Below are 144,179 nucleotides of genomic sequence, written 5' to 3'. Positions count from 1 at the left end.
TCAAGGTTAATTTGCTCTCAATGTTATCAGCTAAGAGGGAGACCTTGCTGATTTTCGGTGTTTCTGCATGCCTAAAATGGGCTTCTTGTGCGTATCCAGTAGACTTCACCTGCTTCTGCTTTTTTCTACTAACCTTTGTTGATTTTTTTGAAGACTTTGTGTCAGCGCTTGTGATATGGAGTTGTTGTCAAGAAGGGTCTAATAGGTGTGAGGAAAATATTGACAGGATTGAACTCAGAGGAATTACTGCTACCATTACCTTTGCTGACTGGCCAGAAACAGGGAGGCTGAAGAGCAGCTTCTGAGTGGTAGGTGCTGCATTGATTTCATATTATATCTATTATGGACTCGCAAGGGTACAATAAGAAAAAGAGATCAAGAGGCCAGTTAGGGCCTCCAGCCGTCCCAAATTCCAAACAATCTAACATTGACAACTTTCTGTGTGGTAGCTCTGGTACGCTCCCTCGGACACCCTCACTGGACAGCCCTGAGCCCCTGGTAGCCTCTCTGACATATTTAGCTAGTAGCTGATGATCTTAGAAAGAGCTGGCTCTGTAAGCTAACAAACTCTGTGGTTAGAAGTGCCCTGCTATTGCCAAAGTTTCCTGTTAAAAAGTGCAGGTACAGTGGACATTCTGGTTGCGAACATGATCCGTGCGGAATGTACGTTCACAACCTGCAGCATTCGCAACCCTCAGTGCCGTGTCTGCGCACGTGCGGGTTGCGATTCGGCGCTTCTGCGCATGCATGAGCGCCAAAACCCAGAAGTAACCCATTCCAATACTTCCGGGTTTCAGCGCATCCGTAACCTGAAAATGTGCAACCTGAAGCACAACCTGAAGCGCCTGTAACCCAAGGTATGACTGTACTCTTGAGGAGGGTAGTCAAGGCAGCAAGCAAGCACAGCACCTGCTGAACCTGCTTGAGCTAGTTTGTAACGCTCAAAGCCTAGCTGAAGGCTGACCACAGAAATTCCGGTTTGCTTGCACCGAAGTTATATCAAATAGGGCAGTGTTTCCCAAACTTAGATCTCCAGCTGCTTTTGGACTACAATCCCCATCATCCTTGACCGCTTACCTTGCTAGTTAGGGATGATGGGAGTTGTAGTCCGAAAGCAGCTGGAGAACCAAGTTTGGGAAACGCTGAAATAGGGCATAAGTTTGCTTCATAGAAGGGAATGCAAGGCTTAAGCAAAACGAGTCCATATAAGGACCGCATACCCTGCCCAGCAATCAGGGGAGTGTATATAACATGCTTTGAAACTGGTGATGCTCACCCAGTCTTTGGAAGTGACTCCACTGGACCAGCTGCAGCTTCAATAAACCTGTATTGGCTCAGGAAACTGGTGGAGCTCAGGATCCATGTGCATAAACAGGAATTATGTTGCGGGGGTGGGGGGGCAGGACACCCACCTTTCGTCATCCTCTTGTCTGGCTCTGTCTAGCAGATTCAGGATGAAATGTTTCAACAACAGTTGTTCAAAATGACTTTCTTTGGGCCCCAAGTGCTCAGAAAAATCTGTCAAAATCTTCAGTCATTTGAAAACTATGACGTCAAATAAAGAATTAACATCAGGGAGTACTTTTCATGTGGTTAATGAGTATATTTTGCAAAATTACAAAGATACGTCTTTATCTTCTCTCTTTTTTTAATCAAAACTCAAGCAAGCTTTATTGGACTTGCTGAAAACATTTTCAGCAGATCCTTCTCAATTTCCCCCTTTTCTATTGCAGTTTTTCTGTGCAGACTTGTAAGCAAAGCCATTGAGATGCTCCCCTGTCATCGTCGACCTTAGCCAGGTCTTTACTCTCTGCAAGGGACTGCTCTATGGCACAAGTGGTGCCTGGCTGACCAGTTCAACCTCTGCTGTAGTATCCTAAATTCTGATGTTCTGCAGAGAATGGCTCACACATTTCAATGAAGGATGAAATAATATGCTACATGCACAAGTGTAACAAAAGCAGGCACTACCTTTTTCTAGGGAAATGCTTGCTAGGGAGGGAGAGCATTTCAATTTTGAATATTCTGATTATTTCTACTTTTAGTTTTTATTTATTTATTTACTTGATGGGGGGGCAACCACCCCCTGCCCCCTTATTACGCCCATGATCAGTTCTAGCAGCTTCCCAGATTGAGGAAAATGAGGCAAATATTTAAAGTTTTAATAGTGAGATCTATGCCATACATACAAAGTTTGCGTCCTTCCTGGTATTATCACATTCTAGGCAGATTTCACTTTCTGTTTTTGGCATTTACTACATATTCTTCCCTATGTTTATGTAACAAACATGTTGTTTTGGTTTTACTGTACTGTATTTTAATTTAAAAACAGGGAAGACAGGGAGGAAAGGGATATAGAGGCATGGCTAAGCAAACCATCTTTTCCTCAAACGGATACTTCATGGAGAGTCTGGTACCGAAGCAACAGCATTGTTCAGAGAAAGACATAGTGTGGGAGTCCACAAGATTCAGGTTCTTTGTGTCCTTGCTGAGAGGTGTGCAGTGAGGTCAAAGAGGTGAACTACACAGCGCTTTTGAAGTGCTCTTTGAAAAAGGACATTTATTTTCTGCTTTTTTGTCTCGTTCTTTGTTGGTTTGCAGAAACCAACCAGTGCCTTTGTGCTGGACTTCCTCCTGCAAAATGTATTTTTTCTGCCAGGGCTCCGTGACCAAAAACCTTTTTTTTTAAATAAGATATTTATTAAGATGTCAGGGAACTGCCATCGGAAGGAAGGGAGGTGGAAGGGCTCACACAGGTTGGGAGAGACTCAGCAGCTGAAGAGGGAACCAGTAGGGGGAGAAGAGCTGAGCTGAGGGAAAGTGAGCAGGAGGGATGGCTCCGAGACACTTCCAGCGAAAACAGTGGGGAGGTTTCAGGACCTCCTGTAGGGACACCCACTCCTCGCCGGAAACTGTCACGCAGAGAGTCCAGAAGACGTGTTTCCGTTAAGGAGCTTTTATGTTGGAAGCGATTCCGAAAGCAACCACTGTCGGAATCTGCAAGCGACTGACAGAGCCATGTTTAAGGGGCTCCGTTACAGACAGAGGTTTGCAAACTTGACCAAACTCTGAGGGACTTGGATTTTACGCACAAGCAGCTCATCGTCCCATCACAGCATTCCGACAGTCTCTGTGAGCAGTTTGTGCAGGAGAAGGCATCATGAGCAACCCAGCCGGAACCGGAGAAGCAGGAGCTGGAGCGGGTCCAAGCCTGGAGGAAAGGTACCGGGCGTTGGAGGTCCAGCTAGCGCTGCAGACGGCGAGGCTCGAGGAGAGGAGGGCTCAAGATGCAGAGAAGGGGAAAACCACCCCGCTCGCCAGAAAGTTGCCAGGATTGGTGCAGAAGTTTGGGGGGGAGGCCAAGGACTATCATGCCTTTAGGACAGAGATGCAATATGCCCTTAATCTGCAGTTTGATGACTTTCCCGACGAGGAATCGCGGGTGGCTTTTGTGATTGGGCATCTCGAAAAGGGGGCGAAAGACTGGGTGAGGCCCCTGATGGCAACAAACAATGACATCCTGAAGGATACGAGGAAGTTTTTTCGTGCAATGGATTTGATGTTTTCCAGCAATATTGAGCAGGGAGTGGTACGCAGACAGTTAATGGCGTGCAAACAGGGGAGCCGATCTGTGCGTGAGTACTGGACTGAGTTTACCATGTTGATCCATAAATTGGGGTGGGATCTATCGGCGGAACCCATTCAAATGCTCTTTGAAGAAGGGCTTGCTTCGGCGGTAAAGGATGAACTTTCCCGGGCGCCCAGGGCGGAGTCTATGGACCAGCTGACCAAATCAGCGCTGACCATAGGAGCGCGCCAAGAGGCGAGAGCCTTGGAGAGGCGGGAAGGGAAGGGGGAACGTTGGAGGGAGCTTTGCATTCCAGAGATTCCAGAGCCACCGTTCCCGCTGGGAGAGCCGATGGAAATTGGAACAGCGCGCGCGCGCGCAGTTTCAAAGCCCAGTGAAGAGCGGAAGAAGGAGGGAAAGGGCGCCAAGAAATGTTATCTCTGCCAACAGCCAGGTCATTTTGCCAGAGTCTGCCCCCAAAGAAAGGAATGGCAAGGAATGGCGGGAGCTGTTGGGGAGAGGGAGGAAAAGGTACCGGAGCAAGTAAAAGCCAACGCCTGGCTGCCACCGTCGGGGCACAGCAGCCAGGCCAAAGAGCAGTGAAAGTGCCCACGCCGGAGCCTCCTAAACCCGCCCTAGTGATAGAGGTGTTACTAGAGCTGCCTAACGGACACCCACTAAAGATAAAGGCGCTATTGGACTCAGGCAGCTCCTGCAATTTCATGAGTAAGGAGTTTGCTGCTGAGCACCAGATACAGACTATTCCTTTAAGTAACCCTTTGCAGGTGACCACGATCGATGGAAGGGAGCTGCTGGGAGAAGTCAGCCAGCAGACCGTCCCAATGATAATGAGGGTAGCAAGACACACTGAGCTAATAGCGTTTAATGTGGCTACCTTGGGAGGAGCTCCCATTATTTTGGGGATGAGCTGGCTAGCTTTACATGATCCGCTAGTGGGCTGGCATCAGAGAGTGGTCTCCTTTGGGTCAGCACATTGTCTAGAACACTGCAAAGAGCGGGAGGCTCAAGGAGGGGCCAGAGCCACTCTAGCAGGGACGGAAGTAACGGAGAAGGGGAAGGTTCCCCAACAATACGCCGACCTGAGCAACGTCTTCAGCGAGAGGGAGGCAGACAAACTACCCCCACATAGGCCCTTTGACTGTCAAATCAATTTACTCCCTGGGGCACAGCTCCCTGTAGGCAAGCTGTACACCATGTCAGACAGAGAGATGCAGGAGCTAAGGGAGTTCATTGACAAGAACCTGAAGAGAGGGTTCATCAGAGAGTCCAGGGCGGTGGGGGGCAGCCCAGTGTTTTTTGTGGACAAAAAAAACACGGACAAAGCCAGGCTTGTAGTGGACTTCAGGGCCTTAAATGCAGTGTCAGAACCAGTGACTTTCCCGATGCCCAGAATTGATGACATTTTGACAAGGGTCAGGAAGGGAAAGATTTTTACTAAACTGGACCTGAGGGGGGCGTACAACCTGATACGAATAAGGAAGGGGGATGAATGGAAAATCACCATGTTCACCCCTTTGGGGGCATTTGAATATTTAGTTATGCCCTTCGGCCTACAAGCAGGCTCCGCGTGCTTTCAATCGTTTATGAACCACGTCCTGGGGCCTTTGCTTTACAAGAATTGTGTGGCCTTCTTAGATGACGTGTTAGTATATTCAGAGACTGAGGAGCAGCATGTAAAAGACGTCAGGGAAGTGTTGGGCAGACTGCAAGCCAATCAGCTGTGGGTGAAGCTAGAGAAGTGTCAGTTTCATGCCAAGGAGGTGGAATTCCTGGGGTACCGCTTGTCGGACAAGGGATTGGCCATGGATCCTGGCAAGGTCCAAGCGGTACTGGAATGGAAAACACCAAAAACAAGGAAGGATGTGCAAAGATTCCTTGGATTTGGAAACTTCTATCGGAAGTTCATCAGAAATTTTGCCCACTTGACGGCTCCCATTACGGACTGTCTCAGCAGTAAGAGGAAATTCGTTTGGACGGCGGAGGCGGAGCGAGCTTTTGAGGAACTGAAAAGGGCGTTCGCTTCGGAAGAACAGCTCCTGCATGTGGATTTACAAAAACCGATGCGAGTGGAGACGGACGCATCAGACCGGGCTGTGGGGGCGGTGCTTCTGCAGCCTGGGAAGGAGGAGTCAGAGTGGAGACCGTGTGCCTTTTTTTCGCGAAAGCTGAACAAATCTGAGAGGAACTACACGGTGTATGACCGAGAACTACTTGCCATTCATGAAGCGTTCAGGAGATGGAGGCATTTATTAATTGGGGCACAACATAAGGTGCAAGTGTGCACGGACCAAAAGAACTTAGAGTATTGGAGAACGGCACGAGTGCTCAACCAACGGCAAGTGCGATGGGCCCAGGAGTTCTCCAAATTTCACTTTGAAATTTGTTATGTGCCAGGTCCAGAAAATGTTAGGGCGGACGCTCTCTCACGCAAACCTGAATATTTGGAAGGGGAGGGGGGACCCGAAGAGAGACATGTCATCCCAGAGGACCGCTGGGTGTGTGGGGCGGCATTGGTGGGGCAAAGAGAACTGGTAGAGGAAACAGAGAATGATGAATATGCCCAGAATAAGCTCAGAGGTCTTAGGGGTGAGGGAGAGGAACCAGGGGGTTTTGAGGAAAGAAATGGAGCGTTGTATTACAAAGGGGCACTGTATATCCCCGAAGGAGACTTAAGGGGGAGGGTACTCAAGCAGTTGCACGACAGCCCCACGGCGGGGCATTTTGGACAACACAAAACCATGTGGTTGGTCACCAGGGAATTTTGGTGGCCTAAGGTGAGGGAAGATGTACGGGAGTATGTAAGAGGGTGTGAGCAATGCCAGCGAGCCAAAGGGGAGAGGCGGGCGCCGGCGGGGCTATTAGAACCCTTACCAACCCCAGAACGACCTTGGGAGGCAGTGTCGATAGATTTTATGACTGATCTGCCGAAGTCCAAGGGGAAAACAGCCATCATGGTGGTGGTAGACCTACTAACAAAGATGTGCCACTTTGTAGCCTGTTCGCATGCAGTCACGGCGGAAGAGACAGCGAAGTTATTTGTAGAACACATTTTTAGGTTGCACGGGGTGCCATTGAGGGTGGTCTCAGACAGGGGAAAACAATTTACTTCCAGGTTCTGGAGGAAGCTCATGAGCTTACTGCAGGTGGAGGTCAACTTTTCGACTGCCCGGCACCCTGAAACCAACGGGCAGGCGGAAAGAGCAAACGGTGTCCTCCAGCAATACCTGAGGTGTTATGTCAATGACAGAGAGAATGACTGGGTAGAGAAGTTGGCGCTGGCGGAATTTGCCTACAACAATGCAGAGAATGTGTCCACAGGGATGAGCCCCTTCTTGGCTAATTATGGGTGTCATCCCAGGGCATTCCCAGGGGGAGGAGGGGAGAGATGGAGCGTCCCGGCAGCCGAGCATTTTGTAGAAGAAATGGAAGCAATCCATCGTCAGCTCCAACTCAACTTAGAAAGGGCGAAGGAAGAATACAAGAGGCAGGCAGACAAGAACCGAAGGGAAGGTGAAACCATAAGGGTGGGAGATCGGGTGTGGCTGTCAACCCAAGGGTTGCCGTTCAAAGGAGGTTGTAAGAAATTAAGACCCAGGAGGTTGGGTCCCTTTGAGGTCATTCAACAAGTCAACCCAGTGGCTTTCAGGCTCCGGTTACCCAACCACATGAAACTGCACCCAGTATTTCACAGGTCGTTACTGTCACCGTATGAGGGGGGACGAGAAGGGATGTCCACTCGGGGACCGATCATAGAAGAAAGGGAATGCAGCAGCCATGTGGCAGAAATCCTCGACGCCAGGTGGAAGGGGGATCAGGTGGAGTATTTGGTAGCGTGGGAAGGAGAACCGGAGTCAGAAAACACTTGGGTAAGGGCAGAAGATATCAATGACGAGGTATTGATAGAAACGTTCCATCAAAGGTTCCCAAGGAAACCTCAGCCTGTGGAGAGGTTCCGGAGGGAATACTTTGGGACCACCGATGAGGAGGAGGAGTTGGAAGGATTCACGGATTCGGAAGGGGAAGGGGAGATGGACTCTGAGGAGGAGGAGTACTTCGAGACCAGGAACCGCAACAGGTGGAGAGAAGTGTTCGAGACATCGGAAGGTGAAGGAAGTTCCTTCCGGGGTTTTGCCTCCTCACCGCCCATAGAGGAGGGGGGGAGGGGGTGAAGGGGGCCCTGGAGGGGAGGTGGATGTCAGGGAACTGCCATCGGAAGGAAGGGAGGTGGAAGGGCTCACACAGGTTGGGAGAGACTCAGCAGCTGAAGAGGGAACCAGTAGGGGGAGAAGAGCTGAGCTGAGGGAAAGTGAGCAGGAGGGATGGCTCCGAGACACTTCCAGCGAAAACAGTGGGGAGGTTTCAGGACCTCCTGTAGGGACACCCACTCCTCGCCGGAAACTGTCACGCAGAGAGTCCAGAAGACGTGTTTCCGTTAAGGAGCTTTTATGTTGGAAGCGATTCCGAAAGCAACCACTGTCGGAATCTGCAAGCGACTGACAGAGCCATGTTTAAGGGGCTCCGTTACAGACAGAGGTTTGCAAACTTGACCAAACTCTGAGGGACTTGGATTTTACGCACAAGCAGCTCATCGTCCCATCACATAAGATTTTCAAAATATTACAAAATAAAAATAGAAAAAAGAAAAACACAAAAAATAAAAATAGTTAAAAACAACTCAATCTTTCCATTACTTATTTTTCATTAGCTTGTTTCCCGGACCTCCTCACGCCTCCCTTTTTTGTATTCCAGTTCGGTTTGTTGGTTCAGCAAATCCTTCCCCTCTTTGTCTATCCTAATCATTAATCTTAAAATATTGTAACATTAAATTTTTACCTGTTAGTAATCCATTTTTCATATTCTGTTATAGTACTGCAGCTAAAAACCACTTAATTTCTATCCAACATCATTCTAACATTCATTAATTTTACAATATTTCTGTAAATAGTCTTTAAATTTCTTCCAATCTTCTTCCACGACTCTTCTCCCTGGTCCCGGATTCTGCCAGTCATTTCCACCAGTTCCATATAGTCAATCACCTTCATCTGCCATTCTTCCAGAGTGGGTAGATCTTGTGTCTTCCAATACTTTGCAATGAGTATTCTTGCTGCTGTTGTGGCATACATAAAAAAAGTTCTATCCTTCTTTGGCACCAATTGGCCGACTATGCCCAGAAGAAAGGCCTCTGGTTTCTTCAAGAAGGTATATTTAAATACTTTTTTCAATTCATTATAGATCATCTCCCAGAAAGCCTTAATCTTTGGGCACGTCCACCAAAGATGAAAGAATGTACCTTCAGTTTCTTTACATTTCCAACATTTATTATCGGGCAAATTATAGATTTTTGCAAGCTTGACTGGAGTCATGTACCACCTGTATACCATTTTCATAATATTCTCTCTTAAGGCATTACATGCCATAAACTTCATACCTGTGGTCCATAACTATTATGTCCAACATCTTGTGCCCATTTAATCATAGCAGATTTCACCGTTTCATCCTGAGTATTCCATTTCAACAGCAAGTTATACATCTTTGACAAAATCTTAGTTTTGGGTTCTAACAGTTCTGTTTCTAATTTTGATTTTTCCACTTGGAAGCCAATATTCTTGTCCGAATTATATGCCTCCATTATCTGATAATAATGAAGCCAATCTCGCACTTTGTTTTTTAGTTTCTCAAAACTCTGCAATTTCAGTCTATCTCCCTCTTGTTCCAAAATTTCCCAATATTTCGGCCATTTGGCCTCCATATTGAGCTTTTTCAGTGCTTTTGCTTCCATCGGTGACAGCCACCTTGGAGTTTTGTTTTCCAATAAATCCTTATATCTTATCCAGACATTAAACAATGCTTTCCTGACAATATGATTCTTAAATGCTTTATGTGCTTTGACCTTATCATACCACAAATATGCATGCCATCCAAATACATTATTGAAGCCTTCTAAATCCAAAATATCTGTGTTTTCAAGAAGCAGCCATTCTTTCAGCCAGCAGAAAGCTGCTGATTCATAATAAAGTTTAAGGTCTGGCAGGGCAAATCCACCTCTTTCCTTTGCATCCGTTAATATTTTAAATTTTATTCTAGGCTTCTTGCCCTGCCAGACAAATCTAGAAATATCTCTCTGCCCCTTCTTGAAGCAATCCATTTTGTCCACAATTTGCAATGTTTGAAACAAAAACAACATTCTAGGCAATACATTCATTTTTATCGCAGCAATACGGCCTAGCAATGAAAGCTTCAAATTTGACTAAATTTCTAAGTCTTTTTTCACTTCCGTCCAACATTTTTCATAATTATCTTTGAATAAGTTCCCATTTTTAGCTGTCATATTAATCCCAAGGTATTTCACTTTCTTGACCACTGTTAAACCTGTCTCATTCTGAAACCTTTCTCTTTCAATCACTGTTAAATTTTTCTCTAAAACCTTTGTTTTTAACTTATTCAATTTAAATCCTGCAACTTGACCAAATTCTTGAATCAGTTCCAAAACTCTTTTAGTACTAGATTCTGGCTCCTGTAATGTCAGTACTAAATCATCTGCAAAAGCTCTCAATTTATACTGTCTAGCTCCGACTTGTATACCTTTAACCAACTGGTCCCTTCTAATCCGTGACCAAAAACCTTGACATTAGTGGATTTAAAAAGGAATTACGGTTGATGCAAATGTAAATCTGGTGATAAGCAATGTTAACAAGGTTTCTTGCTTGTCCCTTTATATGGTTTTGTCATTTAATGGCGCCATATACAAGACCTGCCCTTCCTTCCATCATGGGCTGAACTTTTCATTGGATCCTGTTAACAGTATAGCATTTAAAAATCACAATCTAAGGCCTATATTATTTAGGTATATTTTGTAAGTATCTTTTGTATTCTTTGTCAGCCGCTTAGGGTCTTTTTTGTAGTTAACACATTGTTAAATAAATTAAAGATAGTAAGTCTTACTGGGTTGGTAAACCTGTGTCTGAACGGTATCACTTCAGAAAGCATATCCTCCAACATTCCCCAGTTGAAAATAGGGACATTTCTCACTCCCCCCACCCACAACTGACCCTCCTCAACCCCCCATTCTCCCCTGGCAGAGCATTTCCTCCACCACGCCACCAACAGGACACAGCACACACACTTTCCACCATCCTGAGAAAACCCTTTAATCCCGATTTTGTTTCATTATTTGGTAGATTGACAAAAAGAAAAGCACGCACCAATAAATTAATTTTAGAAAGGGGCAAGATTTGATGTGGATCCACAAAGCATTTTTTTAAAAAACACCAAGACTCCTTGCACTCTGCTCCACTCACCCTTTATTCCCATCCAGGGTGGCCCACAGAGACATGGGGTGGGCCTCTGCCTCGGCCGCCTCTCCTCCTCTCAGCTGGCAGTGGCAGCCATGGAGAGGCAACGAGATGCTGCCGCCACCACTCAGGACAAGCGCTGGCTCATCCTCCTCCCTGAACTCGGTGGCGGCACTGGGGAGGGAAATAAAGACATCCCGGGAGGGGGGGACGGATAAAATCATTCCAGGATGGCTTTCATAATTCTAGAAGCATCCCTGGAAAATAGGGACACTTGGGGGGTATGAGATGTGGGGCACTCACTTGATTGAATGCTCCTGCATGGAAAAAGTTTGCTCCAGTCCTGGTGAAGGCTAGGATAGAATCCTCCCATCCGATGTGCTAGCTTTTTATGTTCTTTTTTGAAATGGAGAAGAAATCGGTCTTGCGCAGTCCCTCCTGTAGTCACAACTGGCATATTATAGATCCAGGTTTGCCAGCTCATTGAGAATGAGATCTAGTGAACAGGATTTCAATATATCCATTCTGTGTCACAAATGTTATTCTTAACTGCAACAGGTTTTGCAGCCTTAACACTGGAGAGATGAAGATAAGACAACAGGTGCTGGCAGACCAGGAGCATGAGGTTGGAAAGATTAGAAAATGCAGCAGAAACCAATTACATACTGGTCATTTTTCTTCTCTAAGTGAAAGAAAGTATTAGAAAAGAAAAATGACTACAGCAGAAGTTGCTGTAATGTCTTTAATGAGCAAAAGATCTACATTTCCCCCCTCCGAGAACCAAATTCCAGCTTCAGAGTAAATTACAAATAAATTGTCTGCCTTGCCATGATTATTATAGTTCACTGCACTGGAAATCATGCCACCTGCACAGAGAGAGATTCATTCAATAACCTAAACAATCAAACGTAATTAATGTGATAGTCAGAATTAATATGATGTTTTCATATCTAAGACATAGCAGGCAGATGGGGAAGAAAACTCTCAGATGCATCTGGTACTAAACAATAGGAGCCTGACAAAAGATCCCCCTCCCTTTCAGGGCTTGTTATTTTCATATTTGACTAAATGCAATGGGGTCTTTGCTGTTCTTGTGTAACACAGTGCAAGAATGCATAGAATCCTACATGGTCTATGTGCTAGGGGTCTAAAAATGAGGTGGTCATTACCATCTAGAGTGAAGAAATAAGGTAGCCTTTTTTTATATAGCACATGACCCCAATAAAATTATCAGCTACTACTAGTGTGTAGCTTTTACCAAACAAAAAACCCCTTAATTATGTGAAGAAGAGAGAACCAAACAGCTAACACCCAGTTTGGACAACTGCCCAATCTGGGTCCAAGAGAGCTCAAGGGGACTAGAAGAGGCCCATAATGTATTGAAATAATTTTTGTTTTTGTTTTTTTTAAATAATATTTATTGCTTTTAAAAGTTACAAAAAAGTAGAAAAAAGAGAGAAAAAACAAAAAAGAAAAAAGAAAGAGAAAAACAATACAATATATAAACAATACAAACCCACCCTAAACCCATTAAACTAAACACATGAACAAAGCAAGACAAAAACAATTTAAAAACATCCCTCCTTTTCCATACTCTGTCCTTCATTCCCTTGTTTCTTCGACTTCCTCACAGCTCCCTTCTTGTATCCCGCTTCTAGTACTTGTTTCAGCAAATCCTTTCCATCTTTCTCTATTTTCTGTCATATTATAAATAACATATTCTTTAACCTTATTTCCCATTAACGATTAATTATTTATATACACCCAACTTCTTATAGCCTTTCTGCTAGATCCATAAAATATCATTCCACCATTTTTCTGACAGTCATTACTTTAACAAAATTTCTAAATAAACACTTTAATTTTCCATTAATCTTCCACTATCTCCTCTCCCTGGATTCGGATTCTGCCAGTCCTTTCCGTCAGTTCCATATAATCCATCAACCTGGTGCCCTTATATCCGAGGCTCTTAAATCTCTTCCAAGTCCCTTCTGCAGGTCTTATTCATATTCTTTGATGCTCAGGAGCAAATCTTAGGAAAACTCCAGCCTAGCAATACTTTTGTTCCTTCTGGACAATTCAGCCAAATTTCCGAAGTTAAAAGTAAAGTCCATAGAGTGTTTCAGAACGTATTTCAGGATTCCTCCAATTCTAGCAACCCCCAAAACTTCAAGCTCCTCCAAGCCCAGGTCCATGTCCCAAAAGTCAGTCAATCCCTGGATAGAGGGTTCTTTCCAACCTTCCTTCTTCAATCCAAGCCGGGATCCTAGCCTCAAAATATGACTTTTGCTAGATTCAGTCATGAAAGACCTCAATTTATAATCCTCAATCTGCTTCTGAGAAATTAAGGATCCCGCTTGTACTACTTTTGGTTTCACATCATCAGCTTTCTCCTTTTTCTCCACCATTTTCACATCATCAGCTTTCTCCTTTTCCTCCACCATTTGTCCAACCAAGGTATGTTCCTGTACCAAATCCTGAGTTTTTTCTGTATTGACACTCACTTTTTGATTCAAATTAATCACGTTCTGTTCCAAGTTGTCAATTTTAGAGATCATGTCACCTGTCTTTTTATGTAGCTGTTCCAGCGAGTAGTTTATCTTGTATAATACAGTCACAATGGCTTCTCCTATCAACATTTTGAGTGATCCAAGGTCAGACTCCAATTTTCAGAATCTTATCTTGCAGCTGGAGCTCTCCCTGTTGCACTCCTGTAACAGTTTCACATGCTCCCTCTAGAGGGAAACAGTCTCCGTTTGTATCAATTCTTTCAAGCACGACTGAAGCAAGTAACAATAGTTTCAATTTTCGGTTACTTTTTCCTCCATTTTTTAAACGCAGAAGAGGACAAAGGAAACAGTGCCTTTCTTATTTTAGCTAGCTGTCAAATCCGTTCTGTCAATAAACATTCCCCGAACGTCATCTGGCAGCCCTTTTCCAGGTTCAGAGCAGTGGCAATTTAATTTTGACTCTCTTCTGCAGGCGCACTAAATCCAAAACTTCCCCTCTCTTCTCCTGCTTCCAAGAGGGGTTATGTATTTTTGTCTGGTGGGAATTTAATCCTTTATCAAAAGCTTTCAAAGACTTTAGCTTGTAACTTCTTTGCTTCAATCTATTTACAAAACGGGAGGCGGACTTCCTGTTTAGAGCCTTCCCGCTTCAGCGCCAAATTAAAGTGTTTCAAGATCCAATTCTCTGTTCTACTCATGGGTAGTTGTTTAAAGTCCAATTGTCCACAGGAAAAAGTCAGCGCTCTCCGGCAACAGCAATGCGGCTTCACTCCGTGAAAGAAGCGGTTGATTCAAAGCACCGCGCCGCTCACCCCACGTCGCTCCGGATCCCCAAAACAGGGTTTCCCCGCGAGTAGGGGAGGCGCAAAGGTGCCAGCCGAATCCCAGGTTCACAGGCTTCTCCCGCCTGTGATTTCTATGGGTCTCTGCCTTCACCGTGGCGGTCAGACCCTGCTTTTCACGGAGCAAATTCCTCCCGATCGGAGGAATTCAGCCATTGCCAGAGGCACCTCCCCGGAAGTCCCTAATGTATTGATATAATTTTTGAAAGCATCACTGAAAATATTTGGATCAGACATTACAAAATCTGTAAATAATGTGTGTGGGCACATTACTTTTTTGGATTTCACTTATGTGTTATTGAAATATATTCAATAACATAATATTATTCACAGAGGCTGAGAAACAATCTATCATCTGCATATCATACAGCAAAACAAAACCAAAAAACATTTGGTCTGCTATCTCTTACTGATTGGTGAAAGATCATACATATATCCACTGAGGTAACATTCCTGATGTAAAACAATACTCTCATGCTGCATAGTTAGTCAACAGCTAAAAAATAAAAATGCAATTGAATGTAAGCAACAAAAGGACAAAGCAAGCTGACAAATGGCGAATCCTGTCCTTCTTATTATGCTGCAGTGACCTTCCTAGACCATTCACTCATTGCGAAGTATTGGAAGACACAAGATCTACCCACTCTGGAAGAATGGCAGATGAAGGTGATTGACTACATGGAATTGGCGGAAATGACTGGCAGAATCCGAGACCAGGGAGAAGAGTTGGTGAAAGAAGACAGGAAGAAATTTAAGGACTATTTACAGAAATACTGTAAAATTAATGAATGTTAGAAAAATGTTGGATAGAAACTAAGTGGTTTCCAGCTGTAATGCTTTAAGAGATATGAAAAAAGGTTTACAAATGGGTAAAAGCTTAATGGTAAGGATTTGCTGAACTAACAAATTGAACTGGAATACAAAAAAGGGAAGTATGAGGAGGTCCGGGGAAATAAGTGTAAGGAGGGAGAAGAAGGGAGAGGGAAAGAATGTGCACACTGGTGATCCACACAGAAATTCCCGGGCCGTCCGTGGGCCGGATCGAGAAGGCAATTGGGCCTGATCTGGCCCGCCAGCCTTAGTTTGCCGACCCATGGTGTAAGAGAACAGAGAAAAGGGCTGGCCCAGCCATGAAGCAGCGTGAGGCAGCCTCAGGCAGCATATCTGCTCAGCGCAACATCCCTGCTTACTGCCCAACACCAACACCCACTTCTTTTTACTCCCCAGGCACCTCAGGCAGCATCCGTGTGGTGGCATTTTTAGTTCAGCCTAGTGTGGCAACCCCTCCTGGGCCAGCCCTGGTTAAGGAGAACCATAGGGGATGAATTAATACATTCAGACCTCATCTCCTGAATGGCTCAGTTTTCAAACGTTTCGGCTCCTGAGCACCAAAAACCCGGAAGTAAGCGCTCCGGTTTTTTAAATGTTTTTCAGAAGCCGAATTTCCGACGTGGCTTCCGCTTGAGTGCAGGGAGCTCTTGCAACCAATCGGAAGTTGTGCCTTGGTTGTTGAACGTTTTGGAAGCCAAACGGGCTTCCGGAATGGATTATGTTCCAACAACCGAGGTTTGACTGTACCAGGAATTAGCTGAGAAATCAGGAGAATGTTGCCTGAAGGGGAGGCAAGTAAGGAGAAGCCCATTTATCCACTGGCTCCTTCTGCAAGCAGAAGCTGTGGTGTCCGCTCCTTGGTCTTGCCTCTTTCAAAGGATCAGAACATAAGGGGGGAAATCAAGCAAAAATCCCATCTAGTCCAGCATTCTGTTCTCACACAAGCCCACAAGCCCACAAACAGGACATGAGAGCAATATTACCCTCCTTCGTGATCCCCACCAACTGGTATTCAGAGACATATTGCAGAGACAACTCCAGCAAACCACTGAAGGCAAGACTGTGATTCAACCATTCCTTAACAATGATGGGCATTCAGGTGTGCATATTAGTGCACGTGCGAACACACAGGGGAAGTTCATTGTGACCTCAAGACAGGAGTGGGGGTCCATTTCCCCCCTCCCACTCAGCTTCTTCTATTCTCCATTTCTTGATGGACCCCACATCATACCATCATTTTAACTGCTTCCTCCTCCTTGCCCTCCTTGTCCTTCAACTCCGCTGCTGAAGATGAGCATGTGTAATGGAGGCAGAGCTCTCCACTGTGTCTGTGAATCTGGGCAATGGCACCAATGTCGGTGGCCACAGCTGGCAGGCCTTCTGCCCAGGAGCGGGTCCCACGTGCCAGACAACAGTTCTGGATATGGATATCTCTCATGTAGGAAGAACTGCCTCTTCTGTTGCATCCTAGAAGGGGCTACAGGATGCACATGTCTCTCTGCTTTTGGCTGAGATGCAGAAATATGGTGAAAGGAAGAAGAAAAACCCTATTCACATCATGTCTATCCAGAGAGTGATTATTCTTAACACATCTTGTTTCTATTGATATATATTATCCAACCAATCCTTGAGGGGAAGACTCAAAATTCTACAATATGGGATCAGTGCTTTAAATTACTAATATCTTTTAAATATATAATATGGATATATTGTGTTCAGTTGTAGAAACAAGCTTGATCACACACCCACACCCGGAAACTGTCTTCAACATGTGAAATATCCTCTCTCTGATTATCGCTCATTTCTAGGAAGAGGTCTTTATCCACTGACATACAGCGTGTGCTCTTTGCCAGCTCTTGACAATAAATAGGTTCCTTCCATGAGGCTTTAACAGCCTCTAGAGGAAATCACTTGTAGGCAGCATTAATACATTCTGGAGGTGATGGATGTAAAAGAAGCTCATTAATATTCAAACAAGTATGCTGTGTGTCTGAAGGAGCTTGGAGAAAGGAGTAACGCGTGCATGCTTTCGTCCCTGGAACCAAAGCTGCAACTAATCTTCTCACATCTAAATTCCTAGTAAATTAACAGCCCATGTAGGACTTGGAACTTAGGGTGAAACCCAGAGATAAGGAGCTAAGAGACTAAGCTACCAACAAGCCACTTTCCATTTTGTCATCATCAACAACTTTATTGCTGTAGCCATGGGCCTTGGCACTTCACCGATAAAATTTCCCTTACAGAAAGTTACAATAAAATCTACTTCAAATCTCATCTCTGGCACAATTTTACCAGGAGGCCTTAGGCAAGCACTAACTCGCAATCTTAGTTCCCCATCTGCAATATAGGGATGACAACATCAGTCTACCTTATGGGGGTTGTTGTAAGGTTAACTAAGATAACAAGCACTGTGGTTTGAACATGGCTGACTTATAAATGGTACAGTGGGAGCAACTGCACTAGGGCCCAGACTGCAAGGACTATGCCAACAAGCCAGGCAAAGCCACTGCCCAGGCACCATGCCCACAGTGTCTGGCCACCTCCAGAGAAGCGTGGCCACCATCAGTGCCACTATTGGGCAAGATCTCACCTGAAATTGGCAAAATCTCCCCCAAAATCAGTACCAATGGCTGTGCTGCTTCTCTACCAGTGGTGGATGCTGAGGGGTGTGTGGCGGTGGCAGCAGGATCAGGTGGGTGGTGGCGGAAGCAGGGTAAAGGAGCACTTCCCATGTTGCCTCAAGTGGCAAAGCAGGACCCACCGCCCCAGCTGTGCCAACAGAGTTCCTTCGGTGCAGCAACACTTCCATTTCCTCTATTTGTCATGTGCTCCCTCCAATTTTCTTCAGAAGGTACCCAACCCTCTGGAGCAGATTTCAAGGGTGCACTTGGGGGGACTGCAGGGAAGGAACTGACCAATAATGCCACACCCCTGGCTGACAGAACTGGTCAGATCAAATTCAGAATGTGAGGATGAGGTTGAGGATGGCGAGCATGAACCAGCCAGCTGAAACCTGCAGAAATTTTCTCGACTCTTCCAAGTCCTAAAGTACACAAATGATCTGACTGCAGAGTTTGACACCCCTCCCTCCCCCATGAAATGCAGTCTCAAGATCATCCATGGGATTACAGATACTCTGAGGCTGTACAAGCAAATGTTTGATGACCTCAAGAGACAACAGCAGCAGCTGCCAATCACCAGGTTCATCACGAAGAAACCCCCACCAGCAGCAGATGTGCATAGGCAACCCACCTCTGGATCTGAACCACAGCCAAGCATTGCTTCTGGCTACTGATCAGTTCCCCTGGTCCTCATATCATCTGCAACATCATTCAGAAGGGAAAAGCAGGCAGAAGGCTAAGAAGACTAAGAGCAACATTTGTCCCTCACCAGTAAGTGCAGCAATTTTTTAAATGGCTTTTAAATAGTTTTCTAGGGGTCATTCTGGCTTTACTCGATTTTGCTTAAACCTGTGATGGCCAGGAAGATAACCCCCACCTAAGATGCAAGTCACCTGTATTCATTTAAACAGTTGCGTTAGTGCAATGATGTTTAGCTGCACATTGTAACTTCCTGTCCTCTCCTCTCACTCCCCCCCTCATGGGCAAACAGAAGAGAGGGGGAGGAAGCAAAGTTGTTGTGCTAGTTCATGCCAGCCTTATGCATGAGTGTAGTGGGGGGGCAGGGGAACACCCCCCCCCCCCAATCAAGCAAATAAATACAAATACTTAACTAACTAACCAATTATGTCACAGATAACTCAGTTCTGCGGCCCCCTAACATGATGCCCGTTTTTATTATGATGATTTGTCTTCTTACTAATCTTTATAAGCTACTCTGCAAGCCTTTTCTGGTTGAAGAGTGGGGTAAAACCACTTTATTTTTCTCTGAGTTGATCATATGCAAAATTTAAAAAATGCTACTTCAGCAAAGTGGAGTTTGCATAGGTTCTTGAAGCAATGAGGAATGTTAGTAAAAAGTTGGAGTCAATAAACCAGAAATAAACAACCATTTTTTTTTAAATGGTGGGAGGAGCTCCTATGAATCTAAGAGTAACTGAACTGGGTCCATCTTGCCCAGCACCCTGCTTTCCACAATGACAGTCAGATCCAAGAGGAAGCTCATGAGCAGGGATTGAGGCCAATAGCCTTTTCCTGTTGTTTTGTCTCTCCCCCTTCATCATATTTAGAGGTAGACAGCTTCTGAAGCCGGAGATGGAAAGGTGGCCATCAAGCTGAGATTGGTTTCTGACACCTCCAGGCTCAGAGGAAGTCTACCTCTGTATATGTTGAAGTTGTGGAGATTAGCAACAGAAAAAAGCATTGGGTCTCAAACCCTGCTTTGTCTAATCACCTTTAAAAGGGTGTGCAAGCGAATGCTGAACAGCACATAATGTGCTACGTGAAGTAGCCCTGAGCGTACTGCTCCCTTTCATGTTTCTCTGGGAGATCCTGAGTTTTAGTGCTACTGAAATTATGAATACCTATGAGTGCCATGCAAACATTTGCACAAAGCAGCATCTGGGAAAATACCTAAAAGACAACTCGCAATCTCTTCTAATCTCAGATCTATGCAATGCACTCCTTTGCATGTTTACTCACAGTCCTAGCCATCCCTCCCATCCTCAGGCAGCCTTCAGGCTCCAAAACCTGTCCTCATGGGGTTTGAGCCTTGCAGTGTGTGTTTATAGGTTTCTCCTCAGAACCTCTGGCACAATGCACTGATTTGGCCCAATGCAGCCAGCACCCACCACCCACGATACTCTTTCACCAAATATTGGGAAACAGCCATCTACAGTGGCCCAAGGATCAAAGGGGCAGGGATTGGCACCTCCAGGAGCAAAGAGTTGAGCCCAGGCTCTTTAATAATATGCATGCCCTTTCTTTTTAATACCCCACAGCTGAGTGGACTGAAGAGTCATGGAGAAGACAGGGAGTAAAGAAATCACTTCCAACTATTAGCCGCTCCTTCCCTCGACTATCAGGGGCAGTAGGTAGAAGGGCTGGGGAGGATAATGGTTAGCTCCACATTTTGGAGCAAACCTTCCCATTTTGCTCCCTTCAGGCCCATACATAGAACCAAATTGTTGATATGAGGATTAAGCCACATAATCAATAGACCAAACTGTGCATGAATCCATACTGTATTTAGGAGGTGATATGAGGGCTGCCTCTTCGCTCCTTTTGCCTTTGTTTTAGATTGCTTGGAGCAGCTCTGTGACTACACCCTTAAAAAAAATCCATTTAAAAATGCTTCCAGGATGTGACTGTACCTTACAGGGCAGCCATTTTTCCCCTGTATAGTTCCCCAGGAAGGGACTGCATGTTATGATGTACAGTCACTTCCTCGAAGCATTTTTAAAGGGATTTCTCTTTTTTTGTCATGCAGCCACAGAACTGCTTCAAGCAACTTCAGACATCTAAAGGGTTAGAGGAAGAAAGAAGTAGCTTTCTGAACACCTCATAAGTGCCTTTTTTGTTGTTGTCCTTCCATGGTCAGGTCAAAACTGTTTCATTTCTGCAGACTTTCAGGAACCGACTGCTTTTAAGGAAAGGGCTTTGAATAGCTCTGTGCTGTTTTTACTCTCTGCATTTTAATAGATGTTTTTACAACATTTTAATTTTCCTATAGTTTAATTATTTTAACTATTATATTTTATATGTTTTAGCTAGCTGTTTTAATTTTTGTGGCCTGCCTTGAGTCCAAATTCTGGGAGAAAGGAGGGATATAAATAAATGTTTGTTTATTTGAAGAAACTTACCAAACAGATTCAGAAAACAATGGGCAGAGAAATATACAAATGTTTTAAAATAACATGGTCACCCTATACAGTCTTTTCAGAAAGACAAGTGTGCACTATGGATCAGTGGCGTAGCGTGGGGGGTGCCAGGGGTGCCAGCCGCACCGGGCGCAACACTTGGGGGGGCGCGAGTCCAGAGGGAAGGGACAAGCAATCGAGGCTTGGTTGGGGTGGGGGGTCGTCGTCTCCGCCACTGCTTCTGTTTTCCGCTGCGCTGAGGCGAGCTGGGCGCGGCCAGGCATGCAAGCGCAGCGCCTGGCCAAGCGCTGCAGCCTGGGGAGCCGGCGCCTTAGCGCCTCGCCGTCGGCGGCGCAGCCGTTGCCCAAGCTCGACAACTCGTGGAGGGCGCCTCTCTCTCTCTCTCTCTCTCTCTCTCTCTGCCTGGAGGGGAGGGGCTTTCCCTGCTCTTTGTTCCGTTTGAGCAAACACAGCAACGAAACAGAGCAGGGTGGGCAGTAAGACCCTGAGGCAGAATGCAGGAAAGCAGCCACTTCCTCTTTTCAGGTTTCCCTTCTCCGGTACCTACCCACCCACGTTTATTGCGAGGGAAATCTAGCTGACTGCAGGGAAGGGGTTGGGTGCATGTAATGTGTGACAAAGGCATCAGGTGTACGTCTTGGGTGGAAAGGGTATAAGGGTGGGGAGGTAGAGTGCATTTAAAAAAACCAAAACATTGTGGATTTAAACAAGGAAAATGTAGCATAATCTACTGTTTGTAAGGGCCCTTTGGGATTGGTTTTACCCATCTCAGACAGTTAGCTCATAGTGTAAATAAAGATGGCTGTTGTTTACATTTTTTTAATAAAAGCATCAACAACGATCCTTTTGCACGGTCTGTTGTGCTGTGTTGCAGAACTTTTTGCAGTTGCAGGATTAGGGATGGTGTTCTGTGCTACAGTGGCGTAGCGTGGGGGGTGCAGGCTGGGCCGGCCACACCGGGCGCAACATCTGGGGGGCCGCGCTCCACGGGTTAGGGGGCGCAAAATCCACGGGTTAGGGGGCGCAAATTACTTGCCTTGCCCCGGGTGCTGACAACCCACGCTATGCCACTGCTATGGATGTGGTTTCTTAGTTTTGTGATCTTCCTCTCACACATTTATAAAAATGCTATACATACTCACATCTCTGCTTTTATAATTCAAAATATCACTAGGAATATATAGATAGATAGGCAGATACAGCTCACAGCATTTTTTCCTCCTTCAGACATTATGGGTCTTGTTTTGCTGTTAACAGACTTCTTGTGTCACACCATTCAACTGGGGCCAAAAAAGAAAAGCTTCCTGATGCAGAAGCAGATGATTCTTCTGCAGCTGACCTCCCAAGCCTGGGAAAATTAAAACCATCCAAGTTAAATATAAGTTCTCCCATTTAGAAAATGTCAGTCTGGCAGCCTTTACCTGACCGTTTAGCTGGAGCTCCTAACTTGACAGAGAAGTGAGCCTTTTTGGATAGCTAGGGGTTAATCCAGTCTGCCATCCAAGCCAGGGGAGAGAAGCAGATTCCCAGATGCCCCTGCTAGAGAAATTAATCCTGGAGCTTAGCATCTGGATCCTTCAACTGCCAAGCTTGCCCCAGTAGTCTGTTTCATCACTGGGCCAGATTAAATAAGAATGATGAGCAGGAGCAGGTTCTGCACCGTCAGCGACAAGGAAAAAAACACACCTCCAAACCAAATCAGTTTTACCATTGCGTGTTCCCATGCTAATGTGCATTTAAACAACGTGCCACTTTAAAGCTATATCAAAGAAATCACAGCCAAGCTGTCAGTGTGCTTTTCACAAAAGTTAGAGGTAGGGGAGGAAGTGTGTATAGACAGTTCCATTAGGACGCCACCTGTTTCTTATGTATACAGTTTATAGTGTGGGACTAATCTATTTTGTTCCAGGCATCTTGCAAAAATTGCCTGATATTTTCCTCCATTTATTAATGCAACTTGCAACAACAGATGGGGCTTGAGCTGCTGAATTCTGATCAGGATTTCAATCCCTTGAAGCTCAGCCATTTATTACAGCAGGGAGATTACTTTGGAAGTAGCAGCATCCTGCAGCCTCTGAATATTGAATTAGATTTTGAGCAATATAAAAGTGAGGGTGTTTGGGACAGCACTCTGAGTCAGCAAGAGCTGACCAGCTCACAGCCGTAAATGTGCTGACTGTTTACAAAAAGGGCCCTGATATCAGCAGGCTTCATGTGGGGACTCAGGGTCAGCCTTGTGTGTGAGCTCGGACACAAGTATTCTCTGGTTTCAATCTGATAGTAATTTTAGCCCTGTTTCTTACATTCATTTCTGACAAAATGTGAATTTTGCCCATATTTTTTCACATGATTACTTTTCTTGTGACATCTCATGCTATCTTCCCACCCTTACCTCTCTTTATATCCCTGATTGTGACCCCCACTCTTTCAGCTTGACCTTTTTTCCTTAGCTGTCCATAAAGGCTCCTGCTAAATAGCTTTGCCCAATGTCCCACGCTGGAGCTTTGTGGATCAGATTCCCAGAAGGGCAGGAGGACTGCCCTGCAGAGCAAAACAGAGAGTAACTCAAGAGCAAAACTGAGGAAACAACAAAGAACCTATCCCCCTACAGCTAAGAGTAAAAACAAGGAGTTATGCAACAGAAGGGCATATGGATAATACCCGGCATGCAACTCCATATAAAATGAAAGTGAGGCTTGATATCAGTAAAACTGAAGTCAATGGCCATTCGTTGAGAACAGTGATAGGAAAGGACCATACGGTCCACCTTCTAAACACTGATGTAGAGCTACATACCCGGATTCAATGGGCTCTTATGTGCCCCTTCATGGCCTGCATTCTGGAGTTTCCATTTGTGCACGTGGGTTTCTTGTGCCCACCTCTAGAAATTATTTGTGCTGGAACATTCTACTTGAACACTTACAGTGAACCAACTCTCTCATCCCTTAAACACAAAACCCATTTTTTCCACGGCTTAAAGGTAAAGGTAAAGGACCCCTGACCGTTAAGTCCAGTTGTGGACGACTCTGGGGTTGCGGCACTCATCTCGCTTTACTGGCCAAGGGAGCCGGCGTTTGTCTGCAGACAGCTTCTGGGTCATGTGGCCAGCACGACTAAGCCGCTTCTGGCGAACCAGAGCAGCGCACGGAAATGCTGTTTACCTTCCCGTTGGAGCGGTACCTATTTATCTACTTGCACTTTGACGTGCTTTCGAACTGCTAGATTGGCAGGAGCTGGGACCGAGCTATGGGAGCTCACCCCATCACGGGGATTCGAACCGCCGACCTTCTGATCAGCAAGCCCTAGGTTCTGTGGTTTAGACCACAGCGCCACCCGCATACCTTTTCCCATGGCTTAATGCCCCTTAATACTTATCCCAACTGAACCAATGTCTAAATATCAGCAGAAAAGTGAGTGATTCATTCCTGATCCACATAAATAAGCAGATTAGAATGCAGCTATCCTTCAGTTTTCACACTTCTCCAAATTTTGCAGTATGGTTCTGATTTAAAAACCTAGTCAACTGCACATAAAATGCAAGTTTTCATGCTTTTTAAAATTGCAGATTGATGGAGAAATGAAACAGAACAGACTTAAGGAGGAAAAACTATTCTGGAGCAGAAATAGATGGATCTGGCCATCCTTAAGAATATGTCATTTTTCTGCTTTCCTGTTTAATGTCTAGTTATGTCATGAAAGAAAGGTTAAAATTCTACTGGTCAATTTAAAAGAAATGCTCACCACTCCAGCCTAGCATGGAAGTTGGTTCTAGGCATTACTTTGGAAAATGCAAAACAGAGGCACAAAGTTTGTAGGACTATTACAATTAACACTCAAATATCAAAGTGTATTTTAAATTTGTTAGAATTGCTTCATAATAACTGCACAGTGTTTTCAGCACAAGCAGCAGAATCACATTTCTTTGTCCTCTGTCTCTGCATTGCTTTTTGGACATAGATTCAGCATGTACAGGTAGTTCTTAGGCACATTTAATTGTTTATTGTTTAGAATGGCCTTCCACTGGGCCTGGTAGTCACAGGTGATGAGGAATTGTATGCCAGCAAGGAAGACTTTTTTTACACAGGCTGCCACAATCAGGGCAGGTTGCCTGCTCTGCCTCCTCTGGTGCTTGGCACGGCAGTGATTAGGCTGGTGGTGCCTACTCACAGCTGTGCAAGATTTAATCCCAAAGAATCGAATGAAACAATTATGCATAAACAGTTTTGTTCTGCCCATAAATAGGCTAATTTTGTTTTTGTAAGTTGGTAGCTTTTGTAGGTTCATTCATAGGGCTGGTGGAAAATGAGAAAGTTGGTAAGAATTACAGTGGTACCTCGGGTTACAGATGCTTCAACTTACAGACTTCGCTAACCCAGAACTCAGGTTAAAAACTTTGCTTCAGGATGAGAACAGAAATTGCGGCGTGGCGGCAATTAGCTAATGTGGTACCTCAGGTTAAGAATGGAGCACCAGAATGAATTAAGTTCTTAACCCAAGATACCACTGTATAGATTGCAAACCTGAAGAATCATCACATTATCTTAAAGCCAGGGAGTTAGGGAGAGTTGCTGTCCACTAAAATTAGGGCCTAAATGTTGGGCTTCTGAGGCATTTGAATACCTGCTGTTTTGATTTTCCAGTGCCCAAATGACCTAGGTTCTTTTCTATGCAGATTTTGCTTCATACTTTTTCAAAACATTTATTTATACTGAGGAATTTTGATGATATCCTTGAAAGACAGACCTGCATGAAACCTTTTTATTGATGCTGCAGAAGTGTTTTAGGTTTGTGAGGCTACTCACCTACAAAACTCTGATTTCCAAGGCAGCACCCTTAAAAGATAATGAGTTCCCAAGAGAGAGAGCCTATATTTTACATCAACACTGAGTTTTCTTCACTGCTTGAAGGATTTATTTTGGTTTGTCTGTGTGACATGGGACTAGGTTAATTTAAAGGTGGCTTTGGGCTCTGATGTAGATGTGCAATCTGTTGGGGGAAACTCTAACACAAAGCAGAGAAGGTGGCGGTTTTTATCTGATGAATGCCTGTTGAGATTTAATTGTACACTGGCATGTATTAGTGAACTGGACACCTATTCATTTGTGAGTAGCTACAGACAGAGCCCTGCTGCTTGGCATTATACTTTGTCACCAGCTTCTCCATTTTATTGTCTCCATATCTTGGTTACTTCAGCTGAAATTTTGACAAGTGACAGGCTGGTGACCTTAATCTGTCCATTTTACCCTCTTTGCTTCCTCTTCGATGAAAGCACACAACTGGGAGGTCAACCTTTGGTAAGGACCTAGCCTATCACAATGTCAATAAATTGTTATTACGGATGTTCCTAACTTAATGCTCCTCACTAGTATCACTGCAGTAATGATTAAAAAAGCTAGCCCCAACCTTTATACAGTAGGCCAGCATATCCTACATTACAAGTGGAAAGCTGAGGCTGAGAGATAGTGACTTGCCTAAGGCTCCCTCAGTATGGGCCAAATTAGAGGTTATCTTGCCAAAAGCATGCAATCAAGTCCCAAGCTTTTTATAATGGGAGACAAGAAGGTCTGAGGGGAGGAAGAGTGTGGTGGGAGAAGAGGATATTGAGCATATGAAAAAATGCTACACCTGCACACCTGAAGTGATACAGTCCAGACTGTTGCCACTTCAGTCTACACAATACGTAGATCAGCTTACAGGGGCATTTAGGAAACAGCAAGGAAATTAAAATAGTTTCAAATTTACCTACAGGATTTCTACTTCAGAACACTATTTTAGATTTATTTGTAAAGATGGAAAATTCACTCTTAGAAATGTGAGGGGACACCTACCCCCAGTGAGCTAAGATGTACATTGCACTGGTATTATCTTTACTGCATTTTTCAAATAACTCATCATAACAAACCATTGTTGCTTGGGGCACATTCAAATTATAACATTTTCCTCACTGAGAATGAGTACAATGTACCTCTGGAGCTGTTAAGAGTATCCAAATATGCTCTGCAAACATTCAGAAGCTAAGAGCACAAACCTAGGAGAGAGCGCCAAATTAGCTTTACTTAAAAGGATTTAATGGGAACCTAATTTTTAGAAAGGTTACCGCCATTTGGCAATTAGACGATGATAGGGAGACAGAAAGTTCTATGAATTAATACCAAACTGCTATGAGTAAGGTAATTAATTTATTCTCACCCTTTGGTGACATTAATTTGATGCAACCTTCCTTGATTGGCACTGTGATAGTTCAGAACTAACAAGATCCGACCATCGCTGTTTTCTCTTTGGCTGATCATTTTTTCTGTATTTTTCATGTATTGTGGTGGAGATGGCAAACTAGGCATGACCCATGGGCCAAATCCTGTTTTCAAGGATTTAGATCCTGCAAAATAGTAAATCAGTTTATGGTAATATGGTTGCCCAGTTTCACCTATAAGAAAGAACATTTTCAAGCTGCATAAAAAAAAGAACCTGGAAAAGTTAATAATTTAATGATACACCTTTTTATTTTCTTCTTTTCATATGTAATATGCATGTAATATGTGCACATTTGTATAAAATACTGTGTCTGGGTACAAGGGCTCCGTGGGTGTGACCCATCCTTGCTGGATGGTCCCAGCTTTATTACACAGCCTGAGGGGTCGGTTTAAGTGACAAAATACTTCCAGCCTTTGGTCTGGAGATCCTAATAGCTCCAAAGAATGCAGAAATTGTTCACTAGTGCATTATGAAATTGGTATCTCATCAATATATGGGGAGATATATTGTGTTTCTCTTTGAATTATAGCCATTATTCCTTAATTTACACCTAAAAATATGAATCCTCACATGCAAATTTTATGCGTTGGCGTCGCTTTGGTCTTTTTTTTTGCTGATGCAACTCCTCCTTTATCGGCAATTCATAACTGGCCATCCTATGTCTGTCTCAGTTTGCTCTTAGAGCCTGTGTTCATGGTTCCACCTGGTTCAGATAATTGTGTTTTCTAAAGAAATACACCAGTGTTCTCTCTGCCTAATTTGCACATCAAGAAAATGTTTTGTGTGGGGACTGTAGCTTGCTTGAAAGCTCTTCTCCTTGTTTGCTTTCCTTGCTGTAATTTCAATTCAGTTGGTTAATACTTTCTGCACAGAAAATTATACCACCTAAATTTGCTTTGTCAAAGGCAAAAGGATTTCAGGGGGGGAAATATGTTTAGGATGGGAGTGTTAATGAGAAATAGGCTGTTATTTCTCTTTCAGAAATCTAACATGGGCTATAGCTCACACACCAATAAATGCATTTTGTCTCTCCTCAATTTTCTGGTGCCACACTGGTTATCTTTTATTAACTTGGTAGTCATAAGAAGAGCCCTACTGAATCAGGGTAAAGGCCCATCTGGCAGAGGCAGACTTTGGGCTCTCCAATTTCAGCACCCTGCGCAACACTAAAAATTGGTGCCTCCCCATCTCTTGTGCTCCATTGTACAGCATTGTTGTGGCATCCCCGACAGCACAGCACCAGTGTGCTCAAACTGTGTGAGCTACCATAAAACCACCTCTGTCATCTAGAAGGGCTGTGCAACCACTTTGTCCAAATCCCAAAAACCAAGGCTAGCTGGGCATATATTGACAGAAACGGACCTCCAAGCTATTTGGAGACAACAGATTAAAAATAACAACAGTTACAGGTATCCCTCTCATATAAGGGAGATGCCAGGGTGGGAGGAGGGATCTGGGGTTGGCCAATTGAGAGGCCCATCTTCCAATCCAGGCCTGGGATCTCAACTGACACTGTCCAATCACAGTGCTTGCAAGAAAGAATGTTGATTCTATAAACGCTTTAAAGGTAAAGGTAAAGGGACCCCTGACCATTAGGTCCAGTCGCGGACGACTCTGGGGTTGCGGCGCTCATCTCACTTTATTGGCCGAGGGAGCCGGCGTACAGCTTCCGGGTCATGTGGCCAGCATGACTAAGCCGCTTCTGGCGAACCAGAGCAGTGCACGGAAACGCCGTTTACCTTCCTGCCGGAGCAGTAGCTATTTATCTACTTGCACTTTTGACATGCTTTCAAACTGCTAGGTGGGCAGGAGCTGGGACTGAGCAACGGGAGCTCACCCCATCGCGGGGATTCAAACCATCGACCTTCTGACCAGCAAGCCCTAAGCTCTGTGGTTTACCCCACAGCGCCACCCACGTCCCCATAAACCCTTTACTCAAGTGCATTTTACCCCTCACTCTTTGGCTAGTTTTCTGAATATTATAGAATCATAGAATCGGAGAGTTGGACGGAACCCCAAGGGTCATCTAGTCCAGCCCCCTGCAATGCAGGAATCTCAGCTAAAGCACCCATGACAGATGGATGAGCCCCCAAAAGGTTGACACAAACAGGCAGGTCTTGCAATGACTCCAAATGGTGCTCAGGTTTAGATGTTTTATGGAGAAGGATCTCCACGGGGGGGGGGGGTGGCAGCTGCACCTTGTTTTCTGCCCTTGCTGGCTGAACTTGATGCATGGATGTTATCATTAGGAGAGCATCATGAGTGGACAGAGCTGACCTGCTCATTAGGTGAAGTGGTTGCCTTAGGGCAGCAGGATCTAGACAGTTGGAAAGGTCAGCAGTTTCAGGCCCACAAGGTCTCTGCCACTTGTCTCCTCTGCTGCCACTCATTGCTGCTGCCTGCCGCCTCCTCCTCCTCCTCTGCCTCCCCACTGCCAATTTCTCTGCTAACTCACTCAAACCCCCCCCCCCACTGCCAGCTCCCCGCCTTTTGCTGGCTTCTTTTTCAGCCTCTATTTCTCCCCTTTTTCTAGTCATCAATGTGAGGAATAAGAATATGCTTTTTCAAAGGCCATAAGGTTAAAACGCTGCGAGATCACAGACTTACTTATAGGGCGTATCTTTAGAACAGCGTGTGGTTAGGATGCTCATAGATAAGGTCCATTTGCAATTGAAATGCTGTTTATTGTATACTTCGACTAATATGGAGCTTGTTTACACCCACTAGTGGCTGGTATGTGGCTTTATCGCTTGAGTCAATGTGTAAAAACATAAGAAACATGGACCAAAGGTAATCAAGGGTTGTAGTCGCTGAAATTAGAGTAATGGGTATAAGAAATGAAAATGTTGCTCTTTCATATATAAAAGCCACAAGGCCACAGCTATTAGGCAATTTCAAGACATGGTGTTGCTTTGCTCAAGGCCATAGCTATGCATAATGTTGATTTGTAATCTCAGACAGTTCAGATTAGCAGGCGTCAGCAAGAACCGGCTGACACCTGCTAGTGGTCAGAAGGTGGCTGTGATAAGTAGACAAGTGTCAGCAAGTACAGAGATCAATTCACACTTGTCTCCAGGTATTTTTGGTTGGCTTAGCAAATAGTTGCATAGGAAATAGACCAAATAAGGTAAATAATGAATAATGTTAATAGATTAATTAGGTGGTTGTGATAGGCTGTAAACCTTGTAGTCTCCACCCAAGGGAGAGACAAGGGAGGGAAGCTGCGCTTCAAGTATAGGGAATATAAGCTGGTGTTTTATCAATTTTGGGTGCCCCTACTTTTGGACACCTGTTCTTGCAAGAACGTTGTTGTAATCAATAAACTCTTTGCTGCTTCACCAATTTTGTTCAGATTTTATTTTGAGGGTCTCAGATCCACTTCTAGCAATCAATATGTAATCTCAGACCCTTTGTCTATAACCTTTGAGGATTCTTGGAGAACAGGTGAGATCCCTGCAAACTGGAGGCAAGGAAATGTTGTCCCCATCTTCAAAAAGGGGAACCTGCAAGGCAACTTACAAGCATGAAATATAAACCACAATTACAGACAGCACCTTATTGTGGCTGGCTGGCTGTAGCTTGGTGGCCTCCTCTACTGTCAAGACAAAGGAAACTGGTTAGTTGGGCACTGGTGGTGGTGAGAGTGAATGAAACACACAGTTCCAAGAAACTACAATGAACATATCGCTACTGTCAGCATGACGGTGTGAAATGTACCTATTTTCATTTGACAAATATTTAGAGGTATGGAATCAGTGAAAATGCCCACTCTACTTAGTCTTCCCTGTGATCAGACAGACAGTTCAAATATCCTTTCAGCCACATTCGGGGGGGGGGGGTGGGGGGGAGCAAGGAGGGGACAAATGAATGTCACACTTCCTAATGTTTAACGTAAGTTAAAATGATGTTTAAGGCTAAAACGGCATACAAAAGTAACAAATAAAATGTTTCTAGTGCAACACCAGGAAGTGTTCTCTTAACAGGAAGAACATTTTGCTAACATTATCACCTTCTCGTGCAAAGGCATCCAATTAGTGTTTGTGCCTGCACAAATGGACAGATCTTTAAATTCTTATCTCTGAATACTACCTTCAGTCGTTGCTGTTTTTCCAACAGTTAACAGAAGACAGCTGGATAAAATGCTTGGTCTCAAGGACAGAAAGAACAGTCAAGGGGTTTGGAGGGCTCCCCCCTTTTCTCTTTTGTCTGGGAGCCTAGTGGAACTGAAGACTCCTGCAGATATTTAATAAAAGCCAGCATCTGTGCTCATCTCCCTCCAATTAGCTAGCATTATCCTGAGGCCAGTCGACTGTTTCTTACACGCAGTGATGCTTGAAACAACAGCTACAACAACAGAGGACCAGAGTGACCATTTCCTTTGCCTCTAGCAGCAACCGCTCAAAGTTCTGTTTGGTTTTATTTGCCTCTAGGATGGCCTTGGCTAAAGTACCATAAATGATAAGGCCCACAGCAACTGCTCCCTTATCAGGGACAACTTCATCAATCCTGAGTGCCTTTGGGGACAGGAAATCTGAGTAAGAAGTGTTGTGTCATGCATGAGAAACAAATGCAGTGATAGTACAACATTGCTGGTGCTTTCATTCTGTTAGGCCAGGGAACTGCCAGAATGTAAAGGGAGGGACCACAACCATGTAAATGAAATTCCATCAGTTCTGAATAGCTCATGCTGGAGAACAGTAAGTTTTTCCACTTAGAAAACAGTTTGAAAAGAGAGCTTGCTGCTCACTCTCACTTTGGGGATGAGGTTTTTGCATTGTGTCACTTACCTATTTGAATAAGGTGACCATGTGGCCAAAGAAGAGGTCTATGTATGAGAGAGAAGAACAGTGGGTGTGACTGGTCCATTACTCTTAGACTTAGAACATGGTGTTCTACCTGGAAGGTGAGTGGGTGGGATGGACTGGAAGTAACCAGAGGAGGAGGCTCTGCATTCCTTAGAGGAATAAAGCCATGGCTGAAAGCAAGACAGGGGAAGGAGTGAAGAATCGATACATGGGCAGAAGGAGAATGAATGCTGAATCTGACATAAGACTCAAGCTGACAACTGTTACAACAAACATCAAAGATCTTTGTTTAACTGGCACATCCACAGATCCACTGCATTAGAATATTCACACTCATTTTGAACTGAATTGCTTCTTATGCTTCTTTATTGTATTTTGTTGTATTAAAATTTGAATTCCATATAATTTTTTGAAAATACTTCAACACCTAGTGCAGCACAACACTACTGCAAAACAATGGACAGAAAAATCATTAAGCTGTCACCCAGACCCTCAGCAATTCACTGCAATCCTGGACTTAATCTTTTGTGGTGGCCAGAGTCTGGTATAAAATGCAAGTGTTGCTGAACTGATTGGGAACAGTGACCACAGTGCTATCAAATTCAACATATGTGCAAGTGGGCAATTGCCCAAAAGTTCAGAACAGTCACATTTGATTTCAAAACAGGTACTCTAGAAAAATAGGGGGAACTGGTAAATCAAGAGGGTCAAAGCATGCTTCGGGGTCTTGGAGCATATTGCAAATTACTGTTGCTAAAGTGAAATATCAGGACAGAAGTTTGGCTTGGCATTGAATTAACTGGACACTTTTGAAGTAAACAAATCAGCATCAATTGAGCCTACCTTTAAAATGCATGTTTCATAATCTAGGATTCCCCAGACACATTCATTCACTTTCCTTCACATCCCTATCTGACCTTGTGTCATAGCAGTCTTCAAATATTAAACAAAACCTAACGAGAGAAAGTCATAATTTTTTTTTAAGCACAACAATTACGCATTCCAAATGGGACCTCCATAAATTCATTCCTGCAGAGGGCATCTGCATGAAGATCCAAGCCTCTCGTTTAGAAAATCCCCCCCACTGCAGGGGGTTGCACTAGATGACCCTCAGGGTCCTTCCAACTCTACCGTTCTATGATTCTATGAAATATCTCCAGAATGTTTGGGGAATGGTCAAACAATAATAGAAGTTCAGCTAGGATGTATTCCACAGATCAGAAAAGGTATCACTAGGACTAAGAGAATTTAGAACCAAGGTTTCCATTATGCCTTGATATCAATGCCATCCTCTAAGACCAAGCACTCAGGTTCACCTGCCTTGGCCTGGAGGCTTCTGAGGCTTCACCCATATTGGCTCGGAGAGAAAATGACATATCATTGTCGGAAACTAGTTAAAGAACAGAGATGAGGGAGTAGGAATAAACCGACAGGCCTCCTGATGGAGGGATGTAAGAAGTGGGGTTCTTCAGGAATCAAAACCCAGGCTTTTCAACTTGCTTACAGATGACCTGGAGTTTTGTCGATCAGAGAAGTGGCCAAGTTTGCTGATGACACCAAATTATTCAGTGTGCTGAGAACAAAAAGGGATTTGGGGAACTCCAGAAGGATCTATCCAAACTGGGTGAATGGGCACTAAAATGGCAAGTGTACTTTAGTGTAACAAAGTGTACAGTGATCACATTGGGGCAAAATTTTGGAGCATACTTCATACATAATCTTTTGGAGTCTGGGCTAGCAGTGAATGACTAGGAAAGAGCTCTTGTAGTCATGGTGGGTAGCTCCATGAAAATGTCATCCCATTGTGTGCCAACTGTGAAAACTGTAAATTCTTGACTAGGGATCATTAGGAAAGGGATTGAAAATAAAAGTGCTGCTGTTATAGTAATCTATGTACTGTGTACAATTCTGATCACCATGATGTAATAATTAAAGACCCAGGGTGTAGATTTTTTATTTTAAAAATGTTTCAATATTAATTGCATTGAACCTTTGGCTAGAATGTATTAGGCTTGATTTTTATGTACCTGCATTTTGTAACCCTCATGCCACTCTCCTGCACTGTGTAGAGCTGTGCAAACATTGCTTACCACTTCCAGCCTTATCTGACCCTAGAAGGGGGTATGTAACACATACCAAAGAAGTATGTGTTAAGTTAGCATCCGAGTGAGAACTAGCAATTTTCCTTGAAACTAAGTGAGGCCCAGAAAGAGGAAATGGGAGAGGAATTTATGACCCTCTTCCCTTCTCATGGACCGTCTGGTTGTCTAGACAACTGTCCAACAAGTTGTATGCCGAGACCACATGTTTTGGGACACCCCAAGGAAGTTGATGCCAGTGTGGAGTCATGTATCTTTATATCTCATGACCCGTAACCTTTCTTAATGTACACTGAAAAATGTTCAAGGGTGTTTTGATGGCTTTGTGTGCTGTGTGTTAGTAGCCTATATAAGCTGTGTTCTGATATACCTCATAGCAGTCTTTCTAACTAGCAGTTCTGCTGAGCAGCTGGTTGGCAAGGCTGCCCTATTGCAATAGCTCTAATAAACTGGGTTCCTACAGGATGCCTCATCTTGCTATTCTATTGGGCTTTTGTTTTATTTAAGGTGTTCCCTCACCTGGTAACAAACTGATGGTGTAGAAGTAAATTCTTACCACAACTGCACCTCAAAACAGATATTGTAGAGGTGGAAAAGTTTGGACACGGGTAGACCAAAATGATCAACTCCCCTAAGAAGGAAAGTTACAACATTTGGGGCTTCTTGGTTTAGGGAAAAAAATGTATAAGCAGGCATATGAAAAAGATGCATACAATTATGCATCATGTGGATAATGTATAGAGGGAAGTTTTTCTCTGTCTCCAATAATACTAAAACCTAGGCTTACCCACTGAAGCTGAATGCTGGAAGATTTAGGACAAAAAGAAACACTTCTTCGTCCAGCAGCACATGGATAAACTATAAGATTCACTACCACAAAATATGCTAATGGTCACCAAGATAGAGGGCTTTAAAGGGGGATTAGACAAGTTCATAGTTCATAAGGCCACTAGTGGGTACTAGCCTTGATTGCTGTGTAGTAGCTCCAGCATCAGAGGTGGTATGAACACGGCTTGCTGCACAGCACAGAGAGAGTGAGCTGTTGGCCTCAGGTTCCACTCACAGGTTTCCCACAGGCTTCTGGGTGGCCACCTTGAGAACAGCATGCCAGACCAGATGATCCAGCAGAGCTCTATTTGTGTTCTTTAAGTACTTTCAATGTCCTCTTCAAACTATTGTCTGTTGCCAATATTGCAATCAGTGCAGAGATCCCTAATGAGGAGGGGAGGGGAGCCCAGTGCATCTAAGAATCAATATGTGTTACAGGCATATTTACTGATAGTAAAATAAAGGCTTCATTTCAAAAATCAGCAAACTGAGCACGCCACAAGTTTGAAAATGGAAAGTGAGATGAGGAGAAGGAAAGAGATTCTCTCATCATCACCTGCAATCCCAAATTTGTATTGAAGTGCTAATGCAACGAAGAATATTCATGCCTATGTCTAGCTCACTGCCAAGGAAAACAGACACAAAGCGGAAGCGTCACGTGGAATCCCCAGGCTGATTCTCAGAAACATAGAAGGTGCATTTTTGAGACATTTTGTAATTGGAAACCAGTACAGGAGCACAAAAATTCACATGACTCTAATAATAATGAATGGTGGTGCATATATAACTCATGTTTTCTCCATTATATTGTACGGACAAAGGGACCCAACCCTTATGCAGTCATTGCTTAGGAACACTTTACAAGGTAAGGCAGAACATCTCAAAAGCTGGTGTAAATTAAGCTAGTCTCAAGTTATACCAGATCCAAACTACATTCAGCAGCAGCGCTATTTCTGACTGAGCTGCCCTAAGCCTGGCAGAGAGAAAACAAGCCTTTAAAAAATGTCTGCCAGCATATGCCAGGTTGCCATACAAAAGTTGGTCCTGGGGCACAGTAGAACAGGGCGGCACAACCAGAGCAGGCTCTGATGTTGCCTTTGCCTGCTCCCCTCATTCTTCCTTTCACAGGACAGACAGTGTCCATTGATCTCAGAGTGGGTCACAACATGCAACTATACAATCATCTCTTATATACATAGAAAACCAACCTATAGGCCGCACAGATAAGATGGGTAGTTTGCCAGTTATCTTACTCCGAAACATACTTTTGTTCGTGCAGAAGCTTGTTATAACAACAGTGTTTTCATCTGTGCTAAAAGCAGGTTAATGGAGGTACCAGCCTAACTTCAGGGTGTAGAACATCCCAGAGTTTCCAGACAACTGGACTTTACTTGACGATATAATAACCTGAAGGGACATCTCAACACATCTCAGATCATGGACAGGGCCAGGCCTGGAGAGATGCTCCTTCGGATACCTGGTTTTTAAGCTGCCTATCAAACAAATATCAAAATTAGCACCTTGAATTTGGCTTAGTAGCAAACAGGCAGCTAGTGTTATATGGTCCTCTTGTACTCAATTGCCTCATAGCTGCAATCTATTAATAATCTCTAAGGACATTTCAAATACAGTAAGCCTGCAACTTTTGCAGGGATTGCACCAAAAGCCAAAATCAGGTATATTCAAAACCCACTGGGTTTAATGGTGGGTTGGATTGCCAAAGTCGTTTTCCCCGGAACTCCTCCCTCTTTCTGCCCTCCCCCCCTTTTTAATGTTTTTTGCGAAGCGTATAAAACAGAGTGTGCATTAAGTTGTGGGCTTACAATGACAAACAAGGTGGGAATTAACTGCTTTTTTTATAACCACCAGAAGTAATACAAAGGAAAATGAGCTCAAAATGAACAAAAGATTTTGGGATAAAAATGAAAATATTTCATCCATGTGGCAACAAAAAGGGAAAGGCTGTGGAACCCCTATTACTGTATATTTTGAAAACGACTTTAGCCTGAAGAATAGTTGAGATATGTGAAGTCTAATTGGTCTTGCTTCAGTGCCAGATGATGGACTATTGAACTTTTAAGATCCTCTTCAGGCCTTGAAATCCTATGATTTGATGCTGCAAAGGTTAGGCAAATCCACTTCAGATGGAAGTGCTGCTATTGGGATAGCACTATGGCACCAGCTTGTAGAGGTTGGCAGTCTGTCACTATAAGCTAATCAATCATTCTGAAATTTAAATACTCCGGTACAATCTCATATCATTATACTAGGTTGTACATGTCAGTCAGCGAAGAACTGCATGGAAAATTTCCAAGTCAGTTCAAAAGCCTCAAACATCAAATCTTCTCTCCCCCCCCCCCCCTTGTGTGACTGATTTTCACAGCCTCCAAGTTTCTATTAAATGTTTTTGTTCTGCTCACAAATAACTGCGTTTTTTTAATGGTTTTCCTTTTAAAAGATGTTATTTTGAAAACAGCCTACTACAAAATACATCCGCTCCTGCCCAAATTATTTAAAACTAGCCATGCAAACCCAAGTGGCTCCACATGTTATAATCCTAGAGATGTAGCAGCACGTTGCGCCCCGTGCGTTTGTAAGATGGAGTAATATTAAGTGTATATATTAATGGACTGACTTCTAAGCAGTTTATTAGCATAAGGTCAATTAAGAAATCCATACATAATCAAAATATGCAAGAAAACAATTCCATTGAAACATTAAAAGCATCTATATTTAAAATATACAGTAGAACAAGCCCAATAAAAAAACACAACAACTAAAACAGTTAAAAGAGAAAGAAGTTCAAGTTCAGGCGGATGGTTGCCTAACCAGGTGTGTCTTCAAGAGGAAGCAGAGTGCCAGTGTGGAGGGGGCACCTCATGTTTCAGGAAGGAGGGCATTCTACACCCCTGATTTAATACTGATTTAATATGGAACACAGTTTGACCCATATCTGAAGTCATAATCCAAACTGCGCAGGCAGAGGGTGGGTCCAGTGGGAGGAAAGCGAGAGCAGGAGTTTATGCAGGGTGGACAGAGGATGGGTCTGGTAGGACTGCCCCCGAATTACAATTATTTCCTTTCCTGCCTTGTGCACAGGAGAACTCTGAACAGCAGGTTTGGGTTCCTTTGTCCTTTTAGTGAAGAAGTTCTTCATGAAGAATTTGGCGAAGCTGGAACTGTTGATGTCTCCCAGCCGCTCCAGGGTGCTGAGGTGGTGGCTCACCTCAAAAGTGTTGCAGAAGTTGAGGTTATGCCCTTGAAGGCCAGTGGGGGCAGGCACCCTTCATGTAGACAGGTACTCGTCCTGGGGCTTTCATGCAGGTCTTGCTCCTGGATGAGCTCCATTCTTCATTGAGGTGGCTCCATCCTTCACAGCCTGTTCTCTAAGTTATGTGCTCAATAAGATGAGCACCAATGGTACCACTTATGGCAGGTAGCTGAGACTAGTGTGAGGACCTTCCAGGCCAGACGCAATAATATGTGGTGACTGCCTCTACAATTACAACCACAGTTTAAGGTAGGTCATCTCATAAAAGCTATTTCTGATAAGTTCCCATATATCTGTTTCAGTCCAGCTTGATATAATAACTGCATGGAAGCTTGCTTCCACTTGCATATTCCTAGATAGATGAACCAATCACCCACAAAAACACATGTCCATTGTATTTCCTTGGCTGATCCAGGAGGGACTGAGCTAGACCTTAAAAGATACAAAAGCCATAAGGATGAAATCAGCTCCCCCAGGGGCAGTAGGAGGCTGACCTGATTGGTAGAATTTGAGCTGTATTCTATCCAGTATTTTTATCTTATGAACTGCTCTGAGATCTTCAGCCAAAGTCCAAAACATGGAATATACATTTTCTAAAAACAGATTGCCACTTTGGTGACAGCCCAGAGTCATGTACAATGCACAGGCCCTCCAAACTGACCTGTGCAAAGTCTTGCAACTTGATTGTTGAACTCTGTTGTGGATAAATCCAAAAAAGAAACCAGACAACAAAAAGATCTCTGCCCTCCAAGAATAGTAAATAATCTCGCTTCTGCTCTCCTGCTCTACTACACCAAGACACTAAGCCTCTGGAGCAGATTCAGTCTACCTTCACTCAACTGCTCTGCCTGAGGCATTGACTGGGAAGACAACCTGACTGTAGCATACACTTTTTATGCCAACTCATTTGCCTCCTTGCCAAAACTGAACTGGGCAAAAGATTTTTACATTCATTCCCAAACTTGCAATTAATTACAACTTTAAGGTCCTTTCCAAAGCATTAAACACCTCTCTCTCTCTCTCTCTCTCTCTCACACACACACACACACACACACACACCCTTTTTCACAATGTTATTCTTGTACAAGCCCAAGATCACCACCGCTAGTGGAATATTTTATATATTTATATTTTATAACAATATTTATAGTCATATTCTCAAGTGCTCCCAAGGTGACTTACACTCATCAGCATAAAACAACTGATAATATAAAACATCGTTTAAAAACTTGAAAACTATTAGAGAAGCATGTCTCACCATCACAGCAACACAGCACCGATTTATGCACCTCAGTCATGTAATGAAGCACTGAAACGTCCGGGAAAATCTGGACGTATGGCAACCCATGACAGAAGTGGAGGTATTTCTCATAAAAATAGCTCAACAACTTTTGTGTCTGAAATATGGCAGCCCTAGTCATGAGGCCTCTGCCTCAAGGGCCTTTTGCAGCAGGAATGTCTTTGTCAACCCTTAGAAGGATAATAGAAAGCAGGCTTAAAGGAAGGAAATTCCACAAAGATGTTCACTATTTTATTTTAATCAAACATGCTGAAGTGGGAGACTGCACAGCCTTAAAAGAAGCAAATAAGATCCTTATTGCAATGGTGAGCAGGGCTGGACCAAGCCAATTTGGCCCCTGAGGTGAATCACCAGAAGGCCACAACCTCCCTGCCGGGGACGAAGGAGTGGGGGGGAACGGAGGGGGAGGGGACAGATCTACCTCAGGAGGCAGACTGAGGCAGTTGCCTCACCTTGCCTCATGGGTGGGCCAGCCTTTTCCTGGCATTTCACCTTTAGCATGGAAGAAATACAAACAGGGCCACAGGGACACCCGAGAGAAAGTGGACTGGCCCCTGGCACTTTGCTGCCTGACAAGACCGGCAGCTAAATCTTCTTCTTTAACACAGGGAAAGGGACAGTGTCTTCCATTCCCCCTGCAGGGAGGAGGCTGGCAGAGCAGACACAGAGGAGGAGACTGGAGCACAGACAACTCCGTCCCCAGACAGATGGGGGACATTGTGGCCAAGGGGTTCGGCCGTCTCTCCTTCAACATATGCTGCCTGAGGTTGCCTCACTCTGATTAATGGTACGGCAGAACTCAAAACAGCATCTGCTAAAGCAGATGCAAACACAATTCAGATCTCATCTCACCCTGCCCCACATTTTCCCATTTCCCCCATCACCAGTGGAAGAGAGGCATAAAACTAGGCAGTTACTGACAGGTGGGAAAACCATCAACATACTGAGAATTTAGAACATGGAAAAGAGTTGTGTTGCTCACAGCAACTAAATATTGCCTTGAGTATTAGAATGCCCAGCAACTGCGCAACAGAAACACAGAGCTGAAGGAGGATGTTTGTATAACAAATGCACAATTATTGGGCTGAAAAACCAATGACACATTATTATCTGAAAAATGCTTCAGTTTCCTGCAAGAAGTGTGCTCAGTTCAGAAACATCACTTCTCACAAAGCACTGCATCAAGGAAGAACCAAAGACAAAATATGAATATGTATTATATTTTCCCCTCCCTTCCTCCAAGCAGCTCTGGCAATACACAGGTCACTAACCTCATTTATCCTCATAACAATCTTGTGAGGTAGGTTATGGCGATATGGGAATTACTGAACCAAAGTCACTCAATGGACTTTGTAGCTAAGCAAATATTTGACTACCAGCTCTCTCCAGTCCAAGCACACCATCTACTGCACCACAATGGCTCCTAATTATTTGTGCACAAGTAAGCAATAGGTGTTCATGTGAGAAGACCATGCAGATTAAATGTACACACCAAGAGGTAGAAGCATATTCCAGCTTCCCTATTATACACACAGAACACGAGAGAAAGTAACCAAGGTACATGATCATGCTAAGCCATCCTAATGTGAAGCCAGCATTATTCCAAATTAAACAAATCTTTGATTTAAGTAAGTGTGCAGTTCCTTTTGTGATGCCATTTCAAGCTCTGTCCTTTCTCTTTGCCCGAATGCCAATTTGATGTCGGTCTTCTCAAATGTCACAACCATCACCATTTAAGTATCAAATAAAAGCCTGCCTTCTGCTCCCATAATTGAGGTAGTTCCCCATCCCACCCCCCAAATTAAATCAGCCTGAGATGCAACAGTATATTTAACCCAGCCTCAGTGACACCTTTCCTATACATAAATATGCCACAGGTTTAAAGTCCATTATCTTGCAACCCTCTATGGCTAGAAACGACAGTTTTATACTATGTGAAAAGGAGTGATTTCCCACCTTCCATTCCAAGAAGGTCCCAAGGTATTGGATGTTAATGTCATGACATTTTTAGGCATAGAAAAGCTTTTAGGTTATCCAGAGAATGTTTTATGGCTCCCATTGAGCCTTGGTGAGCATTTGAGCCAGTGGTAAATGGATGTATCTATTTTTACAGGCAAGAACAGCATGAAACGAGAGGGCAGAAAAATACAATGGAAACTAGAAAAGCTTTCCACACTAGCTGAATGCAGTGCACTTTGCTTGTGCAAAGTACACTTTCCCAGAAGGTTCAAGTACAAAACAAAATGCATTGCAGTAGATATATTTAATCTACATTTTCCAAGCACATAATATCAAGACATTATGAACATATGAAGCTTAGTCATGAAAGGAGTAGGAGCGTTGCTCCACCTCATCCATTATTGTCATTTCTGCTGGCAGTAAGACTAAGGTCACAGGCCGGGGATTTCTTAGCTCTGCAGTGTGAGATCTTTGACAAAGAGATGACAGGAGATAATCTGGGACTTTTTGCATGGTAATCTTATGCTCTACCACTGAGCAATGTCCTCCTTCCCCACCAAAGGACAAGCTTCTGTTCTTAACATTTAAGCAGACTGCCCCAACTACTCACTGACCCTTATTATACCCAAGCAGTGAGAAATGGCAGGGTGGCAGTGCTTACCCAGGTTTGGTTTCCTTTGGAAGGAGGTTAGTGAATGCTTATGGTGTTTTGTAATATTTGACTTAATTAACTGCGCTGCAGTTCAACATGGGGGGGGGGCACAGATTCTTTATCCCTGGCCCACATCAGGTCTCCAGAGAAAGGCAGACCGCCCTCCAAAATGCTCCCGCAGTTGCAGATCCCCACACCCAGCTCTCTGCCTCTTGCTCTGCCCCTCTCTTATTCCTCACTCAAATCTCTGGTTTCCATTTCTTCTTTTCACCCACAGACCTAGATCACATCTAGGAAGAGGAAGAGCAAGCAAAGGAAAATAAGAAATATACACCCCCTTTCAGGTATTTCCTAGACATTCAGAAAGCATATCCGGGCTGTGTCACCACCAAGTTCCCAAAACAAAAGGCCTGTCCAACCCCTGAATCTCACAACATAACAATGCATATCCAATATTTAAAGACATTTCTGTATGTCATTGCAAATTCAGGAGCAAATATTCCTTCATAACTTGCTGTGATGATAAACTTATTATAAAGAGGACCCTAGGCCTAGGACTTTTTTCAGCTAAGCTAGGAGTTGCAGCTGAAGAGCCAAACATGTATACCACTGAACTGCATACAGCTAGTCAGTCCCATGTTGTGGGGTGGGGGAGAAAGCAAACCTCCCATTTCAGGTGGGGATTTGAAAGAAAAGAGAAAACGGCACAGCTCCTTCTGTCACTGGCAGCTGGCTTCAGGATACGAGAAGTTATAACCATTTTTCTGTAACTTGACCACTCTTATTTATGCCGGAAGAGCCGCTATGTCTACAAATTTCACCCAATTCTGTTAAAATAAAGTTTGAGCCATTTTTTATTCCTAAATACTGACACAGGGGAATTGAACAGATATCAAAAGTACAACAGCTGCCCTTATGGGGAAAGTACAGCAGCTAGCTGTCTGAAATTTAACTGAGTTCATGCCTCCAGAAGGAGTGACTGCTAATTTAATCAAATTCTGGCCAAAATAATAACAAAAACTATAGACCATTCTGGGGTGTGTGTTTTTTTGGGGGTGTCCAGATTAGAGATGGTCGGCTCCCTGGACTATAATTTGATAGGTTTTAGCCAATACTCTGTGCAATATTCATCTACTTCTGTCAAAAGTGGAAAAGGTTATCACAGATTTCCAAATAGTGAATGGGGGAAATGAAAGAGACCTGGACTGCTGAGCCACATCAGACGACCTCCAAATATTGGTCCAGCCCAAATTAAGCTGTTTCACAAAGCACCCAATTGGGGTCCAGACCAATCTTGTGGTCAGCACACTGATTTTTAAATCTCTCTGATAAAATTCCACATATAGCATGATTCAGATAAGAGTTAAGAACAAGTTTTGACTTTTTAAGAAGGGCTTTAGCTTGAAATTTAGTATTTGATATTCCGTTGTGCCAGAATATTTATTCTCCTCTGAACCTTCTGTTGCAATAGCCATGGTATAAATTCAAGGACAAATGCCTGCTTCTTTATAAACTTGAATTAGTAAATTGATCCTCTTTGCCCAGCATGTTTTTAATGAACTCTGAGATAAAATTTGTTAAGTTCATGAAAACAATTACTGGTAAATTAGATAGCACAATGAACAAGAGGCACTAATACAGTAGAAACTATTCAGTGCATTCAATAAACCCAAGTGCACTGGATTGTGCAAATAAAATTCTACCATACAGTGGCAATTGTATGATGATGCAATGATTAATACGTACTGGATTTGCAATTTTTAAAGGCTTTTATTTGCACCACATTCTTGTATGATGTTGCAAGAGGTCAAGAGAACATTCCACTGCAAGGACATATCTGACTACAAATTATCAAAATGAAATTGGGATCAAGGTTCAGGTATCTGAAATGATGGCAAGTGTAACCACTGGAAAGATATTTCTTTTAAATATATATATGCACATGCCCTGAGACATTTATTATGAGGAGTCATGTCTCAACCTTAGACACATGGGCTCAAGTCAGCACACTAGGGCTGTCTTCCCACTTACATACAGTCAATTCAATTAATCTGAATGAGGGTCATTTCCATAAATTTGCTTGGAGTTAAATAGATCCAAGAGAAGGAAAGTATTTTAGAGACTATGCTTAACTTTTAAATAGTCAGTGCTGAAAGTGAAAAAAGCTGGTTCCAATAGATTTATTACTTCCAATTGGACAGCTCAGTTGGTTAGAGTGTGGATCTAGATGATCCACAGGGTCCCTTTCCAATTCTATGATTCTATTTCCTGCCCTGTTTCCTAGGAGTTCAATGCAGCTGTTTTGCCTCAAAGGCCACTCTGTTAAGATAGCCTATGCTGATAAAGATTTGACCAAGGTCACACAGTCTGGCACTCTGACATTCTTCTAGAATACATTTTTTTCCAGACGAGGTCATTCCTTTTTAACCAGATACCTATTCAGACATGCATACAAATTCAGATGTGCTGTGGTCAAAATCTGACTTGCAATCAAATGGAATTACCCAAATTTCTTCTTCTTCTTTGGCGATCACTCACACCTGAGTAAGATTGTCTTCCATAAACATAGTTTTAACAATGAGTCCATAAGTGACCGTGGAGGCCAATTCTGGATCCACATGTCCTTCCACAGTGGGGACATTGGTTTCCGGGCGGGACTCCCCCATAGCTACTGAGGTCCTTTCACAAATTCCGCAAAAACAAGTTAGGGATGAGCTTGCAGTATCTCCAAATCTGGGAGAGTTGTGTTCAGCTATTAACCCAAATTTAATCTAGGTCCCAATCACAGAACATGTCTGTTTTTTCACAAGAAGCACGTTAATGTCTTGAAGCCCAGAACCACATAGGTGGGACCAATCATATAATTCATTTTCAACTGACCATCACCAGATGAGTAGGAAGACAGGGTGACAATCAGGTAAAAGGAACCAATACAGCTGGTTCTTCCCATATCATTCTGGACTTAATGTACCAGCATGGGGAAAAGTCGTGGAGAAACAACTCCTGTGCCACTGAAATAACAGAAGAGCCCCGCTTACACAGCCTTTCTCAACCTTGGGTCCCCATGTGTTATTGAACTACAATACCCAACATTGGTCATGTTAGCTAGGAATGGTGGGAGTTGTGGTCCAATAACATCTAGGGACCCAAAGTTGAGAAAGGCAGGTGTAGGCTCACCTTTTCTTTTCTTTTTCTCCTAGCCTCACCTCACCACTCCCTAAATGATTGACAGCTGTGCAAGCCTTTGCTGGTGCAGAGGATTCAGCTGGTTTGGCCTCACTTGCAAGCTCTCGTTGCAGAAGTGCATCTAAACATTTTAAAAGAGATGTAGCATATAACTTGTTTCTAGAGTGGACACTTATTTATAAACATTTACACACTGTTCAGAGAGTTTCATCCATAAAGAAGTAGAAAAAAATGGTTAAGGATAGAGTCAAAAGCCTGAAAGATAAGAGCAAATTTCATATGAATTACAGATCATAGATTATGCATTCACTTTTTGATAAGTAGCCTCTGTAAATATGCCCCTGTGGAGATGCAGTGCAGCTTATCAACCCACCTATCCAACTTGATGTTACTTGAATGCAGTGCTGCCAAACTGGGACATGTTTTCCTTCATATATTAAAACTGTTATTATGATTTATCATTGGCATTTTTATCCTGCTGTTCTGCTGAAATAGGCTTCCAGAGCAGCTTACAAATATCAGTGAGAAGACAGTCTGTGCCCACAGTAAGAGAGAGGTGACACAAAAGATAAGATAAGATAAGATAAGATAAGATAAGATAAGATAAGATAAGATAAGATAAGATAAATTTATTGTCATTGTCCGTATATACACAGTATACACAACAACGAAAATCAAACACCCACCCAAAGACCGGGTTCACATACACATTTGCACGTATCTCCAACACTCTCATCCTATTCAGACATAATCTATAAAAACATATCATACTCCAGAATGTAACATAACCTATTAAAGGCATAACATAACCTAAAAACCTGTCTCATTCCTTCCTACTCCCTGCTTGCTATTTCTTGCAACTGGCCCTGAGATCATTATTTAGTGCAATCAGAGCTCTTGGATAGAAACTATTCAGAAGGCGTGTGGTTCGTGTTTTCATTGTCCTATATCTTCTGCCCGAAGGCAACAGTTCAAAGAAGTTGTGAGCAGGATGGGTGGGATCTCTCAGGAAATTGTGTGACTTCTTCAAAGTGCGAGACGTGAAGATCTCATCCAGGGTTGGTAGTTGGAGCCCAATAACATTCTGGGCAATTTTAATTATTCTCTGTAAAGCTTTTTTATCCGTTTCAGAGCTGCTCCCATACCACGATAATATACTATAGGTTAAGACGCTCTCGATGGTACTGTGATAATAGGACAGAAGTAGGTGCTGAGATAGATTCAGTTCCCTGAGCATTCTCAGGAAATACAACCTCCCCTGCACCTTCCTCACAACCATATTAATATTTGCAGTCCATGAGAGGTCCTCAGAGATGTAAATGCCCAGATATTTAAAACTACCAACCCTCTCCACCTCCTCGCCATTTATGTGCAATGGTAAAAATACACTTTTCTTTCTCCTAAAGTCAATTATGAGTTCTTTGGTTTTTTTGGTGTTAAGCATAAGATTGTTTTCTTTACACCATTGAATTAACCCCTGTACTTCTTTCCTATAAGCAGTCTCATCGTTCTCACTAATGAGCCCCACCACTGTTGTGTCATCCGCAAATTTGATGATTGTGTTGGACTTATACAGTGGGGTGCAATCAAATGTGTACAGGGAATAGAGAAAGGGACTTAGCACACATCCCTGAGGGGCTCCTGTGCTTAATACTAGAGTAGAAGAATAGTAAGGGCCCATTCTCACTGTCTGCGGCCTATCAGTCAGGAAATTCCTTACCCACAGACAGATCTTCTGATGTATACCCAAATTGGTATACAATTGGTATACGGGGAGCAAACGAAAAGCAATACATGCACTTAATGGAGCTTTCTTTTCTTTAATTGTTGTATATCATGTCTCCACCCCCACCCCGTTCACATCATCATGACTTCATCAGTGCCCCATTTGTTTCCGTTTGTGTACACACCAGGGGACACTGAGAAGGCAGGGGTGTCCTTAGCCTATGCAAATTAGGAATGGCTTAAGTTTGAGGTTAGTTTGAGTACCAAGGCATCATACAGTCGTATCTTATAATAAAGCACAGGATACATATGCATGTGTGAACTCAGCACTGGAAAAGCAGTGAGAGTCCAGTAAATGGAAGTGTGAACACAGAATTAGTTGCAGAGATCTTGTAGTAAACAGCAAAAATATAAGCATTTGGGAGATGAGCCAAAGGTTGCTAGTCTTTCAGTGGTTGAAGTGGTTCTGCCCCATCTTTCTCACTCCTATAGCTTGAGCGAAGGTTATTGGTGGCAGTTGACAGAGGAGCATGGCGCAACTGGTATTTTGACAGTTACATTTTAAATTAATGAATACATTAATTATATTAATTTGTTAACATTTATGTAACCCAGAAATGCCTTAATTCTATTGTGGATGCAGTAAAGTCTTCAATGAACTTCTTGCAGTGAATGTCTGGGGTCTAGTTTGGCCATCATTTGTGAGGGTGGAAAGATCACTTGCAAGCTTATTTGTTTCACGAATGGTAGTGTGAACATAGCAACATGCTTGATTACTTCATACTTTCACAAAAGCAAAGCAGCGTCTAATTTTTTTATTACTAATTAAAATGGGGCAATTAACACATTTTCTGTATGTGAAAATGAGGTGATGAGACATGGAAATTACACTACTTCAGAAGCAAACACAAAAGGCCTTTGGCTACACAATCACAGGTGCTGGCAACTTCCCTCCTCGTCACACTGTTCAGCAGCGCTTACTGTATGAAGAAAGGCTCACACAGCACATGGCCAGCCTCCCTGGCACTGGCAAGCCTGTGGACCTTCACAGAAACATTCCATTCCATTTATGATTACCACAAGCAGTGCATTTTCTGTAGAAACAGAAGGTGCCCATACTTGTATCCTGATAAATTGCTAAATACCTCTCCTCCCACTCCCCGTTTCTCTGTTGATTTTGTGATGAACTTTTTTTATTAAAAGGTTGATAATAAAATTCAAAATGTTTACCATTTCATAGATGGTATTTATTACCTTGAATTATATAGAAGTAGCAATTAAGACTGCTACCAAGGGCATCAGTCCCAAAATGACCACTGGGAGGTGTGTGGCACAGCACAAAATTAAGCGAGAGTGGAGTCATTGCTGTTTGCCCCATCCAAACTCATGCTTAGCATGAGAAGTCGGTGCTATGCCCTGCTGGTCCTGTTTGTGACATTCACACAATATTGATTTTCCACATAGAGATGCCAGCACCAACACTGCCCCCACCCCACCCCCCGTGCGCATACAGTGACGCTGTTATTGTCCATTGCAAAAGTTCCAGGGGAAATATATGGAGAGGCCATGGCATTCTTTCTAGTACACAAATGGAGCATTCACTTAGCACCCACAAACCTCAGGCACAGATGCATCTATCCATCTCACCCACTCAGACTTTACATTTACACAACCACACATATAGGTCTCTCTCTCTCTCTCTCTCTCTCTCTCTCTCTCTCTCACACACACACACACACACACACACACACACACCCCTTGCATAGATCTCCTCCTCACTATTCAGGTGCACCCCTCCCCCACATACTGTACCTCACATACATATTTCCTTTCCTCTCACATGCATACACACAACTCCCTCCATCACACATGCCACAAATACACCTCTCTATCTCTTACACAAATCACACATTCATAACTCTTTAAAACCACACTTACACATACATTACTTGAGTATATGCACTACTTATGTATGCACAAGTACGCACACCCCATTCAGAACAGCTCTTCCTTGGGGCCAAGGGAGCACTCGCCACTGGCATTGCCTGGCTAGAAGACCATGGTAGCCTGAATGCAACTGAAAGCCCTGCCACTCCTTCCTTCCCTCCCCAACCTTTAAAGAAGCAGCAGCAGCAGCAAGCCCAGTATGGGGTGAAAGAGGAACCTGCCAAGCCAGTACATGTGGGGATACCCCTTCTCTCTCTCTCTCTCTCTCTCTCTCCCTCCCTCCCTCCCTCCCTCCCTCCCCCAATCTCTTTTTTAAAAGCAAGTCCCAGCATGGAACACAGGGGCTCCCTTTTGCTGGCTGGAGCATTAGCCTGGTACCAGAAAGATGGTGCACCTGCCTGAAGAGATCATTCCCAAGGCAGGCAGCCACTGCAGAAAGACCCTTTCTTGTGTGGACCCTCTGCACCTCCTTTGGAGAGGGTACTGGAGAAAGAGCTCCAAAGATGGCTGGCCAAGGGTCCAGGCAGGTTCATATGGGAAAATACACTATGAAGTAATGGGGTTCCAAGTCATATAAGGCTTAATAGGCTAACACCAGAACTTTGACTTTGGCTCAGAAACCAACTAGCAGTCAGTGCAGAAGAGCAAGCACCGGTGTTACATGTTTGGACCATCTGGTCTCAGTTATAAGTCTGCACCTTTGTATCTTTATTTTCGAGTAGCTACTAAGGAAGAATCTCTAGATTCAAAATGCACAAGGCCTTTAATAAACCAATTATTGCGCACTGCTGAGGTTTCTCCCTCTTCCCAGTTCAAGTTCTACAAATTTCCCAGGAAAGAAACTGGATTCCTCTTCAACTTTCACAGTGTTTACTTCTACAAGAGCTTAAACCTACATGACCCTGAAATACTCATTTTAGAGACATGTTGCTTTATAAAATACCAAATTCTTAAGTGTGCAACTAAAGCAGCTGTCTACATATATTTGCTGATTAAATGCATGCTTTAACTGAAACCTCTTACATTGATTCTGGTAGATGCTCAGGTTGCAACTTCGGAAAACATCTGAAAGAAGCAAGTTTCAGAATATTAAGCATCCGTGCCTTCAAATGTGTTGTGACAACTTTTCTTTGATGCCTTTAAGGGCACCACAAAGGGCTCATCCACATCTCTGTTTGCCCTGTGGCTTTCCCCCAGGAAAACCAGCAGTTTTGCACTGAGTTGGAACAAATAGCAATTGGCTTTTCCATGGATTGCCCTTTGTTCTGATTTAGTGCTAAAGAGCGGGTTTTCTGGGGCAAAGACAAAACCGCTTGGACCCATGCCTAGAAAGCCTGTCTGGAAACCTTTCAGAAGTGTGGACAAGCCCAAAGAGATGTTGAGCTCTGGCGGCATTTAGAATAGGGCAAAATTACAGAAATGGCAGGTTAATTTGAATAAGAAGAAATAGGAAATCTGTCCATACCTTAACAGCATCAGGTTCTTTTTCCTTGTGGTATTTAGAAGTCTTCAGTGTATAGGTCAAATCATTTATTCTTCAACATATGTTTAGTAACAGTAACAGATTGACCTGCAATTAAAGAATAAAACATCAATTAAATAATAAAACATTGGATGACCTAATTCATCCAAGCAGTGACCCACATGGGTGGCTGCTTTTAAACATGACCATGCAGGGGCTGCACTGCAACTGTTCAGCGGTGACTGTGCCCCTTGACACATAGCCTGAATTTGGCTAAATCACATGTGTAGACCATTCACATAAGAACATGAGAAGAGCCTGGGGGGTCAGGTCGATGGCGCATCCAGTCCAGCATCTTGTTCTCACTGTGAACACCTGGAGGCCTGTGAAAACCCTCAAGCAGCCCCCAACCACAATAGCAATTGTTATTCAGAAGCATATTGCCCGACCAGGCAGACAGAACATAGAGGAAAGCATATGTGCAAATCCCCCAGACTTAGAAACCCTTATTCAAAGTAACAAAGGGACATTGGATGAACTCTGAATTTGCATTTCTCTCTAGCTTTCCCCACGATGGTCCATCAGTCGCATCCTGTAAGTTCTGACTGGCCAGAGATTGCTTCTGCCGTTGCTGCCACTCTTCAGTAGGAAAAAAAATGCATTGTGATGTCTTCTGACAGTTTACTACCTGTGTAGCTAGCCATGTTTTTAGGCTAGAAGACTTTGTGTTAAAGTTAACACCCCTCAAGTAAGTCTCTTTCTGATGACTGCACACCTCTCACCCCACCACCTAGTGTGCTCTTTCTTCCCTGAGACTGCTGCAGTCGTCCATGCTCCCCCCCCGCCCTTCTTCAGGCCTGCTCCAATCCTGTGGATGCCTGTGGGAGTTCGTCCTCTTCCCTCCTCACTCTGTATTCCTGCTTCTCAAGTGATGTTTGTTATTTTGCCCTCAGGGTTAGGTTTGCAGGAAACCAGCATTTCTCAAAAGGAAAGGTCTTTTTTCTCTTTTAAATTTTTCTTCAGTGGATTCTGAACACTGCAGGGTTGTGAGTGGACTAAGCTCAAAGGCAGCCTATGAATTCCACGTAGAGCAGCAACCAAAACCTGTAGAGTCTGAAGGGACTCCAAGTGTCATATAGTCTACTCCCCTGCAATGCAAGAAACACAACTAAATAATCCCTTGCAAGCAACCGTCCAACCTGCTTAGAAAACCTCCAATGAAGGAGAGTCAACCACCTTCCAAGATAGTCCCTTCCATTGTCCAACAGCTCTTGCCATTAGAAACCTATTGCTTATGTTTAGTCAGAATATCCTTTCTTGATTGAAGTCACTGGTTTTCTGTCATTCTGGAGCAGCAGAGAACAAGCTTGCTCCATCTTCCATGTGTCAGCCCTTTAGATATTTGAAGGTGGCTATTATATCACCTCTCAGTCTTCTCTCCTTAAGGCTAAACATACCTCATAAGGCTTGGTCTGGCCTTTGCCATGATCATTCCTCCCTACGTCTATCTGGAACACAGGCCATTGCTCTCCTTTGGAACTACTAGCAGCTTGCTCCTCTTTCATATATTGACCCTTATTTCCCTAATCTCACTGTCTCTGAACCTCCCAATAGTCCAAACCCAAGTAATTTCCATTTCAAGTTTTCCATCTGGTGTGTTTTAGGCCCGTGTGGGAGCCAGGAAGTCATGGAAAAGGCTTGTAGCGCCACCTGGTGCCTCGCTGACCTCGGTGACTGCATGTCCGTGCCTTGCAGTGTATTAAGTGCATGACCCTATATGGCGATGGGTGGGTTTAAGCCATGACCGGATGTAGGTAATGTGAGACATTGGCAAACGGCCATGCGAGAGGAGAGAACAAAGGATAATAAAAGTTACGGGAGAGGAGAGACGTTCGAAAGGAGCTGCTCATACCATCCTGAAAATATTGCTGGCTCTCTGTGTCTTTATTTTATGCTAAACTGCGCCATTTGTGACAGCTGGCTCTGACAGGCCCGTTTCATTTTACCTGGTTGCTTCTTCCCTAGCACTCCGCTACATTCCATATAAGGCAATATCTTCACCAATTCCTATCTCTTTATTCCTATTCTACAATTCAGACAATGTGGGTGGTTGGGGTTGTCAGTATCTTCAGCTCACAGGCAGAGGTACCTGGCCTCCCCCGAGGCAATTGAGCGAGATACTGGATGACCTCTCCGCTGCGTCTCCCGGCAGGCTAGGTCATAAACCCGGCGATTCTTCTCATTAGTCGTGAGGAGAACACACCCTCTGCTTCTCTCTGCTTCTCTCTCCCTCCCTGCATTCTCCCAGGGAGGAGAAATGAGACAGACAGGAGTCCTTTCTACATGTTTTATTCCTGTCACTCAGCAGTACAGAGAAATGTGACTGTTCCCTTCAGACTCCATCAGAAGAGTTACAACTCCTCCCCTGTACTTCCAGCACAGGTCATATGACACACTGAGCTAACATCCGGTGCTCAGTACAGAGAATAGGCTCCACCTTTTCTCCAACAGTACATCTGCACTGTTTTGCATTCCAGCCATCTGGAGCTGGCTTTTGCCTTGGTGCTTTTTCCCAACAGGGGTATCCTGTAAAACTTACTACTAACTAGCTTATTATTTTATCTTTCTGTAACAGGACTCTAAGCCACAATGCTATTTTGCTCTTTGTCTGCCATTTTGTGTAAATAAACTATATTCATTTAAATTGGCATATGTTTGGTTCTTACAGTTGCTGCAAATAAGCAGGGTATTTCTAAAAGTAATAATGTCCCTTGCAGAAATGTCTGTTGCACACAGTTCTCTCCGGTAAAGTTTCCAAAAATGATTCTTCCACCCACACTTGTGTAAGATACTGGTTTGTGTGTGTGTGTGACACATGAACAGATCTGGTAACACACAGGTTTCAATTGTGAGAACCGGGTGTAGTTTATGGCAAGTTCTGAAATGATGAAAGCATAATAACTTCTACACAGACTGGAACTCTCCAGTTGCTCTCATTTCCACTTCTAGTCCTGTTTTAATGAATCAGTGTCATTCACAGCCTCTGTTATCACAAAAAATCATGTTTGTAGACCTGCTCAAAATTCACACGTGGGTTATACCTCCTTCATAGATTGACATAACCTGCTCAGTAGCAGATATGAGTGACATGTGTCTCCCCCCCCCCCGCATATACACAAGCCTTTAAGAAAAACTATTGAATTAGTTATTTAACTTTGAAAACAATTTGTATTGTGTTCAATAAATGCAGATAAGTAATGCATTTGAAAACCTCCCATGCCTCCCTTCCTCTTCATGCTTGTCTGTTAATTTGTTCATTTTTAAAAAGTACTCCTTGCAAAATAATTAGCTCTTATGTCTCCTTTAACACTTGAAAGGTTAGAGCAAAAGGAAAAGCAGGGTGCTTTAATTAAAGAATAAATTATTGAATACTTGGTTTTAATTGATGGAGCTCTTCTGTTATGGTGCATGTTTATAGATATTTTATGGGGATCTGTAATCAAAATCTCTCTCACACAGTGAGCGCCTTTAACTGCAGAGGCTAAAAGAAAGAAGGGGCTCACGTTCAGCCGTTTAATTTCCAAGAACCATGTGAAGTGTGGTTGCCATGGCAACAAGACACTAATTGCCAACATAAAATCAAAACCAACCTTGACTGGATCCAGCAGCTTTGCCAAGACTATAAAATCCTTTTAAAAATATAAAAATTGTGTAACGTTTCCTGCCCAATAAAAATAGGAATTGGTGAAGGGTGTCCACACCCAGTCTTCCAGCAGAGGAGCCTGCCTGGAAGCCCAGGCTTCATTTCACGCCATGCTTTGATAGTAGACACCACACATTATCATGTGAATGGAAAGAGACTGTCGTTGCTTTCTTAAGGATGTTGGCATCACTGGGAATAGCAAAATACTATGAAGCAGAATAAAAGGAAGAAACAAAAGACAAAGATGGCAACACATTTCCAGAGGGTGGAAGCAAAACAAATCAGGTGGGCATGAGAAAGGGTACTAACATCATGAATACCTCTGGCACTAGCTTGTTAGCGAAGAATCTGAGATGCTTCTGGCTAGGAGGACATTAAAGTCTCTTTTGAGAAAGTGGTAAACAGTCAGAAATGCAGCAACCCTCTTCAAAACTTTGCAGGTTGATGAGGCCTTTCTTTTCTGTTCTGTTTTGTTTGAATCCTCAGCCCAGATTTTAACTTTCAGAGCCCAGTAGGCTGATTAGGTCACCAGAAGCAAATAACAACATTTTGATAAATACATTGCCATGGAAACAGAATTTAACTATCAGAAATGGAATCCTTTACGTATTTTTGCATGTTTTCATTCTTCAACTATTTAGTTTCCATGGCTCTTTTCCAGGACTCTAATTCACCAGGAACTGTTTTCCCTCAGATCAAAGAAATAATTCAGCGGATGCTTCACTCTCTTGTTCCATCTAATGTAAGAGCATGTAATCTGTTTTTTCCTTATTGTGTTTTTTGTTTACAGGATAATTAATACAAACAGCTTCCTTGTTGTTCTGCTGTAAGCCGCTGTTAATGTTCCCTTTTTACTCTTATTGCCCATCACTGTATGTGGAATATATTGCAACTTGTGCTAGAGTTGGTTCAAGTATTCCCAAGCAAAAAGGGAATGTGATGACCCCGAGGGACAAAGGGAAGTTTATTGGATGCAGCATATGAATGGAAGCATCTTAAATGGAAGGCCTTTGTTAGCATGAAATTGACTCATCTAAATTTATTTCAAAAGTTGACATTTTTTAAAAATAGAAATCCCATCATAATTGGGTGGGGGATCTGTGCCCCCCCCCAGTGGTTATTGGATGCGAGTTACCCATCAGCCCTAGCCAGCATGACCAATGGTCACAGATAATGGGAGTTATAGTCCAACAATATCTAAGGAGCCACAATCCTGCATTAGGAATCTTTCCATTGATTTCCATAACCCTTGTCAGAGGCAACAAAAGACAAATGATTTGTCTTTCTTCCATCATACAGATTGTTTTCTGCTGCTCCAGAGAAGCGGACACGGAGCAATGGATCCAAACTACAAGAAAGAAGATTCCACCTAAACATTAGGAAGAACTTCCTGACAGTAAGAGCTGTTCGAAGTGGAATTTGCTGCCAAGGAGTGTGGTGGAGTCTCCTTCTTTGGAGGTCTTTAAGCAGAGGCTTGACAACCATATGTCAGGAGTGCTCTGATGGTGTTTCCTGCTTGGCAGGGGGTTGGACTCGATGGCCCTTGTGGTCTCTTCCAACTCTATGATTCTATGATTCCAAAAAAAGTAAATTACCATGGATCAAGCCCAGCAGAATAGTGGGTTCTTTTGTTGTTGTTTAGTCGTTTAGTCGTGTCCGACTCTTCATGACCCCATGGACCAAAGCATGCCAGGTACTCCTGTCTTCCACTGCCTCTCGCAGTTTGGTCAAACTCATGCTTGTACCTTCTAGAACACCATCCAATCATCTCATCCTCTGTCGTCCCCTTCTCCTTGTGCCCTCCATCTTTCCCAACATCAGGGTCTTTTCCAGGGAGTCTTCTCTTCTCATGAGGTGGCCAAAGTACTGGAGCCTCAGCTTCATGATCTGTCCTTCCAGGGAGCACCCAGGGCTGATTTCCTTAAGAATGGATAGGTTTGTTCTTCTTGCAGTCCATGGGACTCTCAAGAGTCTCCTCCAGCACCATAATTCAAAAGCATCAATTCTTCGGTGATCAGCATTCTTTATGGTCCAGCTCTCACTTCCATACATCACTACTGGGAAAACCATGGCTTTAACTATACGGACCTTTGTGGGCAAGGTGATGTCTCTGCTTTTTAAGATGCTGTCTAGGTTTGTCATTGCTTTTCTCCCAAGAAGCAGGCATCTTTTAATTTCGTGGCTGCTGTCACCATCTGCAGTGATCATGGAGCCCAAGAAAGTAAAATCTCTCACTGCCTCCATTTCTTCTCCTTCTATTTGCCAGGAGGTGATGGGACCAGTGGCCATGATCTTCGTTTTCTTGATGTTGAGCTTCAGACCATATTTTGCGCTCTCCTCTTTCACCCTCAATAAAAGGTTCTTTAATTCCTCCTCACTTTCTGCCATCAAGGTTGTGTCATCTGCATATCTGAGGTTGTTGATATTTCTTCCAGCGATCTTAATTCCAGCTTGGGATTCATCCAGCCCAGCCTTTCTCATGATGAATTCTGCATATAAGTTAAATAAGCAGGGAGACAATATACAGCCTTGCCATACTCCTTTCCCAATTTTGAACCAATCAGTTGTTCCATATCCAGTTCCAACTGTAGCTTCTTGTCCCACATAGAGATTTCTCAGGAGACAAATGAGGTGACTCCCATTTCTTTAAGAACTTGCCATAGTTTTCTGTGGTCGACACAAAGGCTTTTGCATAGTCAATGAAGCAGAAGTAGATGTCTTTCTGGAACTCTCTAGCTTTCTCCATAATCCAGCGCATGTTTGCAATTTGGTCTCTGGTTCCACTGCCCCTTTGAAATCCAGTTTGCACTTCTGGGAGTTCTTGGTCCACATACTGCTTAAGCCTGCCTTGTAGAATTATAAGCATAACCTTGCTGGTGTGTGAAATGAGCGCAATTGTGCGGTAGTTGGAGCATTCTTTGGCACTGCCCTTCTTTGGGATTGGGATGTAAACTGATCTTCTCCAATCCTCTGGCCACTGCTGAGTTTTCCAAACTTGCTCCTAAAGTGGGTTCTTTAGGAGTTCTGAAAAGCAGCAATGGCCAAACCAGTACTTATCATACTTAATAGCTGTTGATATCTCTTTCATTACTTTGTCCATAAAGAGGCAAACCTAACGCTCAATTATGCTATTGGCACTTCGAGTGACAGTGTTCCAATCCACAACTGCCTTGCAGCAACAAAAGGGGCAGCTAAGCAACTGCCATTTCAGAACTTACTGCCATTTCTTGTTTTGTCTATGTCTGAGGCCTCACAAGACCTCAGACATGTGTCCGAGGCCTTGCAAGACCTCAGAACCAGAAGTCAAGTTGAGGCTAGGGGAGGGGCGTGTGACGCCGTGACACAATGTGATTTCATGGCATCATGCACACTGCGCACCCTAAACCCCGGGCCCAAGTCAGCTCCCCGGTTGTTTTATTTGAGATTCCTGCATTGCAGTGGGTTGGACTAGATGACGCTCGGGGTTCCTTCCAAATCTACAGTTCTTCTATGATTTTATGCTTCTATGATTTTGCAATCACCCAAACCCGAAAGGGGACAAAGGCTGCATACACACTAAACCATTTGTAATACAAAAATGTAGTTTTTCTCAATTCAGAATCGTTCATGCTGCTTTCATGCTGTGCTTACTTTATGCACATTTGGACACCCCCTCTTTGATTACGTAGTTTATACAGTGGTACCTCTGGTTACGTACTTAATTCGTTCCAGAGGTCCTGTAACTGTTCTTAACCTGAAGCTAATGGGGCCTCCCACTGCCGCCATGCGATTTCTGTTCTCATCCTGAAGCAAAGTTCTTAACCCGAGGTACTTTTTCTGTAACCGGAAGCATCTGTAACCCGAGGTACCACTGTACTGTACATGCATTTTTCTCCTTTCACATACCTAAAGTGAATGAAGGAAGTGGCAATTGCAATCTTGATGCCCCCCCCCCCCCGCAAGGGGCAGGTGTGGCTACACCCCCATTGCTGGGGCTGCCGGAACCTGTTTTCAAGTGGACACACTGCTTAGACAGAATCAATCTGCAATGAGCTTTCATTTTCAGAATGAACCCAGTTTCTCAAGAGGTACTTTCCAGGGACAAATGCAACATATCTTGATTGTGTGTGGAATATGTAAAACAACAAGAACAAGTACCCAGACTCCACTGATTCTAGAATAAGATTTTGTGTATACACAGTCCATGATGCATACAAGAAGCCGGTTCCTCTAGTATTTTGCTCAAAACTGGTCTGAAGTATGTAGTGGATGGGAGGCTGTAGCATAGTCACCAAGTCTATGAGTCAATATTTGGTTCAATTCCACATTAGAAGATCGTTGCTGAATTAGACAGATAGCCAATGTAGACTACTAGCAGAAAGAAAAAAATTCCATAAAAGGAAGACAAATTTCAAAACAAACTCCTACTACTACTGTGCTTACTGATAAGTCCTCATGCCTCTGACAATTTTAAAGCTTTCACTTGCCCCCAACTGAAGTAGGTTGCTGAAGAATGTCTTCCTACCTTCACATCCTGCAGACGGGGCTGCAGAAGTGGGAGAACAACCTTTGCTCACTCTTCTAGCCACACAGCTGCACCAGTTATAGGCATCCCAGTAATTACTGCCATTATCAGAGCTGCAAATGCACATGTTGTTGTTATAGCACTATTAAGGGCATAATGTGTACAACAGAAGCTGTTTCCAGTGGAAAATGTAGGTTAGCTGCTCTAATGGACTGCATGTGATGTGCAGAAGGGGGTTCTTTTTTCTTTTCTTTTTTACACAACCCTCACAAAAAAGGCAATGCAGTAAATCAGTCTTGATTTAAAACAGCAAAGGCAGGGAATGTCAGCCACTTGAGTAGATGTGGACAAGCATAAACCTAATGACTTCTTTTGTTCATCTGCCATGTGGAACTATTCCAACATTCTTATCTAAGATGTGAATGAGGTGCGCTAATAGCTCTGTGTGCTTCTACTCCTGGAACTGAGAAGCTAATGCAGGTAGCATGCCCTCAGTCGTTTTGGCATTAATGATGTGAAATGACTCAGCCGGCTGCTCTCGACAAATCTGAATTGGCAAGGCCCAGAGTTGGAGAAGGGGCTGCACTGGGCTTCCTTTGCAAACTGGCTGTGACCTTCAGCCAGCTCCAGACGCTTGCTCATGTCATTTCTTGTTAAAGTTATCACAGGTGAGATATGGATATAAACAACAGTTGCCTCAGCCCTGCACACTTGCTAATAAGTGTCACAGAATACACAGGGGAACTCCCGTGCAGATCGTTAGACAAATGGCAAGAATGAAAGGAAGGACGGCTTGTCAATCCATCTTAAGTCAAGCTGGATGCCCTCCTGATCTAGGTTAACCTAGATTCCACATACAGGCAAATACCACGCATTGAATCCCACACCACCAACCCACCTTGGCATGCTGCTGAGCAAAGGTAGCCAACGTGGCATCAGGTTAGTGATCTCTGCTATACAAACTGTCAAATAACAGGCAGTGGTGCTGATTGACTCTAAAGGAGGAAAATGGTTCTGTGTCCCTCCTCCCAATATCTGATCGGTGCCCATTGTGGACAGGCGGTGGGTGCACTATTATTGCTACAGGAACAATATGAAGCTACCCCATCCAGCCATCTTTAACAGGCAGTGGCGCTCTCTCCCCTAGGCCTCAGGCAGAGTTCTCCCTAACCTTGCTACCTTAGCGCACCCAGGCGCAAATGCTGGGGGCAGAACCAGGAATTATTTCCCTACAAAACAAGGGCTCTGTCACTGAGCCACAGCCCCCCCCCCCCCCGGCAAGTTCTCAACCTGCTAGCTGTATCACATAGAAACTTGCCTCCATGTACTGGACTGGGGCTGCAGTGCGGAATAAGAATTGTATGCCAAAGTTGTTGGAGCAGTTACATTTTTTAAAAAGGAACACACACACAAATCACTCACAATTTCTTTTTTCTTCTTTTTGCCTAATAAGGGTCTAAATGATCTAGCCAAGCACTGTGAACTTTAACTAATCATTTCATGCTCCAGTAATAGCACCTATTATTTGACGTCACTCCTCATATTGGCAGGAAATCCAGACATATTCCAGGCAAGAGACATTTTAAGTGACTTGTGATTTCCAAATGTGCTCTCTTTAGTATGCATGGACCAACTTCAAGATATAATAGATCTATATGAGCACAAGGCTGGTGTCATTTTTACTCTCATCAGTTGCATTTAAAAGTTCAAGCTACACAAATCATTTAAGTTTACAGCACAGTTACACTTGGACAACCTCCAGAGCTCCCCCTGAAGTAAAGGCACCCAGCAGGCTTTGCGTGCCAATGGCTGACACCCAGAATTTGGAGTCACTGTAGGGACCATTGTGGGTACTGCACTGTTTGGTGGGCATCTGTCTGTCTCAGGAGACAACAGATGTGTGTGCCTTTAGGGGTGAAGTCAAACTGTTGAAAGTTACATCGCCAGCTGTGGCTGTAGAGACTGATACAGGAGAGAGATGTTTTGTTGCAGGTGGGGCAGATGAAGGCGTCCAGTTGTGCTGATGCACATTCACCAAGGTGTTTCTTCTCTGCACTCCTCCCAATGGTCATTTGTCCTCTGGTCATTGCTATGGATACACCACCTGACTGTCTCCAGGCACTGCAGGGTTAATGTTGCCACGTTTGCAGACATCTTCTTAACACAGCGTTCGTCTGCCCACAGGCCTGGTTGCCTGAACCTAGCTTCCTGTAGAGCACCTGCTTGGGGATCCTGCCATCTTCCATTCTGTGGACATGACCAAGCCAGTGCAGATGTTGCAGAGACAGGATTGTGGACATGTTGGGAATGTGGGCTTGGGAGAGCACATCTTTGTTTGCACAATCTACACTCTCCAAATGCATGTTTTAAGCAGCCATTTTGGGATGAGAAATTTGGAATGGAAAAATCAGTGGGGAAAGCGCATTGCTCTGCTCCAGTTAAGCCAATACTTTGCACAAGGGTTCAAAACCCACATCTGTAAGATCAGGCATGCATCTGAAACTGTGGAGAAAAATACCTGCTGTAGGTACAATTTGTAGAAGGCGGGAAAGTGGACAAGGAAAGAGTTAAGCCCCTTTCTCCCTTGCAGTTCTTCATTCTAAATCTCCCCTTTCCCCAAAGTGGAAATGTTATATATAACATCCAGGGGATAATACACACTGGCATGTAATATGTAACTAGCCCATCAGCACCACAGAAAAAAGCTGAGAAAGAGAGTTGATTTGAAGGTGTTTTTTAAAACCTTATAATTGAAAAGATTGCGTTCTTGGAATGTGCTGAAAACCCATTTTGCCTGTGGGCCTAACCTTCCCCTAAAAACCTATTTCTAAAGAGCATCTGGGCATGCAGGAGAAAGCAGCCTGTGGGTCCAGGCTGTGGCAGTATGGGTTGGCAACACTGCCCTAGCAGCAGCCGTCATTTCCTTCTGCTGTGTTGGCATTGGGTCTGCAAATTCTTCTCGATGAAGAGAAGCAGAAAAACAGACCCAGCCATTGCATGTCACAATAGAAGAGCCTGGGAAGGTATGTGGGGGGCAGCAGGGAGAGAGGCGGGAGAAGAGGCAAGCAGACAACATCAAGATGGGAAGGAGAACCACCCTTTCTGGATGCATTTTGCTGGAGCCTGAGACAGCCGGCATGTCTTTCAGCAGGAAAGCCCTCCACTTATGGCACCAAGAGGAGCAACACACAAATGCCAGTTGGTGCAATTGCCCATAAGAGGCTCTTGCAGTCAACTCAACTGGCTAATTAACCAAAATAACAGCTAGGCTGGCAACTCAGCAGCCAGCTGGCAATTCTAGCAGTAGCTAAATTCCTGACAAAATTCTGGAAATAAAAATGAGCTTGCAACAGTGCTGAAGAGGGAGCTCAGGGCTGAAAGAGGGCAAGGCTGCAAAGCTAGGGAAAGGTTGGGGGCTTTATAGCTTCCTGTAAAAGCAGTAAAGGTACAGCCTGGATACATGATTCAAAGTCAGTTCTCAAGATTAAAAAGAAGCACCTTGGCAATGTACTTCACAGGATACATGCCTTCAATAATAAATGATGAACTCATAAATCAAGGTTGTTGCAAAAGTGGACTTCAGGTTTCTTCGAGGTTAATATCAGGCAACATATCAGATTCTGTTTGTCTCTAGCTGGATACAATCCCTTATTAGCACTGAAATGTGTGGTAGGGGTATTGTCTTCAGGCTGTTATTTTGTCAGATAAGACTGCGACAAAACAGGTTTTGCAGGCCTGGGAAAGAACACCAAAACCTGCAACCGCCCTTTGTAGCCTTTCAAACAGTCACAAAACCTCTTTACCCAATGTGGTGGGTAGATGAATATACTCACTATGGGGAGCAGTATCTCTCATTTAACATCTTCAGCACTCGGATAAAACTATTGTCCATCGCTCGCCTCTACTAACTACCACAACAACAGACATTCCTGCTTCCTTGAGGAGGTCTTTATTTCTGGCCAGTACAGCTGAGAGAGCGGGATCTTGTATGAAGGTGGAATTATCCCGTACTTCTGTGCAATGGGTCCAGGGCCTGTCAAACCACTGGGTGTGAAGGATAAGTCCCAGGGTCTACTTTATTATTTTTATTTTTAAAAAACTAACATTCACTCCAAAGGAATCAGAAAAGCAGATTAGCAGAAAACTGGATAAACTGACAAGCATTTAGCATACACAAAAGGAGCCAGGACACTTCCAATACAAGACAGAAAATAAAACTGGGATTGGAACCATAAAAACAAGTCAAAACAACTGAGCAGGATCACACACATTCGTTTTGTACATCTATTGTTTGATTGCAGTTTTTATATGAGCACCAAACAGGGGAAAGTAAAAATAAATAAATAAAAGTTGAAGCATGCTGAGGAAACTAAGTTTGCTGTTGCAGGCTGGAGAGACCATTGGAAAACTATCCTACAGGGGTAGGTGAGGAAAGAAAAAAAGGAGGTGGGAGCAGACCACCCCCAACACAGCTCCCGGGTAAGCAAGCAAATCCCATTCAGGGGCTGTTTTAGGACTGTTTCAGAAGAGGGACAATTTTTTATTTGTTTTTTCCACAGATTGATGTTTGGTCTGATTCAGCAGTAAACAGCGGGTTTTCCCAGGACATTACCAACAAAAAAACCCACTCAGACCTGTGATAATAAAAAGGTAAAGGTACGCCTGCCTGTACGGGCCAGTCTTGACAGACTCTAGGGTTGTGCGCTCATCTCACTCTAGAGGCCGGGAGCCAGCGCTGTCCGCAGACACTTCCGGGTCACGTGGCCAGCGTGACGAAGCTGCTCTGGCGAGCCAGCACCAGCGCAGCACATGGAAACGCCGTTTACCTTCCCGCTAGTAAGCGGTCCCTATTTATCTACTTGCACTTAAGGGTGCTTTCGAACTGCTAGGTGGGCAGGAGCTGGGACCGAACGACGGGAGCTCACCCCGCCACGGGGATTCGAACCGCCGACCATGCGATCGGCAAGTCCTAGGCGCTGAGGTTTTACCCACAGTGCCACCCGCGTCCCTCCTGTGATAATAGACCAATACTAGAAATCGTGGGAGAAATGAAAGTGTGGATGGCACACAATTTAATTCTCAGAAACCTATGAGAATTTTGCATCATTTCAAAGACGTATCAGTTTGTCTTCAGAGAGCTAGAAATCCATGCAGAACTGGGTGATTTCTTCCTCCATAACTGAGGGAAGCAATTTCCCAATGGGTTATGTGCTGAACTTCCTTTTACAGATTAACAAGTTAAATCCTTTCTGATTAAACCATTAAGAAAAATGCACACCCTTTGAACCATCCCATAAATGCTATTGATGACAAGTAGCACATTCCTTAAGACAAAACATCAGTGCCATCATGACGAGTTCTGCTGTTGCAGAAATTGTGGCTGAGCTGAAATAATAAATAAAAATAAAAATCAGCATCTCTGGCTTCAGTAAACTGGCATCATGTGCTCAGTAATGCCAAAGTCAATAATAGCTCCTCTCATGATAGTGTTACAGTCTAAGCACTGCTGCAGGCCTTTGCTAGTCTTGAACATGGGGATCAAAGAGATAAAAGGAATGAAACTCTGTGGCTTCCACTTTATTTTCTAACACTCTGAGGAGCTTTACATGAATTCAATTGTCAGTGACATTGTGTCATTGATCTCTCTTAATATATCTTTTAAATCAGTAGGGCATCCGTCCCCCCCACTTCATTGCCTTCAAGGAAAGACCGGGAATAAAAGCAGTTGAGTGTGTGAGTCTCTTGAAAGAGCCACAAATGAAGTGGGAGTTTTCTTAAGGAGAGAAAATATCCGAGCTTTGCAGGTGGGATGGAGAAGAACTTTTACTTCCCAACATGCACTGAACCAGTTGAAAAGCAGCCGGTGCCATAAGCTTCTTCATATTCTATTTGTCTTGCTGTATTCATGACATGAACAGTGGGTTTCCTTTCCAATCCTATTTGCTAACCCTAAACAGTCTATAAAAATATACAACCCAATGGCAAGAAAGCCATAGATCATTGAATCACTGACACCTTCCAATGGCCCTCCTACCCTCTGTAGAACATTAACATGTGTTTCTCAGTAAGAAAGTCGCCAATATATATTTTTTAAAGCTACGAGCTGTTCCTGGTATAAAACTGAGTTAGAAACTATTCTGAGGTGGAGGAATGTGACTGAACACCTAACGAGGTTCAAGTATATTGTAACAATGTCAAGAAATCATTTTTCATGCATTAAATTATTCTACCATCTTTATTCTTCCCTGTGGCTGACAGATGTTTGGAGGAGAAAATACCTCTAATTCATTCTCACTAAGCTGTCCCACACATCTATTTTTCATCTAAAAAGAATTCCCTTGTGATTCCACAAATGTGTGTACTTTCTACACAGCCCAAGGACATACACAAAAATTTGCAAGGGGCAAGTGAGGGAGAACCCAAATCCTATCAGACAGTAAGAAAGGAAAACACCCTTCTGATTTCAATTTGTTTTGCCCACATATCTCCATGAGAGGCTCCCGTGCTGGAAATAAATCATAGTAGGCATTTGTGATAACAGAATGCGTCTGCTTTCTCACATTTATCATTACATTAGAGGCGTTTCTTGCTAAACACCTCTGGAGAAAAATCTACATTTTAAGAAGATTGGGTATTGTAGATTTAGCAACATTGTACAGCTGAAAAAAGTGCACAAAAGGGCAAAGCAAATGATCAGAAGGCTGGAGCTTTTCCCCATTGTGTTACAACATGAGTGGGGGGTTAAATAAATAATGGATGGGGAAATGATACAGATGTACATAATTATGCATGATTTGGAGAAAGTGAGTAGAAAGATGATTTGCTTCCTGTCCCATAGAAGTTCTGGACAGACAAACAAAGTACTTGGTCACATGGGACATATTTAAACTATGGAATTCACTTCCACAAGATGATGTGGTGGCCATCACCTTGAGTGGCTTTAAAAGGGATCTGGACAAATGTGTGAAGGATAAAACCACTACTAGTCATGACAGAGATTATATATGGCCTCCAGGATCTTAAGCGGCATGCCTCTGAAGACCAGTCTCTGAACTGCGGTGGAAGAGGACCACAGGTCTCCTTGCCTGCCTGCAGGCTCCCTGGCGCATCTGCTTAGCCACTTTGAGAACAGGGGGCTGGATTAGGTGGGCTGTTGGTCTGATCCAGCAGACCTCTTATTATGTTCTTATGGCAGGGGAGACAGTGAGTTGCGACTATGTGAATAATACAACCGGAAAATCTCAAAACCAAGCAGGGGAGGAGACAAAATAGGAGACAAAGGGACAAGAACAATGGAAGGTAGGAAACAGGAAGCAGAAGACGGCTTAATAATTTATCTAATCAGGAAATGTCATTCAGTCAGAATCTATTATCAATTCCCCAGCTCTAAACAGATTTAGTCTAAACAGGAACAACACCCTATACTGAATAAACACATTCTACAAAATGTGTATTTTGAATCTAGACTTGAAGAAATGCTGCAAAACAGAATGGTACTGTTGAGAAGACCACCCTATATTCTTACACAGCTATAATGGAAATAAAAAAATCCTTCCAGTAGCACCTTTAAGACCAACTAAGTTAGTTCTTGGTATGAGCTTTCGTGTGCAAGCACACTTCTTCAGATACTAAGTGTGCTTGCACACGAAAGCTCATACCAAGAACTAACTTAGTTGGTCTTAAAGGTGCTACTGGAAGGATTTTTTTATTTTGATTATGGCAGACCAACACGGCTACCTATCTGCAGCTATAATGGAGAAATTCGCTTAACCAGGATTTGAAGCTGATAGCAACTCTGGAAATCTGATGAACTTTCACCTCTGTGAACATCTGCGCTGGAGCAGTAATGCCTCACGTTGATTAAGGTGAGCCGGGAGAGTACCAATCTCATGATAGCCTAACTACAAGTTTGTTAAATCTGCACTGCTCCAACATAACTTGCAATATATTTGCAAGACCACAAGGAATGTTGCAGATGTTCAAAAAGGCCTGAGGTGAAGTGTGGTTTAGCCACCACAGAAGCCACAGCCCAGCTGCTCATGGCGGCTGCAGCAGCAAGTGATTGGGTCCAATCTCTGCACCAGCTCCAAGCCGGTCTGGATCAGGCCCAATGTCATGCAGCAACAGCAGCAACAGCAGTGAGACAGGCCAATATGCTATAGTTAGCACTAAATGGCAGGATGCTATGTTGCTGTTGGTGGTGGCTTCCCAACTCCCTACAGTGCTTTTTTCCATTTTACTCTTTTTGCTATCTATTTCACTTATTTTCTTCCTCTTTGAAAATGTTTCTTTCTCTCTTTGCCTACTGTTCTGTGCACAATTCTATAGTTGAACAGTAAGAGCATTTATCAAAAGTGGATAGTCAGACAATTCTTGGGTTCTTGCTCCTATCTATAAGGTGTCTGTAGGCAATTGTATGCATTACATAGTGCAGAATATAGTCACTGTTAATGAATTAGCAAGTGCTAGAGATTGTTTATGCAGTTTTCCACAAAATTTTCATTATAGCAATAGTCTGTGCACCTCTGACAGCATTCTTGGCAGCAGTTACAGGAACAGCATCTTTGGGGAGAAAGCCATAAGGAAGAAGCTTATTAAATTTTGTAAATCATCAGGCTTGTCTGCAAATGCATGGCTTTGTAGTTGATTCAGTTGTTGGCTTTGAAAGTCTGCTATTAGGTCCATTAAACAGGCCCAGAGTTTAACTTGCCTTGTAAATTACAGAGAGAAGAAAAGGAGACACAGCACCTTGTTTTTAAAAGAATACAACACCTGCATTGCAGTACACAAAGAAGTATGTTGAGAGCACATGCTGCATACTGTTCTTCATGAATATAAATTGATGGACCTAGAGCCTGGATCTTGATCACCAGGTATGCAGACACCCAGTTCTCAATCGTAAAACTGAGCCAGGCTTTGCTATAAGATGGCCAAGAACCAGATCATGTGCTCAGAGCCTAGGCTCAAGTATTTCACCAGGATACAAGGCAATTTCTCTCTGTACTGGAACCAAGTTACCTGTGACGCGAGTGGTCAGTTTGTGGACTATCACTCAGTTGCGTTGCCAGGGGCATCACCCCCGCCAAACTGCCACACCTTTGCAGCCCCCTCCCTTTACACCTGATGAAAACTCCTCCCTCTCCCTTTACAGCACCCCAAACCCCCCTCCCATCAGAGCTGACCCCAAATCACCCCTCCCTTTGCACCTTGCCAACCCCAAACTCCACCTCCAGTTACACCACTGGCAGGGGAGAGGGGAATGAAGGGGAGAAACTCCTTATCCCCTTCACCATCCCTCTGCACTCACACACATGCCGAGAGAGAGAGAGAGAGAGAGAGAGAGAGAGAGAGAGAGAGAGAGCGCTGTGGGAGGCTATTGCAGTGAGGAGGGGAGAAAGAAGTCTGCGTTTCAAAATGTCAACTTTTTCTCTCCTTCCCAAAGCAGCAGCCATGGCTGTGGCAGCAGCGTGGAGGAGAGCAGACCAAGAGCAGACTTTCTCTCTATCAGCAGTGGCAGAGGGACCGTAGGAAGGTTTGAAAACCCACCCTGCCTGCCTGCCTGCCCAACTGCATCCACCTCCAGTTCCTTCCTCCTCACTCACCCGCTTGGCCGAAGAGCAGTCCAAGAAAGAAGAGCAGGCAGGACATGCTGGGGGAGCTCCACAGAGCAGCCGTCCAGAGCTGCTACCACTTTTCCTCCTTGGCCTGAGACTGAAATGGCAGCGTTGGTATGAGGTGGCTGTTTCTCTGAGACCCAACTGGACTGGCCATCACCTGCACCACTTGCCTGGGCCTCCTTTGCCTGCCCAAGCCGCCTGCCTGCTGTTCTGTTGTCGTGTTAGAATACGTGTGGCCATCTTTGGGCAGCCACAGAAACTGAAGTGTGTTGACATTCTGACAATCTTATTATATACTAATATTTACTTAATGTATTTTAGTAAAGCCTTCCTGTCATATTAACACAAACAAATGGTCCAAAATATTTTCAGGCCCACTTCAAGAGCTGATAGTTATGTGCTCTCTGGCCCAGGCTTGCTAGCTTTTGCATTCCATCAGGGTTCATAGTAGCCCCAAGGAAGGCAGAAGAGGAATAAGAATCATTTTAAGTTGCATTGACAAATGTCAGTATAATCAAGTTTTGGGAAATGATAGCCCCTCTCTGTTTGGGACACACTAGATCTCATTTTGAGAAGGGACTCAGGCGAAGACAACTACATGGCTGATAAGAGGTGTAAAAAGCTAATAAGACGAAAGTTGCGTGAAGGAACTGAGGGCTATTTCACACACACATTGCTATTGATGGATCCAATGAGACCCATTTGGAAGTTTGCATGTTTTACCGGGACATGCATAAGAAAAGCAAGAATGACTGTAGAAGCCACTCCAGTGTACACCTGGTACCAAATCCATGTCTGTTGCCATGTGCAAAGTGGAACAGTCCTATGTGCCAGTAATTAAACACAAACAAGGCAAGTGCTTTTATATATGCCACAGAAAAGAGCAGCTAACAAATAACCTAGCACTCCACTTTAGAATTTAAAATCTATAGTGTAAATGCTGGCTTTTAAATCTAATCCATTACCATCACATGGTATTTAGGATTTTAGAAAAGATATGTAAACTATTTTAACACCCATCATTTTAGCTCTTTTTATTTTATTTTTTTTTGCTTCAAACACCACTGAAAAATAATAGAATTGTAAATAAAAGCTTTTCAATTCATTTTTGCCTACAAATACTATTGTATGTTGCCATTATTGCTGTGTTTTCCCGCTGCTGGGTGTTGTCAAAAAATGTTCACCACATCTACAAAAAAGTGAGGGTGGGTAGACAGCATTGTCGGCTTGTGTTCTTGAACTGTTCATACCAAAAGTTCTGTCCACCAAAGCCCGGCCTATTTGCCCCCCTCTCCAAGTCCACCCACCATTCCTCTCTCCAATAACGCTTTGCATCCCATTGGTTATTTTCTCTTTTGTATGAGAGATATTTTCAAGAAGGTATCAAATATCTTCAAAGCATTTTTAATGAGGTGCTACAACTGCGGGGGAGGGGGATCATTAAAAACATACCTGTCAAGGCTGCCTCAAGTCTCAGCTCACAAAAGACCAACGCCTATCTCTTCTTATATACAAAAGTGTTTATTGCAGTTCATTGTTTGCTTCACATCCGAGGCGCGCAGCCCTACGTCTGCTAGGCTTAGACCGCTGAAGTCCCCTCTGAATCCGTCCCTCCCCTGCACCAGTTTAAGAGGCTTGCGCTGCTCCACCTCTTTCTCTCTTTCCTTTTCCGCAGGGTCTTTCTGCCCGCTGGGGTTTCGCCCCTCCTGGATTCCTCTGACGCGGAATCAGACTGCTCTTGCCCCCTCCTGCGGGCTTTGGGACCTGGCCCCTCCTCCGGGCTCCCTGTACTTCCGTGCGCCTCTACATTTGAACTTGGCGCGCGCGCCCAACCTCTAACCTTCCTTTTAACAGCTACACTACTCCCTTCACTACTCCCCTCCCCTTCCAGGAGGGTGGCTTGCTCCGACCTCCCTCCTTTCTCTGCTGCCGGAGCCGCTTCCCCTGATACACTGAAACCTCCACCCCCTTCGCTGCACTCTGGCGGGGAGGCTGGTCCTGACGCCCAGCTGCCACTTTGGGATCCCCCGCTGGCCCCCTGCTCCTGACACGTCCCCCCTGGGGCTCCCCTGGCCTTGACCACCGGCGCCCCCTTCTGGGAATCCTCTGATTCGCTGGAAAGACTCATGGAATCTCTTGAGTCATTGCCATCCTCTTCCTCGCTGTCCTGGGATTCATCCCCATCGCTCTCCATCTCCTGCCTACCCTGTGCCTCTGTCCCTGAACCCCTGACATCCATCCCCCCCTCGAAGCCCCCCTTCCCCCCTCCCGCTGCTCGGGCGCAGGTTCCGGGAGCTCTGTTGTAGCGGGGGTAGATGCTGGATACAGTTCGTCGACGTCGATCTCCTCTGCTTCCAGTTCAGTGTATGCGTGCTCGAAACCGGGGTCCTCCCCCAACACATCCAAACCCTTCCCTCCCCCTGTTACTTCAGGCGATGCTGCTTGCCAAGGCCCCCTTCGCCACCCCACTTCTGGTTGATCGTCCCACCAATAAGAGCGGTCCGTGTCCACCCCCGAGCACGATCCCCTTGGAGGGCTCGATTCCGGCGTGGTCTCCTCTGCGGAGGAGAACCCCCGGAAGGTGCTGCCTGAAAGTGTGGGCGTAAAAAGCCAGTCGTCAAAATACTCCGCTGGCATGGGCCTGTGTGGGAAGAGTGCATGGAACTCGTCTTTAAGAAGAGGTTCCTCCAGAGCATAATCTGGCACCCAACTGTTGGCGCTGGCCGGGGTACCTTCCCTGGCGAGGAGGTATTCCACTCCCTCCTCCCCCCATCTCGAGTCCAGAATTTCCGTGACCTCGTTGAGTGTCGGGGTCCTCGGTGACTTCCCCCCCCCGGTGACTTTCTACGTGGGTCTGGTGCCGTCCCTGGCTCCTGAAATCTGTGTGGGGCCTTGTAGGGTGTAAGCACCGACCTATGAAAGACCGGGTGCATTCGGGAATCTTCTGGGAGGGTCAACCGAAAAGCTACGGGATTGATCCTGCCCTCAACTTGGTATGGCCCTAGCTGTTTGTGTCCTAGCTTCTTCTTAGCTAACGACTTGGCCGGCACCGCCTGGGCTGCTAACCATACCCAGTCCCCCACCTGGATGTCTTCTCCTGCCCTCCTGTGCCTGTCTGCCTGCACTTTGTAGGCGTGTTTAGCTAGTTCCAAGTGCCGTCGTAGCTCCTCGTGGACCTCCTGCAATTCTGCTGCTAAATGCTCAGCTCCCTGCGACTCCCCCTGCGTCGTTGTCTCCAACGCCGGGAAGGTTCTGGGATGTCGCCCATTGTTGGCGAAGAACGGTGTCACCCCCGTTGACGCGTGCTTCGTGTTGTTGTAGGCAAACTCGGCCATCGGTAAGTAGTCCACCCAAGTTGCAGGCTTTTGATTGGCGTAACATCGCAGGTACTGCTGCATGATGGCGTTGACCCTCTCCGCTTGGCCGTTGGTTTGCGGGTGTCTCGCCGACGCTAAGTTGATCTTGACATTCAGGATGCCCAGGAGCTTCTGCCAGAAACTGGAAATGAATTGGCGACCCCGGTCGGACAGGATGGACCGCGGTAAGCCGTGCACCCGGAACACGTGGTCTATGAACAGCTTGGCGGTCTGTTCCGCTGTTGCCACCTTCGCGCAAGGAATGAAGTGCGCCATCTTGGTGAACAGATCTACAACCACAAGCACCGCCGTCTTGCCCCGCGAACTGGGCAGATCAGTAACAAAGTCCAGCGCCACCCTTTCCCACGGCTGTAGTGGCGTCTCCAGCGGTTCCAGCAATCCCGCTGGCTTCTTGTGCACTGGCTTGGACCTCTGACAAGTGTCACACCTGGCGACGTAATCCGCGACCTCTCCCCGCATCTGGGGCCACCAAAAGTCTCTGGCTACTAAGTCCGCCGTCTTTTCTTTGCCGAAGTGACCCGCGCTGGGTTCCCTGTACTTCCGCGCGCCTCTACATTTGAACTTGGCGCGCGCGCCCAACCTCTAACCTTCCTTTTAACAGCTACACTACTCCCTTCACTACTCCCCTCCCCTTCCGGGAGGGTGGCTTGCTCCGACCTCCCTCCTTTCTCTGCTGCCGGAGCCGCTTCCCCTGATACACTGAAACCTCCACCCCCTTCGCTGCACTCTGGCGGGGAGGCTGGTCCTGACGCCCAGCTGCCACTTTGGGATCCCCCGCTGGCCCCCTGCTCCTGACACGTCCCCCCTGGGGCTCCCCTGGCCTTGACCACCGGCCCCCCTTCTGGGAATCCTCTGATTCGCTGGAAAGACTCATGGAATCTCGAGTCATTGTCATCCTCTTCCTCGCTGTCCTGGGATTCATCCCCATCGCTCTCCATCTCCTGCCTACCCTGTGCCTCTGTCCCTGAACCCCTGACAATACCCAATTACCCTTAAGTTATTATAAAAATAGTAATTAATTATGCAATTATCCAAGGTTTTATGAAGTTTTTACCAAAGTCACCATCCTTCATAAGGAATGCCCCCCTGACATCTTTCATTATAGGCATGAGAAAGGAGATTGGCCCCCTTCCTCCCAAGGTGAACAGCAGTTTCAGGGGAATAACTTTTGGCATGAAGCGAAATGGTTAAATCCTGCTCATATCCACCACCACCCCTTCCAAAACAGACTCATTCAGTGCATTCATAAATGTAATGTCACAACTAATTTGGTGTGGAATCTTGTACATATTGAACTCAATTGTTTCATTTGTATTTTATTCATATTCAGCTCAACTGTTTACAACATACTGGAGCCACAAAGCCGCTTGTGACAAGAACGCACTCGCATTTTGCAACGAGAGGGAATCCAGTTTCTATGGATGTCTCTCTCACACCAGCTGCCGCCTCACAAGCCACATTATATAGTGTTCTGTAGAACCTGTTGACCTTCCAGAGTGGCTTTTTAGGAGCCCGGAGGCTGTCCCATTACAGGGATGGAAAAGACACACACATAAACACTTCATCTTCCTTATATTTTCTAGGTGAATATATCCAATTTATCCCAGAAAACCAAGAATTTCACTCATTCAATTGCCAGAAAATAACATTCATAATATTGTCAGTGCTTGACTAGGCACACTCCAGGTAGTAATCTGAACAAAACTTTAAAACAAAACCTGAATAAATGTGTGACAGAGGCTATAACTGCTTTACATTTATCAGAACATTTCCTCCTTGTTTTTTTAGCAGCTCCCTTTACTCTGACATACAACGCAGGCTGTGTTAAAGGGCAGTGTGATTAGGAACCAATCAGGGTTGAAGTTTTTCTTGAACAAAGGAAAATAAGATTAGTCACAAGGACTGGGTTTGCCTGTGTTGAACCAGCATGCGAGAACTGGGGGAAATAAACTCAAAGGATTGCTTCCAGGCACTGAAAATAGGTACTTTACATCCTCAGCTGACAACAAGCCCTTTTGTACTTTAGACAGATAATCACATCATTATGCTAAATTATAATCTATAAGGAAGTAGTACACCTAAATGATGAAAATTCGGCTCCATGCTGAAAATTGTAAATCATTTTATGCCAACTGTCAGCAGGAAGACTATTAATTCATATTGTTTCCATCTGAGTAGCAGTAACAAGCACCTTCCTTCGAGTCATCTCTGTTGTGGATTTGCAGGTTTGGTGCCAGGATAATGATCACTCTATAATCCCAAAGTCACAAAACACAACAGAAGTTTTAGCAAAACTTTTTAAAACATAACAAAACAGGTATGCACACTTACTTGGAAGGTCTGTATTACAATATTGTGTGTCCCAGAAGAATACTTTTTTAGAGTTCCTGTTGAAACAAAGGAAATAGTACTGAACAGCTAAATGATGGATGGATGGATGGAGGACAGAACAACTATAGCTATATCTTTTAACTCTGTGTAAATGAAATGGTATTAGGCTAAAGTATTCGTCCCAAACTTCTTATCTGGGAGGGGAAGACATCCTGGAGGTGTCCCCACCCCACAACCTGCCAAAGCCATCTCTTCAATGGCTCTCCTGGAGCAGATCTGGCAGCTGAGTGAGGGGAGACCCCACCCAGAGCCTGTGAGCAGCACAGCCGGTTTGCTTGCTTGCCCATGGAAGCGGTGGGAGCGCATCCATCCATGCCCTGCTGGCCCCTTGAACTCCTTCTCTCACCACCTGCGTGCCCGGAGCCTGCTGCTGCACCACTTGTGGTCCTCTTGGACCATTGTGGCGAGGAGTGAGAAGGGATGCTGGTTTGCTGAATGCACCATGGGGTGCCTACCTTGATACTCTGACTTCTTGCCCTCTCCTCCCAGCTGTGGGGACAGTGAAAGAGGAAGGGTTGTATGCACGCAAGTCCCAAAGCCAGTCAGGGGAGCTGTTCTGCTCTCCCTCTTGTATGGGGTAGTGGTTCTTTAACTGGGAATATGAAGTGTCATTTAGGTTTTCTCCTCTGTGGGGAGGACAGCTTGGCAGCTGAAATGATGCTCCCAGACTGGAATGCTTACATCTACTTGCCAGAAACTAGTCAGGGAGCTACTTCTGCTCCTCTTTGTGGCCACATCTATGTCCCCCTGCCACCTGAATAGTCAAGCCTGCTGGCAACTGAAAAGTGGCTGCTCAGACCTCTTTTGCAAAAACAGGCCAAGAACTGTGCTCTCTTGGCAGACAGACCATTGGGTAAACACTCTAGAAATTAGACCGAAAAGTAGTACAACCATGCCCCTTTATTTTACTTTTAAAAAGCATATCTGCTTAACCCCACCCCTCAACCTGCATCCACCACCCTGGGTTGTCTGTCTTCATGCGATGAAACCTTGGGAAGCAGCTGATATACGGGTCCAGGGTTGTAGGAAGGAGTTGACATGCTGCCAGCAGAACCATCCTTCTCACAGTCACACTTTGTCACATCCTGAACAGGGTGGAGGGAGGGGGAATATCAATAGCTGAAGCACAGGCAAGATTGTCATAGAATCATAGAATGGTAGAGTTGGAAGAGACCCTGAGAATCCTCTAGTCCAACCCCTGCAATGCAGGTATCTCAGATGAAGTATGCATGACAGACAGCCATCCAACCACTGCTTGAAAACCTCCAAGGAAGGAGAGTCCACAACTTCCGGAGGGAAATCGTTCCACTGTCAAAAGGCTTTTACTGCCATAAAGTTATTTCTGATGTTTAGTCGGAATCTCCTTTCTTGTAACTTGAAGCCATTAGTTCAGGTCCTACCCACCAGTGCAAGAGAAAATAAGCTTGCTCCTTCCTCCATGTGACAGCCCTTAAGATATTTGAAGATGGCTATCATATCTCCTCTCAGTCTCCTCTTTTCCAGGCTAAACATACCCAGCTCCTTCAAACATTCCTCACAAGGCTTGGTTTCCGGACCCTTGATCATCTTCGTTTTGAGGAGGTGTAAGTCCCATTGGTTTTGATGTTTACTCCTGTGCAAGTGTGCGTAAAAGTAAAGCCTTCATTTTTTTTACCTCAAGTAAAAGGTGGAGCAGGCACCAGAATTATATGCCTCCAGATAACCTGTTTATTGAGCATCCATCTTAATTTGTTTGCAGGGAGATTAAAGGGCATTGGCTTTTTAATGAGCATTCATTCTGATTTGTTTTCAGAGAGGTGACATGTCAAAGGCAGGGCTATCACATACTTTCCAGTGCTTTTTCCTGGCATGTTCCCTGTTGCAGAAAGTCTGATCTTTGGGGAAGTGCAAGACATCCCAGTCAACTCTAATTGCACAACTTAAATTTTCTAGTACAGTAGTACTTCTAGTTACGAATTTAATTCATTCAGGAGGTCCATTCTTAACCTGAAACTATTCTTAACTAGAGGCATGATTTCGCTAATGGGGCCTCTTGCTGCTGCTGCTGCGCCGCCGGCACACGATTTCCATTCTCATCCTGGGGCAAATTTCTCAACTTGACGTACCATAACTCTTCCAGGTTAGCAGAGTTTGTAACCTGAAGCGTTTCTAACCTGAGGCGTTTGTAACTCGAGGTACCACTGTATGCTCATGAAAATAGCAAGGAAGCACAGCAAGGAAGCACAGCTAGTCTATTTATTTATCTATTTATTGCATTGTCTACAAATACATCTATGCCCTAAGTGGTTTTTCAGGAGCACAGTGGGGCAACGCTGTGCCCCCACCCTCCCAACAGCAGTTACTGGGGTAGAGCAGAGGAAGGGCAGCAATGAGGTAGGGCTGTGTGGAAGGACATTTTAAATGTCCTTAAATGCATTTTACTTCAATGACATCAGTATTTTATTAAAGATCACTGCAGATGGTGACAGCAGTCACGAAATTAAAAGACGACTGCTCTTTGGGAGAAAGGCAATGGCAAACCTAGACAGCATCTTAAAAAGCAGAGACATCACCTTGCCAACAAAGGTCCGTATAGTTAAAGCCATGGTTTTCCCAGTAGTGATGTATGGAAGTGAGAGCTGGACCATAAAGAAGGCTGATCACCAAAGAATTGATGCTTTTGAATTCTGGTGCTGGAGGAGACTCTTGAGAGTCCCATGGACTGCAATAAGATCAAACCTCTCCCATTCTGAAGGAAATCAGCCCTGAGTGCTCACTGGAAGGACAGATCCTGAAGCTGAGGCTCCAATACTTTGGCCACCTCATGAGAAGAGGTATATGTCACCTTCATATTTGTTTACTTCTGGTCTATAACATTTGCATGTTAATATGTGCATTAGAATCTTCATGAAAGTTCACTTTTGAAATGCATTTTATCTCAATATACACATAATACGTGCAAAATTCAGTGGACAACTGTCTCCATCCCCATATTAATTCAGCAAGGACAGGTCAGCCAAGTTGTTAGCAGAATTCTATTAGCTGCAACAGGAGTTCTCCTGCACCACCACCACCAGTCTAATTGTGGTGCAGGAGTCACAGTGCATGCGATGGGGAGGATGCGCTGCAAACCCTGCCCCACCAAAATAAAAGCCCCCTTCACAATAATTAGACTTGAAGAAACATTTCCTATGATCCGATAGAGGGTTTCCCCCCAGCCCCATTTCTGTGAGGGGTGTGGATGAGATGCTGCAGGTTGGATGGGGAGGCCACAGAGCCTTCATCCAGCCCATGGGGTAGTAGTTCCCCATCCCTCCCGTGGCCCCAACTACCCTTGAACCCAACTAAGTTGTTTGCCCTATGTTGAATTACAGATTACAAATCACTTGCAATAGGGGGCATCTTAAACCTTTCTGGAAAGCTCCATGTACATAGATTGTAGTAGTAGCAGTAGCTGCATATCAAAGCATGTACCAGCCATACCTAATGAATTGCACCTGCACGGAGGGAGGAATCTGGGGGCCCTATTGAGTCTTATGCTGATCTTCTCCCTCTGCAGGCAGCTGCAGCTACATGAGAATTATGCCATAAATGGGTTTGCCTAATTTGTCTGGTTTATTTAAGCCGCATAATTTCTCTCAGATGTACATGAAAGTTTTTAGTGCTCATTTTCAGACACTTTTATCTGATTAAAGAAATCTTCCTCATAAAACGGAGGGATGCTGAGTAGACAAGATATTGTACACAGCAGTTTAGGCTTCGGGGGTGAGGGAATAACATTGTAATGCCAAGTGACTAATGCCACAGAGAGAAGGATTTAGCAAACAACACAACAGATTACAATTCAGTAAGGCTGCACTGTGTATAAAACCATAAAATATTACACTGAGAAGTATTAACAGGAGTACAGCATGCAAAACAAGCGAGGTAATTATTTTGCTCTTTTTGACACTGATTAGGCCTCAGCTGGATTACTACATTCATTTGGGGGGGAGCAAAATATGTTGGAGAGGACAGACAAATTGGAGTGAGTTCAGAGGACAGCAAGGAAAAAATGATAAAACGTTTGGGAAAATAGGATCTGTGAGGAAAGGGCAAGTGATTTAAACATGTTCCGTCTAGAGACAAGAGGACTGAAAGGAGACGTGACCCATCTACAAATTCACAGAAGGTTGCCTGAAAGGAGGAGGATAGAGACCAATTATTCTCATTAGTGAATGAGAACAGAAGAAAAACTAATAGGCTTATATGGCTGCAAAGAAGATCTGAGCAGAATATAAAGGACAACCGTATGCCATTAGGAACAGAACGAACACATTAGCCAGAGTCTTCCTATACATGAATCTGGCTATCTCAAAAGCATGCTAGGGCCATATTGTGCATTACACAGCAAAAACTGGGTTTGTTACCTTGTGTATATTTGACCACAGCCCATCCTAGCTCTTTTAGCCCTCTGCTGGAAAACAGGTCAAATTCATACCATACATTTTTAGGTGTGCACCTAAAAACATTAAAAGTCTGAAGAGGTCTTTAGGAGGAACCAAGAGGAAGGGCTGGCACAAATTGCAACTTTTAGGTTCCACACTTCTTGCAGTAAATCATATCATCATGATATTGCAATGTACACCGAACTCTGCAGTACTAGTGGGAAACAAGGGCAGGCCACATCAAATGGCAGTTATTTAGCATCAGAATGACAGACCTTTCACTCCACAGGTGTTCACTGGAGAGTAAGGTATAAATATTACCAAAAGGTACATATGGAAGCAAGGAAGACAGGGAGAGTGACCAGACTCAAATGGAAACAGTGTTCTAAGTAGCTGTGTGGTTTTTGTGGCAAGTGACTTGCTGGGTCCCTCACCCAAGAACTTCCTGGAGGAGAAATCACTGGGAAAATCCTCTATGTCAGTGGCTGCATAGAATGGATTATTCATTTATAATTAAATTTCTATCCCACCTTCTTCCCAGAGGAGCCCAGAATGGCAAATACAGTGGTACCTCAGGTTACATACGCTTCAGGTTACATACACTTCAGGTTACAGACTCTGCTAACCCAGAAATAGTGCTTCAGGTTAAGAACTTTGCTTCAGGATGAGAACAGAAATCAGGCTCCGGCGGCACGGCAGCAGCAGGAGGCCCCATTAGCTAAAGTGGTGCTTCAGGTTAAGAACAGTTTCAGGTTAAGTACGGACATCTGGAACGAATTAAGTACTTAACCTGAGGTACCACTGTACATCAGAGCAATAAAAAATATAACAACATCATAGCCAAAAACATCTAAAAGCATCTAAGTGAGGAGAAGCTGTGACTGTGAGCTGTGTCCCACCATTGCTATAACAAAACCTCTTCATGCAGGATTTATAAATCAGTGAATACATACAATCTTGTAGGGAATCTTCCAGCTGTGAACACTTTCATGGTGCTAACGCAGTTATTTTGAATCTGCAGTTCAAAACAAAAAATACAGATACTACCCCCCAACCCCCCTTAAAGGATACGCAGAAGGACATGACAGTAGTTCCTAAGGTAATAAAACAACTAATGTTATTTTAGTACTCAAGAGTCACTGGATGACATGGGGGGAAATAGGATGCCACATGAAGTATTTCCTGGCATTATTCATTGCAGAATACATGTTCATCTGGAACTGTAGTTAAAGCTTTCATAGGTTCATGGGTTTTATTTGCATTTCCCCCCTTCGCTTTAAGCTTTACTGCTTCGCTGACGGCAGTAATAGAAGGGAAGGCGTATTTGTCTTTCCCAACTGTCACTGATGACACAAGATAAGCAAAATGGATGTGGGTGTTTCTGTTTTGTTTCTTGCTAATGAGGCTTTTCAAGTATTTTTGTAATGAAATGAATTTGACATTCAAAGTGTTTATATCCATTTCCCTCAGCGGGGTTGCTTTGTGGGAAGAAAATATCTACAAAGTTTATGCAAAAAAGAAAAAGGAGGAAGGGGGAAAAAAGACAACATATATCTGACAAAGGCAGACAAAGGCCAGCTATAGAATTTGAACCATTAATTACCCCCCCCCCCACTGCATTAATTTTGTATACCAGTAACTGTTGAGTCAACAGAGGCTTCAGCTGGGAACCTCGAAGTCTGTGGTTGGGGCCTGACCTAACACACACAGTTCAGAGTCTCTTTCATGTAGCTAAAGCAGCAGGGATATTCATCTTCAGCCCCAGTGGTGGGCAAGAAGTGTGAAGGCTCTGACTTTGCAAGATCCAATATTAAATCAGTACTATATGTGTGGGAAGTTCCTAGTTTGGGCATGAAGGGGGGGGGCTGAGGGGGGAGGAGTTTCCAGAAGGATGCAGGAACACTAGAAGCACAAAGGCATATACCCCATGCGAAGTCCTGGAATATATTATATTTAATCAATGTATGGGCAGGGAGCACTGGGAGCCTAGTATTTAGCACTTGTCTAATGAGGCAGAAGATTCCATGAGCAACAGCATCCAGATTCCACAGCTCAAACCTCTAAATCGGTGGGTCTGCATTGGCGTCCCCAGCCTGGCTTCAGCTGCTGCCGCAGTCTATGGCCTTATCCACACTTACCTTTTGTCTCACGCTTTCCAGGCTTTTAAACCTCCAGGCCCAAGCACACTTTGTTTTTGTCTCAGAACTTTCCCCGCAAAATCCCGCTCCTTAATGCTGAAGCACAACAAATCGCAATTCAGGTTTTCTGCATACTGTCATTTGCTCTGATTCCAGAGTGATTTAAAGAGTGGACTTTCATGGGGAAAATTGTCAGGAGAGAGAGAGAGAGAAAGAAAGAGAGAGAGAGAGAGAGCACTCACTTGGACATGGAGCTTGAAAGCATGGACTATGCCTGGAAAGTAGAGGAAAGATACCGTAAGTGCGGATAAGTCCTATGTTACACACATACAGAATTTTACCTGTGAGTCCTGCAAGATCTGCCTCCTGCTTTGCTGATTTAACTCTAGAAAGGCAGGGGGCCAAATTGATGATGCCAATGGTAAGGATGTTAGAAGAACCAAAGACCTGTTTAATTCATCATCCTGTTTTCCACTATGGCCACATACACATGGAAAATTCACCAAAATCTTCACTCCCATTTCATCATTTGTGAATGCAATTATTATGGTTTTGAATAACCCTAACGTTTTCTGGAGAAACGGACTCTCCCTTCCAGTTTCCTTTTCACCTCACTTTTTAGAGCTTTCCTCTTTTGAAGTCAAATGTGACTGTGATGGATTTCCTTGGCCACTTGCATGTTGAATATGATAACACCAAATTTGAATTCAAGATCCATTCCAGACAATGAATGAGAAACATTATGCTTTAAAAAAGAAAAAGCCTCATAATACTCTCTCAAGGTAACTTTACCGTAGTTGAATTGCTAAAGGAATTATTAGATAGAAATCTTTTGATAAAGCAATTCTCAGCAGATTTTAATTTCCTTGGGGGAGGGGAGGAGAGGAGAAATCTAACTCTCAAAGCTTTTTGTGTCTCTGTAACTGACACTCCAGATGCAAAAGATAAGGAAAAGGCATTATTTTCAGGAACATATTGGCTCACTTTTGCCTTTATGTTTTTCATTTATGAGGACGAAGAGCTAAGCAAGCTCTCAAGCAAAAAGCAGTGGGGTTTTGTGATTAGAACAAAGTGGGGGCCAGAGAGAGAGAACCAAATAAAGGATGACTTTTGATGTTTTTCTGGATCTGCTGTGTGACTGTAGAGTTGTTCCACTCTTCTGAGCTTTTCCAAATGCAAAATGGGATGAGACACAAGCCTTTATTCCTACTGTTTTGAAATTCATGTTGATAGCAAATCCAACACAAAGAGAAGTCTACATTTATTTCAGCCATGCTGCTGTGGCCAGTAAAACCTTCATTTTAAAGTAGCTCCTCATATACTCTCTCAGTGCAACACACACGGTTCAAGCATCCTTCCTCTTGTCCCACAACTTCTCCCCAGGAAAACCTGCTCTTTACTGCTGAATGCCAATCAGGTTTTTTCTGGATTGACGTTTACCCCAATTTAGTGCTAAAGAGTGCATTTTCTAGGAGAAAGTGGTGGGGCAAAGGCAAAACCAATTGGACCCATGCCTAGCAAGCACCGGACAAGGGAGAAATCACTCAGACCTGTGGCTTCTAGACTCAGGGCAAGCGGAAGGGTGGATGAGCCCCTGTCCTGGTTCACCTCCAAATAGCAGACACAGAATGCAGCGAGCCATGTTTCACACAGTGGTAAATGAATCAATGCAGTCTTCTTTATGAACAGAATAAAACTTTTACTTGAAGAAAATAAACTTGTTCAAAAACAGCATAGTTAAAGAGCATGCACAGAGTGCTCATAGCAGCTCTCTTAGTCTTCAGAGAGGCACAGATCTTAGTTTCTGATTAACTGGAGCCTGGAGCCGCTCTGTCTGCTACTCACATACTGAGCTGAGACTGACTCAGCCTCGGAAGAGAGATGGCCGGTTACATTTACAGGGAACCCAAGACGAGCCACGAGTCACAGTAACCTGGCAGTTTACTGCTAACAATTACTGCTAGCAGGCTTGAAATGATTGTGTAGGACCAGGCAGCCCTTCAAACAGGGTTCTTCTCTGTAAAGCAGGACAACAAGCCCCCTAGGCCCACCCCAAACATTAAGGTGTAGCTGTTTCTAAGCAGGAGCATTAAGTCGAAGTGCATTATTTGCCCAAGAGGTGAAGAAATCAATAGCAAAATTCAGAGTGACTTTATAAAAGTAAGGATGCACCTCTTAAGTTACCAATTACAAGAGGTTTTACTTTTTTGACAGCCACAAATCATTAATGGAAACATTTAGGGGTCAAAATGATTCACTACAAGCTATGCCTTAAAAGGTTTTTGGTTTTTTTTATGAATTTATGCTATTATTACACATTTAAAAGATAAAACCAAAACCATTACTGTTTTGGTTAGTTGGAGGCAGAGTGAGAAAAAGAGTCAAAGTGAGTTTTGCACTTGATGGAGAAAATTGTTATTGTTATGTATTGAAGTTCTCACCCTGGCCACCAGGAGTATTGTGTATGTAGTTTTCACTCAGGTCCACGTCAGTTACTTTAGGCGGGAAACCCTGGGTTGTTGTTGCTACAATGTTGACAGCCGGCTGCCTATAAAAACAGGCCAGCTGAGCTGTTTGCTGTTCAGTTCTGTTCCAGCTTACAAATAAAGAGCTGCTTTAGAGAAATCGCTGAGTCTTCTGCTATGTCTACCCACTATTTAACACTGGCGACAAGGATGGGATCGATGGACATCAGAACACAGCCATACGCGGCCACCCTCTGAGCTGAGCTGAATCACAGAGCTGAAACACTGAGCGAAATCACAGAGCGGAACCAATTCAGAGCTGACCGTTCTGGCTAGAGCACTGTGTTCCCTCCATCGCTTCCAGGTCGGCATTGGAACCATGGCTTCACTCGTGCCTCTACTGCCATTTGCCCCAGCCTCTGAATCATGGGACTGCTACCTCGCTCGGTTCGACTGCTACCTCCAAGCAAATGAGCTGACAAGAGGGTCTGTAGAGCAGAAGCGGGGCCTCTTCCTCAGCCTTTGTGGCCCTGAGGTGTTCGCGACGGCCCGAGCATTGGTTGTGCCTTTAGCAGTCCAGGCAGCGCCGTGGGACACGATTCAAGAGAAGCTCTGCAACCACTACGTGCCTAAGCCGTCCAAGATTGCTGCCCGCCATGCGTTCTACCACCAGAACCAGGCAGAGGGGGAGTCAATCAACAACCACACCACCGCCCTCTGACAGGCTGCAATGCACTGCAAGTTCCGAGACTTAGACGATGCCCTGATGGATCAAATCGTTTGCGGAGTCCGGGACATCCGTCTGCAACGGCGTCTCCTCGCCAAGCCAGATCTCATGCTGCAGAAAGCCATTGAGGAGGCCGTGTCCTCAGAAGCTGCTGAGATCCGCAAGGCCAGCAGCCCATGTCACACTACCGCTGTGCCTGACCGTCCGCCGAGTCCACTCACGGTGGTTCCTTCGACAGCAGCGGAGCCAGGGAACTCGGGCTCAATGCCACATTTGGTCGCACCACAGTCGCAGCCATAATCGGAAGGCCACCCGGACTCTGGTACTGGCCCTCAGCGATCCAGCAGGGTTTCCAAGTGCCTAGCCTATTTAAGAGACTATGTTCACTGGACAAACTGCACATGTAAAGCTGTATGGTGAATAGGGTCAATTAATATGCTTATGTGCCTTACTGAAACCAATAAGGGTATTGCTGTATGTAATGGAACCACTATGATTGTAACTAATGCCTTTTCTCGGTGGGGAGGGGGTTTATGTATTGAAGTTCTCACCCTGGCCACCAGGAGTATTGTGTAGATAGTTTTCACTCAGGTTCACGTCAGTTACCTTAGGTGGGAAACCCTGGATTGTTGCTACAATATTGATAGCCGGCTGCCTATAAAAGCAGGCCGGCTGAGCTGTTTGCTGTTCAGTTCTGTTCCAGCTTACAAATAGCTGCTTTGGAGAAATCGCTGCTTCGTCTGCTATGTCTACCCACTATCTAACAGTTCTGATATTCCTGGCTCCCAGAAATAGCCTGTAAGATACTTGGCTGGCTTAAATGGTTTAACTGTCTGTTACTTCTTTTCTGTCTGTTCAACCTGTGTATATGTCAACAAATTGTTAATTTCAACAGACATTAAAGTCTCCAGAACCCTTTCCTAAAAAAGGGAACAGATTCTGTCAAATGTCACTCCTAGAATATCTTACCATTCACAGTAGGGTGATGCAGGAGAGCCATGAAAAGGTCTGCGTCGTATCCTTCCGTATGGAGCCAGGGTAGCCTTATCACCAGGAGCCATTAGTAGGATTAAAATGACCAGGTAGTTCTACAACATGTGAAGGGTACCACATTGGTTACCCCTGGCTCCTACCTAGAACACAGCTGCAGCCTTTGGAAAGAAACCTAGATGTAGAATGGACTTTTGGCTACAGCAGTGTGAGTGATTTTTGTAAGTTGTCTTGTAAGGAGTTCTCCTAAACACTGGGTGAAAATGTTTTAAATAATAATAACAACTGATTGAGCAAATAAATAAATAAACAACACACAATTTGGAGAGTCTTGGCCAGGCAAGAATGATGTAGGAATTTTGAAAGATGTTAAAAGATTAGTGAAATCTCTCGAGGGGGTGTCTCACTGCTAAGCAATTTTAAGAAATGTAAATCCATCTTGTTTTACTGAGTCTAGTAGGGGGAATATATATTATAAATAAACACCAGCTATTTTTTAAAAAGAAAAAAGAAAAACCACCAATGTGACACAAGACATTAGGCAGAGAAAATTGAATGTGGGTGTGGAGACACTGCACACAAACATGCACATGTGTAATTAAACCTTTAAAGTACAGCTGAGTGATTTTCTTACCCCAGTCCAAGATTTATTAATACACATGTCAATGTCAAATCTAATAAAGGCACTGTGTTAATTGTAATTGTAGAGCCAGCTGCTAACACCTGTCAAGGTATTTCTGGCGCAGAATATGCTCATTGTGTGTGAGCCTGGTGACAGCCCTGAGTACAAACAAGGCAGTCTTTTATTTCCACACTCTGTATTTCAAAAGTTGGTTTAAGTGTCAAATGAGTTGCTTGCTTTGCATCACTAAAACCATGAGATGTGACGCTGTTCTGTGCAAACAGAAATCCAACACTCAAGAAAGGCCCAAGAGTAAAATAGCATGAGATTTGCTAATAAGCACTAGGTAGAGTTGCCCATGGAATTTGCCTAAAGCAAACACTGAGGTCAACTTGAAGAGTCCTGCTGTGGCAAAAAAAAATATTATTAAGGACCTAATGTAACGAAGTGCTGTACAACAGCAGATGCCCACAGGCTCACAGTCAAGAATAGAAGCCATCATCTTTTATTCAGAAAATGCTTAAAGTTCAGCACTATACAAAAATACTTAAAACACAGAAACATAAGAGAATGGGAAGCTCGATTCCTGACCTTTGTATCAGTAACTACAGCAGCCATGTGGGATACGTTGGCTCAAGAACTGATGGATTGCTGTGTTTGGGTTGCTGCTTTTAATGTAGTCCATCACTGGGTTCTGTGGTTCAGTGGATGGGATTGAAGCCAGCCAATTCAATCTGCTTCCTCCCTCTCTACCAACAAGCAGACCAAACAATGAAACTCCGGGATCATGTTTTTATTTATTAGCCTGTTCCTTGGCATTGGGGAGCCTCCAGACCATGGGCCTAGGCCATTCCCTACAAGCCACACCCACCAGCCCCAAGGCCAACAGCACATCATGTGTGGAGCAGGTATGGACATGCAGGAACTTAATGTGAGCTCCTGCCTGTTCCTGTGCAAGCAGGGCTCCCTTTCCCTGACAGGAAGCCCCAATATGCAGCTGTGGGGGCTCTTTTGCTCCATTTTGAAGATGCTTGCGTTCAAACTGCTTCCTAAAATGGAGTGCTCCATTTTGGGAAGTGCTTTGAAATGGAGCAAGCTGCTTTGAAGTTACTCCTCCAGGCAGGGGTGCCAATTTGAATAAAATATGGGAGGGGCAGGTAAGGCCTGACCTGCATAATCAATCACAAGACACAGCACACAAACACACCTTTTGAATTGCTCATCAACTTGGGGGGGGCAGCCCCCTCAAATATTTTTTTGGGTGGCAAAGGACCCTCAGCTGCAAGGAGTTGGCTCCTAGGCTATGGTTACCATATATTTTTTTCAATGAATCCGGGGACACTTTTTTTCTTTTTTTGAAGCTGAGTAGCAACAGGGAGTCAGTAGTGTAGATGGTGAGGCCCAAGCACACATGCATGTTGTATAAAGGTGCAAAACCCTTCTTTCACACCCTGTGAAACATAAATGCACAGAGTTTTTAAAAAAACTGGGCAACAGCTGCCCGCCTGCAACTCCTGAGCCTCCCCCAATCTGTTAAAACAAAGGGGGCAGGAGATCTGTACCGCCAGACGTCCCCAGTTCCCCTTTGGCAGTGGCAGCAGCAGTTAGCAACCTGGAGCCAGCCTGGTAGCGCAGTTGGCTCTGGCTGGCTTCAGGAGCTGCTCGCTGCCATGGCGCCCACCATTTTTCCTCTCCGGTAGTCCCCATATGATGTGTTGTGCACAAGACACATCATATGGGGAATTCTGGTGAGGAAAAATGGCAGACGCCATGGCAGCGAGCAGCTCCTGAAGCCAGCCAGAGCCAACTGTGCTACCAGGCTGGCTCCAGACTGCTGAGACTGCCACTGCCATGTTTCCCAAGGACATTTAATGAAATCTGGGGACATTCCAGGAACGGAATTTGTCTGGGGACAGATTTGCAAATCCGGGGACTGTCCCAGGGAACTGGGGACATCGGGTAACCCTATCCTAGGCCCCTGATGTCATTAAGATGCCATGTGATTGACAGATAGGTGTTCCTACTTACCTTGCAAAGCTGGCTTGTGAAGGGTGGGGGAATTAAGAGATCTAGCACACTGCCCAGATTGGGCTCCCTACTCTTGCTGAAGCAGTCTGCTGACTCTTTGATCATACAAAAATTACAAGTTCTAAGCTGTAAACAGGCTTAAGCCAAACTGCTCTCACTTTGCTATTTTTGTTCTTTGTTTCCTGCAGAACTGCCCATTTGCTCCCTATGTGCCAGGTGCCCTTTTCCAGATACACTCCTGCCCCCTTCAGTTTGTTTGCAAGCTTTGTTGTTTAGTTGTTTAGTCGTGTTCGACTCTTCATGACCCCATGGGCCAGAGCACACCAGGCACTCCTGTTTTCCACTGCCTCGCACAGTTTGGTCAAGCTCATGCTGGTAGCTTCAAGAACACTGTCCAACCATCTCGTCCTCTATCGTCCCCTTCTCCTTGTGCCCTCAATCTTTCTCAGTATCAGGGAGTCTTCTCTTCTCCTGAGGTGCCCAAAGTATTGGAGTCTCAGCTTCAGGATCCATCCTTCCAGTGAGCACTCAGGGCTGATTTCCTTAAGAATGGATAGGTTTGATCTTCTTGCAGTCCATGGGACTCTCAAGAGTCTCCTCCAGCACCATAATTCAAAAGCATCAATTCTTCGGCGATCAGCCTTCTTTGTGGTCCAGCTCTCACTTCCATACATCACTACTGGGAAAACCATAGCTTTAACTATATGGACCTTTGTTGGCAAGGTGATGTCTCTGCTTTTTAAGATGCTGTCTAGGTTTGTCATTGCTTTTCTCCCAAGAAGCAGGCGTCTTTTAATTTCATGACTGCTGTCACCATCTGCAGTGAACATAGAGCCCAAGAAAGTAAAATCTCTCACTGCCTCCATTTCTTCCCCTTCTATTTGCCAGGAGGTGATTGGACCAGTGGCCATGATCTTCATTTTTTTGATGCTGAGCTTCAGACCATATTTTGCGTTCTCCTTTTTCACCCTCATTAAGAGGTTCTTTAATTCCTCCTCACTTTCTGCCATCAAAGTTTTGTCATCTGCATATCTGAGGTTGTTGATGTTTTTTCCGGCAATTTTTATTCTGGCTTGAGATTCATCCAGTCCAGCCTTTCGCATGATGAATTCTGCATATAAGTTAATAAGCAGAGTAAGCCTGGTCTTACTCCTTTCCCAATTTTGAACCAATCAGTTGTTCCATATCCAGTTCTAACTGTAGCTTCTTGTCCCACATAGAGCTAGGGCTTTATTAATCATGGTGTGCCCTGTCTCTTTGCAGCATTAACCCACATGCTTTGATGTGGAAAATATTTGCTATGTATTTTCTGATTAGATACGGAGTGATCTTATGGACAAAGATAATTTCCAACAGAAGCAGCAACCCCAGTGTTGCCCAAACAGAGACTTTTCTTCCTTACCCACAATCTGGAATATTAGTAAATGGATCATTGGTTCACATAATGGTGCATATAGCCTAGGAGAGCAGACTCTGCCACTTATGTATCACTCCAGTAATTTTCACCCTCAAAACACAATAGAGGCTACCTCCCTAAACATGAACCAAGGGGCCTTATAGTTTTCAACTGGTATACACAACCCAGCATGTAGAATATAGGATTCCAGCAGGTGATTACTTTCTGCAGGGTCAGAGGAGTCTAAAGTTAAGTGACTGGTATTCTTGGGTGCAGCTGGGAGGTTGAAGTGTCACCCATTTTAATTTCTTCTTGTACCCAGCCCTCCACACAGGAAAATTCCAAGTTACATATTGATGCTAAACTCCCCAGTGATTGGAGCACAGTCTCCAAATCACACTACAAATTCAGACTAAAGGATATCTATTGGGGTAGCTGATGTTGTCCTTCCAGATGTGGTAAGTTATGACCCCATCACCTTTGACTGGTTGCCATATTGCCTAGGGTTGATGGGAGATGCCACTCCAAACATTGGGAAGGCACTACAAACGGTATCCCTGATATATGCCATTTCCCAATCTCTTCCTCTTTCCCCCAATCCACACACATATTAAAGTGGCTATCAATGTGCTCAGCAATGTGACGCATATTAACACATGTCAGTAGGGGAATCCACAGTCAGCAATGTATGTAGATACAGGATACTGTATCTTCTACAATGTCTGTTGTGAGGTCTTTTAGAACCGGGTGAGGCAAGCTGATCCAAAACCTGGAATAGGAGACTTTGAAATGTCCCAGCTGTCTTCTGCTAGACTGGGAAATTTTAGAGCTTGAGCAGGAAGCAACCAGAACTGGAGCCCAGTGCAGTACGCAAAAGATACTGCTTTGCTCAACCCCATTCTAATCACTACACTACCCAGGCACTCATTTCCCCCTAATTTCAGGTAAACTGAAAATATGCTCCAAATTAGGTACAGATCACAGATCCTATTTTCCCAAAGGTATCATCCACCACACTAATAAAGTAACTTGTAGCAAATTTCTATCTTTTGCTAATGTAAGGCAGAGCTTTAAACATTCCACTTATGTCTGTGAATATTAATGTTTCCTTAGCAATTAAGGCAATGAGTAGATAGTGATAATGAGGAAATGCTATTTGCGTTACATTATTTGATTTTGCCTTACCGTTACCATTGGCTGCTTAATTCAACCAGAAATGTCTTGTCATTTTAAATATTAGTCATGCACATCAACCATCAATGACTAGATGAATCAAAGGGATTAGGGTCTCACACTCCCAAGTCAGAGCTGAGCCATTAACAAGGCATGCTGGGGCACATTAGGGAATACCCAACCCAACACACAACTTTGCTCTCTCTTCCCCCAAGAAACAAAACCAAGCTAATTGGAGAAATGTCCAGAGCTGGAAGAAGGTAGAGAAAAGAGGAGAAATGGTCAGCATGGGAGAGATTTTGTTTTGATGGAGAGGTCTAGTTTTAATTTGTCATACTGGAAAAAGTGACAAGTGGGGTGCCACAGGGTTCTTTCCTGGGCCCATTGTTGTTCAGCATCTTTATAAATGACTTGGATGAAGGAATTGAGGGGATATTCATCAAATTTACAGATGACACCAAACTGGGAGGGTTTCTCACAGAAGACAGAATCAGGATTCAATATGACCTGAAGAGATTGGAGAACTAGGCCCTATATACCTGAAGGAGCATCTCTACCCACATTGTCTAGCCCGAATACTATCTCAAAGGGCCTTCTGGTGGTTTCCATCCCTGTGGAATGCCCACCCATCAGATGTCAAGCAGACAAATAACTATACGACTTTTAGAAGACATCTGAAGGCAGCCCTGGACAAGGAAGTTTTAAATGGTTGATGCTTTATTGTATTTTTAATATTTTGTTGGGAGCCAACCCAGTCAGATAATTATTAAATTATTATTATTTACAAAATGAATTTCAACAGGGACAAACATAAGGTTCTATACTTTGGCAGGAATACCCAGCTACACATATATAAGATAAAGGACACCTGGCTTACCAGATTTAGGGGTCTTAGTAGACCGCAAGCTTAACATGAGTCAACAGTGTGCTTCAGAAGCAAAAAAAGCTCATGCTATTCTAGGCTACATCAACAGAAGTATAGAGTTCCAATCAAGGGAGTAATAGTCCTGCTCTCTTTTGCCTTGCAGACCCCACCTGGAATACCGTGTTCAGTTCTCAGCACCGCAATTTAAGAAAGATATTGACAAGTTGGAACGTGTACAGAGGAGGGCAACCAAGATGATCAACAGTCTGGGAAGCAATCCTTATGAGAAATGGTTGAGGCATTTGGATATGTTTGGTTTCCTGTAGGGGTCATCCAGGCCTAACTCATTAGTTCCTATATAAGACACCTGTGTTTGACTTTACCATCAGCTCCAGGGCGGCTTAAACGGAAAATGCCACAGTGTTGGAGAATGCCACAGAAAATGCCACAGTGTTCACCTCACCTTTCCATAGTGAGTCCCTGTGATGCTAGTGGTAGTCAAATACAGGGGTTTGCTATTAGGAACTACTGGATCTGGTCTGAGGGCCCCTCTAAGAAACCAAACACTTTTGCAGAACCAAAATGCCCTGCAAGAGCATCACAGCTAGAGAACCAAGCACATAGCATATGTTAAAATTGCACCACTCACTTTCTACCTGGATAGGTCGTCTGGGTTTATTCTCCCTCTTTGCTAGGGATGGATGCTAAATTGTTGGGAGTCCAGGGATTCCAGGCCATGGATGAGATTATTCTACAGAATCATGATAACAGGAGTTTGATTTCATGGCACTGAACACCTATCTTGAAGGGAGCAGGTTATGCTGCAAGGAACCAAGCTAATTTTGTGTTGCAAATAAATCTACATGTGATCTATCACATCTTTGCCCAAGTTTTCCTTCTAAGGGTCTATGGCAAAGCTGCATCCTTAACCCTTCTGTAATTCCATTAATGCCTTGGGTTATGTGCTTTTAAAATCACCCAGCACTGAAATTCTTCCCCCTGCTAAAGATAGTGGGATTGGATTGTAAATGCGCCTAAACAAGCCTGTCACACAAATGACATGCTCATTTTTTACCAGATAATTTACCTCAAATGCACGAATACTCAACTATGCACCAATTAAAATACATGTTCCCTTGCACTCCGCACCTGAAGATTGTGACTTATCTCCCTAATCCAGCATGGCCCATTAAAAGCCACTTAACTTGCCAGGCTTATCGCCTTCCAATTAACAACATGTCACAATCCTCCAGAGAAATGTAACAAACTTCACTATTCGGCATGTGCTAGGTGTATCAGTGACAAATAAACATTAACCTTTTCAGGACAATGCTGTCCTGGGAGTAGTCCATCTACTATATAATTATCATGGGGATTTACAACCACAACCTGATGGGAAAGAAAGCATTGGCTTGGGGGAGGGGGCATAGGAGCTAGCCTGTAGGGACTGAGGTCCCTTCGCCCCCCATTAAATATTTGAGGGAAGCAGGGGGGCCCCATCAGATGGTGTGTGTGCACCATATCTTGTGTGGGGCGGAGCTTAGCTTCTCCCCTCCATATTTTATTCAAGTTGGCACCCCTGGGTGGAGCCAAATTGTTATGCATGAAGGCTTTTTAGGCCAAACCCATGCTGCGTGCATGTCATTGCAGGCCTAGCCCTTAATGCCTCCTGGAGCTTCAACTGCATAACAAAAGACAGGGAGGATTCTAAAACACTCCAATGAGGTTGTCGGTAGCTGGCAGGCAGCCAATCCCCCGCTGCGAGAAGGCCAGTGTTGTGATTTGCTAGTTACAACACAAGGTGACCTATCACATATAAGCCTGGGCTGGCTTAAGGTGTCTATATACTGGGTCCGGGGTCGGCAACGTGCGGCCCATGGGCCAGATCCGGCCCATGAAGACGGTTTTACCGGCCCATAAGCTGCCCCCGAACTGAGCCACCCACTCGGCGAGTTCCCCGCACGCTGCGCTAAACTGGCACAGCACGGCATGGTGAAGGGACTCACCGAGCAATGCCAGAAAGTTCGTCTGCGCATGCGCAGATACCGAAAATTGCTTCTGCGCATGCCCAGACGCCGAAAAATGCTTCTGCACAGGTGCAATTTTCAGCATCTGGGCATGCGCAGAAGCGATTTCTGGTGCCGCGGACATGTGCAGACACAATTTCCGCATGCGCATGTGGTGAAACCTGAAAGTATACGCTTCCAGGTTTGCTGCATTCGTAACCCGAAAGTTACGTATCCAGAACAGTGCGTAACTAGAGGGTCCACTGTATAGCTAATGGGCACCACTGAGCTTTGTTTTATACAGAGTGATTAGAAACCTGAATTGCATATTGAAGCTGAGAGCTCAGAGGAACTCTTGAAACCGATCATAGATAGATAGATCGATCGATCTCATGCAAGGCCAATCCTGGGGCCTATACACACCCCTAGTATTTCCATATGAGCAAGCCTAGGAAGCACATATGATCAAACAGGTTCAGACAAGTGGTATTTACACACTGTCCTCACATAGGGACATGGCTGGAGAGAGAAAGGAGCTGGCTGCTTGAAACTGCAAGAGAGTATTTACCTCCACCAGAAGTCAGAATCTGCAGAGCTGTGTCCACATGCTCCCATTTTAAAGGGAGTACTACCTTTTTATGGAAAGTAGTCAGAAGGGTTGGTTTGTCAGTGGCTGTTAAAAATCCATTATGCCCATGAGTCTGAGACCATTAAAAAGCTGTCAGCAAAAAAAACCAGATTGCTCTATCATCATGTTAATATGTTACAATTAACCTGTGATTAGTCATTTTGCACATTAAGATCAACTCTCTCCTTCATAAAGCATTTTGAAGCACTCTCAATTTGGGCCTATATAAAGCAGGACTAACCCTTCTCTGCACCCGGCAGCCTAATCTTGAAATGATTTCCCTCCAGCCATTGCCCATGCATTCTTGTTGAGAACTTCAAACTTGGTTCTAATTATAATCAACGTTTATACCCCGCCCCTTGCCTCGACAAGCAAACATTGATGGGCTATTGTAATCAACTTACATCATCTTTGAAAAAACTGGAGACCAAATTCCCCAACATCAATCTGCTAAGTGCAAGCAATTTCAGCGCAAGAGTGGGAAAGACAATTTTGAGCTTGCAAGAGAGCTGCGTTTTGACACCAAGGATCCCCTGCCCAAGCTTCTCTCTAGCGTGCAGCATTCCAAAGACACCCATATAAATGAGGCCGGAGTTTGCCTTGCCAAGTTGTGTGCACGTTTTGACAGTAATCCTGAATGGCTCATTACCAGGTGATTGGCTAGGTGAGTTCACATTTGTCTCTGGGACAGGAAGTAGCATGATCAACTACATCTTAGGCTCCTCTGCTCTGATAAACTATATTGAAACCTTTGAGGTGGGATACCACAGTGAGAGCGATCACCTCCCTGTGATTCTAACCATCAGCTCTTCCTTCCCCGTGCACCCTCTTCATGAACCCCCTGCCAATGGAACTGATCCGGCATGAGCCATGAACTTTGCACCAATGGCGATTATTCATCTTTGACTCCGGCCACCAAATTTAAAAATCCTGTGCTCACATCTGCATTGCCTCTGACTCCTGAAGCAAGCTAAGATTTCCTGCTTAGAATCCCTTGGACCAGAGACTCAACTCACAAACTTCTCCAACAGTCCCAAACTGAGATCATGTTGGAATGTAGAGCTTCCATAATTAACTCAGTAATCCCCCAAGATGCTATTGAATCATTTGAAATCCTAACAACATCTCTGAATGAGTTTCCAAAACAACAATTCGTAGTGTGAAGCCCTTTGCTGCAATCTGGTTTGATAAGGAATGCAGAGATCTCAAAACACACATCCGGAATATCTTCCAACAACACCGTAAGGAAGAGGCCACTGCCCCACCCCCAGAATATATCAGATCTAAAAATGTATTGCAGCATCTTATTAGAAAAAAGAGATCTGAACATACCAACAAACAATGGGAAAAGCTCCACTATGCCATAACCTCAAACATTGCATTGTAGAATTCGCCTCTTCAGCAATGCCCCTTTTCAGAGTACTCCATTGCATTCCCACTCCTCCAAAGTTTTATATTTACACAGAGAACAGCAGTCAAACAATTTTAGATTTATTTTATTTTTTAAAAAGCTTATCCAATCCTTTGGGTTTTCTTAAGCAATTAATGTGCATATTAAAAGCGTAGCCTGGCAGCAAGAACACAGTACAGGTAACATAATTCTTCTAGCCCAGGGGTTGGCAACCTAAGGCCCATGGGCCACAAGCGGCCCAGGGGATTGTTTAACTGGCCCACGAGCCACCCCCAAACCAAGACGCCTGCTCAGCGAGTCTCCACACGCTGAGCTAACCTGGCGCAGCACGGTGTGGGGACTCGCTTCTGCAGTGTCGGAAATGGCGTCTGCGCAGAGGCTGGAAATCACGGGCAGGCGCGCGCAATCTGGCCCACGGAGGGATCTCTGCTGGAGTGAACTGGCCCAGGCGAGGTAAACCTTGCCCACCCCTGATCTAGCTGGTATCACCTTTGTCTAGATATTTAAATTACTGGCCTTATTGTCAAGCTTTTTGTTACCCCTCTGCAAGAAGTTTATTTTTCTCTGCTATTCTACCTGAATTACTGCAAATCCATATAACCTGTTGAGTACTACAGTCCCCTTTGTGTATGTGAAATGACACACTGGTATTTCAGATGAGAAACAGAACTGCTTTCTGACGTCAAATCTCTACAATCACCAAGCAGACGGTTCTATATTTGCAAGCCTCAAAAGGTTTGGGGTTTAGATGATAAAGGGCACTGCTTTTTATAATCTATTATTAACTGCCAAGTCTGTGTCTGTATATATTACCACCAGGATTTCTCCAAAGAGAAGCAAAGCACGTTTTAGACACAGAGTGATTAACTACTTTCCCCATCTCCACCTTTTATATATTGTTTACAAGAATAAATTCTTTAAAATACTGCTTCCAGTATTTCCCCATCTCTCAAATATCAGAATCCTACAGAACATTTTGGTTTTAGTACAAGCAATGTCTTTAAATAAGAAACATTTTTAGAACAAAATAATAGAACTCTTCGGTTGCTTTCAATAGATTCTGTTCAAATGCATTAAAATTTGGTTTTGAATGTCTCACCTGAACGATTATTTTATAATTTATTGGGCTATCTACATTCTTTACTGCTGCTTCAGTGGTAAATAAAACCACTATAAACATGGGATTACACACACACACACAAGCACACCCAATTAGTAATGTTGTTGTTGCAGTAATGGGGGGGGGGGTATCTCAAAAGTAGGGCCATCACATTTGAAATAAGCAAAAAAGCACGTGCACACATCTTTGACCACACACTACTTTTTAAAATATAAGATAAAACACATTTTATTTGGGCAATGAAAAATTAGACAGTAGCTATATTAAACAGCCAAATTCAACCAAGTCTGCTGGCTCTCCTCCAGCCTAGACAAAAGGAGTGGGGTATCAATCTAAGGTGGGTCACAACTGTCACCAGATTCTGCTGCGGAGCTCCCTTTCCCCTTGAAAATAGATAACTTTTCCAAATGATTTATTGAGTTAAGAATCCTTTTTCTCTCATCCTGAAGAACAATTGCACCAAGCAAAATTTTCTTTTGTAAGCCTGAGCTGAGCTAAGGAAGAATCTGCATCCTTTACCCTACAACAACTCCAACACTACTTGTGATCTGTTGCTTCAGTCTTCTATCCATAACAAAAAGTGCTGATCACAAACCAGCTGTGTTGCTTTTTGTGTTAGCACTCAATCACCGTAGGAAGAAATACCTGAGAGATTAATGAGATCTTTTTTCTTCTCATATTGCTCAGTTTATCTCATAAGATCTATTTCCTGTACTTTGATTTCAAGGAATGTCATCTCTCTGTTTCCACATTCCTCCAATTTTTCATTTTCTTTTGCTGTGCCCTCTCAGCAGTTTCTCAACATTGCCTCATTATGAGACAGAGAAATAATTGTTAACCTCATGTTTTCCCCATAGGTTCGGAAGTCTAACAGTGCAGTGAATCTGAAAACAGAAAAATACCCATTACCCAAAAAGATACAAAAAGAGAGCCATACACAGAACAAACCCAATTATTTGGAGATTGTCTATTCTGATGGGACGTTTCTATCAGACATGGATTATGTATAGAGATCTTCTAATCTGCTTTAATCTGCTTTAACAGCAGCCCAACATCAGAGTTCATCCAAGGTGGAGCAGAGAATCAGGTGAGAAGTCTTAGAATCATAGAATTGTGGATTTGGAAGGAACCCCAAGGCCATCTAGCCCAACCCTCTCCACTCAAGTATACATAACAGATGGCTAAATATACAGTCTTGATTGACTTATATTACAAATCTTCCAATTCACATTTTAAGCTCAAACTGTGATTCCTCAGCCCTTCTGCAGTTTACCTCTGCAAGACAGTAGGAAATGGACTCAAGAGCTACTCTTCAAGAATGAGCATCCGGTAAGTTCAGCTGCATTGATGCATGGACCAGTTTTGGAATACTGCAGGTATCCAGTCTAGATGGTTCTGGGAAGGAGAAAATTCACTTTAAACCTATCAGTGAAGTGACTGAACAAGATGAGCAACCGTTTATTTTATTATTATTTTTTTTTTTTAAAATAATGTTTATTAAAATTTTCAAAAATACAGAAAGTAAAAAGTTAAAATACATTCAGAACCTTATTTTCATATATCCACTTTCTGGGACTCCCCCCTTCCCCCACCCCTATCATATTCCTGTTTCATATTGTTGGCTCCACAAGCTCTCAATTCTGATTAAAAACTTAATTTGTTTAGACCATTGTTCGAATTTAAAATTTCTACACTCCTCATCAGTACCCTTAATAAAAAGCCAAAAATTTCTTTCCCAGGGCCCACCCCATTTTTATTCCACAATTTCCCTTTTTTTTTAATAATAAAGACACCCCACATAATAGAAATATCAAAAATAAGAAATAAAAGATATAATAGATGAAACAAAACCAGTTCAAAAAAAGAAATTGACAAGCCTTTGGATTTTAGTTCTCCCCCTCTGTCCCCGGTTTAATTTCCCCCTGACCACCAAACCATGTTATCCGCCTGGAATTCTTACAATCCATAAATCGCCTATTTTCCCCCAACTCCTTGCTGGTTTTTTTTTTTTTGTTTTTTTCCTTTCATAATTATTTTTTAAAACACTTAGCTTCAAATCTTTAATAAAGCTCCCCCCATTGTTCTTTCCAAATTGTAGTCCAGTTTCCTCTTGTTCCGCTGCTGAAACGTTCTAATTCAGAAGCTTAGTAAGTCTGCAGGGATTATTGTTATTCAGGAACAAAAACTTGCGTTCAGTCCCTTCCTTTCTTCAATAGAAAATTCCATTGTCTCCTTTAGCTGTACACCCTGTAGACAAAATATTATTTCCGTTTTGCAGCTTTCCCAGAAGATAACCAGTTCTATAAAATTCCAATGGTATTTTTCCACTTACGACCATCTTTGTAATGTCCCGAAACTCCTCTAGGGGGATTGTTGTAACTTTGTTTTCTCTAGTCCAAAAGTCCGATTGTTATCCATGTTTTCGCCATTTTGTATCCAAGTTTTAAAAAGTTGTAGCAAATTGTAACAAATTTAGCCAGCAAAGTTCTCATAATAAAATCCTCTCTGCTTTCCGACTTTGACAGCTACTTTGACAGCTGTCAAAATCTCCGACTCTTCTCACCAGGCTCTCTCTTCAATCACCCCGGTTCCCAGGGGGGGGGTTACGTTTCTTCTCCCTCAATTCGTCCTCCAGCACAGTTCTTATAATTTCCCATCGTGGAATTCTTAGTTTTTATCAGCAATACAAATCTTTTTGGACCTTGGTTTCCCCGTCCTTGTCTTAGAAGGTTTACAATAGGGGGGGGGACTGACTTCCTTTTTGGATCCCCCCCCGCTCGTGTCCAAATCGAAAGGAAATTCTTTTTTTTCCCCTCCTTTTAAACCCAGTTTCCAAATTACTCACGGGTTGTTGTTAAAAAGTCCGAATTTTCAATGGAAGAAGTCAGCGCTCTCCGCCGGATGGCATGCGGCTGCGCTCGGCAGGGATAGCAGAGGACTCAAAGCACCACGCTTCTCCCCGGCACCCGATCCGTAGCCTTTAAAAAGGCTCCTTCACGAGTCGGGAGGGCGCTGACGGTGCCAGCCGAGTCTCCATGTCCACGGCCCTCGTGGCCGTGGTTTTTAAGGGTCCCCGCATCGCCGGTGCGGTAGGACCCAGCCCCTGCCGAGCAGGCTCCCTCCGGAGGTCGGAGGGAGTCCGCCATTCGGCGATGGCGCCAACCCGGAAGTCCCGTTTATTTTATTATTACATTTATATCTCATCTTATCTCCAAAGAGCTCAAGATGGCAGACATGGCTCTCCCCTCTCCATTGCACCATACATGGCTGGTATGTTCTGTCTGGCTTGGTGGGTCACACATTGTACAGACCCTGCCTTCCCTCAGTGCCGCTGCACAAACCCCTTAAGTAGGATATTATTTTGTATTTTATTTACCACATTTTTATTCAAGGAGCTCAGGGTTGCCAAGGGTCAAATTCTGAGGCTGTGGATTCATTTTCAGGAGGAGCAGTAGGAGAGTTCAGAACTGGAACTCATAGCTGCATTCACCCCCGGTAACTTGGGGATTCCTATGGCAGAAATGCATTTTATATTCTGTATTCTGCAATTTCAGTGGTGCCCAGATGCCATTACAATGTATATTTCCCCCCCTGCATCACTAGCTCCTGGTGGTGGGGAATTGCAAAACATAATGCTGTAAGGACATGATTATAGTGAAAGAGAGGGATAACTCCACCTAGGCTGCCAGCCCTCCCCACCTTCCTTTCCCCCAGGCACTGGAGAATGGTGAAATATTAAACTATCAGGATAATAACGACAGGCACCTGGCAAATTTATATAGAATGGCATATTAAATGAATGAAGTCACTGATTTGAGAGTGGGGCAGGGTTTTTTTTGTAAAATCTGCTCTTTTCTAGACCACCGTCCTGTCTCTGCAGACCAGAGAATTACAGAATCATGGAATTGTAGAGTTGGGTGGGACCCCAAGGGCCATCTAGTCCAGCCCCCTGCAATGCAGGAATCTCAGGGAGGTGGTGATAAAAACAGTTTCCAATTACTTTTTTTGAGATTTTTCAACTCTGGCTATTTCACACAGTTCTAGCTGGAACAATTTTGACTGTATGATTCACCTGAAGAAAAACTTCCTGCTCCTTATGATGTATTATTGAGGCTGCAACAAGCTTTATCGGTATTGCTTTCCACCTGTGCCAACCACTCCAGACATTGCCAGAAACTGGCATATATATGTGTGTGTGTTTTTCATTTTCCTGGCCTTCCAAGCATGTCAGGTCAAATGCTCTTTAGCTCCAAAATTGATTTCTGATATCATATGATAGAAATTCACTACCGTGTATTTTTAAGAGGACTTTAGAAAGGGTATGTGATTGGCCCTGATAGACCTTGACACACTGAATGCTTGGAAGCAGCTATCCTTTGACCTTATCCTGCTAAATGCTTTTGTATCAGAGCAGCACTGCAATTGTACACCTATAGAATAGGTAATGAACTATCTTTTGTTGGACCAGTTGTAGCAGCTGAAATTGATTTCCCCCCCCCTTTTTTTTTTTTCTTTGCAAGCTGGATTCTGGGAGTCATGGCCAGCCCAAATCATAAAAAGTTTTAGTATCTGTCAAATGACCACCTTTTGTGCTTGATTGCCTGCTAAGGGTAGTTGATGTGTCTAAAATGAGACTTGATGGTTCAGAGCTATTACCAGCCAGGTCACAGCTGAGATCAGTATTCCGCCAGTATGTCTCTGGGGCAGAGAGAGAGGGAGAGAACAGATCAGGGAGAAGCAAGCCTGGCTATTCCAGCTGGCGGGAAGGAGTTTTGGCCAGTTTGAAGCAGATGCTGCTGGTTGAGGGGAGCTCCCTCCCCACCTATGTGTGTGTGTGTGTGTGTGTGTGTGTGTGTGTGCATTGCACATACAAGTATCCCTAACTTTAATCCAAAGATAAATGGACCCCTGTAGGGCTGTTCCTTGAATCTCTCACTTAAAAGAGGAGGACGGAAGGAAGTGGGTATGTTTAGCCAGAAATAGAAAGGGGGTTGGGGGGGGAGGGTGGCACACGTGATAAAGGTAAAGGGACCCCTGACTGTTAGGTCCAGTCACAGACGACTCTGGGGTTGCATGATAGTGCTCTTCAAACACCTAAATGGCTGTCACAAAGGCTGAACACCATTATACCCTTAAAGAACAACTGAAGCACATTATTTTGCTCAAATAATTCTGGGCTATGTGATTTAACCCTCACAACATTCTACTCCCAGCAACCCTTAACAAACTACAGTGCCCATACTTCTTCAAGTGGAGGATTGTGCTTTGAATGTGCTTTAAAGGTCTGTATGCAGCCAAAGACTTGCTTTCTGCTATCCCCACAGGGAATGACTCTGCCTAAGGGGCTTGAGAAGTTATGGGAGGGTAGATTTTGACTGGGCATTAGGAGAAACAACTCAACAGTAACAGCAGCTTGACAATGGGACCACCTTCTTTATAAGGGTGATATGCTCTTCCTGACTGGAGGTTAGCTGTCTGCTGGAGATGCTCTCACTCTGGGTTTCCTGCATATCACCTCCTGACTGGAGGTGGATGGGTGGAAAGCTCCCTCCAAATCACAGTGGCAGGAGTGATTTCCTGCATGTACATCATGCTACACAATCATCTTCCCAAATTCACCTTAGCAGCTAAGTGGTATTTATTTGGTGGGGGCCCTTATGAAGTTGCAGGATTAGAAAACAACAGTCAACAATGTGATGCAGCAGCAAAAAAAGCTAATGCCATTCTAGGCTGCATTGACAGAAGTCTCGTGTCCAAATCAAGGGAAGTAATAGTATGACTCTCTACTGCCTTGGTCGGACCACACATGGAATGCTGTGTCCAACTCTGGGCATCACAATTTAAGAAGGTTGTTGACAAGCTAGAACATCTGCAGAGGAGGGCAACCAAGATTATCAAGGGTCTGGAAACCAAGCCTTATGAGGAACGGCTGAAGGAGCTGAGTATGTTTAGATTGGACAAGAGGAGACTGAGAGGAGATAAGATAGCCATTTTCGAATAACTCAAGGGATGCCACATGGAAGAGGAAACAAGCTTGTTTTCTCCTGCTCTGAAGGATAGGACTCAAACCAATGGCTTCAAGTTACAAGAAAGGAGATTCCAACAAACATCAGGAAGAGGTTTCTGACAGTATGAGCTGTTTGACAATGGAACGGTCTCCCTTGGCAGGTTGTGGTCTCTCCTTCCTTGGAAATTTTTAAGCAAAGGTTGGGTGGCCATCTGTTATAGTGGAAATTCCTGCATTGTATGGGGTCTGACTAGCTGACCCTTGGAGTCCCTTACAACTCTGTAATTCTATGATTCTATAAAAAATGAAGCAATCAGCCACTAGGTATTTGCAATTCCTTCCCAATTTTTATGCTTCTTCCAAATCCTGCATCAGAACTGGTGTCCTGGCCCCATTTCCAGTTTATTCTGAACTCAAGAAACGTGCCCAATGCAATGCTATATATGTTGAATAAGTACTACTTATTATCTCCCCAAAGACAAAGAAATGGAAAACAGTGTGACACATATGAACTTGATAATGTGATTTACATGTGAAAGTGCCCCTATGGTTTGATTTGCATATGAAAGAATCCCAAGACACAAAACAAAGGATTAGAAAGCATGGCAAGAGTGCTATTAGCATAGAGAACAGAGATTGTCCTACAGACCAACCTTTTTAAAGAATTTCGGTATATTTATCACTCACAAGTAGATAGCTCTAGTGGGTTTTTACTGCTGTAAAGGAAGGGGAGGGGAGAGAAAAAGTTTTTCATCATCTAAAAGGGAGGCACACTCACTGAAGACATAAATGTCTGGATCTGCAGTCAGTTCTCCTTGACTTTTGCTCCACCACTCCTTTAATGTGCGCATTTCAACAAATAGCAGGATCTGCCTACCCTGGCTGATGCAAATGTGTGTGAATACGACTTAGCAACCCAAAAGCAGAGTCCATTGCAGAGGTGGTGAAAGATTTGCCTCACTAGTAGAACACAGGGTGGCTACGTCTGTCCATCCAGCTGATCCAAACCAGATTGAATTCATTGGCATAGAGAATTCAATATTCTAACAGCTCCCCATGCACCAAACCCCATGGAAACAAATGCTCCCTAGCTATACCAGCCTGGTGATAATAAAACATTATTGGGTGATATAGCTGGACAGACTGTAAATAATAGAGAGATGGGCTCCCTTTCCATCACTATGGATGGAGCATCATCTCACAAAAACCCTGTCACCAAGGAAGAGCATCGAGGTCAAGGAACCCAGGAAAACACGATCCACAGATGTGCTACCTGTCTGCGCCTACCTGCCATTAAGAGGGGGTCAGGGAAGGGGGGGAAACACCCCACCCTCTTTCGTGAGCATCCGTGGGTCTCTTGCAAAGCACCTGAGCAGTTCCTGTGGCAGCAAGCTATGACAAAGATCTGCCTTGCACGCTGGGGTTTGAAGGCCAGGATCATAAGGTATGTTCAGCCTGGATAAGAGAAGACTGAGAGGAGATACGACAGCCATCTTCAAATTTCTAAAGGGCTGACCCATGGAAGATGGAGCAATCTTGGTTTCTCCTGATCCAGAGGGGAGAACCTGAAGCAATCAAGTTACAAGAAAGGAGATTCTCAGTTTACAAAAGTACGTGCATTGTAAACCTTTTAAAAAATAGAAAGAAAGAAAGGAGATTCCCGCTAGACATAGGAAGAACTTTCTGATGCTAAGAGCTGCTGGACAATGGAATGGGCTCCCTTGGGAAGTGGTGGACTATCCTTCCTTGGGGTTTTTAAAGCAGAGGTTGGATGGCCATCTGTCATGGATTCTTTAGTTGAGATTCCTGCATTGCAGGGGGTTGAACTAGGTGATCCTTAGGGTCCCTTCCAACTCTACAGTTCTGTGATTCTGTGTAATCAGGAAGGTGAGGGTCTGGCTACAGAGAAAAACTTCAGGCTCTGCCAGAGGAGCACCACATGTTCTAGCATATGGGAACTTTTGTCTTGGTACCAATTTTTGACCAATTTCTAGTTTGTCTTCATTGGCTTCAGTGTCCCTCCAACATCAGCACACAAGTGCTGCAAATCGTGTTTCTATATCAACTATAGTCCTCTTCCAGCTGAGGATTCAGGTTGCTCGGCCCACATATATGAAGAATGGTCCTTGCACACTGGAGGGGGTGGCTAGGAAATGTTTTACCATGTTTCTCACAACTTATGTTCCATAACAAGAGCTATGCTTAAACCACACTGTTGTCTGCTAAAAAGATAAAGGTAAAGGACCCCTGACAGTTAAGTCCAGTCGCGAATGACTCTGGGGTTGCGGCGCTCATCTCGCTTTACTGGCCGAAGGAGCCGGTGTTTGTCCGCAGACAGCTTCCAGGTCATGTGGCCAGCATGACTAAGCCGCTTCTGGCAAAACCAGAGCAGCGCACGGAAACGCCGTTTACCTTCCCGCCGGAGGGGTACCCATTTATCTACTTGCACTTTGATGTGCTTTTGAACTGCTAGGTTGGCAGGAGCTGGGACCAAATAACAGGAGCTCACCCTGTTGCGGCGATTCGAACCACCGACCTTCCGATCAGCAAGCCCAAGGCTCAGTGGTTTACACCACAGCGCCACCCACATCCCCTTACTGTCTGCTACTCATTAGTAAATGACAGTGTCATGAAGGGTGTCATGGAAGGAGGAAGAGAAGGAAGAACAGAGCTCAGGAAACGCTTTATGTGCACAGAATGAATCCCCCACCCCTCTTGTGAAAACAATCTTCTTGGTGCTATCTTGGGCAAGTCACACTTTCTCAGCCTTCCCATCTGTAAATGAAATGTGGTGATGGCTGCAAACTTGGATGGCTTTAATTGAGACAAATTCCTGGGTGAGAAGACTATCAATGGCTGCTAGTGCTGGTGGCTGTGCACTTCCCCTTGTATCAGAGGCCGTATGCCAACGAATGCCAGCTGCTACGGACCATGGGCAGAAGAGTGTGCTGGTGCTGATAACTTGCTTATGGGCACCTGATTGACCACTGTTAGAACAGGATACGTGTTTGGTCATACCCAGCAGGGCTCTTCTTACAGTATGTTCTTAAGTAGGGATAATAATACTTGCCTATTTAACATGGTTGTCATAAGTGCTACCCAAGAATATACCTGCTTGGTAAAAGGTAAAGGTAAAGGACCCCTGAACGGTTAAGTCCAGTCAAACCTGACTACGGGGTGCAGCGCTCATCTCTCTTCAGACCAAGGAAGCCGGCGTTTGTCCACAAACACTTTTCTGGGTGATGTGGCCAGCAGGACTAAACTGCTTCTGGCGCACAGAGGACTGTGACAAGAGCATGGAAATGCCATTTGCATTCCCACCACAGTGGTACCTATTTATCTACTTGCGCTTGATATGCTTTTGAACGGCTAGGTTGGCTTGGTAATATCACCTGCTTGGTGAAGGAAAAACAATTAAACTGGCACACTCTTCTAAGACCGGTGTGTGTGGGTGTGGGTGTGTGTGTGTGCGCGCGCTATAAGACTGGTACCTTCCTTGGACCTTTGCAATAGGATGTAGCTTCAAGCCAGTTACATAAAAACACATGACCGTGCCCGTATACCGATTTACGGTATATTTCTTAGGATGTATTCCACTCTGCTTACCAGGCAGTAAGTTTCCACAGTTGTCAATCAGATGCCTATAAGAAGCCCATGAGCAGGGCATAAGAACAATCACTCCCTCAGCCTTACTTCTGAGAAGTAAAGGATTATGCTTGTTAGACTTATGCTTTTCAGTGGGGACATGGCATGGCCTAAATTGTATAATCCTGTACATTTCTACTAAAAAGTATGGCTCAAGTCCAATTGGACTTACCTATAGATAAGTATATATACTGTAGGATTTCCACTGAAGCAAATGGAAACATATGTGTAACTCCATTCATTGGGTTTTTTTACCACACACACATATAGCAGTAGCCTTTAAGCAGAACTGTCCATTACATGCAAATACTGTTCATTTCGTGATGTGAGATCACTTAGTATGATTGCACTTTTTGTTCAGTAACTGGACAAAATTCCAAGCCACTTCACGCGATGGAGACCACTTAACACAAATATTTGCATGTAATGGGCCATTTTACTTAAAGAGCCCGGTGTAACTTTAGAAACAAATTAAGAGCAGAAAGAGTTCACATGATGCTATAAGAACAGCCTTTGTGAACATGCACAGAAAAAAAGCAGCAAAGGACATACGGGATATGGGGCCACTGAAAGCCATCTCAGCTGTACACACACTAGATCTGATAAACGACCCTTTTCTTAATGGTTTCTGTCCAATTTGTACATATGTAGTTAATTTGACACTATAGTTTACTAAGCTACTCTGTTATACTATAGTTTAGTATAGTTTACTAAGCTACTCTGTTATCAAAAGAATGTTGCCCTTTCCCCATCTATCAGTGACTTTGTGCCCTTTAAAATAGAGAAAAGGGACATGCATTCAATAATTGAGATACACAGAGTGATTCAAAGAGTTTTCTGGAGGCCAGGATGTGGAGATGTGGCATTAGTACATCCCTGTGCGGGAATGAGAGAATGCGTTGCCATATGCTATGTAAGCTTTGGTGTTTCCAGAAACATGAAAACTCCAAAACATATTTTCAAGAGGGTATAGTCATAACATCTTCTAATACATGTTTAATTTTGTTTTTACTTGGAGGTTACCTTTGCTTAGATAACTGCTTTGTCCCATTCTGCTGCAGAAGGAGATCAGAACACAAATGGAATAAGAATGAATCTGCATGTAAAAACTTCAGCCCACCACCTGTGACCATAAATTGCTGTGTGATCTTTGTTTTGTTCTTGGCATAACTCCACACTTGAGATTTAAAACCTGTGTGATATCTTCATGAGACCATGAAGCCTGCTGAGGCTATGAGGCTAATTGTCCCCACATAATATTTATTTAAAATGCATCCCCCTTTTCTCCCCAAAGTAGGATTGAAGGGAGTTAAGTGCATATTAGTAAATCATCATAAAACAGTCATTATAAAGACAAAATAATTTACCATTACATGCAACTTTCAGTAGCAGCAAAATAAGTACGTATATAAATCCAAAGGCAGAAGCAAAAACTGTATTGAAAGGGAAATTTAAAAACTTACAACCAATGAATTAAGCTTCCCACCAAAGGAATGAGAGAACTCCTAGCCTTTCACCAGCTGTTTATTATGGATAGCTGTCTTAGACATAATTGATGGATATCAATATTTATAATAATAAACACATATTGTGAGAATGATTCTGTGGGACTTGGACAATCTGTACAAAGCAAGTTGTGTGATTCAACAGTGGTCACTCCTACCAAGACTGAGAGACTCCCAGTCCAACGAAGGCATTCCTGAAGACGCCTCAGCCAAGTGCCTCGCAATAATCAGTAATGCTGTTCTGCAGCTAATTTGTGTTATGGGTTTATTTGGAAATTTTCTCCTTATTCTGCAGACAGAAGCTTTGCCCTTATGGCACTTCTATTTTTTTATTCACTTCCATTTAGTGAATCACATTGCCTTTCAATGCCCACTAATTGTGCAATATGCAGCTCCAGCTTTGAAGTGAACGTGTGTGTGTGTGTGTGTGTGTGTGTGTGTGTGTAGGTCACTATTTGTACAGACCTGTGGTTCACATCCTGCGGACTGCAGACCCACAGTTATCCCAAGGGGTCCGCGATTAATACTCTTCCAGACAGTGCTTGGTTTAGTTCTTCTGCCACGCTCTTCTTCACAGCAGCAACATCTCCAAGAACCTTGCTTATCTCCAGGAGTGCTGCTTGCATCTGTTGCAAAGTGCAGGGACACAGTTCAACAGCTTTGGCCTGTGTCTTCCTCACTTCCCTTGCTGATGCTCAGTGAACTTCAAAGAGCCTGGCACTGAGGTGCAGGAAATCAGTACTTTGAGGGTTGAATTCCCCGCTTTACCGTATTGTTTGTGGAGGCACATTTTGCCCAGGGCCTTTTACGTTGCACCACACAAAGGACTTATTAGTGGGAAGCAGAATACAGCTTGGCAGCTTAAAGACCCCAATTCGATTTCAGCGGGCTTTGCATTGTGGACCATTGGTGGGCTTTCTGCAGAAGAATTGCTTGTTGAATTCTGTTTCCTTGGTTTACTTCTGGTGCCTTATTGGAATAAATTCTATGGCTGGGGCTTTCCCCCTGGTTCCCCCCCCCCCCCGGTTTAGGTGATTTTGGGAGTAGATCTTTTGGGGCAGGTTGTTGTCCTAAGTGGCATTCGCTGCCCATGCCCTCCGGCTTTTAAGAACAAAAAATACTAATAAATACATAAATATAAATATTTAATTATATATAAAAATAGATTTAATTATAGGGATTAAAGATTGCATTGAAATATTAAGTCTTATTTCTAGGTACATTAATGGCAATAAATGTTTCCGTTTTAATTCTTTTGGGATTACAGTGGTCCCTCGGGTTAAGAACTTAATTCATTCCGGAGGTCCGTTCTTAAGCTGAAACTGTTCTCAACCTGAGGTACCACTTTAGCTAATGGGGCCTCCCGCTTCCGCCGCACCGCCCGAGCACGATTTCTGTTCTCATCCTGAAGCAAAGTTCTTAACCTGAAGCACTATTTCTGGGTTGGCGGAGTCTGTAACCTGAAGCGTATGTAACCTGAAACGCATGTAACCCAAGGTACCACTGTATGTCAACTCAGTTCCGTTGGAAATAAATAAACAAGTAAATTTGCATTTTGTTCAGATCGATTGGTAAATTGCATTGTTGATTGTTGCTGGGGAAATAAATGAATGTATTTATAATTATAAATAAAAAAACTTATCTTTCATACCTTTTTAAATTTATTAACTGGGTTGATCAGTGAGCATATTTGTGAAAGAAATAAATGAATTTGTATTTATAAAAAAACATATCTTTTAAATTAATTAACTGGATTGATCAGGGGGCATATTGGAGAAAGAAATGAATTTATGTTTATAAATAACACAAATATATATTTAACACCTTTTGGAATTAATTGCTTGGGTTGTTGATTAGAGAAATAAATAATTTTTTCTTTCTTTCTTTCTTGATTTTGCCACATCCATGAATTTCTTCAAAAGTGCTACTAAGTTCATAAAAGTTGTTTGTCATTTTGTATTTTCTCAATTAATGGAGCCTAAAATTGCAACAGTTAGCATGTGGGGCTCTATGAATTTTTTTGAGATTAGAAAAAGGCTTCTCACACAAGCAAAGGTTGGAAAATGCTCATACAGATGAAGGGCAGGTTATAATTTTTTTTAAAATAACAGTAATAATAATTACAATAAACCCTCTGTGGCCAGCCTCAGCATTTATATGGGAACCTTAAAGGAGGAACGATGGAAGAAGGGGCGCAGCGTTCGCCTAGCCCCTGCTTAAAGGCAGAATCAAAACAAATGCGCAGGCTCCTAACATTGCTCCCCTGAGTGCAAAACTAGTGGGTTTATTTTGTTTTTCCTTTTAATAGCTTCTCTTGGGTGCTTTATGGACCAGTTCTCTCATCTGAAGTGTCTGATCCCAAGACATAAATTAATTTTAGATGCACCTTTTATCCTTTGTGGCTGCTAAGGCAGTGCTCACTATTTGTTTTCGTTGCCATGGAGATAATTGACTTCCTGCAGTGGCAGAATCCTTGTTTGGGGTATTAAAAGGGTTTGGGTCCAGGGATTCTTTAATTTTCATGTGGCGAGAAAAAGTCATTTCATCAACAAAACCTTCATAAAAAACCCTCTCCCCTCATAATTTGTATCACTCTCTTTATAACCCTGTGAACATTTTCTTTGTTTCCCCATGTGCTCCATTTTGTAGCTCTCCCTGCACACTCCACAGTAGCTGCTAAAACCACAGCAAGAGACATATTGCCTATGCATTACAATTCTGCAAAAATTGGTCAGGCAAAGTCTCCCTCCAGAATATTATTTGGCAGCATTGTAAAGCAACAGCAGACCTATAATAACAGCTGATTGCCAAGGCGCACAAGAATGGAATGGAATTTGTGTGCGTACACACACACACACACACACACACACACAGAGCACCTCATCCTAGGGTTGCACCAAATATTCTCCAGTTTCAAAATTAGTTCAAAATTAGCATATTCAACAAAGGTGAACAAATCACACACACACCCCACGTCTCCCCCCAAACCCTCATTGATCATATGTGTTGATTTTACGGTGCTTGCTGACTTCTTCTTCTCTATTCTCTTTATCTCCTTTGCCAACAGGGGCATCTCCTCCTTGCAGTGCTGCAGGTGCAGAACCCCCAAGGTGGGTTAAGGAAAAAGAAGAAATGCAGTAGCAGCAATCAGCAAGGCTGTCCTGATCAGTCACTTCCAAAACCCAAACTCTTGAGAAAAGCTGCAGCTGCCACTGCCACTGCTACCACCGTGTGGCCCTAAGAGAGGATTGAATCTTTGCTAGTAGCCCATCCCCACCATTCCTCCTGCTCCTTCTCCCATCTGCTGCAGCCCACATCCATGGAGAAGGCAGGCTGCAGCAACTCCTGCTTGGTAGGCAGGGGCAGGCAGGTTAGTGGTTAGGGTGATGAGGCAGAATGGCCACGGCTTGCTTGTCCTGTGCTCTCCTGTGCCCTTGCCTGCCCATTCTGGCGTGTGGAAGAGGGATCATCAGAAGGAGGAGCCGCCATTGCTGCCCAAGGAAGAATGGGCTGCATGTCTTGCTCACACATCTGCTGGACCAGGAAATTAAGAGCAGCAGCTAAGCGGGGGGGGGGGGGGATAAGTGGCAGAGGTGGGGGAGCTTCTTCTTCTTGTCACCCATTTTGTTGCTGTTGCAGTGGGCAAACAAGCAAGCAGCTTTCTTGCCATTCCTTCCCAGCTCTCTTCTCCATGCATAGGCTGTGAACACACTGAGGTGGTAGCAAGTTCTGCTGCTGCCCTTAGCCCTGCGCTTTCAGCTCTGAAAGGGGCTTCTGTGCACTACAGCTGTGTGCATAAAGAGCCTACGTGTGTCCACAGTGGCCCTTTTCAGGTCTTCCTCTGAATACACAGACATCGGGGGTGGGAGGGAGAACAGGATTACTAGAACCAGTCCCACTTCCCAGTCTGCATGTGCAATCTGTGTGTGCCTGAAGGTGTCCAAGAGGCTAATAAAGCAAACGGGAAAGGACCTGTTGCTGCCATTCCATCAGCCGCAGCAACTGGGAAGGAAGGCGGAGGACACCAAGAAAGAAAAGGCACTCAAGAGCAGTGCAAATGTTTATTACAATGAGGGTATGACTGAAAGAAAAGGAGGGCCAGCACTGGAAGGGTGAGGCTTCAGCTGTTCAGTATTGCAATATGTCTGTTACAATTGCCGCAAATGGATGTGTGTGTGTGTGGGGGGTACTTTTCAACACTTGCAAAAGGAACACACACAGATCAAGACAAAAAAATAAACTGGCTCCGTCCTGCTTCATAGCCCCAATGCATACACTTACCTGAGTGACGGCAGCACTGCTTTCTCAAAGCTGCACCCCAAGCTGCTTCAGTAATGTACTAAGTATAGGACCACTTTTTAAAGAAGAGAATTGGGAGGAGCAGCTCCACCCAATCTGCACAACTTACTGGAAAGGAGCGAATGAGGTCCAAAGACTCTTGGCGCAGGGAATGAGTCTCTGGATGCTGCAACAGCACCTGGGAACGCCAGGGTCTGGAGGAAATGAAACTCCATTACCTGGGGGTGGGGTGAGGAAGCAAGTCACCCAATTGCAGAGTTTATCCTACCGCTATAGCCAACACACTGGGTGTAAGCTGAGGTGGTAATATGGAGAGTATAAAGTGAAGTCCTTTATTGCCTTTACTGTCATTGTTAGAATAAACTACTACTGTTTGAAACCATAGGTGGGAATACAAACTTAATTTACTTCCAGCAACTGGGCAGATAAAACAGAAGCTCTCTGGGTTGATTGCTTGTTGCTTTGCCCTTGGCTAACCTCTCTTGCTCATACGCATTACATCAGTGTGACTGATGAAAGATATCATGGTACGCAGACAAGAATAAAACTCTAGTGTAAGACGAGCCCTCTTGGATCAGGCCAAAGGCCCATGTCATCCAGCATCGTCTTCTGACAGTGGCCAATCAGATGCCTATGGGAAGCCACAAGCAGCACCAGAGTACAACATTTCCCCCACTTTTGCTCCCTACCAGCTACAATTTGGAGACATGCTACTCAGATACTAGAGGTAGCTAACATTGCTAGTAGCCACTGATGGCCTTATGCTCCTTAGATTTGTCAAATTCCCTTTGAAGGCTGTTCAAGTTGGTGAGCGTTACTCCACACAGTGGCACTGCAGAGAGGAACCTCCAGCCTTCAGGTCCAATTCAGCTCCGCAGGGGTCCTCATCATTAGGGCTGCCCTACGCCCCAGTTTTCCCCGACATGTCTGCGAATGGGACTGTTAAAATGGTGTCTGGGTGGATTTTCGCTGAATTGGCAAAATGTCCAGGAAAACACAGAGGTATGGAAACCAGGGCGATTTTTTAATTTAAAAGCTTTAAAAATCTCCCAAAAGCCCAATGGCTCAACAACTTCGGGGCGGTGGAGGCGAGGAGGTCAACAATTTTGTCTAGATTTTCACTTTTGGGAATCTGGCAACCGTAGCGCTTTCTAAGTCCGTGTCCAATTGCTGCTGCTGTTCTGCTGCTTTCCCCTGGAAAAGTCACTTTTTAATGCTGAATTGGAACTAATGGCAATTTGCAGATTGTCATTTGCTCTGATTCAGTGGTAAAGAGCAGGTTTTTGTATGGAAAGCACTGGTGGAGAGGGATGCTTGGACAGGGAGCTTTAAAGAGCAGACCTGTGCCTAGCAAAGGTAAGTATGGAAGAGCCCTGGGTCTCTCTCAGAAGCTGACAGCACAATGAAGAAGCAACTTACTTATTTGAATCTCTCTTTGGGATCAGAGAAATAATAGTTCTTAGACTATATAAACAAGTAAGAACTTAAAGAAAACTGGACTGCATTGCTCATTGTTTAAGAGCAATGTGTTGGTTTGTATGTACAACTTTTTGTAACAAATTTAAAGACAATTTGCAGTAAAACTTTGGAACTCTTTCTTGGTGTGGAGAGCTTATTGAGTCATACTCTGCTGCCAGCCTTTTGCAAGATGCATCTCCTCAGAAGAGGCAATGTAGCCTGCAAATTTCATCCAATTCTGGTCAAAAGTAAAATACAAAACAAAACAAAAACAGATAGACGGTTCCTTTGGGGGGGGGGGGAGAAGAAACAAATCACATTTTAGCAGTGTCCAGCACAGAACTGCAGGACCTATTTGCTTGTAATTCATCAAGTTTTATCCATTGGGCGACCCTACTCCGCTGTAAATTAGACCCACATGTCAAAACACAAAAGGTTACAGCCATTATTTGATGTCCCAAAAGTGAATGCAGATGGTAGGGAATGAAGCTCTCTCCCCAGCAAGCTCCATAAGGCAGCCTCTGAACAGGTCTAAGCCAAATTGTGCTTTTTCATAGCTTTTCATATTAAGCAGCACAGTAAAACAGAAGGTCATCCAATTGATATGGAAAGAGCATCACATTATCTCTACTACTGGGATACATTTAAAAGCACAAACAAGTCCTCGCCCCCCCTGGGCAAAAGCTTACTTTGAGAATCCAGGTTCAGCAAGGATTATAGTCTACTACCAAGCTAGAAATATGAATAAACCAGATCCATATTTACATAACTTCCCTATTAATCACATCATTAGCCTCACAGTCCCAAGGTGCTGCTTCAAAGACTAAAGACTATGACCTGCAAAGAAACAGGGCCATTGGAATTGGGCTAAGGTGGCGTTTCCTTGCCAGCTCAGAAGATCCCCCAAAGAAGGATGGGGAGTCTATTTTGCCTCACAGAATATGTGCCATTTGTTTCTTAAAATGACAAGCCCTTCTCAGCAAAGGAAAGATGAAAAATAAAAAATCAATAGTACAAATGGAAATCTTTAAAAGCAAGTCATACAGAGACAACCCCCCTGAAAAATCCCCCTCAGTTCTTTTTAGTGTGCTACACAAAATCAATCTGCAGTGACCCGAAGAGTGAGCCATCCTCACCCCTCTGACAGCCAGAGAAGGAAAAAAGAGAGAAGGAAAATTTAGCTCTTCTTTTGCTTTCCCAAGGCTTTAATAGGCTTTTGAGCTAGGAGGGCACTAGAATCACCCTTGCAAGTTTTTATCAATTCATCCTTTTCCCTGAATGAGGACAGATATCAGAGCATTGCTCCATGGGTAACTTAGTGCTATTCTGTGATTTGTGTTCATATCTGCATCTGCAATTTTGCTCTCCATGAGACACATACTACCACTGATACTGCACATTTTTACAATTCTTTCAAATTGTGGCCTTATCTGCATTTAAAAACTCAACATTTGGTACGGTGTTGATTCATACCATTTCATTCACTCTTATTTTGTTTAAGACGCCTGTCCTGAACGCTTGTACCTGCTCATATGCTCCTCTTACTGTTCCCATGTCAGAATCCTGTCATGTATCTGGATTGTGTTGGCTTTATGTATTCCATCCACATCGGCTGGGACAGGAACTGGAAGTCTTGGTCTTCTCCAACTCTGTCAAAGATTGGAATACCCAAAGCTACTGCCCTAAGTGTAGACAGCGTGGTTTGGCAAAGAGCATATTTCATGCAGGTACCCTAGGACTGATCCTCAGAACAGCAATTGTTTTCTTTCCTGCCTGCTCAGTCCTAGACATCTCTACCTGAAAGGAAGTTCCACTGAGTTAAATGGGGCTTCCTCCCAAGTAAGTGGGGCAAGGATTGCAATCCAGGACATTAGACCTGACAAGCAACCAGAAAAGTCATTTACAACACATTGATTCCCAAATGGTTTAAAATATGTTGATCTACAGTCCCAGTAAGCTCTGTGGCAGACATATTCAGTTTGCACTCCAGGGAACCCTGTGGTTCCTTGGGAGCATCTCAGGAGTTCCTCAGTGACATGATCAGCAACAGTGGAAAAGCATCACTGGAAATCAGCTCCCTCAGCACAGATCTTCTCCAGAAAATTGAAGCATGAAGGTGTTGTCTGGTGTACTGTTAGTAAATATGTAGGGAAGAAGCAGCCCAACACAGCTGGATGGCACCCCACTTTACCCAGAACAAACCTTATAATCCTTTGTCCATCATCTAGGGCTTTTCTTGCAGACTAGCTGGAATTCCCTGACAGGCACCTATGAGGAAAGGATTGCTTTTAAATTGATATGAGGTTTGAAAACCACGGCTTGGGCTGGAGTGTGGTGGGCGAACCCAGCAACACTGTAGGAAGAAATATGTATACATACTAGTATAATTGAATACAGCAGGTGTAATAAAATAATCAAATACAACCCAAGTACTATTATATTTACAGGAAACTAGAATGCATATACTACATTTCATGAGCCATGCTGTTTTTACTGCATTATAAAATCCTGAATGAGAAGATCTGATTTTTGTATTATAAAAAGGTCAAATTGCATCTAGTGCTTTCCGGTAAAGAAGACTTTCAGTGGTTTACTAGAATGTTAATATATCTAAAACCGCTGAGACCCAATATTGTGGTCTTTCACAATGATTTACAGTAGATGGAACTGACAATTGATCTCGGCAGCTCTTTAATACACAGAATTTTACTAAGTAGCAAAAAAGAAAATATGTGTTGAAGATAGTATATTTGCAGGTACAGATGCAGTCAAATCTATTGGATTTGAGGCTCTGCATTCAAATCGCTCATGATCAATATATATTACAATCTTAAGTTTATATAGGGTTGCCATATGTCCAGGAAAACCTGGACATGTCCTCTTTTGGGGGGGCAACATGCCCCGGAAGCAGAAGCGCCGCAGCAGAGTGAAGCCTTCTCAGCAAAGACCAGGGCGGAGCTGGGGTCCTGCCTCCCCTCAGGCTGGAAGCAGCTTGGACTGGCCTTCTTTTGCTCTTCAAGGTGTGGCAGCCCTAGTTTATATTGGCTTTTTTATGTCAATCGGAGCTTTAAAATGATTACAAGTTTGGTGTGTGGTAAAAAATGCATTGCTGGAGCCTCTCGTTTCTGACTATTCCCAACCCACCCTCATTAATTCAGTATTTACACAACAGAATGCAGAGTTTCATAAGTTTACAAGAGGTCTCTGGTATATGCAGCCTTCATTGATCTGCTACTGCAATAACATTTCTTTTTATGACAACAAACTCATGTAAAAATGGCCCAATCCTTAAACTATGGTGCCAGTATAACAAATGGGACGTGCAGCTGCAGAGACCCTTGAGAATTACAAAACGCATCTGGCAAGGAATGGAGCCATCAGCTACAGCAGATGTTCATAATACAGAGGTTCTGGTGTGGAGGTGTAATAACCACAGCTGGTACATACACACAAAGTGCACTGAAGCGGCTGGCAAAAGAAACTGAGAATATCACTTTTTGCCATTTAAACAGGCAGACACTGAAAAAGCAGTCAGATAAATTCCTCATTTTTCATATGTATGAATCTACACAGACAATGCAGTCAGGGGAGGGAACTCTGGGGCTCTAGGAACACGATAAAAGTTGGTGAATTGCTGGAAGTGTGCCTTAGGATGGTATTCAATGCTGAATGCACAGGGACAGAGGCAAGTCATAGAAATTAAGCAAGATTTAACAGTGCATACCTTGAGTGGAAATACATACAAGTATTGTGGTGCTCAGCAAGGAAAGCAAGAATGCAGGACCTTGGGAAGCTCACGCATGAGCAACTTTCTTCCATGAAGCCCAGGGCTGAACTGAGACCTGTCATTCTTCTAGGTTCAGATCAGCCTCGCACCAAAGAAGGGGAGGCCTTGCACTGGCCGTGGTCTGGCCCATCACTCTGCCTCTTCTTTGCCTCTCTGCCTGCCCTAAGGAGTAGGCATAGGGGTGCACAGGGCCCCTAGGGAAAGGGGTCCCTGGCTCAATTCAGGAGTCCCTGGCTCAAGCAGCCCCCGAAGGAGAGGCTCTGGCGCAGATCCAGGTGTGACGCTCCAGCCTTGTTGCTTCTGTTGCCACTGGGCCCCCGGATCTGGCTGGGCCCTCTTTTGCTGGGTCACGTTCACAATTAAGACTGCTACTGGGGGGGGGGGGGTGACTTCTTCAGTAACTGAAAAGTGATCACTGCCCCCAACTGCATCTTCAAGGACCCTAATCTCTTGTCGGCTCTCCTCCAGAATGCACATACCATGTGGGGAGGGAGCAGACTCTCCTCCCAAACCTCACTGTACATGCATTCAGGGGCATATTTGTAATGTCTGAATGCTGACATATTGCAGGCACCTCTCTGAGCCATGGCGATCCCTGCCTTTGCAGATTTCCACTTCACAGATGCATTGCAGACATGCCAGTGAACGCAGCACAATCATCCATTGCAATGTGCCTCCCCTACACACAGCAAACTATAGAATACTTCTGTGAAGGATCGACTCTTGGAGAGACCCGCACAACTAGGACTGGCAAATAAGGTTCTTGGTGAGTCTGTGGCTATGACTCTTGCCATTGCAGAAACTTCAGTGCTGTGAAAAGGGTTGGTTTCATGTATTTCAGCTCTCCAGCTGTGGAATTTTGAATTGCATGAGGGATCTAATGCAGAAAACGATAGCCAGGATAACTACCGTATTTTTCGCTCTATAAGACGCACCAGACCACAAGACACACCTAGTTTTTGGAGGAGGAAAACAAGAAAAAAAATATTCTGAATCTCAGAAGCCAGAACAGCAAGAGGGATCGCTGTGCAGCGAAAGCAGCGATCCCTCTTGCTGTTCTGGCTTCTGGGATAGCTGCGCAGCCTGCATTCGCTCTATAAGACGCACACACATTTCCCCTTACTTTTTAGGAGGGAAAAAGTGAGTCTTATAGAGCAAAAAATACGGTAAATAGAAAGGCTTCTTAATGAATTAACCGCCGGGATATGCTCTGTAGTTCCAGTGTGCAATTATTTTTGTCTCTGCCACAGCAGACTCAATTTGCTCAGCTATCCAACCTGCTCTCTATACAGTTAGGTCAGATTCATACCTTAATCATTCACTATTGCTGGCTTCTCAACAAGTTGATTCTGATTCATCCCATCAGCCATATCTCCATCCCAGCATGCAGAAAATCTTAAGTAATATATATTCATCAGTACCCTTTAACTGCTTCCTGCAGGCGCTGGCAACTACACAGAAGTCTGTTTAGATGTTCCAGAAAGGCATAAGCAGGGAAATTGGTTTTCAGTAACACAGGAACTAGAAATGCGAGTTTAGAGACACCCTCCCTGCAGCTGCTGCCACACACACTCGGTGGCTCCACACCTTCCAGGCTGCGTCCACTTACTAGAAGTGGTAGGTGGATGGTGAATGGCATGCCTCCATCTGCCACACCATGTTGTCGCCAGGTCCTGACTCTTCCTTCATGTTCTGCTGACGCAGCAGGGACATAAAGGCGGGTTCAGGCTTTGATGACAGATGCAGTGTGGTTGACTGTGCTCAGAAGTTTTAATTGGCTGGAAGCTGCCTAGAACGGCTGGGGCAACCCAGTCAGATGGACAGCAAATATAATAATAATAATAATAATAATAATAATAATAATAATAATAATAATTTCCTGCTGCAGCTTCTCACCTCTTCCTAGGGCAGGCAAGGAGACAGCCCTTTCTATGGAAGCCTGCATGGGACATGAAGAGCAGAAAGACTTTCTCACCACCTCCACCCCCATACACACACATTGGTGCCATCCATGGGGCAGACCAGTGCAGTGCAGACCTTTGGCCCCTAGGGGAAAAACTGCAGATACAGCACTGATATTAATGGGGGTCCAGAAGGTTTGGGGGACCGTCTGGAGAAGCATAGAAAGTGATGCGGGGAAGTGCAAGGGAAAGAGAGAAGCAGGGAATCAGCAAAAATCTGCTCCCCTCTCCTGTAAACCTTTCAGTTGACAGAAGTGAGAGTCTGAAACCAAGTGCCTGGCTGCGCTGTAATGTCTAGTTCTGGCTGGCTGCTGTTGTAAACAAGACGCTTGACTCTATGAACCCCCCACCTGATCCATCAAGGCTCTTCTTGCAGATGTTTGACTGTAAACATTCCAGGCACCAAACTAGTTCACACAGTGCATGTCAGGGGCTTCACTGCCACAAGGAGAATACAATATAAATGGAAAGTTAGGGTACCCTAAAGTATTGCATATTTCATACAGCAACCCTGAATGCATTTTTAAGATAGATACATGAAGACATTAATGCCCAAAAGCTACACTAAGAATTATCCCTCCTGGGCTTTAGAATATTTTCCCAGAAATTAGAGCTAAATAGATGTAAGTGATTTAGATTTGTCTTTGAAATTCTTCTATTAGTGAAATCCATTACACTGTTGGATGTACAATATATCTTGTTTACATTATTTCATGAAGCATCAGAAAGAAGTTGGTTTTATTCTGATGCTTACATCTGACTTAACAGCAAATTCTGAAGTGAGGATTCCAGCCTCTCTCCGTCTTGGGTCCGTAGATGTTATGAAACTACAACCCCCATTATTCCTAGCCAGGAGGCCAGGGGTCAGGGATGATGGGAGTTGCAATTCAAGAACATCTGTGGACCAAGGATGAGAAAGACTGAAACAGGAAATATTAAATGAAAGCAAATTAATATATACTAATTAAGCCCTTCATCAAGCCATACTTTATATGGCATATGGGAAAAAAATTAGAGCATATGGAGTATCTTGAAAGAAAATTCCTAATGTGACAATGAAGGCTTAGAAGCAGAGCCATCATATTGGAATGTGCAGTTTCATTTTTCATTTTTACTTTGCATACTTTTAACAGGAAATCAAGAAAGGAAGAAAAAGAGATGCACCATTGGATGATGTCGCTCTGCAGGTATGCCAAGTTGCAAAAAGGGATAAAAACATGCCTATTCTTGCTCTAAGGTATTATAAAGAAAAAGTGGTCTGAGTTTCATTGCTTTTTCAGTTAGACATCAAGAGTGGGAAAATCCATTTCAAATGAGAAGAGCTCTTAACAATCTCAAGTGGCTAAGCTTTTTTTTTTTTTTTTTTTTGCGGTCAGTTGTATACCATTTCTAGGCTACTGATGTACTTCAGCAATGCTTTCCCCTGGTTAAAAGCTTATACACTTGATCCAAGAGACAGAAGAAAAGATCTTCACAATTAAAAGATTGTGGGAACCAGAAAAACATAAAACAAAGGGAAGTTTGTGAAGTCTTTGAAGAATTCTCTGAATATCTTTGTGCTTTGGGGACTCAGGTTTCTGGATAAGAAAGGTCACATTATACAGGCTAATGTGTCTAGCAATTCAGCAGAACAAAAAAGGGCAGACTCAAATATCCTCCTGAGACCCAGGAGATTCAAAAGGTGATTTAAAATCATGCCAAAGGGAAAGGCCTCCAGGCCAGGCAGCTACTCCCGCAATCTTCCTTTCATCTTTTCCTTAAGGGACTTCCCAACAAACTGCCCCTGTCTAGCTGCTTTGGGGACAGTAAAACATCACACGCTGCCACTGTCCCTGTTTGCTGGGCCTGCCTCTGTTAAACCACTGCCCTCTTTTTGCCCTTGGGTGATAACTTTTTAAAGTTTTGTTCGCACGCACACAATTGCACTAGAATTCCTCAGAGATTTACTGCTCTCCCCTTGAGTCTGTTCAGGTTAAATTTCTGAATCAGAGCAGACATGCAGCTCCGTTCTAATGCACATGTATTTAAATGCATGCAGAGACACAAACACCAGCACATTGCTTGCTTCCCTTCCATCATTTCTCCTTATAAAAACCCACAAAGTGCCATGACATGCAGACTCTGGAGCCCCTTCCCAAGGGAAGCTCAACTTGCCTCCTCATTAAGGACTTTTTGCTGCATAGTGAAAGCCTTCCTCTTCCAGGACGGCTTCTGGCTCTTAATTGTTTTTAACTCTGCTGGAAATTATTTTAATGGGTACTTCATAATGCTATTTTATCCAGCCAATCGTAATTTTGCTCCTTATTTCTCATTTTTAAAATCTATAGGATATTGTTCTTTTTACACTCTTTGTACATTTTTATTGATTGCAACTAGTGTTCTGCTCTCTCTTGAGGAAAAGTAGGATTTTCAAAAAATAAATAAATAAATAAAGTAATACAACACAATCAGACCCATTATTAATCTAAACATAATACTGAACATTCTTAAGTGGAAGGGAAATATTGGGGTATACTGCAGGCTGATGCAAAGTAATTTAATAGAGAGCAGAGGATTCACAATGCGCTTCTTTAACAATCTGCAATGGGCTCATGCAGTGATTGTTGTTCTAAGGATACATGTGTGCCTCATTTATCATTTGGGAAATGCTGGAGACTGTGAAACAGTTCCGACGCCTAAGGGGCTAGTTCCTTGTGGGCAATCTGAAAGCCACTTGCATATGTGAAGTCCCATTCACACACACGGCAGTCCTTTACATGTCTACTCAGACCACTAAATTCAGTGGGATGTAGGGACTCAGTTTTTAGTTATCTACACATTCATGACCTTTCTAGATCCCATTTTAATGCTTCACATAAGGTCTTTTAAATTAAAGGGGTCCTTTCCCCACAATATATCAAGTCCAGCTTATATATGTGACATATGTCAATGAGGAGGCTTTTGTTTATAAAATCTGAAAGAGAACTTGCACATGACACAGGCATGCACACAGTTCCAGTGTGAGCACAGCAACACTGGTCTGAATTGGAGCAACTTCAGATGGAAACAGGAAACCAACTGAGGAGGGGAAATCCAACTTGGAATGGTTTCAGACATATAGGATTTATTTGAAATGTCTCCATGCAGAAGTTTCCTTTTCAACATAACAAACTGCAATCCACACACTCCTTGTAGTATGTGAAGGAGCTCTGAGATTCAAACCTGTGGTCCAATTGTTTCAGAGCTTGCTAAAAGCTATTGAGGGTCCAAAGTTAGAGGCTTTTTCTAGCCCTGCTAACTGTGATTGAAGATATGCTGAGGAGTCAGCGTGCAATACTCTAAAAGTGGGCCTTTCTGCACCACCTTATACTAGCACAACTACAGCAGAGTTGCAATATCATCCCAGGGAGTTGGAACATCCACCATTACCAGATGCAGTTTTGTAAAAGCGGTTACATGCCATAGAAATAGGCAGTGGAGGCAAGGTGTGGGAGTGGAGAGCAAAAGTCTGCAGCCTTTCCCCTGGTGGTCAAAGAGAAGAGACTTAACTTTATAAGGGAAAAGACTCACACCAGACTTGCCAGGAGATGAGTTCACTGAATGGCTGGAGAGCTATGTAAGCTGACCCCACGGGGTTCAATGAATATGTCTCCAGGGCTTGTCTCATACAAGGAAAAAATACCTACTTATTTGGAGAAGGAGAGACCTGACCAGAAGGATCAATATTATTCCCCCCCCCCCCCATTATATACACATCACTAATATTGTGTGGAAAAAGTACTAAAACAATACATTGAAATGTCACTCGCATAATGAGGGCATGATACATTAGAGAGATTACATTTGCTAATGAGTTGCAAAAGCCCTAAATTTGCAGCTACCAGAATGGGGGCGTGGTTTCACTCCTGAAAAGCCTAACCTTTCCATGCATCTCATTAGTCAACTGTCATAACTCATTAGTAAATTTAATTTTCACCTGAGTGGTGGTAGGAAACGCATAACAATACATCTTACTAAAAATCACATTACCACAGCTTCACTGGGAATGCAATACATACTATGTATAGACGTTTCTGTGAGGTGTCGTTTTTTGCACAGCATCACAAACAAACACAGCATTTTCCAGCGTAACATAAAGGGAGCAGTGATAGACCCCATCCCCCAATCTAAACTCTGTTGACTCTGATGCACAGAGGGGAGAAAGAGTAGCAAGAGATGAAGAAGCAATTACAGGGAGTTAAGGTTTCATTGTGGAGCTGAGCCAATAAGATTTACCTCATTTTTGCATGCAGGTTGGAAAAAATGTCCTGTTTTATTTTCTTATTTTATTTTATTGCTCATAAGGTGCAACAAAGAGAAAAGGCAAGAATTGTTTAGGTAGCCAAGGATGGTGGAGATTTTGGGCAGGGATGAACAGACTGGAATAAAGTTACGTACATTGCCACTCCCATAGGCAAAAAGTAGGTTCTCCGCAACAGACACACTGGAAAGCTGACCATGTGCTCCTGTCACATTTCAGTGTCAATTGCCTGCAAATATTAATGTAGTTGCTGCTTCATGAATGCATCCAATTTAAGCAAATTCTTTAAAAAAACAACAACCCAACACCTCACCAATAGTATTTTAAGAGGTAATCACCTTTGTACCATCAGTTCCATTGCTGAAGAATAGTTTTATGGAAGATAACATGAGATATAAAGCCGAGTACAGAAAGATCCTTTTGGTTCTTTTATATTTTACTGAATGGCAGTGCATTAATGGAACCACAAGGATACTGAAAGGCGTAAGCTTTGAGCACGTTTGAATTTTCTTATCAGAATGAGAAGCTTAAATGTTTGCCTTTCCATCCTCATCAGCTTAGAGGCAAAATCATTTTGTCCTTTTGAGGGTTTTGCCAAGGATAAAATGAGATGAATAATGTTGGCTCTTTGTCTCTCATCCAATGCTCCTATTGCCATCAAAGTTGGCCACTCTAGTCTTAACTTTTCAATGGCAGTTGGATGCATGTAGATGCTGGCAGGGGTTGCAACAGCATTGTGCAACAGGAACCCCTCCATATCTCCTCAATGACTCTGCGCTGCACTTCTGATTCTGCTTGTCACAGAGAATCACAAACCAAAGTTAAGAGTTGCTTAACAACCAGTAATCTACTGTTGCACCTCTTAAATGTCTTTTCAGTATTTTCTATACAGTATTCACTGTATAGAAGTGGGTAAATTAAGTCATCAAAAACCTTTTCCCGCTTTGATCTGAAGAGCAAGACCCAACCGCATAGGAACCGCCTAAAGAGAAGCCCTGCTACCTTTATACTACCTATTTTAATACCAAGATTAATCTGCTAGTAGTAAAATCAAGAATATTGCCTCACAAGAGTTTTAACTATAAGCCACAAAGCATTGCCTCGTGTCTTTACGAGCTGAAATTTTCCAACCAGTTTTTATAAGTATCATAAATTTTTAAGTTTAATTTTTTTTATCATCCGATTTCCTCAAAACCTGTATTTGTCAGAAAATCAACACAGTTTAATCTACTAAAATTATACAATGGTGGGTGGATAGCAAATTCTTCCACAGCTAGTGAACACAAGCCCACCCATCATTTAGGTTAAAAGGGGATTTAAATTCCAGTGACATCTTCTGCAACAAATAGACATGAATGTGTTGGTTGTGAATTGGAAAAGCAACTTTTACTACATGAGGATGATTAGGATGTAAAGTGTTGCAGCAAGTACGTCTGCTCTCACTGTCTCCACATTTTGCTGTTTCTCAGAAGAAGCCATTATAGAATTTTTGGGATTCTCTAGCGTAACCTTGCTCAGGCAAATGGTGTGCCAGGAAGAACTAATAATATTAAGGAGTCTTGGTGAACCCAGAGCTGACTGCAACCTCTCTGCATGATTCAGTGTTCTGGCCTTGGCTTTTTCCAAAGAGCCTCTTGCTGGAAGTAGGTTATTTTGTTGTGCCTGCACATTAGATTTGACGGGACAAATCACTCCCAGTGCAGAGGGAAGGAATGACTTCCACTTGGTCAAGGCTCAGTTTTGGGCAGCTGCCAGAGGTGAGCAGGAGACAGGAATCAGAAGTCAGAGATTTGAGGCAAACCAGAACCAGAAGAGCATTTTTGCGTGCCAGTAGCTTCTAGTAAGAGCAAACAGAACTCTTGTAAGATCTTGCAGAGTTCAGCCAGATCTCTCCAGAAGCAGCTGCTGCAGCCACGCAATCCCAGCAGTCGCAGCAGCAGGCCCCCAGCAGCAGCAGCAGCGCTGGGGCCAACTAGAGGGGCCCCTGGGTGCTCACCACCCACACAGCGGGGCTCCCATTCCAGTAAAAACCGTCAGTCACATTGGAGGTCTCATGAGGCCTTCGGCGTGGCCACTTAGGCCCCGCGAGGCCTCAGAAGCACGACTGCGGTGTGCCAATTTCACGTGACATCTTGATTTCACGACATCATCATGCCACCCACATTATGTCGCGGGTGCCATTGGGCCCCCATAATCTGGGACCCAAGCCGGGGCCCCTGAGCAGCAGGAGAGGAGCAGCAGCCAGGTCAGCTGCAAAGCAGGTAGAACTCTGGTTCCTGTTTTCTTCCTGCTTTGCTTTGTTGCTGCTCCCCATGAAGTGACAGGAGAGGCTCCAGGCTGGGCGCCCCACCATGGATGTGTAGCAGCTGGCCTTGACCCCGGACTTCTGGGTGGGCGGGGAGGTCAAGACAAGAAATATTGGTCTGGTGGGAATGATTTTTGGACTATGGGGAGTTTGAGGTTTTGTGTATTTTATTTCTTTGGTAATTAGTGGGTCTGAGCATTGCTTTGTTTATTATTTAAATATGGGGGTTTTGTGTGGATATTATGGTATATGAAATATTAATGCATTATATGATCCCCCCCCTTTCCCTCCTACAGTAATTTGCAGTGTATATTTGTTGTTGCTGCTGCTGTTGCTGCAAGTCGCTTGGAGACCTTCAGGTGACAAGCAGCTAATAGGGCTACTAAATGCAATGCAATGCAATGCGAGGGGCTGGTGGGGCACCTGTGGAGGTGCCACCCAAGGTGGGCTGCTCCACTCTGCCCGATGGGCGGGTTGGCCCTGCCTTCCATTTCAGGAAGACCCAGTAGCCTCACAGGTGGGTGGGGCAAGTCCAGAGTCACTGTTCAAAAGGATGCTTTAAACTGCAGTTCTGATCATTCACTGCATGGGCCAGTTCTACATACAGCAGGACTAAACATTCCCAGTTCTAGCCCAACAGTTTCAGGAGTGCAAAAGCCTCTGGGCTTCCTTCCTTCTGTGCACCCAGAAGCAGCCTGATCAGTGGTTCACAGAGAACTGCACAGTGTGTTGTCCTCTGACGGTGGTTGGCACTCAGTCTTATACCCACATATGTTTACAGCTTATGTGCAAGCAAATTTTGCCTCCAATTTTATTTTGAAAGAGAAAACAGCCTCGGCTATCAGCCTTTAAGAGGGACACCGGTGTATGTCTAAGTTAAAATTAGGCATGCTTCCTAAGGGGTTAAACCTATTGAACGCAGTGGGACTGCCTTCTGCATAAACCTTCTTCAGCATGCGCTTCAAGGCTCCCAGGTATAACAATGAAAGCATTGTGCCCTTAATTGTTTTCAGATGTGACTTGCATGTGGAGTAAACGTGCGTGAAGGACGGCATTATGGCATCAGCCTTGAAAACCAACCCGCGTGTCTTTATTAGAACACTTGAACAGAATCCCTTGTACACAGCTGTATACGAAGAAAGCTCTCTGCATGCAGCTGGAGCACCAGCAAGACATGGGTAGAGATGGATACACAGCCCCTGCTCTTCTAGTATTCCTGTGCAGGTGGCCCAGCAAGCGCACATTCAACAACCAAGCCGTGCTCAAGGCCTTGCACTGAAAATGTTACAGAAAAACTAGTGCAGCCAGTACTAAATTAAAGGGAACTATACTGTGTTTTTCAGCTGTAAATCAAAATGATCTTATGGATATTTGGAAGCACCTTGTGAATATCTCTTACCTGGTAACAAAATCTGGTTGAAACATCAATAGATGCTCCCACCTAAAGGTTTATTCAGGCTTGGCTAAGAAGATCTGCACTTGTCATCCAGGCACCATCAGCCTCCACCACTAGGCTGGGTGTGGGGCACCACCTTCAATCAGCAATTTGGTACCAATAAAAAACATGTGCTACACACATGTAAAAACTGCTTCTTACAGGATCCCAAGCTGTATAGTCTGCAAGTATAGTCCGTATGCATATGACATCTGTTCAGGTGACCAGCTGAAAGTATACCTTCTGACAGAAGCCCGCTTCCCTCATCTGTGTGAAATCAGTTCTTGTACATGTTTAAGTCATTTACAGAGTCCTGGTAGAAGGAAGGAAGCAAGCAAGCAAGTAACAGTGCCATCAAGGCAGGACTTTGAGGCAGGATCCTCAGGTCCCTACTCAGCAGAAGAAGAAGAAGAAGAAGAAGAGTTTGGATTTGATATCCCGCCTTTCACTCCCCTTCAGGAGTCTCAAAGCGGCTAACATTCTCCTTTCCCTTCCTCCCCCACAACAAACACTCTGTGAGGTGAGTGGGGCTGAGAGACTTCAGAGAAGTGGGACTAGCCCAAGGTTACCCAGCAGCTGCATGTGGAGGAGCGGGGAAGCGAACCCGGTTCCCCAGATTACGAGACTACCGCTCTTAAACACTACACCACACTGGCTCAAGGAGCAAAAGAACTGTCATTTGCAGCAGGCCTGGCTCACCACATTCTAAAGGGAAGCAATACATACAGTAGTACCATCTAAAGAGGAGGCGCTCCTTAAGACCTTTCAGTTCAAAGCATAACATTACCTTTTTGTTCCTGAATAAAATAGGAGACCAGGGTAGTGATTTGTGTCGAAATTCACCTTAACATGTGGAGTTTGGGGAATCCTGGTCTAGCCTAAATGTTCCTGGATCTCATAAGCCAGTCACTTTTATTAGGATGACCTCAGAGACCACCCCTGCTTTATGCAGAAGTTCTTTTGTTTGCGCCAACAGAGATGGTGTGCTGACCTTTTAAGGGAGGCGGAGAATTACAGTGACTGAGTTTTTCTTACCAGCTCCTGTCACTGAGCATGTAAAACCTTCTAGCACCTGCTTTGGAGAGTATGAAGTAATGCAATGAGAAGTCATAAAAACCTGGATGCATGCTGTAACCAACTGGAGCTTTTCCTATTCACCAACTTTTAAATCCGTATGCCAGTGCTGCCTTGGAACGTTTGCTGTCCAAGCTACATCAAGGGACAACTCTTGCCTACTTTTTTACAATATAGCTACAATTTGGCGTTCATTCTAAGGCTTATTGTCCATCTGTGTAGAGTACTGCAAAAATATTAAGAGAACACTACCAGCTCAAAGATGGCTAAGCATCTCACATTATTGTTGATCTTCCAAGTGGGATTACTAGGATGGGCAATAAGGAAGATGGGGGCTGGATCTGAGAATCATCTTCTACCAAAGCTTCCCAATTCTTCACTCCTCCTCATTTGTTATGCTCTAATCTTCTGAAATATCTCTGTCTGTCTGTTATTTGTTCCTCCTGTTGCAGAAGTCTCAAGTAGCTGCACTCCTGGCCCTTTCTGGCCTTGCCTGGAGGTCCCACCGATAGAATCATAGAATCTTAGAGTTGGAAGGGACCCAAGGGTCATCTAGTCCAACCCCCTGCAATGTAGGAATCTCAGCTAAAGCATCCATGACAGATGGCCACCCAACCTCTCTTTAAAAACCTCCAAGGAAGGAGAGTCCACCACCTCTCCTGGGAGTCTGTTCCACTGCCAAACAGCTCTTACTGTCAGAAAGTTTTTATGAATGTTTAGTCAGCAGTGGCGTAGCGTGGGTTGTCAGCACCCGGGGCAAGGCAAGTAATTTGCGCCCCCTAACCCGTAGATTTGCGCCCCCTAACCCGTGGATTTGCGCCCCCTAACCCTAACCCCCAGATGTTGCACCCGGTGCGGCCGGCCCCCCCTGCACCCCCCACGCTACGCCACTGTTAGTCAGAATCTCCTTTCTTATAACTTGAAGCCATTGTCTTGAGTCCTACCCTCAAGAGCAGAAGAAAACAAGCTTGCTCCCTTCTCCATGTGATAGCCCTTAAGATATTTGAAGATGGCTATCATATCTCCTCTCAGTCTCCTCTTTTCCAGGCCAAACATACCCAGCTCCTTCAAGCACTCCTCATAAGGCTTGGTTTCCAGACCTTTGATCATCTTGGTTGCCTTCCTCTGCACACCTTCCAGCTTATCAACATCCTTCTTAAATGGTGGTGCCCAGAATTGGACACAGGACTCTAGGTGGGCTCTGACCAAGGCAAAATAGAGCAGGACTATTACTTCCCTTGATCTAGACCAAGCACCCCCAAACTCGGCCCTCCAGATGTTTCGGGACTACAACGCCCATCATCCCTACCTAACAGGACCAGTGGTCAGGGATGATGGAAACTGTAGTCCCAAAACAGCTGGAGGGCCATGTTTGGGGGTGCCTGATCTATACAGTAAAAAGGTAAAAGGACCCCTGACCATTAGGTCCAGTCGTGACCGACTCTGGGGTTGCGGCGCTCATCTCACTTTATTGGCCGAAGGAGCCGGCGTACAGCTTCTGGGTCATGTGGCCAGCATGACTAAGCCGCTTCTGGCGAACCAGAGCAGCGCACGAAAACGCCGTTTACCTTCGCGCTGGAGCGGAACCTATTTATCTACTTGCACTTTGATGTGTTTTCGAACTGCTAGGTTGGCGGAAGCAGGGACCGAGCAACGGGAGCTCAACCAGTTGCGGGGATTCGAACCGCCAACCTTATGATCGGCAAGCCCAAGAGGTTCGGTGGTTTAACCCACAGCGCCACCCATGTCCCGGATCTATACACTACACTTCTGTTGATGCAGCTTAGAATAGCATACGTTTTTTTGCTGCTGCATCATCACACTGTTGACTCATGTTAAGCTTTTCACATGTACTGCTAGTAAGCCAGGTGTTCCCCATTCTATATTTGTGCATCTGGTTCTTCCTGCGTAGGCGCAGAACCTTACATTTGTCCCTATTGAAATTCATTTTGTTAGCTTGTGCCCAGTTCTCCAATCTGTTAAGGTCATTTTGAATTCTGATTCTGTCTTCTGCAACATTAGCTACCCTTCCCAATTTGGTGTCATCTGCAAATTTGATGAGCACCCTCTCAATTCCTTCATCCAAGACATAAAGATGCCAAACAGCAACAGACCAGGACAGAACCCCGTGGCACACCACTTGTAACTTTTTTCCAGGAGGACAAGGAAACATTAATGAGTACTCTTTGAGTTTGGTCAGTCAACCAGCTACAAATCCACCGAACAGTTACCTCATTCAACCCACATTTTACCAGCTTCCTCGCAAGAATATGGGGGACTTTGTCAAAAGCCTTACTGAAATCAAGATATACTATGTCCACAGAATTTCCCTGATCCACCAAGTTTGTAATTCCATCAAAAAAAGAAATCAGATTGATCTGGCATGACTTATTTTTGAGAAACCCATGCTGGGTCTTAGTAATCTCAGCATCCTTTCCAAAATGCTCACAGGCCAACTGCTGAATGATCTGTTCCAGGACCTTCCCTGGTATCAATGTCAAGCCCACCGGTTGGTCTGGGTCTTCCTTTCCCCCCTTTTTAAATATGGGGACATTTGTCTGCCTCCAGTCTGTAGGCACCTCACCGGTTCTAAAAGAATTCTCAAAGATAATAGACAAGGCTCTGAAATTACATCCACAAGCTCCTTTAAACCCATGGATGTAGCTCACCAGGTCCTGGAGATTTGAATTCATTTAAAGTAGCCTGGTGTTCCCTTACCATCTCTTTTCCGACCTTGGGCTGCAGCTCCCTCCTTACATCATTTATTCTGTTATCACCAGGTTGGGCATCACTTTTCCTTTGGGTGAAGACAGAGACAAAGTAGATGTTGAGGAGTTCCACCTTTTCTGTCACCCAACAGCATTTCTCTCTGTTCCCCACACAGAGGATCTACCACTTGCTTGTTCTTCCTCTTCAGACATAGCTGAAGAAACCTTTTTAATTATTTTTAACCTCTCTTGCAAACCTGAGCTCATTCTGAGCTTTAGCCAGCCTGACTTTCCCCCTGCAACTGTTGACTACTTGTGTATACTCCTCCTTTGTGATTTCCTCTTTCTTCCATTTCGTATATATACCCTTCGTAACTCTCAGCTCATCTGTAAGCTCCTCATGCAGACACACCGGTTTCCTTAGATGCCTCCCACTTTTCTTTCTTGTTGGTATTGTCTTGATTATTACTGATACAGTGGTACCTCGGGTTAAGAACTTAATTCGTTCCGGAGGTCCGTTATTAACCTGAAACTGTTCTTAACCTGAAGCACCACTTTAGCTAATGGGGCCTCCCGCTGCCGCTGCGCCGCAGGAGCACAATTTCTGTTCTCATCCCAATGTACTATTTCTGGGTTAGCGGAGTCTGTAACCTGAAGCGTCTGTAATCTGAAGCATCTGTAACCTGAGGTACCACTGTATATTACTTTATTTCCCTCCCCCCTTTGTACCCCAAATTCACATATTCTGAAAAACCAAAACTCAGTCCCAAGTATACTGAAGTCTGTGTACATGCAACTTGATTTGCTCTCATTTATCTTTCGCTACCTTTACTTCTCCCATTTTTCCTTCAGCCCCCAAGCACTATAAAGCACCATGTAAAGGTAAAGGTAAAGGGACCCCTGACCGTTAAGTCCAGTCGCAGACGACTCTGGGGTTGCGGTGCTCATCTCGCTCTATAGGCCAAGGAAGCTGGCGTTTGTCTGCAGACAGCTTCCGGGTCATGGGGCCAGCATGACTAAGCTGCTTCTAGTGAACCAGAGCAGTGCACAGAAACGCCATTTACCTTCCCGCCACAGCAGTACCTATTTATCTACTTGCACTTGACGGCTTTAAAACTGCTAGGTGGGCAGGAGCAGGGACCAAACAACTGGAGCTCACCCCGTTGCGGGGATTCGAACCGCTGACCTTCTGATCGGCAAGCCCTAGGCTCTGTGGTTTAGAGCACAATGCCACCCACATCCCTAAAGCACCATGTACAATGTACAAAGAGTTCCAAACTGGAGGTGAGCAAGGGTTTGCCCACACAGGAATAGCCCTGTGCCTAGAAAGAAGCAGCTACCCAGTTCAAACTGCAGTGCTTGCTTTGAGTTTCACAGAATCAAAGAATCTTAGAGTTGGAAGGGACCCAAGGGTCATCTAGTCCAACCCCCTGCAATGCAGGACTCCCAGCTAAAGCATCCAGGACAGATTTAAAGGATTTTGATTACAAAGCACACCAAATTATATCTGAATGGAATCAAAGGGAGGAGTGACCCTTGCCAATCCCCAGACCACGTGGGGAAAAGAGTTTGATTGGACTGGGCACAGGCATGGAATACGTATATGACTTCCAAGCGGAATTACAGGACTGGAAAGCATTGCCATCGCTAACTTTTTGTGAATCATCCATTTCCCCAGCACAGAGATGGAAATATTTTCCTCCACACTGTCAGTTCATTCCTTGAGAGAGTTAAGTGTAAAGGGGAGAGAGTTTTAGAGCAGGAAACTCTGGGCTGAAGTCTCTGCTCCGTCAGAAAGCTCACCGGGTAGCAAGTCTCTCTTTTGACCTATCCTATCTCACAAGCTTGCTGTCAGGGTGGCATGAAGAGGGAAGCCCCATTAACACTGCTCTGACCTCCTTGCAGGAAGGGTAAACTAAAGATGCAATAAACCCATTTTTCTTAGCTTTTCAATCATAGTTCATTCATTCATCTGCACTTAAAGCACTATTATACCACATTAACAGCCACACCTTTCCACAGATAATCCTGAGAACTGCAGTTTGTGAAGAGTGCTGAAAATTACTGAGGCTTCAGGCAGAGCTGGAGCTGGGGGGGGGCAGGGGGGCTAGCCAGATTTTCTGCCCCGGGTGAAGCCTCCAGAGGGGCGTCATTCAGGCTCCCAGTCTGTGTGTGTACACAAATGGGCACGGTGGGTGTGGGTATGTGCGTGCACCAAACGGTGTCTTTGACCCGGGTAAAATAAAGCCTAGTTTTGCTCCTGCTTGAGGTCCCCCTATTTCCCTCACAGAGCTACAATTCCCAGGGGGATTGTTAAACCCCTCTGGGAATTATAGCTCTGTTAGAGGAATAGGGATCTCCTAACAACTCTCAGCAGCAACAAACCACAGTTCCCATGATGCTTTGGGCAAAGCCATATCTGTCAACGTGGCATAATCATGGGCAGCAACAGAATGAGACAAGCACCCCCCAAGCAAGGAGATCACCCACTCCCAGCCCATTGCTGGACTCCTCACTAGTAAGGGCAGAAAGAGCAAGACTCCCCTAGTAGGTAGTGCCAGCTGTCATTCTGGGAGGCCAGAATGCCCCGCCTTCCCCTCCCAATAACACAACTGTATGTGCAACTGACATAAAAGAGAGGCTATATGTGGTTGGCCAAATCCTTGGAAATGACCTCGCATGCACAATTTTTGCACATTGTCAGACCTTTTATCTTTTAATGGGATTTTCTTCAGGGTTTCACTGCAGCTTTCACATGCTTATAACACTCGCAAATGCCAACATTCTGTACTGAAATTGTCCTGCTGTTGTCTCACTTCCCTCATAGTATCAGTATAAAATTTAATTACATAGATTGAACTTTTTAGTCTTGTCTCAGGATATAAAATTAGTTTCCATAAATCACTCCCTCCACAGAGTCTGCTGGGTGAGCTCCCCTTTCTGGACTCTGGCATAAACAACTATCTTCAAGTGGAGGCCGACAAAGCTGGTTTTTGCAGCTACTTCTCAGAGTTCGGGAGATAAGCACAAAAACTACCACTTCCGTTCAGCGGGGCGGGGAGGGGGAGCAGTTTCATATGCCATTTGCTAATTGGACAGTACATTTAAGGTTCAGCAGTGATTTAATCAAATCATGGTTGGGAGAAGGCTGCATTTTCATTGTGATTTTTCCCTTCCTCTGAAATCACATGAATTTTAACTCATGCATATCTAATTTTAGTATTTCATGTTTCACGGTGTCTTAACTCTGCATTTTACTGAACCCTGATACTAAATTTCTCCCCCTCCCCCGTCAAATGTCAGATATTAATAGGGCAACTGCATGCGATAGTTGCATTCCCGGATGATGCTGGATGAGGAATTTTGCTTAGCACTGGAACTCTGAATCACCCCTCCTACGCGCAGAAGGAGAGCCGCCTGGATCAGACCAGAAGAGCCCCTCCAGCACTTCGTCTGCCATCCACAGAGGACAACCAGCTGGACCGGAGCAGGACAGCACGGCCTTCACACAGCAGGGGGTATTCAGAGCTTGCTGGCTCTGGCAATGGCGGCAGAACATTGCCAACATGGCTAGTAGTAGCCAGGATCTTGATGAAGGGTTGGGCATATAGCTGTTTTACAGTTCCAAACAGTATTTTTTGTCGTCACCCCAGGGCAGAGAGACAAATGGGGGGCTGGGGAACCTGAAAACTGCTCCTTCATCTTGGGGGCACTGAGGTGGAATCTACACACGTATAAAAAAAGTTTTGAAAATGCTTTTTTTGAAAAGTGTTTTTAAAAATACAGTCATACCTTGGGATAAATGTGCTTCAAGTTAAGTATTTTCGGGTTGCGCTCCGCGGCGACCCGGAAGTAACGGAGTGCATTACTTCCGGGTTTCGCCGCGCAGGCATTTACAGACAGTCAAAATGACATAATGCGTGGAAGTGGCAAAATGCGACCCACGCACACGCGGGTTGCGTTCGCTTCAGGATGCGAACGGGGCTCCAGAATGGATCCCGTTCGCATCCCGAGGTACCATTGTACATTGAATTTTCCATAAGGCTCACCATCGGCATCTAGTGTCACCTTGTATATTGCACGTGAAACGTTTTATTTGCAGTCACTCAGAGATGTTACATGATAGCCCCCAAACAATCTTTCTCATCATTGGGGTCCCTAAGAAATTTGGGGCTGCGTGAAGGGTTGGGGAATGTGAAACCTATTCCCTGGGGTTAGATACAAAAATACAAATGCATAAAGACTCACAACACACCCAAAATACAATGTTTAAGGGCAGCACCTCAAAATAGCTTTTTCATGCAGAATCCTAAATGAATCTTAAAGGGAAGTGGGACTTCTAGTGAAAAGGGGAGAGGGACACCTGTCACTTTTTTGGATGATAGATGATAGTTCCTATAAACCTCTTACATCATATGGTATGTAAGAATACCCCAGGCACCTGTTTCCTTGCTGCAAAACAGTACTGAAAGTGGGTGGTTTGGAATGAAAACACGGGGTGGGAATGGGGCTGCCTAGTTCTTCCCCTGCCCACCTCTCAACATTGTTATATTGTGTTTGAGGGGGCAATGGGAGCATCCCTCCCAGCTTGTGGGGTGCGGGTTGAGGTTTCTCAGAACCATGGCAAAGCAGGAAGAAGGGTTGAACTCATTTCTCCCCAAACGTGATCAAACCCAGCACCCAGTTACTATTAATACTTCTAGATTCATAAAACTGAAATCAGGGGTGGAGAAGCTGTCGTTCTCCACATGCTGTTGTGTGCCTGACTATGCATTTGCCTCCAAGAGACGCACAGGTCATCCAGTTGTCTGCCTTTTAAATAGATATAATATAGACAACAGTAGAATATGGCAGGCTAGTTTTAAAGATTGGTTACCTTAATTTTGATAGTGTTCACATTTTCCCATCTAGTAATTTCACCTAAAGTCTGACCTTTTGGGCAGGGAGATGGAGCAAAGTGACAGTAAGCTCTAATGTTTAGGAAAAGAAATGTTTCCTTCTAGGTGGCTGCTCCCAGACTTTTGAACTCCCTCCCTAGGGAAGCCAGCCTGGCTCCCTCCTTGTTGTCCTTCCTCCAGCAGGTAAAGACCATCTTGTTCCTACAGGCTTTTGGGAAGTGACTTTTAATGAAAGAGCTGATTCCATACTGTTTTTATTGTAATTATCTGTATGTTTTTAATAGATGTTTTAGATAGATAGATGCTAGGGAGGGAGCTGGATAGATAGTGTTACAAGACCTCTCTTTGCCGATGGGGTTCCAGGCACGCAGCCAGGTCTGTGGTCCTTTGGTGAACTGAGACATGGCGGAGACTGTCGTAGCTGTAAGAAATATGATTTATTCACCTATTTACACCTTCAGTCTGCATGGAGTGAGTCCAGTCCTTACAGCATGGTCCTTTCAAGAAGAGCTTGTGCCACACAGCAGTGCAGCCAGCCTGCCCAAAATGGAGCCCAGTCTTTCTTCCTTCTTTTTCCCAGCAACCCTGGCTCAGGACTCTCTTCCTATCATCTCACATTCCGTTACCCTGGGAACCTTCCAAATCCCTTGTCTCTGTTCCCTCCTCAGGGCAAGGGGAAAGGACAGGTCTCTTGCCTTGCCAATGGCCCTCAATGGCCCTGTATGGTTTCTTAATGGCGCTAGCCTGACCAGGTCATTTAGCACAGGCCAGCTCAAGAATTCCTCTGCAGCTTGTATTTCTCCCTTCACATTGCAGATAATCAAAATCTTATCACTTATTAATTTCTAGGGTTTAGGGGGTCCCCCTCTCAAATCTATAACACTAGATAGATAGATAGATGGATAGATGATGATAGATAGATAGATAGATAGATAGATAGATAGATAGATATAACTCTATTAAGGTTTAGTTATTTTAATTGTTCACATTTTATCTGTTAACCTCCTTGAGTCAGGGGAAAGGGTGGGGTATAAATAAATATAACAACAACAACAACAACAACAACCACAACAACAACAACAACAACAACAACAGTACCTTGTCTTGTTGTTTGTATTGTTAACCAACTTTTCTTTGGTCATCAACTTTATCACCTGGAAGGCAAATAAAAATGATCCTACAGGAACAAGGCAGCATTAGGCTAATCTTATTCAATTGGAAGAAAGAAACACAAGGATTTCCAAAACTTGAGCCAAAAGTCAGATACGGAAATTCTGGGAGTTCTCTGTTACTGGAAACATCATGAGTGATTCTGCTAGAGACATTTTGTAACAAATCAAATGAAAATGAAAAACTTTAAGCACAACCAACATCAAAACTGGAAGGAGTGGCAATTTTTCTATTTTCACTAATCTCACAACACAGCAGTCTTGAAAAATTCCATTCTCCATGACTGCCAGCTCCACAATTGGGGAAATCAAGGGAAGACAGCAGGGGGTTATCACATGACATGAGAAAACTGTTCTTCAGAAGATGACCTGAAATGTTCTAATTATTGGTTATTCCCTCTAGTCGGCAAATGCAGCCAGCAATCACGTAAAGTTCAGTGAACCCACAAGTGTACAGCTGTTATCTTTGACTTGTGGCCAAAACAAAATTGGAACAAAATTTACTCAGACAAGAAGAAAGTCGTCTCTTTAAAAGCAGTTATTTTTTGAGCCAGATATACAGGTTTGAAAATAAAAAGTAAATGATCTTTTTTCTTCCTATGAATTGAGCCATGGTCAACATCTTGGAGAAAATGTTAACATGGATTAGCTCCTTGACTGAACAAAGTCTTACCAAGACTAGCCGCCCAGTCTCTAGAGCTTTGGATAGTTTTCCCCCTTGATACTGACTTTTTCGTATTTTATCTTTTAAGACACATTGTCTCTCCTTCACATATTTATGAAAGACTTGGTTGATTTTATTTTGCTACAAACAAGAGGCTCAGTGGTGCTGGCAATGGCAATACTCTGGCACGCTTTAATTGATGCAAAGAATGTCAGTGTGGTCGAAGTGAGGACAAAAGAAATAGTTGACTGCTGTTTTCCTCACTCAGCATATCAATTTTCTTTATGCTGTTAGGTAAAGGATCCCTGGACAGTTAAGTCTAGTTGAATTTTACTATGGGGTTGCAGTGCTTATCTCACTTTCAGGCCGAGGGAGCCAGTGTTTGTCCACGGACAGCTTTTTGGGTCATGTGGCCAGCAGGACTAAACTGCTTCTGGTGCAACAGAACACCATGACAGAAGCCAGAGCGCACGGAAATGCCGTTCACCTTCCCACCACAGCTGTACCTATTTATCAACTTGCACTGGCATGCTTTCGAACTGCTAGGTTGGCAAGAGCTGGGACAGAGCAACAGGAGCTCACCCTATAGCACGCATTTGAACCGCCAACCTTCCTATCAGCAAGCCCAAGAGGCTTAGTGGTTTAGACCATAGCACCACCCGCACCTCCAATCTTTAAAGTGTATTGCAAGTTCTCATTGTGTGATGTGACATGTAAATGGCAGCTTTGAGATGCAGCTAACATCTTTCTTGTCTCATTTCCCCCCCACCCCCCCAAAGGAATTTCAATGGCCTTTAGGTTAATCATGCATTCCCTGGCACTGAAGGTTAAGAACAAATCATAAATTGGGAATAGAATTCCAGGGTTTTTGATGTGTAAAAAATGACCTAATATAGCAGATGTGGGGAATTGTAACCCTCCAAAAGTTGCTGGACTGCAGCTCCCACCACCCCTGATGCCTAGCCAGGCTGGCAGGGGGGGATGCAGTTCAACAGCATCTGGAGGGTCACAGCTTTCCCTCCCCTACAAGAGAACAGAACAGAAGAATCTTTATTTGCATCAGCCACTAGCCATAGCAAAATGTCTATATAAAAACACTGTGCTCCCCTGAAATTATAAGGTTAGACTTGTAGAAAGAGAAATCAAGTGTTGGACTCAGAACAGGGTGGGATCAAACCTGAGTTCAACCATGTATGCTACTGTGTCCCTGTGGAGGAATCCTGAGCTCCAGTGCTTTCCCCCCAGGTATGCAGTGCTGGAACCCTTTTCCCTTTTGTTTTTATTTTACACATCCACCCTTCAAAATATTTAGTTCTGCTACGTGTGCCATTTCTCCACCTGTTTCCTCTACCCATCTTCCTAGCCTTCTCACTCCTTTTCCTCTACCGCCTTGGAGCAGACTGTAGCAGATCCTACCCCTCTGTCACCAGTTGTGGCAGATACCACCTATGTAGGCACTGCACATAACCACCATGGGTTATCTTATGGGGTTTTCTTTTGTGGGGGTAAACTTAGTTCTTTGGAGACTCAGGCAGAAGCTGAACAAATAAGAGAACAAATTTACAGAACAAAGTTGATAAAACAAAGGATGTGTCAGGAGACAATGTTCTTTCAGGAAACAGTTAACTTATTAATATTACACTAAATCCAGTGGGTGTTACAGGCTTCTAGACAAGGCTTTTAAATTTCTGTTGCCTAATTCAGTTCTTCAGTTACATGTTACAGGTTTCTAGCCTAGATGGTCAATGCTCAGCTTATTTCGTTATTTCACTTCAGCTCCTTAGCTTAGTTTTTGCATAGGTGTTACAGCTTAATACTTTGGTCCTTAAGCAAGGTGGAACTTTCTGTCAGATCCCAACCTTCTGTCAATGACACTCCTGAGGTACTTCTGGCAGTGCAACAGACCCAGGGAATCACCTCACCCCTCTTAACAGGCTTGGGAGTCTTCTCTACCTAGAAGATCTCTCTCCTCCTGACTGGATCCTCACAACCTCTAATTCTCCTGCTCAAACTCAGCCCTCCAGTTCACTCCTGTCTGAATACTCTCCCAAGACTCCACACTCCAGTCTAAGCTCAGGAGACCCCTTTCCCTCAGAGTGGATGTCACACACAGGGAGACCAGGACCAACGCTCTCTAAGTCTCCCTCTCTCCCTCCTGCTCTCTCTCCATCCATCTCCCTCTCCAACTCTCTCCTCAGAAATGGCTCCGTGCTGGCTCCACCCACCTCTGACTGTCTGTCTTGGTAGCCAATCAGAGAGAGGCTCCAGCCCCCTGGTGGAATTTCTGAGGGACTGCATCACCAGACTGGTCTAGTTCAGCTGTCCATCACATACATATCTGAATTGCTCTGGTTCTAGTCTAGAGACTGATCATTCACTTAGTTCTGTGTCTGGCCAGGTATGCAAAAGCTTATTGTACATTTTGCCATTCAGAAGCATTCAGTTCTTGTATGACAATCAGAAGCCCGGGGGGGGGGGCTGTATTTGTCACCAGGGGACAGCTCTTCCACCTGGGACACCTGACGTGTTGGATGGCAAGTTGGGTCAACGTTCTGGCAGTCTGGTTAGCCAGCTTGTTGCCTTTCATGTCTGCAGGCATCCAACAACATTACGAGCCTCCAATGACAGACAGTGATAGGAAGTAACGATCAGGAGATGAAGCAGAAAAAGAAGAATTAACTAAGGGAGTCAAGATAAAGTCCAGATTTGCCTTACTTCAGGAATTCAACACAAATCAGAGTTTTCCCCAAAGGATGAAAGAAGTTCAGCATTAATTACAGATGATCCAATTGGCATCTTTCTTACTACTTTCCAGTCCATTGTGGATGAATGTTGCTCCCTGGGATTTAGATCTATCTGTAAAAAGCACAAGATAATCGATATGCATTGAAAAATGTTTCAGAGATACAGTTGCTGATACTGCCGAGATGTAACCCTAACTCACAGAAGCTGAGCAAGCAAGTAAGTCTGAATAATCGTAAATGAGTGCAATTTCAGTTGTTGCAGTAACTATTTAAACCTAAATGCAAGCATGGAATCAGTAGAGTGAAGAGACTATCCCTGGAGGGGCAGTCAGTACCAATAATAGTTTAGCAGCATGGAGCAGAGACAGTTGTGCATGACACAGGCGCAGCAGTGGTTCAAATAATTCTGAATAAAGGCTGAGCACAGGAGATGTGAAATATATTCTAGTAAATCATTAGGTCCCCTATGGACAAATAGGGCCCAGTTTCTTCAAAGCTGAAAGCTTTGCAGAACTGTACACTATAGAGCCCCAGTTCAGCTTAAAATAGATAGATACACTATAGATTCATAGCACACATGCTCCTCATTTTGGAAGTTTGGCTGTCCCTCTCACTGGTAATCTTCCAATGTCAACTTAAAGTGTTTTTATTTAATCAAGCTTTCCAGAGATAATAAAAATTGTGGGCCATATATAGATACCAGAGTTTTGAAGTTTGTTGTTTTAAGGATGGTTTTAGAATTTTCATTGCTGCATTTTAGTGGACATCATATTTTGTGGGATTGTGTGTTGTAAAACTATGATGTGGCCATTATAGATGAACAGTGGGATATAAAACAAACAAGTATACATTCCCGCCAGATTAGGGTTACCAGATGTCCCTGGTTCCCGGGGACAGTTCCCAGATTTGCAAATCTGTCCCCGGGAATCGTGGCAGCGGCAGCCTCAGCAGCCCGAAGTCAGCCTGGTAGTGCAGTTGGCTCTGGCTGGCTTCAGGAGCTGCTTGCTGCTCGCTGCCGCTACCACTGCCAAAGGGGAACTGGGGACGTCCGGCAGTAGAGATCTCCTGTCCCCTTTGTTTTGACAGATCGGGGGAGGCTTGGGAGTCGTGGGTGGGTGGGTGGGTGGGTGTTGTCCAGTTTTTTTAGAAAACTCTGTGCATTTATGTTTCACAGGATGCAAAAGAAGGGCTTTGCACCTTTATACAACATGCATGTGTGCTTGAGCGCAGGGTCTTTTGCCTCACCATCCCCACTACTGACTCCCTGCTGCTACTCAACTTCCAAAAAAGAAAAAAGAAAAGTGTCCCCAGATTCATTGAAAAAAATCTGGTAACCATATGCCAGATGTCCGCTATAAAAGAACTACCAGAATTTACTAATTAATTAAAACATTTTAACCTTGCCTTTGATCTATGATCTCTTAAAGCAGGTAATGCCATCCATAGTAAAAATAATAATAAAGTAAGAATACATAGCCAACTAGAGGTTATACAAAGACAGAGCACAACCACAGCACAACAATATGGAACAGTCCTACATACAAACATTTTTTATAGGGCGAGGTGGGGGACATGATCTATGGCATTTATACACGAACAAACTACCTGTGTGCTCAGGGGACCTGCAAAAATATGGTAGGGCAGGATGCCACAAGAGTCCTGCTTTAGTGATATAGACAACTGAGTTAAAGAACAAGGGTATAAAAAAACTAAAGTTATGCCAGCAATGAATGCTGGAAAAACCACATCTTTTAAAAGGCTAGAAGGAACAAGGACAAGTAGGAAGCCATTCCATGTCCAAGAAACCTCTGTCACGTTCCCACCACCATATTTAAGATGGATAATAAGGCTTTGTCATAAAAGCTCTAAGCAGTTTGTAAGAAATAGTAAAATTATCAACAAAGCAGTTAAAACCAAGTGATTGAAAACATTTAAAAGCTACTCTAAAATTGTAACACCACATTATATAACAATGATAAGCAATTAACTGTGTTTAAAATGGCTTCCTGAAACATGGCGAGAGGCAACCATAAAGCTTATATGAAAACCAAATAAGGACCACGACATCCTACTGACCAATCTCACAACTGTAGCAAGATGCAGAGATTATTTTATAGCTATTCTTGCTAAAAGATTGCATAAAATTATGCTATACATACACACTAAGTTCCAACAGGCTTTATGAAAAAAATCACAAACCCTTCTAAGAAATGTAAAAAGACAGATCAATTGCATAGAAATGAGTAAAGAACCAAATCAACAACCCCTTTTCTTTTCTTATTTGACATGGAAAAGCCTTTTGATCAATTACAGTGGAGCTTTCTTACCAGGGCCACACAAGAACTGAACTTAGGTAGCCTTTTCAAGACATAGACAAATTTTCTGTATCAGTGCTTTAAATAAAAAATCTACATAAATAATCCTATGCCAAAAATGCCACCTATCTGCCAAGGAACACGTTTGGGATGTCCATTATCCCCTTAACTCTTAACTATATTTCTTGAACTCTTGGCAATTCACATACAAGAAAATAAGAAGATTAAAGGATTAGATCCAGAACTTAAGAGGTAAAAATATCTTTGTATGCTGATGACATAATATTATAGCTATCCCAGCCAGAATGTTGGGGGGGGGGGATGCCCCCCAGCTGCATATAGGAAAGCCTTGGGCTATAACGTAAATATTCTAAAATCTGGTTTTTTGGAGTAAACATCTCAAGTGAACAACAAAATAAGCTTCTAGAAACTACTAAACTAAATTGGAAGTCCGCTCTGATATCTGGGGATTTGGATTCACTCAAATTTTGAACTAATGAAGGAATATAACTGCAATGTATTTTATACACAAATATAGAAGGACTAAAATAACTGGGGGAAATATCCAGTGTCATGGCTGGGGAGGATAGCTATCATAAACCTGGTTACTTAGCAAAATTGATATTTCTGTTCGTTTTTGCTGGAAATTGTTATTTTAAAGAAACCTAGCACTTTGGCAACAGAAAGTAATGAAATTTATCTGAAGAAGCAGACCTTCAAGAACAGCTAATGAAAATCTCTACCAAAAAATTAACAAAGGCAGCCTTGAGGTGCCTGTATTATTTGCTATCATCAAGCATCTAAACTATCTCTAATTAAGTGGATGTTATATGTCTCCTATATAAGTAGAAGAATTCTTTATAGGAAATCTCTGTGGAATACACTTTGATATAAGCCACAACAAAAACACCTCAAACTAAAAATTTATACTTTCTACCAAAGCAACAATTAAAGTTTGGATTAAGCTCCCTATTTATTTAGCCTCTGTCTTCTCACCACTGGCATCAATTCTACAGGATGAATTGGTGGATAAAGAACTATATAGGACAATCAATACTTCAATATGGATAAATATATTGTGTGTATGTGCTTGGATTTAAGATGAAAATATGATCTCTCACCACCAAGCATTGACAATATACTCTCCCATTATTTCAGCTTTTTCAATTTAGACGTGTGGCAGAGAAAATAGTAGATAAATATGGAAAGCAGCATAAACTGACTGCATTTGAAGCTCTTCTAATGAAACTCAACCCAAAAAGATTGATTACTATACTAACATCTACATAACCCTTTTGGAAATAAAACTCGTTTGAACGTAGTCCACATGCAAGATAAAATGGGATTATAGAAACAGTTAAAATGGGACTATAGAAAAAGTTCTATTAAGCATAAACTCCAACATGCAACAACAAGAATGGACTTGGGTGTTCAATAATATCCTCAAACATTTAATAAGTTTCCAGCATTAAAGAGCATTTCTTTAAGAGAATGTCCCAGTGATATCTCACTCCTCATAAACTAACCAGAATACATAAAGTAAAATTCCCATCTGATCTTTAAGAACAGATTATCTGAGCATTTTCTGGTACTATAAAAGGTTGTAACGATTCTGGAATGTATATTTAATATAATGCATGACAGCACTGACCTCAACTTGCTGCAGTGCTTCAAAACTGCTCTTCTCTGTTGCTTGAAAACAGAGGTAAGACCAATAGATCTAGAAGTGATTGCAACCTTCCGAGCAACTTCTAGCATCCACATCACTAATTACTGGAAGACTAAAACAGTCCCTCGATTAAAAGACTGTGTGTGAGTTTGTAGCCAAGGGCAGAAACTTTGCAATTTTCCAACAGTTTCCCATAAGCCCCTTGCTTGCACCTTTCTGCACAGGGTAGCAAGCACAGAGTAACTGCAGGTTATTGCTACAGCAATACTGAGCAATTCTGCTGTTTAGGCAACCAAATGCATAATCTTAGCCAACTTCATAAATGTGTAAAGAGCTTTCAAAAGCCTTAGAACAGGCAGTT

The 144,179-nt window shown here is 43.9% G+C and overlaps 2 long non-coding RNA genes across 3 annotated transcripts; both read right to left on the bottom strand.

The window, feature by feature from the left end:
- Window positions 1-21,922: 21,922 nt before the first annotated feature.
- On the bottom strand, window positions 21,923-27,214 carry LOC308475973. The gene is made up of 3 exons (XR_013985600.1): window positions 27,033-27,214; window positions 23,236-23,384; window positions 21,923-22,123 (listed from the first exon to the last, which is right to left on the bottom strand). It is a non-coding gene; the product is annotated as an uncharacterized lncRNA (long non-coding RNA).
- Window positions 27,215-49,906: 22,692 nt separating this feature from the next.
- LOC308475999 lies at window positions 49,907-143,950 on the bottom strand. 2 transcript variants are annotated; one of them, XR_013985626.1, is made up of 3 exons: window positions 143,801-143,950; window positions 50,333-50,437; window positions 49,907-49,932 (listed from the first exon to the last, which is right to left on the bottom strand). It is a non-coding gene; the product is annotated as an uncharacterized lncRNA (long non-coding RNA). The 2 variants fall into 2 exon arrangements; XR_013985627.1 differs by lacking the exons at window positions 49,907-49,932; window positions 50,333-50,437 and adding exons at window positions 97,201-97,291; window positions 115,013-115,078.
- Between the last annotated feature and the right edge of the window lie 229 nt (window positions 143,951-144,179).

The sequence above is a fragment of the Podarcis pityusensis genome (genome assembly GCF_964106645.2).
Source record: "Podarcis pityusensis genome assembly, chromosome: 4".
NCBI classification, from domain to species: domain Eukaryota; kingdom Metazoa; phylum Chordata; class Lepidosauria; order Squamata; family Lacertidae; genus Podarcis; species Podarcis pityusensis.
The sequence above is the reverse complement of the archived record's forward strand: the minus strand, read 5'-3'. Positions and strand labels throughout refer to the sequence as shown.